This window comes from Prosopis cineraria, unplaced genomic scaffold, assembly GCF_029017545.1.
Source record: "Prosopis cineraria cultivar Desert tree isolate PC_DT_omini unplaced genomic scaffold, ASM2901754v1 PC2, whole genome shotgun sequence".
Taxonomy (NCBI): domain Eukaryota; kingdom Viridiplantae; phylum Streptophyta; class Magnoliopsida; order Fabales; family Fabaceae; genus Prosopis; species Prosopis cineraria.
In genome coordinates this window covers 6276598-6418341 of record NW_026555333.1, presented here as the reverse complement: position 1 = coordinate 6418341, position 141744 = coordinate 6276598, and the positions used below count along the sequence as shown (strand labels likewise).

Below are 141744 nucleotides of genomic sequence, written 5' to 3'. Positions count from 1 at the left end.
TTGAAATCAACGATATAAATATAGATTTACCCGGGGCAATGAGAACCCGAGGTTCCTCAACACCTTCCCACCAGCCCATTGAACTGCCGGGTTTAGCAAGCAATGGAGCAAGCAAGCTTCGCACAGCCCTAGCAGCTACCACAAATTGGTTATGATATAGTTTAGTACTCTGAAACTCCCCTTTCTTTCCTCTGTAACAGATAAATCCACACCGAATAGGCTCGTAAATATCTTTTCTGAACAAATGGTCCGCCATATTCAGCAGCAATTTGCTAACCAACGACACTACTCATGAGGCGAAATAGAAATAAAAAACTACTTCAACAAAGATAACTATTATAGGTGCTTGATATAAATACCAGGTTTTCGCGCTGAAGGGAACCGAAATAGTGTTGAAAGGCAACGAGAGATTGGTAAAGTAAAAACTACATAACTGGAATTTAAAATTCTTCCCAAGATGGTTCGGTTGCTCAAAAGCAACGAAGAGGAAAAAAGAAAATGAAACAGAAATCCATAAACGCAGAGGTAATTTTACATGGAAGCTGGAATACGATTGAAGTGGCAGCAGACAAGAAGCGGGCTGCAGCGATAATGAGCGAAACTGAGCGGCGGGCCTGGGCGCGATATGGCAGTAAACATCGGACCCGCCGTTTGATATTTCCGAAGGGGGACGACAATCAAAGAGTACATCGACTATCAAGTTATTTCTATTTACTATTAATTATTAATTTTATTAATATTAATATTAATACTACTTAATTTTAAAGCGAGCAGTTTTGTTTTGAAAACAATTGAATGCTCCCCTTTCTTCTCATTTTCGACGTCTTTTCTATTATATTATATTATATTATATATAAAAAAATTCAAAACCGATTTGTTGATTTGTTCACTCTTTAATTTTTATGTAAACATTACGAGTTGTTAAAGATTTTCTAACTGCTAATATATTATGGCATAAATAAGGTATACCCTACTAACAACATGGACAATTTTCTTTCCCTAGAAAATACAAGATTTGGCATTAATTAACAACTTCACTTATAAATAGTAAGGGGGAAAAAAGCTGTTCTAATCAGCCCAGCTCCCACTGAGCTACTACTAGTGGTATGCATGCAATTTATGATGATATACTGAGATTTGGAAATGAAGCTAGATTGGAAGAAGAACAAAAGATACAAGCACAACACGAGATATCAGATATTTACAAGCCAAGGCATTGAAAAGAAGAAGGAAGCAAATTATGATTTAGGCTTCTTGACTATGAGAACAGGGCACTTGGCTTTCTGAGCGCAATGGTTGCTGACACTCCCAAGGAAAGCCCTCTTTATGACGCCATAGCCATGGCTTCCCATCACCAGCACGTCCACACCCAACTTCTCCGCCGCCTCACAGATCACGTCCCTCGGGTCCCCATTCTCCACCTTCGTCTCCACCTTCACCTGCTTCATCCATTCTCCATTACTAATTGCCATTCCCACCTCAATCACAAGTCAATCAAGAAATTAAACCAGAGGAAAGAATAATGGCCGGAGCCTACCTGCTGCTGCAGACTTGCACACAATTTCTTGGCCTTCTCCATGACACTCTCCGCCACTTGGTCGCTGTACCTCTCAATGGCCGCAGATACATCGGCAGCAAACAGATATCCTGACAAAAATTATCAAAGGCTAAAGCTTAAAAGAAAGAAGAAGGAGAGGTATAATTGCGATGGGATTAGTACGAACCACCGGGGCCATCTAAGGCGGCGTAAACAGGACGAGGGGGCTTGGAGTAGAGGAGAATGAGGGTGTCGTCGGAGTTTGGGTGGACCAGATTGTTGAGGCACCATGAGAGAGCGTGCATGCTCTCCTCTCCTTCGTCCACCGCCACCAGAATTCGCCGTTCCTTTACCGACATTTCTTCGCTTCGATGGTTGAGTGATTGATGAATGGTGACGACGGACACGGCTGAGCTTTAAAAGGGTGGCGAGTGGTGATTCTTGTTAATCATGATTGTCTAAATCCTGTTGGCGTCCTGGTTTTTGTCAAGTTTCAACCCAGTGGGCCAAAACCAAACCAAATCTTGTGGATAAGCCTCCAACTCGGATTGTACGCAACCCTCTGAAGCCAAAAAATCTAGGATATTTTGTCAAGTTTCATGTTTCAGTCTTTCATCAACCCAACTCACACGTCACATGACATTTACTATTCCATTACAATGATCATAGAATATTCCTACGTTCCTGTTTATAATTTGGCCTGTTTGCAAATGATGTTATTAAATTTTATAGTAATTTTATTTATTCTGTTACATGTCAGTGAGTAAAAGAATATTGTTGTCATAAAAAATATGTTATTAAATATGTATATTAAATTGAAACAAAATTAACAACTTGTTAAATTTTCATATGAAATTAATAAATTTTAAAGTTTTTTTTTAAATTTCAGTAAAACATATAACAAGTGACCTGTAAATAAAATTAAAATAATTGTAATACAATAATATAATTTGTTATCACAGTAAAAATGTTGTGGGTTTGCATATCACCTAGAATGTGATTTAAAAAAAATATATAGGTACATATAATTTTTGATCCCTGTACCTTACTTATGTTTTGCTTTTGACCTCTATAATTTTTTTAAATATTTTAGGTCTCTATACTTTTATTTTCGATCCCTCTATGAATAAAGTATAAGGACTTTGGAAAGATTAAAAATAATAAAAAAAATAAAAATATAAAAACCTAAAACATCTGAAAAAAAGTATAGATATCAAAAGTAAAATGTGAGTAAAGTATAAGAATCAAAAGTTATGTTTAACTAACAAAATATTATGTTTACGCAATTGAATTCAAACTATAAAACACCTAGATAATCCATTAATTTCATTAGAAACAAATTGCATTTTCATTTTTAATTTATATAATAACTAGCCTTTATTACGCACGAGAGCATTATCTACACAGATATTAACACTCGGTGCACACACTTAATCTAAATTTGTATAATTAATTTCCTTACATTTCCATAAAATTTTGAAATATAATGGACTAATCATACTTATTATTTGTTAAAACTAATATACAAATTGTGGATGTAATTTCAGACCAAAAAAAAGTGGGACCAACATGTTTTAAAGCTTGTAATATGATTAATTGAGCATATTTTTTATAATATTTTTTTGATGCAATGGCACCTTTCTTTTCAAATAAAAAATATACTGGAGTGACTTTGTTTGGTAAAGACAGATTAGGTAATATATTTGCGTGAAAGGGATGTCATTATTATATTCTATATTTATTATCAAACTTTTCAATAAAAACTTGCTACCATTTTCTTAATATTTATTCCCCATGCCATGCCATGCCCTAGAAAGGTAGACTTAAATGATAGTTAAATATCTAATGTTGACAGCATCCTCTTCTCGGATGCGAACTTTGTTCCATAAAGTAAACAATGAAAAGTAATATTTGAACCGATACATTCTCTTACCCATCCAGATTATTCTTCATAGGAATAGTGTAACTGCCTCTTTCAATACATTGTAAATAAATTACTATCATATCATGCACCCTTTAAATAATCTAAATGATAAAAATGACATGCAGAGTTAAATAAAAAACGAAGAGCATAGTTACAATACATATAGTATAGTTCAAAGGTAAGAAGAGGGCCTTTCTTAAGAAAATAAGTGCCTCAAAATCGAAAGCTGTGATCTGATCTCTGATCTCTCATACTTAACAGAAATGCAACGACTTCGGTTCTAATAAAACCGGTCGTACAAGAATATGATGTATTTTTTATTATTATTACTTATACAAGAATCCATTATTGATGGTCCTTTCTTGCCCCTGGCCATTTGCCACACCAGGGATTCTAGACGAAGACCCACGTGAGTGTGAGTGTAAAGCCATTCTGACCAAGCCAAAGAGCACGTTTCATCAAATCATGATACCAAAACAGAAGATAAAGTAAATAACGAGGGAAGAATCAGAACATAACAACAGAAATGTACTGAAATCCAACTGAAAAGAGCTCCAACTTTGATTTCATTGCATTCCGATCCTCCGATGAACTAATTGGGTGCTGTGAACGACAAATCCTCGTCGGTCATAGGCCTGGAGGAGAAATCCGCTTCACTGTTATTAAACGAAGAGAAATCATCTTCACTATCCTTCTCTTTCAATTCCTCAATCTTGGCCACCGTCTCCTTCCAGTCCCACCGATTCTCCACGTCCCATTCGCAGCAATACATTCCTATCTTCAACAGCTTCAGCATCTCTCCCTCACCATTCCTCGTCCCCAGAATGTCCTTATCGAACACTTCCCCTGTCCACTCCTCTCTCACCACCGAGTTCACCCACGTGGCCAAGTCCGAGCTTCCTCCTTTCCCATGTCGCAGGTAATTTGCCGGGAATTTTCCTGTCAGGAGTTCCAGAATGAGAATTCCTAAACACCACACGTCGGTCTTCTGGTTGGGTCGGTCCAATTGATTTACCTCTGGGGCCTTGTATGCCGCCATGAACTGTTGAGCGTGGCTCTTGTTCATCACTGGGACGAGTCCGTACTCGGTCAAACGAGGCTCCATTGACTGGTCTAGCAGAACATTCGAGGATTTGAGATGTCCGTGAGACAGTTTTTGATCCGGGAATTCTCTGTAGAGGTAAGCTAATCCTCTCGCCACTCCTTTTGTGATTTTCAATCGGGTCGGCCAGTCTAGTCCAGAACCATGCCTACCTGTAAATTAAAGTGTAAATAGCATTTCAAAATTATAACTATATATGCATGCATGTGTAAGTATTTATTTTGAGTTTATCTGCCAGCTTTTGGTTTGTGGCTGAAATTTTGTGTGGGATTATGTAAGCATGTGCAGATGAGGGATCACATATATACCATGGAGATGACTGGCCAAGCTGCCATTTTCAACGAACTCATAAACCAGAAGCTTCTCTTCTTTTCTGAAGTGGAATGCAACAAGAGGAAGAAGATTAGGGTGGCTCAAACTTCCGAGCCTTCTCATATGCTCAGAGAACTCTTCTTTCCCAAGATTGTTCATGTGCTTGAATCTCTTCACGACGACGGCTGGTCCGTTCAAAACAATAGCCTTATACGTAGACCCAAAGCTACCACTACCCAGAACTTCAGCCGAGGCTCTAAGAAGGTCTTGCAGATCAAATCTCTCCGCGTCTCTCTTAACGAAGTTCAGATCTCCATTCTCACCCGTCTTGAATTCAGCTGTCAGATCAAGTGATGGAGCCTCCTCCTTCTTGATTACCAAGGGTGCACTGTTTTGATGTTGCACTTGCTGAACCGTAGTTTTCGTCATCTGAGAACGTCTTCGCCTCCGGCGATGAACAACAAATGTAGCTGCTAGAATTGAAGCCAAGAAAATCACGGCCACCACTACAATGGCAGTTATAAGAAGGTCTCGTTTCCTGGAAGACTTTTTGCAGGGGTTATTCAAAGGTTTTCCACATAGACCTTTGTTGCCTGTTGCACCAGAAATTAACAGACATGAACCGGGGGAGGTGTCTATTATATATAGTGTTTATATACGTGTGTATGTGTGTGTAAAACACAATTTTTAAGCTTGAACAATACTCCTTCTATTTAAAAATATAAAGTATTTTTTAAGAGGTTAGATATTTAAAAATGTAAGATATTTTTAATTTTTTAAAGTGCAATCATTGCTTTTAAAAAAAAGTATCTCTATTGATAATAACTTTATATTTATTATAGGGTGTTTAATAAGGATATATATAAAAAGATAGACTTAGTTTAAAAATAAATAATTACTTTATTGAAGCATGAGATTTGATTAAAAATATTTTATATTTTTTAACGGAGAGAGTATTGATTTGTATTATTGTTCATGATCATTTACTGTTAGCCTCATCTTCAGAGATGCTGGTGCGTGAGGCGTATAGACGTGCACGCAGCTTCAGCTTACTCTATATATATGACTGAATTAAGTCAATAGAGCCTTCGAGTCATTAAAGTTGATTATGTTAAACGATTCACGTATACAGAATAAAAAATCATTTGTTTTATATATCTCTATGTCCTACAAATACAGTAGTATCTTACAAAATCTTCCGACTAGCTGGAAAAAGTCAAATTCTTTCCTATATTTTGATCTACACGTTATAAAATATTGGTGCGCTGGGACATCAATACAATCAAGTTCAAGCGATTGACAGGAACAATATGATTGAAGAAGCAACAGAAAAATGACCATAAATGTTAAACTTATATATATATATATATATATATCAATAAACATAAAGATTTCCATATATGAAATTTTAAAACTAATTAACTTCACTCAGCAGTAAATAACATTGATTTTTTAGCTATATTTTTTGAAAAAATTATTTAATTCTCAAAGTTACCTTAAGTTTTAAGTTTAAATATTTCGTTAAAATAGAAAAAATATTGTGTAATTTGAACATCTCGACCTAAAAACTATCTTAGGCTAAAGATGTTATCATCTCCATTGGCAAAAACAAGAGAGGCAAAAAAGGTTGAATTTGTCAAAGCAGTGAGAATCAAAACAAAGTTAAACGTCAACTTGGACCCTAGCCTCTCTATAAACAACATTGGAGAAAAAAAGTTAATGAAATGTAAATAGCATAAAATATTTGAACATGCAGAGATGATTGTGAGCATATTACCCTCATATGCACTGGGATCGCCAACGTTTGCGCTTCCTGGTATTTCACCTTCTAGCAGGTTGTTCGATAAATTAAATAATCTGAGCTTATTTTTCGTTCGAAACTCTGGTATGTTGCCCTCGAAACGATTCGAATGTAAGTCCAGATCCAAAAGGTTGGGCAATTCAGCAAGAGAACTAGGAATGTGACCTGTAAACTCATTTTCGTCCAAGTATACCTTGCTCAGGTATTTCATACCCTCAAAAGCATTATCAGGTATGTCTCCAGAGAACTTGTTATGGGACAAATACAGCCCCTTCAACCTCCCAATCCTGTTAAAGCTAGGCATTTTACCTTCAAAATTGTTGTCCTTGACACTAACACTCTGCAAATTGGACAATTCCAACAAGGTATCAATATCTATAGTGCCACTCAGTCCCATCTTCTCCAGTTTCAAGTGAATCCCGCCTTTGCGACATCTCACACCGTTCCAGTCACAGATACTGATAGAGTCGTTCCAGTTGTTCAAGGCACCAGCATTGGACAAGAAGCTCTTGAACTTGATCAGAACCTGAGCGTCATCACCTAGAGATGGCTGCAGAAAGCCAACGGCTACGACGAAGGCCAAGAGCATGATGAGAAGCCCACGATAGGCTTTGTGGTAAGCCATACATGGAGGATAGAAAAGGGAGAGCACCGTGAAAGCTGATCGAGACAAGTTTTGGGTCACATGAAGGGAGGAGAATAAGCATGCCTGGGGATTCTTCACGAAATGATATCTAATAGTTTAAAGGGGTGACATTGAAAAGGTCGTTCCCGGAAAGAATTATATGAGCTGTTTTATGCCGGCCAAGTATGGAAGGCTTGGTCTAGTTTGCTAAGGAGAGTAATTAGTTTAATACATGTTTAGCGAGGTTGTGTGCTGGTTTGGGGTTGTTTTTCTTGTTTATGAAGAAGATTATACGTCTTCTTTTTGCATTGACGATTGGCCGTCTCTCTTCAAGGCTCCAATATGGACAATATATATTTATCATTTTCGTTTGTTTGGCATGCTTGTTAATATTCTGTTTGCTGAGCATGCGATGAACATTGGCTCTATTGTGCAAACTTTTATTATGCAAACTTATAATATTATATAAAATTATAAGTTTTGGCTGAGTAAATTATACAAACTTTTATTGAAATTATATATTATTATGTAATCTTACATTTTGTAAATTCTGTTGAATTTACGGTTCCACTTCTATGTACAGTAAAGCACTGTTATTTCTACAGTAGAAGGAATTATCTAATATTTGTTATATTTTTTATAACTATAACACATAAATCCTCATAATAATATAATTCTCCATGCAGATCATGAAATACTGACTCCAATCCCATTATATGAGACATCTTGGGGGAGATTTGTTATATTAAAATATAAGACATTTTAATAAAAATAAAGTTTTATTAATTATATTTTTTAAATATTACCTTTATTATCATATTTTCTCTTTAATTTTTTTTCAACTCATTGACTAACAAGCACCGGATGCAAATTCAATAATTTTTAGAGACAAAAAAAATAAAAAATAAAATTTTCTTTAATCTTGTGCATCGCAAGGGAATTTTTCTAGTTTTTAGAGTATATATATTTTATAAGAAAACTTCTTTATAATAAAGAATAACATTGAATGGAAGTTTTTTTAAAATAAATAAAGAAATCAAAAGTAGATTAAAGTTTCTTTTATATAATTTATTCCAACATTATTTTTTGTATGATTTATTTATATCCTTCAGTGACTAGTGTTGGGAAAGTCAACATGGAAAAGTCATCCGAACGGATTGTATCACAAATTCACAATCGACCGGGCTGGGCTAGTATATTAAGCCCGTTAAATTTGGGTATTGATTTGACTTGACAGGACATGAGTTGGAGGGCTTGGCAGGCTTGGCTTTTTTAAAGAGCATGTCATTGACTGGGTTAGGTGAACCGAACAGGATTGCGAATCAATCTCTCATGCACGAGAATACTCGTGGGGCCAAAAAATAATAATAATGATAATAATAATAATGCTTATTAATAAATAATATATAAAAAAAGTTGATCCAGTTGGCACTTGGGAGCGATGGATCCCGTAATTTGGTTGGTTACGTGGAAGAATGCAGCGGTCGTAACGGTAGATGGATCACCGCTCGTGACCCACTTGAGCTTTGTTTGGTTAAAGATTTTTAGAGGGGAAAGGAATATATTGTTTGGTTGAAAAAATTGGAGGGGAGAAGAGGCAAATTTTGCCTCCTCTCTCCCCTCCCCTTTTTTATTTAGCTCCCTTTTAAATTAAAATTTTTTGAAGGCTAGCTAAATTTTGTGATTAATATATCCTTATCGAATGTTGGATATTTCAAAGTTACCCTTGTTTTAATAAAATAAAAAGATTACGTATGTATACCTAATTTGCTGTAGTCAATTGAGTCGATCACCATCCCTGCGTAGTCTTAGTTCATCAGGTACGTACGATAATCAGCCCTTTGATCTTCTTTGATTTTTTAGGTTTGTGGCGTTTGGTGGCTGTTGTTGAACATACATATTGATGGAATAATTTGCTATGAAATCAATCAGTGACGCGTACTTTATTTTTCTTGCAAATTCTAATTGTTTGCTCGATAGGTTGTACGAGATTTATAAATAAAAGTTAGAAATCATGTACCCAATTCAATCCTTTTAATATTTGTTTTTAAACAATTGCCTGGAGTTATTAAATTCACTACACAGCATCATTGATTTTCGAATTGGCTAGAAAATTTTGTGGCCATAATCACATCTCTTCTTCCAATGCACAGCCCTTTCACATTCATCACAATTCTTGATTTTAATATTCTGGTGCAGCAAGAATTATCAACATTAATATATATATATATATATATATAAACATTAAGCAACAAACTTTTTGCTTCTTCCATTTTCTCTCTCTATCCTTCTCTCTCTGTTTTTTTTTTTTGGCCAACTTCTTTCTTCTATTCACGTGCATCTCAATTGTGTGTGTGTATATTTGTATGGAAAAGGTAAACTATTTGATACGACACCATACATGTCACACACTTGGACCTTTCCTCTGTCACACCTTGCAGGGTCCATGAATAAATTCAATTTTTAAATTACACTAAATAAATTTCTGTCTATTTTACTCTAATTAATATGTAGAGGGTAAAGCATGCTTTTAATTTTTTTATTTTATATAAAGTCTCATTTTAATCCCTTATTTTTATAAAATATTTTTTCAATTATTTAATTTTAATATCGTTAGTTTTGTTACAAAATTTTTTAAAATAAGCTTTTAAATATTAACAAAAATATTTTTTAATGTATACATATTAAGTTTAATTTTTAAAAAGTAATAATAATTAATATAAAAATAATCATTTAAAATAGGGTTAAAAGATTAAAAAAAACTTTATAAAGTTAAAAAATTAAGACGAAAGTTTATATAAAAATAAATGATAAAAAATATATTTTAACAGCAAAGGGAATAGTTATACTTCAAAGCACATACATATGGTCCAATAAGCAGCGGAGAAAAGAATATGAGAGGGACGTGCAAGTGAGAAAGGCAACGCCAAACACATAAGCAAATTTGACAACTCAGCTTTATTCTTGGCTTTCATGAAAACCTCCCCTTCGAGGCAAACACAACTCTCACGAGACAAAGCAAGGTTTCTACTTTTTTTTTTCTTTGGGTTTCACCTTCCTCACTCTTCTTTTATCCCCATTTTGCTCCACTCACATTTGTATAAATCAACAGAGAACTTCCAAATCCTCTGTCTCTCACTCTCTTTCCCTTCCATTGCCATAGACCACACTATATGGACTCCACCGTCAGCACCGCCACCGACGTGGATTGCTCCGGCAGGCGCGTGTCCTTTGCCGATCAATGCCAGCCGAATAATGTTCCTCTGCTTTTGCAGCCATCTTATGCGAGGTCCAAGTCTATCATCTTTGACGAACTCCGAAACTTTCGGATAAGCCTCAAATGGTGTGCTCTTGATCATTCTTCCAGCGTCGGCAAGATCATCTCCTACGTCCTGTTCGTGCTTCTCGCCATCGTCGTCCCTATCCTCACCTCCCTCTTCGTTCAAGTCCCTGCATCCGCCACCGAGGACGACCCACTCTCTTTCAACAAGCTTGTTCAGTTACCAGAATCCTGCCTCGCCATTATGTCCTTCTTCACTCTTTCCCGATTCTTCCACAGGTATGGGCTCAGGCAGCTTCTGTTCTTAGACATTTTGCAGGACGACTCTACGTACGTTCGACGAGGGTACACACGAGAGCTGGAGAAGGCCTTCAGATACTTGGCCGCCATAATCTTACCGTCCTTCTTCGTAGAGCTTGCCCACAAGATCATATTTTTCTCTACAGTGAAAGTGTCTGTCCCACATATAAGCCCTGGGTTTCCCCTGAATTCCATTGTGTTCTTGCTAGTGTTGGTTTCGTGGGTTTACAGAACAGGGGTGTTCTTGTTGGTGTGCGTGCTGTTTCGGCTAACCTGCGAGCTTCAGATACTAAGATTCGAAGGAGTTCATAAGTTATTCGAAGGTTGTGGGTCTGATGCAAATGTGATATTCTGTGAACATGTCAAGATCAGAAAACAGCTCTCTGTCACAAGCCATAGATACAGGTTCTTCATAATTGTGTGTTTGGTTACTATCACAGTTAGTCAGTTGGGATCTCTCTTTCTGATTTTAGCTTCCAAATCCGTCATGACCTTCTTCAATTCTGGTGACCTCGTGGTAAGTAACTATATAAGCAAGCACTCTCTGCCACAATGACTGGTCGATTATGTTGATAAGTAATCAAGAAATAATGAGAAAATGCAGATATGTTCGGGGGTGCAATTATGTGGGTGCTTCTTGTGTCTACTGGGTGCTGCGAGGATCACACACAGAGCTCAAGGGATAGTGGCGGTTGCGACCAGATGGCACATGCTAGTCACAAAGTCATGTGCAGAATCAGAAACTGATCATCAATGGAAATCTCAGACGCCAGAAGGATTGGGAATTGAGGGTGATTCTGATTCCTCTGACATATACATATCAGTAACCGCTCAACAACCCTCTTCCGCCTTTCAAACCAGACAAGCTTTAGGTGAGTGTTCTCCTCTGCTTGTTCATAAAGCTTGAGGATGTTGATGCTTCATGTCATGAGGACTTATATTACATGCATGTTGTGTTTGATGGATTGAATGCAGTGTCGTATTTGCAGCACAATAACGGCGGGATAACGCTGTTTGGGTTCGCACTGGATCGAGGATTGCTCCATACTCTGTTTGCCTTTGAGTTTTCTCTGGTGCTCTGGATTCTGAGTAAGGTGGTTGTTTTATGACTGAATGTGTAAGCCCAGAACGAAGCCTTACTTGTAAGCAGCAGCAGCAGAAAAGCTTCGTTTGAAATAGACCATCATAGCTTTGCTAGTTTGAAAGTTTTAACTTGAAACTTCGGCAGGTTGAGGGATGTCGTATAAATTCGGTGCTTTAATTTTTGCAGGAGTTGTAACATTCAACGTGTATTAAAATTGTCTGTTAAACTTGACCAGATATATATATATATATATATATTGTTAAGCCCATCTACAATAAAATTGAGAATTGAAAACTACAATAATAGTGAGTTCGTACTTGAAAAATAGCAGATGTACCTTGCGACTTCTCATTTCCCCAACGTATAATTTCATTCTCGCATATGTTATATGTATTTCCTTTGTCCCTTTTTTTTTTTGGAGAGCGCGTATTTCCCTTCTCATTTGCTTACTTATCAGCCATGCATATCCAAAATCCCTGTGATGCTTCTCTCCGTTTACCGGAAGAATCCATTGCGATTTACCCCTTTTCAGGTTCTCTCAGAAGAAAGGAAAGAAACCCTGCACTCTTGGATTCAATAATGATCACTTAACCATTAAAAATCTCCGTTCATAATATAAACTTGTAAATTGATACCATGAGGAATTCAATTGTCACCACCTACGCCCATGATGCAACCTTTTGCCTGTCTTTTGAGGCAAGAGTCTATGATGTTGTTAAAGAAGATATTAATTATTTAAATTGGCCTTTCTACCAATTGACTCCATGGCCCAATGGATAAGCCGCTGGTCTACGGAACCAGAGATTCTGGGTTCGATCCCCAGTGGAGTCGAACGGTTTTTTTTTTTTTTTCCAATTTACACTTCTGCCATGCAAGGCTGGGAAATCCGCCATTTGATGCAAGGCTTTCTGGGATGAGAAAGTAAACAGCATCTTGGTCTCGGATCCTCATTGATAGTTGGATTTTTTTCAAATTAATATATAATTTGGTCTCTGAATTATAAATCTAGAAATATTTTGAATCCTAAACTTATATTTATTATTTTTTAAATCTTGAATAATTAAAATTGTAGTAATTTGATCCCCACCGTTGATTTAGATTAAACTTCCATTTTTTTAAATCATGAGCCCCATATATTTATCACTTGTGGACACAACTTTTCATTCCTCCTCACACACACTCTTCCTCTCCTTCTCTCTCCTAAACTAGATCCTTAATCTTCTTTGTGCTCCTGTTCTGCGCTTTCTGCTCTCTCCTGTTCTCTCCCTCCTCCTCTCCCTACTAATATAACAACATTAACGTGGACTATGATTAGAGAAATATAATTGCTATAGATTGAGATTTAGGGGAGCTGGTTTTGAAGACATGCATGTACTTGAGAATAGCACACGAGACGTGTGCTGACAGCCTTTACATGTAACTCTTTGGAAAGAAAAGGGGGAGGGAGAAATATAACATCCTGAAAATCCAAGATCGAATTAAGCAAAGTGAATGTAGAGTAGTTGAGTTAATTAATAAGGTGTGTGACTTGAGAGGACTAACAGGCATATTTTGTTGTGTTTTCAGCCTTAAAATTAGGTTTGAAATGAAGTTAAGCCATCTGGGCATCAAAAAGTGAGAAAAGCTTGAGAGGAAGCCTCTATGCCACATGTGAACACCGTATTTTGTCCGAGCATTTTTTTAAATTTAATAAAATAATAATAAATAGTCAAAAAATATAAAAAATATAAAAATAAAATTTAATCCTTTTTTAGGATTATATTTTCAAAAATAAAAAAATCTTGTTTAAATCTTTTAAGATCTCTCTCTAAATTATCACAATCATTCAAAAATATTAGGAGTTAACTTTTGAGAGTTAAATTTCTCTCCTTAAATCTTATTTTTCATTTAAAAAAAAATACATACATGTGTGTGTGTGTGTGTTAATTTAATCTAAAAAAAATTATTAAAAGCAAAAAAAAGGCTGGATGAAACACAAGCCTTGTGCAGTTCACGTACACACACTTTCAGCACACACACAGGGATAGGAAATCACACACAAAAAGAAAACTAAAGGAACAGATACAGCCACAACCCAAAAGAGATGAAGAAGATGTGCACGAAAGAAGAAGAAAGCCAAAGACACACAGAAAGACATAGAAACGCAGAAGGAGAACCAAACTGCCACCAGCCGAAACATGCATGCATGCAATAGATAGAGAACAAACCTTTACCTCTGAAAAAGAGAGCAGAGAGCAGGTGAAAAACTGGACATGCACATAAAAGAATCATACACGAAACACAAAAGTAGAAATGCAGCACCCACACACTAGCTGAAAATGAGCACGAAAAAGCAGAAAAGTCGAGAAAGAGGGAAGAGAGACTGAGAGTATAAAACACAGATCATAGCTGGACAAAAAAAAGGCAAAAACAGAGACAGAGAGAGGGACCGAAAGAAGTAAAAACATGGTGAAAAGAGAATGGAGAAAAAACTGGAAGAAAGGAGAGAAGATAGACCGCATGCACGCAGAAAAAAAATAGATAGTAGGAATAGACGAGGGGACCGAGAGAAAAACTAGAACTGGAGAGAGAAAACCATACAGAAAAATAAAGGAAAAACAGAGCATGGAGAGAAGGAGAAACAGGAATGTTTCAGTGTGAGAGAAGAGGGAGGAGAGACGAAAAAGAGAGAGCCATAAATGTGAGAGAGAGGCGAGATCGAGGAAGAGTCTGAGAGAGGAGGAAAAACTGGAAGGAAAATAGAGTACAGAATGAGAGACCGAAAAAAAAACAAAGCAAAAATAGAGCGCAATAAGAGACACAAGAGAGAGAGACGGAGTAAGAGACAAGAAAGAGGACGAGAGAGAGAAGGAGACATAGAAAGCACCAGTGAAGGAGAAGCAGAACACACAGACAAAGCATGCACGAGGAAGCTTAAGAAAGAAGAAATGTCGAGTTCATCACCATCCTTCTCCTCCTCTACGTCACCATTGTTACTGTTATCAGTCACAAAAAAATAGCTCGACTTTTGTAATAGTGTGGGCTTCCTAAGCATCACTTGGGCCTTCGGTGGCATGATCTTTGTCCTCATTTACTGCACTGCCAATATCACTAGTGGCCACATCAATCCTGCAGTTATGTTCGGATTATTCTTGGCCAGGAAGGTGACGTTCATCTGAGCTTTAGTGTATATGGTGGCTTGGTACTTGGGAGCTATTTGTGGTATTGGAATGGTGAAGGCTCGGTGGTGGCCTAGTTGTGGACGTATTGCTTTGGAAGAATTAGTGCAGAGGGGTCATGGTTTTAATTTTGTCAACAGCAATATGGATGGAAAATTACCTACAAATAAGTTAAAGAAGATGGAATAGGGTGCAAGTGGATCCCTACATCTAGCTAGGGAGTATAGAAATGGGTGTTCAACATATCAACAAAGAGCATTGATTCTCATCTTGATCTCTGAAGTCTGAATTAATGGTAAGATTTCTATCTTATATCTCTCTAGTTACAAAACTTTCTAGTTCTTAATTTACTCCATAAACTCTTGAGTATATTTTGCTTCAAATATCATTAATCAATATGTTTATAAGTTAGTTCTTTTAAATACTAAAGCTACTGGTTGTTTTTATTATCTTCTTATTTATTTGCATGCTCATTATGTCACCATTAGAAAGGAGTTCCATTTTTCTTTTTGGATGAATTTTGAATTTTGTAATTGAGATCCAAAAAATAATAGAGTGTATACTTGTTTGTTACTTATTTGTCATGTAAAATTTTAAGAATTTCACAGACATTTAAAATGATCTTATACCGTATAAATTAATAAGATTTCATAAGTATGAAAATTCGATTTGTATCTATATGGGTTTCAAAGGCTCATTATTAAAATTAATTCTCTCTTTATAATAAATATTTAAGTCTCATGTGAGATTTCAAGAATCTTTATAGAGATTTAAATTAATCACATTATCACAATTTATATGGTAAATAAATAAACAATTTTTTTGAATAAATGAAACAAAACATTTTTATAATTTTTAATTAATTAAATTAATGAATTTAAATTATAATTATATTTTCTAATTAAATCTTTTGGTCATGTGAGATTTTTAAAACTCCGTAGACCTTTAAGATAATCATACTACCGTGAGTCAATAAGGCTTCACTGGTATAACGATTAAGATTTTTATATTAAAAAATATGCATTATATAATTACACATTAAAATATGTTTAAAGTGAATATTCTTTAATCCTTTTATCGTGTGAGACTTTGAATCTCTGCAGATATTCAGAATAATCTCGTGTCATATAAATCAATAAGATTTCATAGATATGAGAGCAAAACTTATATATTAAAATTAACTCTCTTTTTATAATCTAAATTAATAATTTATTTAAGTTTCATATGAGATTTCAAGAATCTTTGTAAGGACTTAAATTAATTATATTATCGTGTGGGATAATAAGTTCTCGCAGATATAGTAATTTTTAATTTTTATAATAAATAAATGATTTTTATAAATAATTATATAATATATAATTTAAGAAACTTAATTAACCAAATTAATATATTTAAATTGTAACCATATTTACCGATTATATCTTTTAGTCATGTGAGATTTCTGAATCTTCGTAGGCTTCTAAGATCATCGTATTATCGTATGAGTCAATAAGACTCTGCAGATATAACGATTTAGTTTTTAAAATATATATACATACATACATACATACATATTATATATTAATATAATCACATTAAAAATGTATTTAAATTTAATTCCTTTATCGTGTGAGATGTTAGAATCTCCGCAGATATTTAGGATAATCATATTACCGTATAAGCTAATAAGGCTATGTAGGTATGATAATTAAAATTCTTCAAAACATGTATGTACATGCTAAAAATTATTATCAACACTTAAAAATATACATAAGAATATAAATAAATAAATTAAATTGTCAATTTCTTCTATCGTGTGAGATTTTAGAATCTCCACAGATATTTAGAGCAATTGCATTACCGTATGAACCAATAAGGTTCTGCAGGTACTGTGATTAAAATTCTCAATCATAAAACATAAAGAAAAATAATTTTAAACCCTTTCCTTTCTTTATTCCAAAAATTCAAGAATGGAGAAACTAATTAAAATTAAATTACCTTTTACAATTTAAAACACACATATCAAAATTTTAAAAATTGTTTTATTTGCAAAATGATGAATTATTTCTAATTAATTTCTCTTCAAAAAATATATGTTCAGCAATAATTTTCAAGCCCGAACTATATGGACTTTAATCCCCATCACAGTGTACATAGGCTTCAGAGTCAGATTCTGAGTCAAGTCCGTCCATCCTCATAAATAAATAAACATTTCTTATTTAATTCTTATCATTTTTATCAAACACATGAATACAAAAGGGATAATTAAAATAATTATAAAATCATATTAAAAGAGCACAACAAACTTCAAGTAACCGTTCTGACGAACGGGTATTTGTGGGGTGCCTAACACCTTTCCTATACTCAACCGACTCCCGAACCTGTTCTCTAATTTTGCAGACCACCCTTATCCTCCATTAATCGGTTTCCTGAGATTTTTCTCAAAATCTTGGTGGCGACTCCTCGTTCATGCGATTCCCACCGCGAAGGCCGGGACCTCCGCTCCCGCGCCGTCCGCACCACATTTTTCTAGGTGCGACACCACATGTTGTGCCATGCAGCACATTTGTCATGGTGCACAGAAGGCAGATGATGTTAGGAGACCTTTTTGTGCCATGCGTCGTTACATGTGTTGCGTGCGCCACGACGCATGGCTAATTTTTTTAAAAAGAATATTTGTTCAAAAAATCAAAGAGGAAGAGGAATATGAAAGACCCAAGATTTCTTTGTTAAGGCTTATTTCCTTAAAGGTTTGGAAGCATTTTGAAGCTAGAAAATATCTAAGGTTTTTAAACCCCTTTCCTCTCCCTTTCTCTTCCATTTTCTCAAAGAGTTAAGTTAAGGTTTTAGTTGAAATGATGATTTTCAGTCCATGTGAGTTGTAGGTTCAAGCCCATTGGCTAAAATATAATTAATAGGAGTCATTAGGGTTATCTAAACATAGTATTAATGGCTTTAAGAGTTGTTAGTTGGTAAGGGTCATTGATGAAAAAAAATGGCATTTAATAGAGGAGGTTGGATTTGTTTTGAAGTCATTAATGGTGGTTTAATAGCTCATTAATGACAATGTAGACTCTTGAAATCTTGCAAACCTAATAAGTATGATGAAAAATAGAAGATTTTATTTTATGTGAGTTGAAAAAGTGGATAAGAATGTAAAAATTATTCGAATAAGGATATTGATGTTTATATTATAGACTAAACAACTTGGCACCATTCAAGCTATTTGGAAAGCTTTGAAAGTTTGTGTTTTGAGAAGTAAACTTTTGATATCTCAAAGGTTTGAGATAACCAGGAGAAATATAATTTACATAGTTGTTTGTTAATTAATTATTTGTTTAAATCATGTTTGAAAATCGATTGGATGTTGTGAAATTCATTTGATGTAAATTTTAACAAGCAGTGTTTTTGGATGAGTAATGTACTAGAATTAAGATAATGATATGAATTATTTACATGTTGTTAAAGCTAATGATTAAGAAATATCCATATATACATGTGTGTGTGTGTGCGTGATTGTGAGTATCACAAGATATGTGTTGTATGATGATATACGGAGTATGATTGGAGTGATTTGTGATATATATAATGTGATGTGGTAATTGTCAACACAAATGTATACTATATGTTGATGAATATGGCATGATTATTGACAGGAGTTTCATTTAGGGAGAGGAGTAGTATTAAATTCACGTGATAGTAGCAGCTTATAGTTGGAACTGAAAGCTTGCCTCAACACCAACCGTTGGAATCAGAAGGTAACTATTATCTCATGATTGATTAGAAATTATCCCACTTATTCTTCAAGGGATGTGAACCTAACTAGTCTCCACCGATTTATGAGGAGGCTAGGTTAAGGGTACAACATCCTATAATTATCAATATTAGGGGAAATTGCAGATCACAAGTAAGTGAGGTAGCCTTGGCCAAGCAGCTCCTCATGAGTGGAAAGACTGGTTAGTTCGAGTTATAGATGTAGCCACTTGATATCCACTAATTTCATATCAAAGGTAATTGAGGGTATAAGGTTGGCAATGATCATATATTTTTTTTCGATCACATGGTTGTTATTATTGTAGTCTCATGTATTTTGTTATAGGTACATGGTTGTTATTATCATAACTCTAATTATGCATTAGTAATTATATTTGATGATATGCATTTGTGCTTAGCCACATAGTTGGCCTTTTTATGGTTGATGTTACTTTTGAAATATACGCATATACCAGCTATAAAAAGGTTTATAATGTCATTTAAATCTAAAATTAATCGATATGTAATTATATAGATTAGATTGACTTTAGTTACTGAGTAATTATACTCACTCCTCATTCTTTAATATTATAAGGCTTAACTCATCGAATCAAGACTGAAAAAAATGTCTAAAGGCTTAAGATTTGAAAGATAATCCTACTTGTAGGCCTCAAACTTATATTATGTGTTTTGAATTGTTACTTGTCAACTAAGATATCATATAATCCATTGACTACTTGCATTATGGTTGAAAATGATTTGTATGTATTTTGTGCTCTAGGTTTATGATGAGGCAGTATGAGTAAATTGGGCTAAAATACTAATACAAGTAGAGAAAAGTGTAGATGAATGAGTATTATGACTCATGTGGATTCTTGCAAAATTATTCCCCTTATGTTCTTGTGAATCAAGGGGTTGAGCATGGAAATCATGGTTTATGTATAATTGTTTGGCTCGAGTGTATTGCATGAATCCTGTACGGTCCATTAAATGTAGTCTAAAGGTTGATGTAGGCTTTTGACACTTGTGTGATGGTTTAGGCATCCTAGTTATGTATTTATATGAAAAAGTAGTAACTTCTATTTAGAGCTGGTAATATGGGTTTAGCTTGTAGGCTCAGCCCGCTAAATAGTGGGGGGCCACGTTAGCAAAAGTAGTTTCATTTATATGCGAGTTTAATCTTGACCCACCCGCATAACTTGACCTCACAACTGGCTAACCCATGGGTTAGTAGATTAGCTCATTTAACTTTAAAAAAAAATGACTTTTCTTAAACCTTAGTAACATAAAACAAAATCCTTACCTCCTCATTTAGTTTCACTCTTCATCTTCAGAGTTGCCTCTATTCCTTCTCAGTCCTCACGAGTCATCAATATCGCCTCACCACCATCACAACCCACCTCATTCCAAACTCTAGCATCCTCACAAGTCCTTTTCTTTAGTCTTGGTAACCAGAACTTCAATCTTTCTCCTTCCGAAGTCATACAAGCTATTGCCTCCAATCTATATCATTTTGCCATACAAATCTATAAATTAATTTAAATAAAAAAGCTTCCATATTGTATCTTTTTTTCTTTAACTTTATTGTTTTTTCCTTCTTATTTGGCAAAGTTGCCTGATAGTCTAAAAGCACTAACAGGTTGGCATGCAAAGAGAAGCTCATATAAATGTGGGTGTGTGTGTGATTCTGCATTTTTAAATGGTTATTAGTTGTTATTCTCTCTGCAAGTTTTGTCTCACTCATGTCCAGAGAGTGAACGGATCAATACTTGGTAATAATTTTGGGACCCATACCAATTATGGGAAATAATTATAAATTAAAGCTTTAGAGAAATTAACTCAAATTAATATTATTGCAACTTTCGACAAAGTTTCTAACATTATTATTAATTAAGAAGAATCTTCAAGTTTGAGATTGTAATTTTAATTATTTAGAAGGAATTTTATAATTATTTTAATAATTAATTTTTAAAAAGAAAATATGATTTTTTTATTGCAAAACAAAATGAAAAGAGATGAATTTATAATTTTTAAGATTGGAAAAAATTGTAAAAAAATTATTTTATTGGCAGGTTAGCTCGCCAACCCACTAACCCACAATGAGTTGGCCAGTTAGGTAGAAACACAACTCGTCAATATGTAGGTTATGCCAATTCACACCACATAACCCAAACAGGCTAACCTGCGAGTTGTAGGTTGGTCTATATTACTAGCTCTAGCTTTGTAAAGGGTGTTTAGCTTTTAATGGGAAAATTATTTGATTATGAAACTTATGCCATTAGTTAGAATTAGAAAAAAGCTCTTTATAAATCCTTAGATCACCCCAATCAGATGTTAGATAGAGGAATGAGATGCATCAGAAGTACGTCCTAAAAGTTGTCACATGACAGCTCTATGCTGTCAAATATCATGCAATGTACCATGATGCATGGCACAAAAAATAACGTACTGCAGCGCATGTAACATAAGCCGCGACGCATCAGTCTCTGTTGCACTATTTTTGCTATTTTCCATTATTTTGCAAATACATTGACTTGTTTTAAATCTCATACTTTCGCATATACTTTAAACTCTAATTTGTGCACAATTAAGCATTTAGATTATGAAAAATTAGGATTCCTACATTTATCATTGTATAAAATTGGTAATCCTTTTGGAGTTATACCCCTCAACTATCTTGGTTTATGAAAATTAGTTGTGTTTAAGTAAGGATTTTTATAGGAGAAGGCATCCTCTGCTGAGCAGGATATCCTTTGCATGTAGCTTATCGCTCTTAACTCTTAACTTGTCCACCATTCTAACATTTCCAAATCACAAGTCCGTATCACAAATAAATGAGCAGGACAACATTTTGCTGCGTCTTCAACTTCCCCATCTTCATCCTTTCTAATAATCTTGCTTCTTCTCCTTCTTTTATCCTTATATTCATCCTTCCCAGTAACCTTGCTTCTTCTTCTTCTTCTATCTATGCAAGCTTGCTCCATTTTTGCAATCACTCACTCAAATATTACATTTCTTACTAAGATGTCCCCTTTATACCATGTCAGGCTAAGAGAGAGAGAGGAGGAGGTGGAGAATGGCACTATACATGAATTCATTATATAATTGAGGAGAGATGTGTGTGGAAATATTCCATCTAGAGAGGAGAGGCCAAAGAAGTAGGGAGAGAGGGAGAGAATTCCTAACCCAACATATAGACACTTATTTCAAATTGATGGCAGCAATTAGATTGTCCCAACTTTAATTATTCAATGTTTAAAATGTATCAAATACAACTCAGGATTTAAATTATCGTTAGGCCTATAAGTTCAACGTCTAAATTGCCACTTAACCCATTCTTTCCCCTCACTTGACATAGTAATATGTTTTATTTGAGAAAACAAACAATCTTACATATTATAAAGTCCATCAAGCTTTTACTGCTATATCATTCATCTACAGTGTTTTTCCCTTAATAGCCCTATCTTATGTGGGTCATCTACATTATTTTTCCCTAAATGCCCTTTCTGATGTGGGTCCTATTATTTAATCGTCAGTTATTATTTTCTCCTTAGAGTAAAAACTTCTGGAGCAAACTTCTCCTCTGTCATCACTGTCTCTCCCCCAGTGTCTTCACTCCCAGATATAAGTCAGGAATATGAAAGCGTGAGAGAGAGATTTGGTAACTAATGGTTCATTTAAAAAGGTATAATTAATGGATTATATAGACAATGAGAAAGAATTGCTAAAAAAGAAAATGCAAAAATACAGAGAGCAAAAATGAGTCAAACTAGTCTTATTCCAGTCTGACTTCTCAAGGTTTATATATCGGGATAAACATTTTGTGAAAATCCAAAAATCTTTCAATTCACCACTGGCATACGTGATAGAGGGTTGGCGAATCTTTTTCACGCGTAAAATCGATTCATCAGACTAAATCAAAGCATATGGCTATGCCATAGAAGAACGTCCACTCACAAACATAACAAGAAGATAGAACAATTAAAAGAGCAAACTGTGATATTTATTTACATTCTTGGATAAGATTGCATAGTTGCTCAAGGGTGTCTGCAAAATCTCCGAGGCTTGCTATGAGCTTGTCTCCCTTACGTCTTGAAAATTCAGTTCGATAGGCCTCAACATTCTGCGAGCAACCTGTCCGACAGTCTGCTGTTTCAGTACTAATGGCTTGTACTTGTTCTGCCAACTCTTGCAATTTCAGAGCCAACAACACTTCATTATTTTCTTCACTGCCAATTGTTTCGGATGTCATACAGGTCTTGCTTGGCCTTTCCTTAACTTGGGCTTCTTGAAGCTTTCCTTTGGCACGGCTCTTCACTGACATTTCCAAGCCAACCTTTGAAGGTTTTTCTTGTGTACATTTCAAATTAGCTTTCTCTCCTATCGAGTCTTTCAAATAATCTTCTTCTACATCATTTTTCTGGGGCTCCTGGCTTTTCTCAGGCCTTTCTTTAACACGGCCTCCTTGAGGCCTTCGGTTTGAGAGTTCTAAAGATTCCCCAGAAAGGCAATTCTTAAGCTTTTCTGCATGCCTCTTGGATTTAAACCATCGCCTTTTTCTTTTGGACCCTAATTATCAAATTCATAAAAGCTCATCAATGTTGACTTCTAACCATAATGAGACTACTACACGTAAGTGGTAAGAATCCAACTGGGTACAAGACGACTTACTAATACTTGGTTTCATTAATTTACTCAATTAAGACAAACTACCTCACCACGTATGTATCCATACTCTAATAGTAGGTTTTCATGACGCCTAAATTATCTTTTGCAACAGCTTATGTGCACAACCCAATCAACTGAGCTTTTAAATACGTATAAGGTAGCCTAGTGTAGCATATCCCAGGTTGATCAGATTCATATAACTAGGTTTAAGATGTTTTGGCACTAGTTACAAGCCGGATCTAAGCCCTCAACGCTTTGCCAGGCTCTACAGCTACAGAGGAAAAATTAAATAACTAAGGATCCTACCATGCCTTGCTGCACCAGCCAAAGTAGGAAACTACACATAAGGTTGGCAACAGATGTTCGTTATTTCAATGCTCGCTCTTCAAATAAAGAGTAAGATCAGTTCATCAGCCGGCATACATGATAATGAAGGTGTCCAACATACATATACCACTGTTTGTTAAAACAAGCACCACAAGACACAATTAATTACATCAATAACTCTTTCCACATTTGTCAAATAAAAACACGTTAGGAAAATCTTTACAAATGACAGAAGTGAAAACGATCAGTAATGACTACTGTGAAACAAGAATTAAACTTATCACATATCAGCTGCAGTTGTTTATCAAATGATCCTTTTTAACATGCAAATGTTGTTAGTTGGATGGACTATTAAGTTCCATACGCGCGCAATTCTTTCCTAACAAATTGAAGCACACCTATTAGATCTAGAAACCATATGAGAGAAGGAATGCCAGTTTTTCGACCTTTTTTTTCTGGCATTAAGGTCAATAAGATTTTACTGCAAAGAAAGAAATCTGTGCGCAAAATTTTTCCTGCAAATGACCTGAGGGAGCAAGACTAAATTTAGTCATTCAAAATATAATTAAAAATGGAATTTCGAGTTTGACCATTTACACCATGTAGTCATTCACATTCGAGAAATCAAGGTGTTCAAGTAAACCAGAATTTGAAAGCTCTCTTCATAGTTGTTATAGGGTTATAATGCAAAAGGATTACATCTTAGCAAGTATGCCGCATGAAAAGTTCTTTTTTATGACCATAATTGCTTCGTGGCTTAAGTAAAAGAGTGTTTTGACATGCAAGCTTTTGTGCACTGAATGAGCACGGGTCATTGATATTACAAGCCCATCTGATGCATGGTGATTTTACTTTTGATGAACATTACTAAAACAACATACAAAGACTGACAATTAAGCAATAAGAACTTGACTAAGAAACTCAGAAATTCAACAACAATGATCTTAGTCCAAGATGGATGAAGCGTACCAATTTCTTTGGTCACATCGTCATCAATCTCCTCGGACTCTGCTTCTGGATCACTTTCTGGGTCAGCCCCCGAACGTTCATCTCTTGCTTTGACAAGATCATCAATTGCCTTAAACAATTCACAGTCAAAATTCTCAGGCAACCCAAATTTCTTAGCCCTCTCGCCTTCTAAAGACAAGTACGACTTGCGAGGCGACTTTGACTCCCAGGCCTTGATCGTGTTATACTCAGAAAGCAAGGAATTCCACTTCGTCCGGCACTGATTCAAACCCCGCCCAACATCCAAAACGGCACAATTTTCAGCTATCATTTTCCATTGCTGATAAGAGGACAAGGCTCTCGAACAATCCGCTTCGACGGCAGCGATCTCGTTGACAAGTATGAGTGATTCCGTTAAGGTCCAATCTGGAGCTGCCCGAGATCGTGTGCATCGAGAACCAGAAAGGGATTCACATGCATTTTTCTCCTCATTCATCCTCACCGCAATTTGTTCCTATTTCTAGCTCAGACCGAATGATAAAATAGCTTCACATATTTCGATCGAATAAAAAATCCTCGTAACGATGGCGAAGTTGAATTAGCACGGAAAAGAGTAAAAAACAACAAGTTTTGCTCCCCTTTGCGCATACGAAGAACTGAAAAGGGCAAAAAGCAAAACCTTTCCCTCCCGCTTTTCTCCCTTTTACAGATCCGGGGAGGCCTTTCCCAAACGCGAAGCATACAACCAGCCCAACGACTATGGGGAAAACAGTAAAACGGCATAAGTTAGATTTTTCGCAACTGTAAAACGACGTATTTTGGTTTTTTAAATGATATAAATACATGATTTGGATATTTTATTTACTCATTGTATCCTTGTTTTAAACTTTATTAAGTTAATTGAAAAAGAGGAGTTTGACGCTGATAATGTACCAGGTGTTATGGGCGTTATGATACTTTCTTGGGTATTTTTATTTCTACATTTTCTTTAATAACCCACTCCTATGACCTATGTCTTGAAGCCTTAAAGTTCTTTAAGAAAGTTTTGACCACGGAACTGATTTTTTTTTTTTGTTTGTTTTGGTGTGACTAGTTGAAATCTTCCTGTAATAAGACCAATATAATGGGATTAATAGGTAAATTAATTTATAAAAAATAGTCATACGCTTGAAACCTCGAACAATGAATGAAATCTTAGGCAACTAAACAGTGTATTGATGGATTTAAATTTAAATTTTAAATTTATGTATTTAAATTTTGGGAGAATCACATGGACCTTCAAAAAAAAGTTATTCATGTACAAAAAATCAATATGAAATTGTTTGTTATTAAAATGATATTAAAGACTTGTTTTTTTTTAATAATGATTTGTTGTCAATTCTTATTTGTAATTAATTATTTTGAAAGGTATTTTGTTGCAATCCTCCCTTAAATTATTTTTGCTTGTGTATTGTGAAAAAATTAAAGGGAGAATAGAAACGAGCTAATGTTTGAAATGGGAACAAAAAATTAAGAATGACGAGTGCCTCTATTTTCCAATGAGAAGGAGACGAGGACGAACAAGAGACAAGATGAGAGGCAAGGGTGATGAAGGTATCAATAATAAAAATGTGAAGAAAATGAGACGCTTGTGCAATTAAAGTTTCAAATAATTATAGTTTTTAAAGAATTAAAAATTATAAAAAAAGTTATAATAAAACATTTTCCACATTCAATTTTTTTTATAAATCTAGATAAGAGATTTGGTTTAGATATAAATGAATTCATATGTGTGTGGATCCTTCCAATGAAAATGTAAGCATAATTAATCCTTTTTCGGTTAATGATAGTTTCATCCACTCTCTTGTTCTTCTTAGGATGTAGTTGTGCTGTGCCATCTCATTTGCTCAATTTTATCATGAACAAATTAAGATAATTTATGCTTACTGGGTTAATAAAATTTCATAATTAATGAAAAGTTCCCAAGATTTAAATTTTTGCTAAAAAAAAGTATTTGCGTTTAATGTGCACCATGCCTTAAACAATATTGGCTACAGTGCAAGAATACACATGCACAAAAAAAAAAAAAAAAACGCTAACTAAAACTAAAAGTTCCCAACGGACTAATAGATGGATAATGTACTCAAAGGCCAGTAGCACGACACGCACTCTTAATTGGTAGCGGTAAGTTATAGGTTTGGCTCCGCCCTTATCCCACGAGCACTTGCTTGCTTTATATAATCCCCAGGGGGGCGGGGGGCGGAAAACAACACATGTACCCAAATTGAGTTCTATATAAACGCGGCAAATGTGGCGATTATTATTATTTATTTTAATATAAAGTCATGGAAAATCATGTAAGAAAATACATCTATTCATATTAAAATTCAAAAGGATTTGCATGCAGGCCCTAGAACTTCTAAAGTTCTTGTGTCAAAGTTGATGCGAGTAATGTGGCGAGCAAGTGAATGAACATAATTAATTGTTTTTTTTAAATGTATAGTTAAATATAATTGTTCGGTCCTTTCATAACAAAATACTGTTAGTAATATCATGAAGAGAATGGTTATTAAAGAAGTTATGTTAAATGAGTGACATGGCTTTAGCCTTTAAGTGAATATAAGAAAATGTTAATTTTAGCAAACTTGTTATTCCATTAAAGTTTCAAGCCTTTAAGAATTCATAAAATTCAATAGCAATCATTTGAGAAACTTTTAACCTGGTTACCTTGATTATTGCAAATGACTCCATTATAAGTAGTACCATTTGTATTTACAAGTCCATCAATGTGATCAAGTCCAACCCAGCTCACTTCTTGATGAAACCACTTGGCTTGTGATCTATGGCTCTATTTGTTATGTAGGCTTCAATTTAAAGAAATTAGGATTGGTATTGGTGCTAGCATTGGTAGTGGGGGTGGGAGTGAGGACAAAATTTTATAATTATATTTGGTATAGAGTAATACTTTTAGTAAATACTTATTTCTATTTTATTTTACAATTAAACATAAATGAGACTATAATATCCCTTACACTTAAAAAAAATGTGACCTAGCTCAGGACGAATCACCATGGCAGCGCAACTTTAGTTTTAGTTTGAATGCTTGAAATGCAGAGAATGCAAAAGTGGGTTGGAATGTCGCAAATATAGAGAAGTCAAAGCAAAGCATCTTCAACAACCTGAACCCAATTCTAAAACTTTGTTTAGTTTCAAGTTTGAATGCAGTAGATCTAGAGAAGTCGACGACGTCTTTGACTCCGATCTTTCTTCTTCTTCTATCTCCTTCTTCGTTGATGCTCTGCGTCTCTCTTTGATTTTTGCTCCTTCACATTTGTTGAAACAATCTCAATGACCTCCTCCTCCTGTGTAAGTGTCGAAGTTACATGTAGGCAAACTTGTTGCAACATTTGCAAGGTTGAGGTTGACAAAGGAGGAGCACAAGCGATCTAGGTATTTTTTTTGAAGAGGGTATTTTAATCATTAAAATTTCAATCTTATGATTAATTTTGTAATACTAAGGAGATAGTGGGTTTGAGTATTTTTATATAAATGGATCTAAGTAATCCTAAGATTTAGTAAATGATTCATACTAAATATGTTAAAGATAGGACTACTCTATTTTAATTTCAATTCTTAACATCTAACGCCACGTATTAAATAGGGTATTTGACCTCAAGAGGACATGTGGTCAAATTTCTTTTAGAAGCGGTGGCTACAAATTATGTGTTGGATGCACATAAAGGTAATATCTCTAGCAGCAACATCTTCATTAGAGAAGATGATTTTACCTATTATTTTTGAGATGCTCAAACAAACATGTGCAAGGAATCACTGTCAGGGAAATCTTCTTGTGCTCTGGGCGCTGGCAACTGACCCCAACTTTCTTGCAACTCTCAGCTTCGACCGCTGTGAACAGCGATCAACTCCCATGAAGTTGGCCGAAGAGGCGATTCCCATCTCCTCCTATACTTGGTCTCGGACCTTCCTTATCTCAGCCCGTCACCTCAAAGTGTTCTCAACCAAGGAAGAAAGAATTCCAACTTATCTGGAACTTGATTCTCCTTGTCTGTTCCTTTTCTCCATTGCTGCAAAGCATATGTTCTCCACGTTTTCATACCTTGATTCGATTCCCTCCAAGAAACTTGACCATTGTTGCACTGTTCTAGTATTCCTGAACTCCAAGCTCCAATTCTCCTGGACAAGCGCGAGTGTAATATAACTCTTATGTCCAGGTTCAATGAATCAAAATCAATTTCTTCCTTCTTGTTTTTTTTTCCCGACTTTATGCACTCCCGGGCTGTGGCCACCACATTGAAGCGCACGCGACAAGTCCACATCACTTCTTTCTTTGTGTCCAGGCTCAATGATTCTCGATCCTATTCTCTCCGTCCATCCTTCTTCAATGCTAGCATTTCCACAATTATTCAATTTCCCCCGGGGGCCAAAAAAAAAAAAAAGGAATCATACAAAGCCAGCACCACTAGATCTGTCTATTTTCTAATAACGTGGAGGAATAGGAAATCATCAATGTAAGATAATTAGTATGCATTCTCCCTATCATGCATAGTATAATTAGTCTCGAATTCTCTCCAACATGCCACCCAGACACCCACCCAAAAAAAAAAAAAAAGAGAGTCTAATTGGCTATCAATTCTGAATTTGAATTAATTATCATTAATTATTAAGATGACACTCGGTTATATCTATCTGATCCTTTTTTTTAAGTTACTTTTGATTAACTTTCTAAAATTAAAATGAGTTAATTAGAATAGTAAAATTATTTTAAAAATAAGTTACTTCTTAATTTTGTCCCTACATTTTAAAAAGAGTGATTTATTATGTGGGAAAAGTTTTTTTTTAAATTAGAATATTATAATTTTTTTTTTAGAATTTGAGGGAGGGTAGTTTTACAATTGTAGACAAAGCTTACAGAAATTAAGAAAAAAATAACTTGTACAAAGCACCAAAAACTTGCCAAAGATTTATAAAAAGTGCCGAAGGAAGTAACTGTTGGATGATTACATCATTGATTAATTGATTATTAGATCTGATTTTTTTTTTGGGGGGCAAACATAGTATTAGATTTCATTAGATGTGACATGCAATATAGCAAGGCAAGGCATGCAGGTCGCATGAATCATGGCACGTTTGGCGCACTACTAAATCGAAAGCCCTCTCCCTCCAATGCCTCACCTCATCACCTGTCCGTGCAACAACCGATCCAAAGGGGGGAGAGAGAGGGGAAGAGGGAAACAATCACAACCCAATCTTGCAAGCTAAACCCTAATTGATTAGCATTCCGCTCATTGTTTCTCTCTTTTTCGCCATCACGACCTCTCGTCCAGTCTTTTAGATCCAACGGAGATTGTTCTAGCACTTTCTTTCTTCCGGTAAGAATCCGCTGTTTTTTTTTTTAATTTTATTTTAAAATGTTGCATCTTCGTTTTCCGTTTGTTTCTGCATCGCGTTATTCAGTATCTAAGGAGGCACGCAATGGTGGTTATTCATTCTATTTTTGTAACGCTTAACGGGCAGGAAGAAGACGGCAAAAATGTGGGGAATAATCCCCATTTTTATGCGTGAACATGTCAGGGAAAATAGCTAATACCTGATTGAGCAACTAGTTGAGTTTTCCCCTATAATGCTTATATAAAATTAATGCTTTACCTCAAGTCATTCCCTTCCCTTTTCGTGCGGTCAGCCTATTTGACTATGAATTTTTTAGCTTAGGCGCTATTGTGAACAGTACCAATTTGCTTTGCGTTTTGTTTTGTCGTATACATTACTGCTTCACATGCCTTTACTCTTGGTGGCCGAGGGAAGGAGTTCGATTGAAGTGCCGTGGAAATTGGAAGCTGAATTCGGGGTTGTAGAAAGTCTGTATTTTGCGTTTGAACGCTGCTTGAGTGGAGTCGGGACTTTTTATGCTGAAGTGCAAATTTTCTTTTTATTCAAATTACTTTTAAATTAAATCAGTTCCCGTGAAAGATCAAATGTACTTATCATCTGCATAAAATTTATCTTCATTCATGCTGGTGAGTTGTGTTTCTTTGACAGTGGATTCTTCCTCAGAAGTTTACAGCCATGGTGTTTTGGGTTTTTGGCTATGGTTCACTTGTGTGGAACCCAGGATTTGAATATGATGAGAAAATCATTGGCTTCATAAAGGGCTACAGACGTGTCTTTGATCTAGGTAAGGCTCTCAAGGTATTTATCATGTCATGATAATCTTATTCAGCTTTTACCATTGCTTAGACATGTCATTTACTTGCTGCAGCATGCATTGATCACCGAGGTACACCTAAAAACCCTGCAAGGATTTGCGCATTGGAAGAGAAAGAAGGGGCTCGTTGCGTAAGGATCTATTATATTACTCTACGGTTAAGAGTGGCTTTTGTCCCCCCCCCCACCCTTTTTATGAGCTCTTTGATCTCATTACAGTGGGGTGCTGCTTATTGTGTTCGCGGAGGCCCTGAAGGGGAAAAATTGGCAATGCAGGTATTTGTTTTCATTGATGCAATCTCCAGAATGAACTCTTGGTTGTTCATCTTCTCGCATGAAATAAATGTGGTTGTAGGCATTACGATAATGTCAGCATTTTTTAATGAATTGATTCAGTTATTTATTCTCATAACATCATCCCCCCTCTCTCACATTCTGCTGTTTGATGCAGTATTTGGAGCAAAGGGAATGCGAATATGATCAGAAGACTCTTGTAGATTTCTACAAGGTGAGGTTTTCAATAATTTAGCAATCATGAATTCTTAACTACATTATTATTATTATTATTATTTAGATTTAGAAATTAGAACTGGTACTAATTTGTGATCTTTTATAGGAAACTGATACACTGCACCCCGCTTTAACTGGAGCGATGGTGTAAGTTATTTAGCATTGCCTCTCAGTTTTATTTCTTTATCTTCAACTGGACCCAGTTAAAATCTCACGCCATTGGTCTGTTCCGAATGCGAATTTACTGACAGACTCATTTCTATAATCCAGATTCACATCCACACCAGACAAATCAAACCAATACTACCTGGGATCTGCCCCACTGGGTGACATGGCTAGGTATATTGCAGTAGTTTCCGCCGTTTATGTGCAAAGGGTATCCTTTTCTTTCTGGTTTATCTAATATCTGGAGATCATTCAGGCAAATAGCAACTGCTTGTGGCCCTTGCGGAAACAACAGGGACTATATTTTCCTTCTAGAAAAGGCCATGTATGATATTGGTGAGTTTTTCTCATCTCTGTTCTAGTGCTTGCAGTAATAACCCTCTGTCTGCATGCAAAAGGGGGAACATAATTTGCATATAAAATTATAAGCCTTTTGTTGGTCTATATGCCTATTTGATGAGTTTTGGGAATCTTGATATGCAGGTCATGAGGATGACATGGTCATAGAACTTGCAAATGAAGTGAGGAAGGTAATTGAAGATATGGACCATGTAGTAGCCAAGGACAAGTTGGGTGGGCCAGGACTACTCCCATACCCTCACGATCCTATACCTGCCCTTTGACTGCACGCACTTCCAGAACCCATTGCCCTCGACTCCTCGTGATTGCTGATTCATTTCCTAGTTTAACTCTTCACATCGCAGAGCCACTAACCACTCTATTTTCTTCTACCAAGCCTCTCTCTTTTACAATGTAGAGCAGTTCCAGTTCTACTCCATCCTCAACTAGCCGAAGTCTAACCAACTAACTCGAACTATTTAGCTATATTGAATAGCTCCAAGCATAATCACATACTAAACCCAACGTGGTATTGGAGCCTAAAGGCATATTAGATTCTAGAACCTTGCAAAAAAATTAAGAGGGGGGGGTTCTATTGGTTAAATAGCTTATACTATAGCACCGAATACAATCAAATACAAAACTTAACTGCTCCTTGTTTCCTTGATTAGGTTCGTTAGCTTATCCTACTTGCGGCCATTCCCTTGACATGTTGCTTAGGTCCGTTTAGTGGTTTAGGTCAGGCTAACCCACCTTCTGGTGGTGGGTGTAATTAGTCGAAGATGTTCTGTTTCTATCTATTTATAACTATGACGTCAAAACTGTGAGATTATGGTGGTATGTATCATTCTACAGCGATAGAAATACTAGATGGGGTTTCGCATAACGCTTGCTGCCACCCTGCTTATCTCATCACATCATTGTGTGATATGAAGTGACTTGAGACTCGCAATTCCTGCAAGACTAATTTTCAGTTGCCCCGCAAAGTTGACAGTTAGCACACCGAATATTGTATCAACAGTAATAAGACTAATGTGTCAATTCATGTTTTACAAATGGTTTTACGACTGATTTAACATCCAATAGATGATTTTTATTAATCTGTGTATAATTAATATATGCAATAAAATTTAAGGAAATTAATTTTTAATCCGTATAGTTTCATAAGGTTTTATTTTTAGTCTTATAGTTTTTTTAATATTTTTAATTTTTATAGTTTAAAAAAAATTGAGTGACTTTTATTTTATAGATTTTTATAGTTTTTATCTTTTCAATAGCTTTAGTCTCTCTAAAAATTAAAAATATTGAAAAAAATTATAAAAATTAAAAGTAAAACTCGATAAAATTATAGGAATTAAAGATTGTATTTTTTTTTAAATTTATATCAAACTATATCATTAGTACCTTTTTTCCTTGACACGCACAAGCAAAGCATGTATTGATTAAAAAAAAAAAAATGCTCTTGGGATTATGTTAAAATTACTTGTTTTAAACATGATCATTGAAATAAATATTAAAAATTGGTATTAAATAATGATAAAATTAGCTCAGCCAGTTAACTATTTTTTGTGGAGGTACGCGTGATAAAAATGCTTCAGTACGAAACGGGTGAAGCAACAACGAGTAAAGATTTTTGAGAATTTGTTATCATATTACTCCATCTAAGTTGATATTTTCAATTATTTTTTACCCAAAAGTAAAAGTAAATTTTTTTTTATGAAAAAATGTTTTTCCTTTTTTTTTATCTATAACCATTTTATTATGATGAGAGACAAATATTTAATTAGATCATATTTTTGATGCCCATATTAATTAATATAAGAGTAAATCTAGATAAAATAATTTTGTAAATGTCTCATATTTTAAACTAAGTTTGGCTTAAAAAAATGTCTTACCATTGAAACTGGACAGCACATCTCATTCAAGTAACCATCAGCTCTTGTTTTTAAGAAGATTAGAGAGTGTTATAGCAGTAGAGAGTGTTTAATAAAATTTATTTTTTTATAATTAAACTCACTAAAATCACCTCTCCATTTCCTTTTGTTAGTTATAAATTAAATTCTTAATAATCAGACCCATCAATTCCAGATTACTTCCAACTCAATGTTATTAAAAGTACAGAAAAACAGACAACGTGGTCAAAGTGAAGACATGTTTTGTTTCTATCTCTATTTTTTATTTTTAAAAAATGTCTTATAATATAATTTTTAAAATTATTTTTTAAAATAAAATAAAATGAAATCCATTTAGTTATGTTAATTTAAAAATAATTTTAAAATTAAAAAAATAGATTCATAATAATGGTTATAAGTAGTTGATGATAGTAAAAAAAAAATTAAATAATCAAATATAATATATTTTAAAAATTTTAAAAATAAAACAAAATAACTTAAAAATTAAATAAAAAATACTTATCTAAATAATTTTTTTATTTTTAAAAATTAAATAATCAAGCCCTCAATCTATCCATCTATTTAATTATTTAGAAGGAAAAGTCTTTTTCTTTTTCTTTTTGCCCTAAACTTGGACAGCAAGTTAAGGCCCTATGACAATGAATGGGGTTTTGTTTTGCTCCTTTTGCTGTTATCATCGTTTCTGGAGAGTGGCGTCTCGATCTCAGTCTTGGTGTTAGGGCTTCGCGCGGTTTAACCTCTTATTCTTCTTCTTCGTCTGTTGCTCTGGGGCTAAGCATGGATCACAGCCTAGATTTCAACGCCCCTCATTCCATGGGGACGACAATCGTCGGTGTCACTTACAATGGTGGCGTTGTTCTCGGCGCTGACTCCCGAACCAGCACCGGTACGCTCATGCACTGCATTTTTTTTTAAATCTTCATATTCTATTTTTTAGTTGCAGTAGCGGTAAGCAAATTAGTTGAGTTTGGGGTTGATATGATGGCTTGTCTGAGAATCTGGGGTTGCCCAGCTATAAATTCAAATTCATGTTCATAGTATCCTTAACTTGTCATGAATTTTGCGCTTTTTTCTGCCTGATGTTTGCAGCGATACGTTCTCCCTTTGCCCCTGTCGGGCCTTTTTCCATCGATTGCGATATAGAAGCTAATCAGGGGAATTTTTTTTCCCCATTTCTTTTTTAATAAACACTTGAAAATTTTGTTCTTAATATGAGTTTTCCTTCACTTGTCATTTTTGGGGCTGAGTGTTCCTTCCATTTCTTACCACCCCTTCTGCAGGAGTATACGTTGCTAATCGGGCTTCTGACAAAATCACACAACTGACAGATAATGTCTATGTTTGTCGCTCTGGATCGGTAGCATTCTTCCTATTTCACCTCTCTCACTATTTATTTTTGTTGGTTGATTTGTTATTTACGTTTTGCTTCATTTACTCCTTCTTCTTGGATTCTACTTGGTTTGCTGTGTTCAATCAAGACTGGACTGTATGCGGTTTCATATATTCTTACTATCAAATTCACTGAACAAGACGCAACAAGTGTATATTTTCTAACAATAAGGTGACAGGAATTATATGGTTGTTTACAAAAGCTATGCGCTCGTCATATTATTATTGAACAACCATATGATTCTTATCAAGCAGATGCGATTTAAACATTTTGAGGGTTTAGCACTATGATTAACCAGTTTTACCTAGGCAAGGCTTTGATAAAATTGATATGTTGGTGGATGACTGTGATTTTGGTAATTCAAGATTGTTAATAATGTCTTAGATCCTCATTATTCTATACAATCTGTTTCTACTTTTTATGCTTTGCCCCAGGACCTTAAGTTTATAGATGTTAACATCTGGGGGAAGATATGGAATTGAGTGATCCAGTGTTATCTTCTCTCATTCTTTTCGTTCTAATTTCTAATTATGATTCTGGTTCTTCATTCTTGAAGAATGATTTATATATTTATATATATATGTATATATATTTTTTCAGGCTGCAGATTCGCAGATAGTGTCTGATTATGTCCGCTACTTCCTTCACCAACACACGTCAGTGGCCCTAACTCCTATTATACTAATAGAATATTGTGAAATTTGAAATAAAGTCTTGGCTTCCTGGGTTATATGGATTAACAAACATTATTTAAGTTAGCTGCTTTGGAGGCTCCTTTCCTCTATGGCCTGTTTGAGTTTCTTGTTGCATGAAATGTTTCCTTTAAAGTTGGATAACGTTACTCTTGCACTCTTGGAGTCTCAGGCTGTTATTAGTGTTGTTATTTTTAACGTATGTTTTATGCATTGTTCCTCAAACTGATATACTCTTATGTTATTGTTTTTATTGATTGCCGAACCTTTGCTTATTTCAATTTTGTTCAAGTCTAGCCAAGGTTTTCTCATCACTAGTTTCCTTTCTGTACAGAATACAGCTTGGACAACCTGCTACTGTCAAAGTGGCAGCTAACCTTGTCCGCCTTCTATCTTATAACAACAAGGTTCAATTTTAAGTTTTTTATTATTATTATTTTTTGGAACTATATTGCTGAGTTTCTTGCAAGATTTGACTTGGCTGATTGCTGCCATTAGTGGATCAAAATTTTTCTTCCTTCATAAGAAATTTACAATACAATATTCATATTGCCAATGAATTATTTTGACTCTCTTGCATTCATTTTTGTTCAAAGATTTTATGTTTCTTACAAGAAGGCATCTGGCCTTCTGTTGTTGCTGCTGCTGTTGCATGCATGCGAGCGTGTTTTTCCTTGAGGTGTGTGGGATGCTGTTTTATGATTCAATGGGGAAAAACACGTGATCAAGTGCCTTTCCTGATATTTAGAATGATGTTTATTACAGTCATAAATGCTGCCTCATAATGTTATTGAGTATAATGAATAATCTGATTATTACATTTCTTGTGACATTGTGATAGAAATTGTGATGTCAGACAATGTGTTAAGTTTCGGATGAAGTAATAGAGAAATTCTTGAAAACAATGCACTTGACGATAGCTGTTATCTTTTTGCAGTATTTATCTGTAAGTGCCGATTAACTATAGCATAACTGCCTAAGCAATAAGGATTTGGGGCACCTAGATGAGTTGGAAACGTATTTATAGTATTGAAACAACTTTACGTTACATTGATGAAGTTCTTACCTTCATATAGCATCTTGAATCCATAAGCTGTTTTATCCATCAGGTTTTACTGAAAATCTATTTTCATTGACAGAACTTTTTAGAGACTGGCTTAATTGTTGGTGGATGGGACAAATATGAAGGGGGACAAATTTATGGAATTCCTTTGGGGGGAACGATAGTACAGCAACCTTTTGCTATTGGAGGTAGTTTAGCATTAGCATTGTGATTGAATGCAATTATCATCACTATCTGTGCATGCATGTGCTTATGCAGTTACACACATGGCACCTGTTATACCTTGATTCATTATCATCATTTGAAATGGTATAGTTACTTGTTTAGTTCATGATAGTTGAAGCTATTTCAATTGTAGTTCATAATATGAAAATTCTGATAGTATGATCCCTTACTGAAGTGTATTTTATGTATTGCTGATCACACTCGTGTGATGGACTTTTCTGGCAGAGATTGTTGGTTTTGAAATTCTTGCCTTTTGAATGTTTGAATCTATCGTTTTGCATGTCTTATATATATATATATATCAAGTTGAAACATCCTTGTTCACAATTGTGTATGATATTTTTGTGTGTGGCGTTTTTCATATTGTATACATCTTCCTTTAATTCCTTTTCCATGTCAAGTATTGATTTTTGGTTGGATGCTTAGAATATTTTTAATCCAGCTGTGGTTTATATGATGTGTTTGACAGGTTCTGGCTCAAGTTACTTGTATGGGTTTTTTGACCAAGCATGGAAAGAAGGGATGACCAGGGATGAAGCAGAGGTATGGGTGTTGGTTCTTGCCAGTGCCTGCCTAAAACTAAATTAATGAATAAGCTGAAATAATGTCTTGGTTCCTAAAGTTTGAGCCAATTATTGATTTTGCCCCAAAAGTTTTATTTGGTTCAATTATGACCCACCTTGGTTCAAACCTCCTCTCTTTTATTAATCTATTGGATCCATCAACCTAAATGATGGAAATTACATATCTGGCATTTCTTTGTGTCTGTGTAGGATCCTAATATTCGAATATTCTTCCTTGCTTTTGTCCTTTTATTTTCCTTCTCTCTCTTATTCCCTTCATCCTTGGAGTTTTAGAGAAGGGAACGACCATGGATTTAGGCCATGGATTGGAGATTAACTGGGACAATGAGACACTTGACCATCATTCCTTAGCCATGCTTTTTACCTTGTCATTCTTATTTATGGAGATTTATAAAGATTAAAGGGCCAATATCTTCATGCCTAGGAAGCAGACAAACAGATATTCATGCTCTTGTAGAGGTACAACCTATTTGAGGGTAGGAGAGCACAGGAGCTTAGGAAAATGTACATTCTTGTCTGGGGTTCTATTGTTGGTTCGACATCATGAGCGTGGTCTTCAATGTGGACTTTGCGATGTCACCAAATGGCAATATTAGTCCTTTAAGAACACATCGTAGCTGCAATGTACGAATGAAAATTAATGACCCAAACAGGGCAATATCTTGTTGCTTTCTTGCCCCAAATTGCTGCGTATTCATGAAAATGCTTGGCCAAAAGTCCATCAACGAGCACCAGATAGTTGACTGAGCGGTGTGTGGTCATTTATCTCCCCTGTAACTGCAAAGATGTAGGCAAGAAGAGAAGCGGAAAAGAAAGAATACTTTAGCATTAAGATGTCATGGATGCATGATGATATAGGGCAATTGCTGTCACTTACTAGGAAAACGCTAAACCTGTTTTAATAATGAAAATTGAAGTTGTGAAACTTTCTTCAATGAATTTATAACTCGACCCAGATCAGAGACCAAAACCACACTGTAAAGCTAAGAGCCAAATATGACAATTAGAAAGGATTTCGGAGTCATTATTAAGTTAGTCATCTTGTCATTTATGATTTGGGAACTCGCACAATTTAATTCTTTTGTTTTTGGTGATTATGTCTGTAGTTTTATTGCCAATGGCTATCTTTGTGTTCTAATGACAGGAATTAGTAAGAAAAGCAGTTTCACTGGCTATCGCACGTGATGGTGCAAGTGGTGGTGTTATACGCACTGTGATTGTTAGTATTTTCTTCCCTCTTCTTTTTTATTTGGTGATGAAAAATGCCACATGCAACTCTTAGCAGGTCCCTTTATCCGAATGATTATTATTTGATTTTCCGATAATAAATAACATAAACTGTTGTGAAGTTTTCATATATAAGTGATATTCACTTATTATTATTTTCCATCTCAGAAGTTATATGCTTATCAATATAAAACAAAGACTCTGATAAGACGTTGGGTGATTTATTTTTTTGATTTTCTGTGACTTGTATTACTCACATTTTGTTATATTTTAAGTGAACAATGCGATAGTAAAAATATAAAATAGTTATATCTAAGATCCTTTCGTTTTATGATTACTTTCAGCTTTGCTACACTCTGAAACCTCGGAATCGTTATCCATGTTTTTTTCTGTAGATAAATTCGGAAGGAGTGACTAGGAACTTTTACCCAGGGGACAAACTTCCTCTGTGGCATGAGGAGCTGGAGCCACAGAATTCTCTGTTGGACATTCTTAGCTCTCCTAGTCCTGAGCCCATGAACATGTAGGCCCTTTCTTACGCAACCTGCTATGCCGTGCTGAGTTTTTTTAGGCTCCTTGCAACCGCTTTACTGAGCCTGAATGTGTACTTTGCAATGTGCTTTTATATTATCGTGACGTAATTTTTTCTTTTCGGATGCACAATTTAGATAAAAGGATTATTAGTTCTTAAACAAATAATATTACTTGTGAAGAATTCTGTACATTCACATACTGAGTTTCTTTTTTTTCCCCCCATTTTAATCAGAGAGTAATGTGAGAGCAGTTATGTTTTTTTTTGGACTGAAAAATGCATTCATAACTCAGTTTACATGAGGGGTATTACCTAGTTAGTTTCTTTCATCATCCTCCGCCTCTTGCACCAGAGGTGGGGGTGATTAAAGGTTCAGGAATTAACATCTAAGCTATGTGACATTTTAGCTAAAAGATCAGCATAATTGTTGGAGAATAGTTGAACTCCAAATTCCTATGATACGAAAGATGAGTGTCATCAACAATATATTTAAATGGGCAGGGCTCCTCCCAACCTTTGATAACAGACAATGTATTCGATAGTGTCACAACAAATATCCACACTTGGCAAATCGCCCAACACAGATTCAGGCCATTAACAATTGCAAGGAGTTCCGGGATTACTGATGGGACATTAATAACTTTCTTGCTAAAGCCATTGATCCAATTACTATATGCATCCCAAGTAACCCCTCCACATTCACTGCTTCCATTAGATAAAATGGAATCATATACTTTTAGTTTAGCAAAAAAAAAAAAATCCACTTCAACTTTGAAAACATCACTTCTACTAGGGGTGTACATGGGACGGGATGGGACTAGGACACCTTCGTCCCGTGTTCCATCCCGAAATAAAGATCAAGATTGAATTTTGGTCCCGTGTCCTGTCCCGTTTCGAAAGTCGTCTCGTCTCGTTAAGAGTCGGGACGGGATTGGAATAAGATCGGGACGTCTCGTCGTTTCGATAAATAAAATAATATCAAAAAAAGATTTGGGTAATAATATTCATTAAAATTTTAAATTATATAATTTATTAAGTTTAAAATTAAAACAACACAAGCACATAAATAACAATAATTTAAAATTAGTTATTGAATTATATTAATCACAACTACATATTATAATAACAAATATAAGTGATCTTTATGCTATAAGATTAGCAACAACATGCAAGTCAAATACAACATCAAATCATTGTTCTTCTACTTTAATAAAGATGTACTAAGCTAATTACTCTTCTAAAAATAAGCAAGAAATATGTTATAAATAAAAGTTATTAAATAGATAAATATAAGAGTAAATTATATTAATATAATTAATATATTATAAAGAAAGATATCGTCATGTTTACTCCATACCATTAAAATTATCAATATAAAAAAACTTTAGTTTTAAATAAAAATTACAAGTATTAAAATTATAATTGATATAATTAATATAAGTATAAATTATATTAATATAATTAATATATTTAAAATAAAAAATAATATATATATATATATAATATTCAGGACGGGACGGGACGTCCCGATGGTAATCCTGTGTCTCGTCCCGATTATTTTCGGGTCGGGACAAGACTCATCCCGATATGATCAGGACGATACCGGGCCAGTCGGGATGGCTCCAAACTGAACACTCCTAACTTCTACTTGTAGAATTTGCCAAACGTTTGGTCTCGCGAGACAAGGATGGAGTAAGTAGAGCTGATAACTCAAGTGGGTCAGGTTTAGTCAGATTGGATTTAAAGTATCTTACTTTATTTAAAAAATTCATATAGCTAAACTTGATGTTAACAACTTCGAGCTTATTCATATTGGCTTGAATATTCAAAATTTTTTAAAAATATTTTTCCTTCATTTTTTGAATCAATTTTAATTCTTTAATAATTCTGTTGAGTATAAAATATTATTTTAACTTTAAAAGAATGAAAGAAAAAATGATAACTTATCAACTTTATACTTAAGTAACTCAATTACTTTTTTGTTGTATTACATGTAATTTATTCATGAATGTTTTGTTTACTTATAAATTAATGTCTTATTGTTTAAATACTGTTCTTATTATGGTAATATATATATATTTTATATATTTTAATTAAATTAAATTATTTTAATGATGATTAAGTTAATCTCAATTTAACCACGGTTATACCACTAATTTAAAATTATTTCCTCGATTAGTTTAAAGTTTTTAATAACTTTTGAATAAACTTTGCTTTTAGTTTTTAAAAATATAAGAAAAATAGTAATCATTGTATTATATAAAATAAAACTATTTAATTATGAGTAAAATATTATTTTTTAATTATTTTTCTTTAACTTTTTATATTTTTTAATTCTTGCATATGAGGGATATTTATTTTAATTTATTCTTAATTTTTAACCAAGTCTTGCGTGGACAATACCTAAATAATCATCCAAGAATATTACTATATTTATTATGTTTATCTAATAGTAGAGTCGAGAAATCATACGTGCACGAATTTTATTATTAAAATTATTTTTCATTTAATTTTTACTTTAAAATTAATTATCTTATTTTATAAAAATAAAAAAAAATATATTTTTTGTATACTCAAATGATGTATAGGACTCAAAATTTTTTTTTAAAAAAAATAATTGGGTCTTAAAAATTAAAATATAAAAATCAATATTAACATATATTTTAAATATTATTTTGAGATATTTTATTGATTATAACTAGTAAAAATATGAAAATATTTTTATTTTTATTTTTTAAGAAATAAATATAGTAATGCATTCAGATATATAGTATTTTAGTATAAAATAATATAAAAATTAAAGAACTAATTAATATTTATTATATTAGATAGATTTTAAAAATATATTATTTTTAATAAATAATCCAATTGGGCTCTGTCCAAATTTTTTCTAGGCTATCTAAGCCTGACTGAATAAGTTGAATGTTAAAAAATATAATTTTTTTGGTTTGATTTTAATTTTTTTTAGATGAGTTAAGGCTAACTCGTTGAATTTGATTCAAATTATGAGTTTTAAAAATAAGTCCTATGAGATTCATATCAAAGCAAGCTCTAAAAAGGCTAAAAATCATTGCGAGGGCAAATATGTAATAACCAAACTTTCTCACTGTTATAAAACTCCAGCCCATTTGTTTCTGTCACTTGTTAGTTTTTATTAAATATCACTTTTCTAAATTAAAATTTTAATAAATAATTATAATTATTACTTGGGTTGTTTATTATTAGGAAAAATTTCAGTAAGGGACCCTTAACTGAAGATAATAAAAAGAGAGAACTCTTAAATTTTTAAAATTTTACTAAAGGACTCGTACATAATTTTTGTTAAATTTGTGATGAAATAACAAAATTGTCCTAATTTAAATAAACAATATAAACGATTGTTTGTTTTCATTCTGTATATTGTTCATTTACTCATAAAACATTATTCGTTTTCTTATTTTACTTGTTCATAACCCTAGTTTTATTTAATTTTATTTCAAATGTTGGTTTTATGATAAGACAACTTGTTTGTTTTCATACTGTATATTATTCGTTTACTAATAAATGTTATAAGTAAATGAATAATATATAGTATGAGAATAAATAAGTCATTTATATTGTTCATTTAAATAAAGACAATTTTATTATTTCTGTTACCAATTTGACAAAATTTCTATATGAGTCCTTTAGTAAAATTTCAGAAATTCATATGTTTTCTTTTTTATTATCTCTGATCAAGAGTCGTTCACTAAAATTTTCTCTTATTATTATATTGAGGTGTCTAAAGTGGACTCCACTGTTAAGTTGCTTTTGGGTTATTCCAAAGGTTGTTTGATGATGCTTAAAAAAAGTGATATTTAATTGGTGAGAGATTTTATAGCAAGTTTTATTTTATAGAAAATTTGTAAAAATTAAAAATTATTTGTATTTGGTTATGTTAATAAAAAGATTATTATTTAGTCATTTTTTAATTTTAATAAAATTTTACTCCCTCCGTTAAAAAATATAAGATTTTTTTTTAAGAATTGAATGTTAAAAAATATAAGATATTTTTAATCTTTCAAGGTATAATCATTATCTTTTTTTTTCCAAAAGTCTTGATAATGATTTTATATTTATTGTAGGACGTTTAACATGGATAAATATAAAAAGATAAAATTAATTTTCAAGTAGATAACTACTTTATTGGGGATGTGATTTGGTTAAAAATGCCTTACATTTTTAAACAAAATGAGTTTAATTTTTATTTTAAAAATAATTTATTATTTAGTTATTTTACATATAATATCTACATGTATTTTCATATTTTTATAATATTTTCTCTTGTTAGCCAATTATAAAAATATTTTTTTAGATTTTAATTATCTTTAAAAACTTGAGTAAATATCTTAAACTTTTACAAGATTTTTTTTTAAGAACGCTGATTTTGTTTTTTTAAAAAAGAAAGAAATAAACTGGCCCTAAAAACCTTCAATGGACTGGATTCAAAGTTGAAATCTAAATTTTTAACTGGTTCAAACTAAGAAGCCGAACTTTCAACGAAATTGCTTAGACATGTAGTGGCAGAATTTATTGAAGTATTATTGTAGAAAAATCCAAATCGAAACAAGTAATTTTTTTAAACGAGTTTACAAGTTGATTATTGTAGAAATTTTGCGTATAATCAATACAAATCGAAACAAGTGAGTTACTGTAGCTTTCTCTTATGTCCTCAAAACTTTCTGTAGCTAAAGTTGGTGTTAGTATTCTTATAGATTTTTATATCTTACTTGTGTCTAAAAAGCGTTCTCTGTTAGTCAAGATCAGCATAGAGTGGATATATTTTAACTATCCATGTCCAACTTTATTTGTTGCAAATTTTAGGAGTCCTAAACCGAACAGCGATGAGATGAATCTCACCCTTTCACATAGCCTATGCTATTATAAAATAAATTATCTGCTAGAATAGTGTGATGTATAATTTTATTTTTATTATAGTGAAATAGAGTTAATTAAATAACTTCATTGGAATAAAAATACATAATGAATTAATTTCAGTCTAAATAATCATAAAGAGTCTTTACGTTTATTTGTATGATATATACTGTTATCAGTTGTTCAAATATTTGTGGCAGAGGAAATCGAGTTATATGTTAGCGTTAAATAATATGCTTCACTTCTCACTTATAAAAAATAGGAGATCTAATTTTAATAGTGTGTGTGCAAATTAGGAGATCTATTTCAACATATACTCTCTCCATTTAAAAATATAAGGCATTTTTAAACGAATCTTACATCTAATAAAGTAGTTATCTACTTTTTAACTAATCCTGTCTTTTTATATTTGTCCCTATTAAATACCCTACAATAAATGTAAAGTTATTATCAAAAGTAGCACTTTTGAAAAAAGGCAATGATTACTCTTTAAAAGATTAAAAATGTCTTATATTTTTGAATATTCAATTCCTCAAAAAATACTTTACATTTTTCAACGGAGGAAATATATATATATATATAAAAAATATAAGTCCACAAGAATATAATGAAATTTGGGGATCACTCTAATATTTGATCATTGTGTCTATATATTTGGGTTACATATTTTGGCCATCTATATTTTTAAATTACGCCTGTATGTATCTGTACAGTTGTAATGGATCTGCAAAAATGCACACATGGTTAATTACATTTATAAATATTCTCAATTATACATTCATGTACTTAAAACATGTTTACCATGCATTGAAAACTATTTGGCTTGTCATTACAAACATATAAGATTTTGAAACATCTAAGTTACAATATATCTAGATCAAGTAATTATATAATAAATATCAATTTCAAATTAATTTGAATCAATTTATGTAAACATCATTTGCAATGGCATACTTATTGCCAATTGTATGTTATTACGTTGTTTCTCGCGTTTGAAGCGGTGAAGGTTTAAAAATATTAATTCTTAATTATAATAGCCATTTTACTGACAAAACTTTAAATGTTATTTATAGAAAAGTTTTTAATAATTAATCCTAGCCTACTTCACGTTGTATCTATTTATAAAATATGTTTTTATCATTTGTTGTCTACCTGTGCATCGTTAATATTGTTGATGAAAGTCAAACGCTCCCATTATGTGTAGAATAATATTGAGAATGTATCTATTATAAGTTATTTTTTAAAAACAAAAATCTACAAAAACATAGATATAACCTATTTATAAAAACTGTTGTATAAAACATGTGCATTGCACGAGTAATTTATTGTTTAATATAAATAATTATGAATTCTTTTGCTCTGCTTTTCATTGTATCCATCACACCATGTGCGTTTTTTATATCATTTACTTTATTTTAATATACATATTTAATATTAATAATAATAATTATACTGCATATAAGATGATATAAAAAAGATGTTTGTTATAAGTTATTCTTTTAGAAAATATCTTTCTACAAGATTAACAATTTATTTATAAACTGTAGATGCATAGGGTTTAACTTTACTAGTTATTTTAAAAAAATACAAATCAAAACAAGTAATTTTTTCAAAACAAAAAACTGATATATACATCATCCCAAAATGACAAATGCTTGGAATAAATATGTTAAAACCACTAGGAAGAGTTTTACCCAAAAACATAATAAAATTGATTAATCACTAAACAAGAAGAGGAGATAGAAAATAGAAGACAAGCTCGGTCTCAATATCTTAAAATATTATTTTAATTAGAATTGTCAATTAGGATTAATCCTTGAAGGAGCAGGGCCTAAATGAGTTAGCTTTGTTAGGTCCGATTTCACTTTAAAGTTACACTTTAGTCAGCTTGACCTCACCTCTCAGGGTTGAAGGGCCTATATTTTTTATTTTTTAATTTAAAATTTTAAAAAATATATTTAAAATCATAAAAAATTATCACACATAACATTAAGTCTCGTATAATAAATTCAAGACAATGCATACAATAAAAAATTTAAGTCTAGTTAAAAATATCAACGTCACAAGATCAACATTAATAATAATTAAACTTTATTATCATCATCGGCTAAATCTTAATTATTTTATGATCATCAACATTAATATAATTTGATCATTCTCCTTGTGAAATCTCATCAATTATTACACATAACATTTAGTTTTATAGTATTTACTTTATATTAAAATTTAAAAAAATATAAGAGGGCTTACTTTTTTAAGCTCGATTTATCATTTTATACCTCAAAGAAGCAGCTTAGTCCTAAATTTATTTGAGTTTAAAAGGGCTGGCCTGATAGGCTTGACCCTAATTGACAGTTCTAATTTCAATCTAAGAGAATGTAGATAAATAATTAGAAGAATTTAAATTTGATAGTTGGCATAAACATATTTATTTAATACTTCAACTGATTTTTATTATAAAACACTTTTAATCTCACACATTATAAGAAAATTTTGTTTTTTTTCTTGATATTATAAAATATTGAGTGATGCTTTCATTTTTATCTTTAGCTTTAGATAATAATATGATTATATTAAATATCTTCACACTAATTAATAAGGGGTAAAATTAAAAAGAGTGATTTAATTATTACAATATTTTGGACTAAAAATTATCTCTAGAAGATGTTTTTTAAATAGGATCAGAAGGAGTATGTATTTTAATTTTATCAATACTTAAAAATTATTAAAATATATTTCATTTCAAAATTTTAAAATAAAATTGTTCTTTTAAAAATTTAAAATTTGATATTTCTTGAAAATGATATAATAAATTTTTGATTGCAAACCATTAAATCAAACCGATATATGAGACAACCATTGAACGTGGATTTAACTTTTAAGACACTGGCGGAATCATAATCAAAAGGGAGCCACTGATCCGTCCTCTGTCCTCACTTAAAATAAAATTAATTTAAATTTTTTATTTTATCCTATGAAACCTGCGATTGATTGAACTCAGAAGTAGACAGAAGCAGAGGGAGTGAAGTGAATTGGAGAAGATGAGTGTGGTTACTTCAGTGGGCATTCCGAATCAGTGCCTCCACAACGTCTTCGTCTATGGCAGTCTCCTAGCTGACGACGTCGTTCAAGTCCTTCTCAAGCGTGTCCCTCCTTCTGCCCCTGCCACCCTCCCCGCCCAGTTTGTCCATCTCTCCTTCTCTCTTCAACTTGTTTTGATTACTGATTTAAAACTGAAACGATTGCCACTTTGGTTTCCAATCTAAATCGATACCGTGGTAAATCTAATCAACGAATAGCGAAATGCTTGAAACACCGGTTTCCAATTCACAAGTTATCCACGATGGCGATGCTCCATCTTTGGAGCGCAATTCTCGAATTTTCCCCTCTTTACGTCTCCCTATAGGAAACACAATGTTTGATCTTAAGGGTTAGGGCATTTGATCATCTCTTATACCGTTTATCTTCTTATGACTCTTAACTTCGTTCTTGATTTGACTTGCAGTCATAGATTTAGCATCAAAGGTCGTGTTTATCCCGCTATTCTGCCCGTGGAGGATGAGAAAGTTACTGGAAGGGTCTGTAACGTCCTTGACATTATTGACGTCATTATATTGGTTGAGTCATAACTCATACAACCTGAAAATACTTACTTATGAATCTATGAGGCATCATTCAATACCTCAAGGCCTCAAGCTAGTAATATCTACTTCCTGTTAAGTAATTTTTCATTTTTTGGTTTTGAATGGAAGCCTACTTTATCATGACATAGTTGACCACATCTATAAAATTTAAGCTTATTTGTATAGAAGCGACATGGTAATCTGAGTTTGGTTGAATTCTGATCTTGCAAGAAATAAATACGTCCTAACTGATGTCTGGGTTTTATCTCTATAGCTTATGAGCAAGTCATTGTTATAGTTTTCTTTTGTCTTTTGTCTTGTAATGTATAGTATGGTTGTGAACTTATGTGATACATTCCAAGTGTCATTAGTTTCACTTTTCTCATAGACAATTTGTTCACACAAGATGCACAGACAAATTCTGTTCTTGAAGCTGGGAAATCAGTTCCCATTCCTTTTCCTTTCTTTCTGGTCAGGTCCTGCAGGGTATCTCAGATTTGGAGTTATATATTTTAGACGAGTTTGAGGATGTTGAATATGAAAGAAGTGATGTTGATGTTTATTTGAAGGTAAGTTTGACAGTCTATCTAAAATTTCTGTCTTTCTCAGCATCATCGCGTATTTGCACTACAAGTTGCATTAGCCAACCTAAGAACAAATGAAGAAAAAGACCGAAGGACAAAACTGAATGGGATATAGATCCACAAAGTGGCTAATTAAATTTGAGTCAGAATTTTAACTGACAAGTGAGGACGGTCTGGCTATTCATATCCTCCCAAGTCTAATATATGCTATATCTGTGCTTTTGGGAAAATACTAATGGAAAAGACGATAATTGCAGGATAATTCTGAAAAGCTACAAGCTCACACTTACATTTGGGGCAACAGATGTGACCCAAACTTGTATGGAGATTGGGATTTTGAGGTGAGCAACCAAGCTTTATTTTAGACATCCTTCAAAGTTACAAATTTGATCTAAGTCTCCGTATGTAAAGTTTTAGAACATGATTGAAGGGCTACAGTATCAGGAAAAAAAAAGAAGTTCTAGGTCAGTTGTGATTGCTTTCTTTCAAACCTTAAATAATACGCCAATTTGACTATCAAGATATGAAGTTTCAATACATTCATGAACTATTTCTCACTTCAATACGCATGTTGTTTTCTTGAACGTGAAAGTTTGGTGTTCCTTTTTAGTTTCCCCTCATCTTTACTCTAGTTTTAGACTGGAAAGATTTTTAAATCTGTTCAACATTGCCACAATTTATTATGTGCTCTATTCAGTGGCTTTTGGTATGTAATCACACTCAACAGTCTAATTTCTCAAGTATTTGAAAACTTATTTATAACAAAACTATAGCGCAAATTCTTTGAAAAGCAGAATTTATGATATTTAGGAAAAGTAAAACAGTGATAACTTTTACATTTTTCTTATGCGCATATATCTTATAAATAAGTATTGTCATGGTGAATTTTTTGGTACGGCTTAAAGAGATCCTGAAAAGAGGATGGTACCCTGTTCTTCTAGTCTCTAGGCTAATTTAGTAGCCTTGAAAAACATGAACTTGTGGTTCAGGAGGGAACTGACATTATTGATGTGATGTCATCATAATTTGACAATATAGCAAGTTGGTTAAATCTTGAAAACCGTTATTGCTACTATTACGATTTTCTTTAGATGCATATAGATTGAAATTGTACCTCGAGATTGTCAGATACCTGTGATTAATGTGCTTGGTCTTCAAATAATTTGTTCCTATATTATATTTAAAATCCCCTTTTTACTTCCTCACCTATTGTAAGAGGAGTTCTTATTCTTCCTCTCTGAATATGTGATTTTAAAGGAATGGAAACGAGTATACATGAATGACTTCATCAAGATGACTGAGGAATTTATAAAAGAACTGGAGTTGCCGGAATCAAAGAGAAGAATTCAGACATATGAATCTGTCTTTGAGCAAGACAATGACAAGTCACATGAGCCTTGAAGGCGACCATTTGTAAAGTTATGTGCTTTGAGATTTGTAATGGTCCGATCAATAATTTTACTGTTCCAATAATTATTGATTTTTCTGCGGCCTGGCTCATTGATAGTCTAATGAAATAAGCTAGTTGGCGCTAGTTCCCTTTTAGAAATCAGGTAGTTTCCCTTCCACTTTTATTTATATGTTTCACAAAAGGAGAGTTGATTTTTGTAACATATATCAGAAGAAAGATTCATAATAACCGTACAACATTGCAAGTTGACCCTGAAGGTCAAAATGGGACTCTAGTTGTAGAGTAAAATCTTTGGCACTCTAACTAGGACTCTTTAAGCCTTAAGGTATAAAGTCTTTGTTTTACCGTTTTTTTTTTTTCCCGGTTTTTTTTTTGGGGCGGGGGTTGGGGGCGGTTGGGGTTTGGGGGATTGGGGCAAAACAAACTTGGGCTTTGAAAGTTGGAACATCTCGAGAAATGTCAAGCTACCATGACTGCATTCCAGTTCCAAGAGGGCAAATGTGCAAGTGAATATAATATTATATCTCAACTCAAGATATTAAGATATAAGTTTATGGATTTTTTAAACTTGCATAAATATTCTCCAACTCAATTTTATTAAATGTGGGACTTTTTCCCATACTTCCTAGGCGCTCACTTTGAAGATGTCAATTTACTACAATAGGTAAGTCCAATTGGACTTGTGGGCTTCTAAGATATTTTTCAAAAGGACATATATAAAAATGTATTACTGTATCTTAATTTTAAAACATTAAATTTATAAGTTTTTTTTTACTTATGTACTTTTTTTTCAAGCTCTAACATTGTTCGACGTAAGACTTTTCCTATACCAGACCAAGCCAATCCACATATAATATCTCAACAAATAATTAATCACATACAAGTGGATGGTAGATAAATTTGAATTTAATGATTGAGGCCGCAGTGGCTCCAAATCTGGGGCGACATTAACTATGCGTCCCAAAAAAATGTGGGAATGCTAGTGAAGACCCAAGAATTGGAAGTCTAATGAAAACAAAATTATTTGATGGAATCGTTCATAATTATACTGAATCCTCCAAGTTCTAGTAAATGTGATTAAGACGAGCGTGAAAGATGGTTTTCATTATAAGGGGGAAACACGATCATCTGTTGTCCTAGGCCATTACTGCTCAGATGTTTTAGGCTGACCATTTTGTGTGGAAGCAGCATGACGCTTTATTTTCAGGTACCCAAACCTTCCAGCACCGGGTGATGAACCCTCAAACATAGAGGGCAAATACCCAGTGGCTTCTTTGTACCTCCGCTGAAGCTGAAATTGAAGAGTGCATTTGACAACTATAGAGTTCTACCACAAAAGTCATGCAAAAGGGGAAAAAAGGGGGGTGCGTGGGACACTTTGAAGACCATGAAAAGATTGGAAAGTTGAGATCTGTTAGACCTATGGACTGGAATATGAACATAAGAGGGCAGACTGAATAATAATCAAAAACAACTATGAGAAGAAAGTACTAATTATAATATCTTAAAATTTATGACATAATCATTGAATAAACTTACCTCGAGAATTTGTTCGCTGCTCTCTAGACAATTCTTACCGATCACACAAACGGTTCCACCTGAACCTCCACCAGTGATCTTGGCTCCGTATAATGTCCCACCTACAGCTTTGGATGCAGCACTATGCTGCAAGTCTTGTACCAATTGTACAATCCTATCTGTTCCGTCAGAGCCAAGTCCACACGCGCTGTAGCTGTAGTGGCACTGCAATGACAGTTAAATATCAAAACCTTTCTTATCCTTCTAATTTCCAGTTTTCTTCATTATTTTCTAGCAAGAGCAGCAGCGTGTGAGATATTAGGGCAGTAGATTGATAAGCAACTTCGCATTTTCATACCTGATACAGCAATTCCCCGAGTGCTGTAAGTTGATCGTTCAAAGATTTTGATGTTAACAGTGCTTTAAAGGTCTGCAAACCATAAGTCAGTGGGGATTTATTCAGAAGTGTATAAGAAGAAAAATCACCCATGATGTACATTGGCGAATAACAGTTAATGTAACTTGTAGAGGGAAGGAACACGCATTCGCACAAACATATTGAAAAGATTATATCCTCTGCTCTACAAGATTGGTGATGCTAAGCCTCAAATCCGGGTGTGTTAGATTGACATGTAAAAGCTCATACTGGTTTCACTAAATAAAATGAAATCTATTGTGAAGATTTACTTTCCTATGAAAAAGCTCAAAGGATTACAATTTTTACTGAAATCCCTTTCTAGATATTTGTATTGCCAGTGGGCAAAGGATCTGAGACAAGTAAACCCTTCTAAAATTTCAATGCATAATAATTGGGCCGAAAAGATGCATAGTGAAAAAGACATTCAGTATTGATAACCAATGAAATATTCCAACCCAGGGACTAACCTTGACTCGGAAATTTTCATATATCGGATGTGCTGTTGGAGCTCCTACTCCATAAGTACATTTCTCATCAATAAGAGTGAAAGGATCATCATGATCAGAGTATTGATCCAGAAATTTCTCACCAAAAATGGACTCAGGAATAGCCTTAGCATAAAGAGCCTCGTATCTGCAAATAAAAAACTTGTTGAGAGGCAATACCATATTTTCTTCACGTTTTGGTGAGTGTTACTAAAGCCCAATATAATAAAGTGATTGTCAGAGCAACTCAACTTCATACTCCTGCAAAAATATGCGTCACCATTACAAGTTACAACCCACTCTAGCAAGAAAGGGCTTTACCTGTGAGGTGGCAAATTGCATAGATAATCTAACGAGGCTTCTCGTTTTAGTAGTTCTATATCATCGTCCTCTTCATCATGGTTCAAGCTACCAGCAACTGTCTCATAAAATATGTCAGAAGCTCTGGACTTTATCATCTTCAAACCCATAAAGGTACCAATCCTTACAGATCCATAGTCCGCCCCTCCAACACTGAAACAGATTACCAATACGATAGGACAGGAGCAAGAGCGAACAAGGAAGAAATGAATCGGACGTGAAAGGGAAATAATTTGCAACGACTAAAGATATTTTCATGAAAGCTGCAAAGATTACCAAAAATAAGAACCTCATCATCATAGTTTAAGTAAGTAGATCACATAATTTCATTATAATCAATTGATACGTCAAAAGATCAATTTGAAAGGATAAAGGAAAGTGAATTTGGTGCATATTTCTGATAACAACCACGAAGATAAGAGTTCAAATCTGATAATTTTAATGATAAAATAAAAATATTTCAGTTAAAAACTATAATAATATGTTTAAATTCATTACTTACCACATCTCCCTTCGATTTAATTTTAAAAAAATCACCCTTCGATTTAGTTTAAAAAAAAAATCAACACTTTTCTTTGTGATCTCATCTCATATCTCGAGATTCCTACTTTCTTTACCCTAATAAGACCAAGACCCTAGCTTTAATGAAACAGAGCAATGATTCCAGGCAAGCACAAACTGATTCTCAGGTTCTAGGTAAAACACAAGGTCCCCGCGGTTGTAACACAACAATAGAACACCTACCTGTGTTTAATTCCAGAATCAATCCCCCAGAACCGGATGTGTTTAGGAATGTCTACAAGGCCAACAATCTCCGCTGGCTGCATGGATATCAAAAAGCACCATGATACTGTTTCTGAAGATAAGAAAACGTTGGTTTGTATAGCTTGTCGTGATGCAAACCTGGCAAATCATGGCAAGAAGTTTGTTGGCTTCACCACAAGCTGAAGCCATCTGGTCCATGACACCACATGGCGCTCCAACAATGTGATTCTCTACCTATTGTAAAGTTTGGAATGAGTCAATTTGCTATGTGGTCGGAGACAATTAGTAATGATTAGAAAGCTAGGCAAAAATCAGACCTTCTGGCAGAGTAATGCCAGATCCCTTGGGCTGATATTTAACCCTGCAGAAGGGAAATAAAATTTATGATGGTAAGTATTTTCTTAAAGAAAGATTGCAACCATATATTCCATGGAAAAAAATACTCCTGTAGTTTCATATGAAATTAATCCTTAGCAAATATCATACCAGAGACAGAACCATAGAGATAAAAGTAAAGAAAAATAAAACTTCTCAAAGAAATTTCTTTAATGGAAAATTTTTGTTCCGGTCCGCATCAATTTCACTCTGAAAAATAATATTTTAATAAAAGAAAGGAATTTGGTAAGGCAGCTGCAATGGCAGACATGCTAGCAACCTCAATAGATGCAGAAGACGATACACCTTTCCCTTCTGGAACTGCAGACGAAATCTAACATTTTTGTACAGAATATCATGATGTTAGCAAAAGAGATAAAAATAGATTAAGTAGCGAAACCATAAGCCACGGTAATTGTTTTCTAACGCGATAACCATGACATCTTTTAAAATTGACTTTTGCTCATCTATTTCAACATATTGTTTAAAGAGCCATATTCTGCGGAATTTTTTTCTGATTATTTAATAAATATAGAGATCAGTAAATTCAATAGAGAACCAAAGGTACCAGCATGCTGATACTGTCTTCAAAACGCAAACCCATTTCATTCATTAAGACCAGAAATGCTCCCGCAACATATGCTGCCCACCTGCAATGGTAATTATATTAAAATAACAGGATGCCATAAGCCATATGCATATAAAATACACATATAATTGCTCCTCACTTTCGGGTAGGATCTTCAGCAAAATATTCCTGTGCTCTTTCATAGGAAATTGGCTTCTCTCCATGCATAAAATCAGATAAATCCATATCAAACGTTGGACCCCGATTACTCAATTCCGAGCCATATGATACCTGGCATGATCCAATTTTTGTAAAAACATACATTAAGAGAGTCATTATCATCTACAAGATTGTAAAGGATTGATAAAATCATAAAAGATAATCCTGTCAATGGAAAGGCTTTCTCTCATAAGATTCTCCATTTGTTGCTTTTGTATTCTCATCAATAAGTCAGACTTGGACAAATTCCAACAAATGGTAAGTATCGTTTATTGTAACAAATAGTATTCATTGACTTTGAAAGTTCTCCACATACGATTTGCAAGACAGCCTTGGGATTTTGTTCTTTGTTATCTTGTCGAGCCTGAGCATGCTTCCACAGCCTATGCTTACTAGGATTAATTCGTTGTAAAGCAACATGGCAGGCTTCTTTTATTGGCATCTGCAAAAGATATAAGCGGCTAAGAGAGGCAAGAAGGGAGTGCGTAAATGTCTATAAATTCAAGAATAATTTTGCCAGCAGAATTGCATTTCAAAATCATAAGTACTTAACCAAAATTGAAACATAGAAAGAAATCTTATTTGTATAATTTACTAACTGGTATTGAATTTTATCCAAAAATGAAAAATAAAAACTATACTCCTTCCGGTACTTAATATAAAGCAAACTTTGAAAGTCTTTTTTAGGTCCTTAATATAAGGTGAAATTAGAGTAATTAATGTTTTTTTCAATCCTAACCCTTGTTTATTTATTATCATTTAAATTCCTAAACCACAATCATTATGGTGATTAATTGCAAAGAAGGGTAAAATTGAAAAGTTACATATTTTTTAACAATTTTAAGGGTATAACTACCATTTCTTAATAAGCTCAACTTAGTTAACTTTGCCTTATATTAAAGACTACAGGTAGCATTATTAAGGAATACTTGGCCATTATTGTAGCATCATGATTTTTTTATGTTATAAATTTAATTGTGAAAAATTGAGGTTTAATCAAGGTGATAAAATTAAGTTGATATGATTATGAGGTTGATTTAGGGAAATAAAATTGTAATGAAAGTTAATTGAGGGTAATTGTGTGTTTAGGCATTTAAGCATAGCTTAAATTGGGCCTAGGATGATATGTTGAGGTTAACAAGGTCCAAAATAGGTTTGGGGCTGAATTTGGGCCCAATTCCATAGGCTAAATGACGTGCAGCATTTCTACATTATGCACTACAACATATGTCATGCTTATCGCAACGCGTGGCATAGAATCTGCACTTATTAGTGAATAAAAAATCAGAAACAAAGGGAGGTAGAGAGTGAAAGGAGGCATGATTTTAATGCTCTTTGCTGGGACTTGGTATGAGCATTTATTTATCACATTTTTGGAGCCTCAAATAATATTTAATTTCTTCCTTACCTTTTACTTCTCTCTTTTAGCTCGTTTAAGTTATGGTTTACATTAGAGTTTTGTTTTTGAGGTTAATGGGTTCAAATTATTAGGTGATTTTGAGGATAAATAAGTATAGTTTGAGTTGATTTAATCGTGTGTATGGCTATGGGTAGCTAAAATTCGAAACCCTATGCTGATTGAGTGAATGTTGATGATGATGTTGGGATGTTGAGTTTAAATGAGTGATTAAAAAGGATAACAATAATGATTAAGAGTATGTATGCAGTTTAAATGGTTGTGACAACTTTTGGTTAATTAGATTAATTAATCTAACCCTAAGATTAGAGTGTAATTAGTATGTAAATGCTTTGATTATCTATGATTAGCATTATATTAACAATAATTAGTGTCACATTATTTATAGATCAAGATATTGACACTGTTGGAGATAAAAATCTACTTATTCTAAGAGCTCTATTGTCGAGGAGCAAAAGGTAACTACAATTAATGTGTAATTTTGTGTGTTTTGTGATTTGTTATGTGTGCATTTCATGTGTTTGAAAATTTAATTGTGTTAGGAAAGCATGTTTGGTATTTGAAAAATTAATTGCTAAGTGGGATGTTATATAAGTTCACATATTCTTCGATATAAAATCTTGTGTTCAAAAGCATGAAAAGTTTTTGAATACATTTTCTTGTTTAGATATATTTTAAATATGTATGACTTGTCGCGTTTGAAATATATGCGTTAGGGATTTTGTTTAGAGGTTATCTATCATGTGGTATGCCCTCATTGAACTCAATGAGTGGCACTTAGCTTATATTGATTTACTTTTGATTAGGTTTGTTAGTTTCGAGCACAGTGTATAGAAGGATAGAATGTGTAGTCATGCATTTTGTTCCAACTGTTTGGATATTATATGTTTGAAAACATGTTTTAATATACACACTTAGAAAAACATGGTTAGTTACATCTCATGCATTATTGCATATTAATTTTGGCTATTAGGACCTTTATATCTCACTCTCCTTGATTAATATTTTTACAAGAAAGAGTCCAATTAAAGAAGCACTGAGAGAGTAGTTGGTGTGTATAGACACTAATTGGCCTATTTGGCCTCTATTTTATTGAGTTGTATGCCATTGCCAGTCCTAAGGCAAAGGTCATTTAATTGAGCACATAACTCATATACTTTTGATTAAATTCTTATTTGATTGCCATGAAATGGGTTTTTGCGACATTTATGGCCTTATTTTGTCAGGATTAAATGAATTACAAAGTGGTTGAAGTAGAGAAGTTGTTGATGCTTATTTACAATGTTTTTTTTATATTAATTGTCTTGGGTGGTTGTAACCCAAGTATGGGAATCTTGAATATGTGCACCAATTAGGTGATGTAGAATTGTTGTTTGGAAAGTGTTCAGTTGGTCAAATGTCCTACACAATGGCTATGGCTTTGGCTTTTAGGGTTTAGGAAGTGTAAAAGTTTGTTTTGTCCCTAAATGAGATTTTATGGATAAAAACTTTATTTGAAGGAATGTGTACCAAACCAAAGCCATTAGTTAGATCTTTTAATAAGCTTCACATAGACACTAAATCACTTGAAAAGGATGTGTGTAGTAAAAGTTATGCTCGTTTAAAGTTTGACAATCCCATGTTGTTTGTCATTTGCTATGGGTGTTGTGCGTTGTGGCATATGTGTGTCAGTCACAATGCACAGCATAAAGAGGGGGCTTCCTTCACATGGCACATGATGCACACACCGCAACACATGGCAAGACCTAGATCAGATTGCCCCTCTCATCTTTTTAATTTTTATAATTATCCCTGTTGATTTGTTTTATCCCTTTTTAAATTGTTTTTGGACAAATAAGCCCCTTAGGAACCATGCTTCGCTTTTATTTAACCCTTTTCATCATTTTAAAGATTCTTAAACTATGAATTTTCAATGGAATTCCATTAAGTACTAAGTTATTAACTTAATGTTCGATTTATTACGACTTATTTATGTTACTTCCTAAATTACCATGGTAAGTTTATGTTATATGTTTAACATTTTTTTTCTACGGTGGTCCAATTTGAGAAATATTTATATATACGAAAAGCTCTTTCTAACATGTAAAATTTTATAAAAATGATTTTAATTTTTAATTATCATGGTAACATCCTTACTACCATGATGAAGTTTTAAAATGATAACCCGAGTCTTTTTTACATTGGTAAACTTTTAATTACCATGCTAATGTTTGTAAAATCTAGTTTTACTTTTTATTACCATAGTAGATACTTTTCTACCATGATATATATTTAATGGTTATTGATTATTGAAAAAATTATGTTGGGCACAAAAAATCAGATGTGAAAATTTAGAGTGTTACAATTATCACACTGGATTATGCCATAATTTTTTTCTTCTTTTTTTTTTGCCATGGACTTGTTTGCTTTCAAATTCTAAAATTATAGAAATGATTAAAATATACAAAAAATGTTATGTATTCATTTTGTTAACAAATAATAACTATATAAGATGCTCAATTTGGAGAACAAGTAAGATCTTTAAAGCTAGTATATGTGATGGAATATAGGATAATGATTAATTAGGATGATTAGGATTTATTTAAGATATTAGAATCATTCCTTAGAGATATCTAAATAAGGATATTTATCTATTAGAATTAAGATTTATTAGTTATTTTATTATTATCTTAGATATCAATATCTTTTAAATTAGATTTAGATTTATTATTTTATTATTATTTTATCATTTTAGAACTCTATAAATATAGTTTGGGTTTTCATTTATAAATCAACTTTGAGTATTATTAAATAGAGATTCCGAGAGTTTCGGCCTTCCCCCTTTTTCATTCTCTCTCTTCCCCTTTCTCTTCTCTCTCTCTCCTTTCACCCTTTCCCATTTTACATGAATTTGGTACCAGAGCCCGATTCCTACTTCCCTTCCTTGTGTTACTGTTCTCATTTAAAATCCATAAAATACCTAGACTTTCCCTTAATCCAACGCTGAATTGGAATGTCAAATTCAAGAAGGTGCATGTTTGACTAACAAAATAAAAAAGAGTTTCCAACAAATTATTGAATTTCTAAATCAGCAGAAACAAGCAATCAGGTAGGAAGGGATTGAAACTCCTATCTTAAATTTAGAAGAGTTTATAGTAACCCGTATGGAGCCTAATCATAAGAGTGGTTTGTCCATTCGAGCAACTTTACTACTACTAGCTCCATTAAAAACTCCAATAAAGGCTCCTCTACTTCCTATACAAGTATTGCCTTCTCAAGTTGTGATAAGCCAGAAACAACCTTGCCTTGTTATAGATTTACCTCATCGATGAGTTGTACCTACCAAGAATGTCCTAGCATTTAATGGAAAGCTTTAACAGTATCTTGTCTGTTGGAAAGGGTTCCCAAAATTTTCTTATAATCACATTCATCTTTCATATGACTCAATCCGTCGCTATCTCACCTATTGGAAAGGATTTCCAAATCAGCGCACCTAGCTAAGATTTTACCCACCCATCCCTTCCCAAATTTGCGTATCAAGTTTAACTCATTAGGAGACGAGTCTTTCAAGCAGGGAGAAATGACAGAATATAGGATAATGAATAATTAGGATGATTAGGATTTATCTAAGATATTAGAATCATCCCTTAGAGATATTTAAATAAGGATATTTATCCATTAGAATCAAGATTTATTATTTATTTTAATTTTATCTTAAATATCAGTATCTTTTTAAATTATACTTAGAATTTAGATTTATTACTTCATTATTATTTTATCATTTTAAAACTTTATAAATAGAGTCAGGGTTTTCATTTGTAAATCAGCTTTGAGTATTATTGAATAGAAATTTTGAGAGTTTCGGCCTTCCTCCTTCTTTCTCTCTCTTCACCTTCTCCTCTTCCCATTTTACATTAATATGCATATCAGTGTATGTATATTTTTAACAAACATATTTCTGTGACACTGCTGTTTACATGCATTCTATACTAATGAACTACCAATTTTAATCATTTCAGAAAGTGACAGCAATAGTTAGCTTATATTTGTAGAGCCGTATTTTCAACAAATTTAATGCATGTGATAAAAAATGAAGACTTGCTCTCCAAGAATCTGATAGCCATTCATTTAACTTGATAGGTATGCAAAAGAATAGTATAGGTCTACTAATGATATGCTGAGATTATAGAAAGTTGAATACTGAAATCATGGGAAGTTAGATGTAATTAGGTGTGTCTAATGAGTGCTAAATGTATATAACTGTATTATTCATGTTTTCTTAGCTTTAGGAATTTGTCCTTCATTGTAATAATCTTAGAAGTTAGAACATCCTTGTACTATATATATGCATTTAGTCAGAGGAATAAAAAAAAGATCGGAGTTTTGCCACATTTTCCTCAAAATGCAATAAGCAGGATTCACTTAAACTAACTTTTAGAGCCTGTGAAGATGACAGATGAAGATTAGTAGCTGTGCTATCAGATGCGATGGAAACTTAATATTTAAGCAAACAGAAAGATCCAACCTGCAGGACAAGACTTCCAGAATAGTCAGCAATTCCGCCCATTACGTCTAACCTTCCAGGAGCTCTTGACACAAAAATTTCTTCCTGTACACAACATTGAAAAAAGAGAACAAACAAGTCACCGATCTATAAAGGTATTTGAATTTATAATGTTATATCATGACTACACAGTGTTGAAGAGATTAGTCCAGAGCTAAAAAATTAGAAGTTCTATATTTTCATATTAATGAGCAAAGACCTCCCAGTTGAAGATATTAGCGGCAGCCTTACGCTCCCGCTCTGTTTGCTGCTCTTCCAATTCAGCTAAAGTCTTTAGGAAATCCTCAGTATCTGAAATACATTGAGCAACTCCATGAAGAATGTCAAAGTATTTACTATTCCTGAAGAAACAGAAAAAGGAAACCACCAAAAATGAGTTACTCGTCTATCACAAAATCATGATGACCAATACGATCACATTCAGTTAGTCAAAGGAAACTGACACTCACTTGCTTAATTCAGAGCTTCCGTAACCTACAGGAGAATTAGGCGAGAAGCGGCCTAGTTGGTGCTCAGCAATTGCATACCATTCTGGGATTGTAATATCTCGTCCAGGAGCCCTCTGTAGTTCATACCCAAGAACTATAGCATCTTGTAATCTTCTTGCCCCACTAAGCTACATGTTTTAAAATAAAAGAAAAGGGAGTATAACTGCGAGTTCCATCCCTCTTATCAAGATCATTGTGATAAAAACCAACACTGCAAGTAGCAGATATCAGAAGACCTCTACCTTATCAGGTGCATGCTTCTTTCCAGAAGCTGTCTCCTGCAGGATGTGTGCTGCCACCTAAACTTCGAAAAGGTTTATAAAGAAATCATCAACTCCTTTCGAGATATATAAAGGCTTCTAAAGGTAACATAAGACTAGTGGGATATATTCCAGCTGAAAACTCACTCAAATCGAGAGTACAGTTTCTATTAATCTTAATGCTGGAAACCTGTATCTTATTTTTAGTCTTGATAGTTATTCGGCAAGCAAAATTCAGAATACTCCTGGCTTTTAAGATTCCATTTTGAGACCTATTGTATTAAGGTACAAGAGCAAGGTACTTTGATTCACGTACTTATTCGCGATACAAATTAAAGTGGTGTTACCCGTGTTAAGATCCACGAAGTCATTGATAATTGATGTTGTTGTAACGTAGCTACTGTCGCAGCTAAGGCGTTGTTGAGTCTTTTTGATAAGATTTCAAATAATATTCCATGAAAGATTTTTTCAAGAAAGAAGCATCAGTAATAAATTAAGTTTGATTTTCTTATTATTATTATTTGATTGGAATTGGAAATATTTTAGGATAGATTTCAGGAAATTATATTTAGATATTTAGGTTTCATATTTTATTTAAATTTTATATATTTTATTTAAATTTTATTCATTATTTTATTCAGATATATATTTTAGGATATTTTATTCAATTTTATTTTATTATCTAGTTATTTAAATTTCATTTAATATTTTAAATTGTATTTGGCTTTATAAATATATGACTAGCAACTTAAAAACTAGCACATCATCAATAAAATACTCTTTAAACCTTTTGAAGATTTTCCTAAGTGTAGTTATTGAGAGAAATATAGAATAAAATTCTTGTTCTATATCATCTTAATAGATTTATTTACTTTTGTTATTTTGAGTATTTAGCACTTTTTGTTTTTTAACCATGGCATGAAGCTAATTTCTGGTTAACCAAGGGTCCCTGATATTCAGATGAACTTTTGGGTTCTTTAAGCAATATCAGCTTATGATTTTCTGTTTAACACCATACTTTTTTGTAAAATTGAAATTATAAAGCTATTCTTTTGATTTTAGGGGAGTAGCTAATCCTTTGACATTTGCCTGTTCAAGTTGCAATACTTTATCATGAAGGATATATGTCAAAAAGCAAAAGAAGAGCATTTTGCTGCCTCTCCTACTATATTTCTGTTACTTTTCCTTGTTCTTTCCTTCCTCTTCCAACATTCATATTAACTAATCTGAAAATAGGATCAAAAAGAATATGAAACATCTGCATCAACGATTAAAATTTCTATATTGTAATTGACCCACAAGCTTTAGAAGGTGAACAAAGAAGAAAGTGAAAGGAATTGGTGCTGACCTGTGCTGTGGCGCATGCTAGATTGATTTGCCTAATAATTTATCTCATGAGCCCAATTACGACTGGCTCCTTTAGGATGCAATTCACATGGTTTAGCTCATACTTTGGTCATGAATGAAATTACTAACAGCCCAAACTTACAAGGACTGTCACAACAAAATAGAAATAAAGCTGACGAAGGGGAAAAATTAAATTTAATAAGGATAAAAATGCTTAAAGATGTTATATTTGCTCTTGTACTCAATATTTATTAACATGAATGCCTGCCTACTTCCATCACTAACCAGAGAAGTATTTCTTCTTTTCACTCTATCATACTAAATGAAATTAACACGAGACAAAGAATAATCAACAACTAAAGCCCTGCAATTACATGAAATTATATGAGTAGAAAACCAGAGAGTGAATAAATTCAGGAAAAAGAGGATACCTCACCACCATTAACACCTCCTTCATAGCATGGTTTCAATCTCATTGCATGTTCTAAATAAGGTTTCCAGTGACCAGTGAGTAAATCTCTCCTAATCATTTCAACACCTCCTTGATAATACTGTCAAAAAGAAGAAAATAATTACCTAGTTGTAACAACTTTAACAAGGGACATGGAATAGAACAGAATATTAATACGGAGAAATTCATGAGAGAGTACCTCAAGCATGTGTCTCAGAAAAGGCTCTTCATTGAAATGATCCCGTCGTACAAAAATAAATGGACAGTTGTATGCTAGGGCTTCACTGACCGTTCCATATCCAATTTTTCCTGAAATGTCAAGAAACAGTCTGTGTAAGTGTGTTACCTTTCTGCTAACCCAGCTTCGCTACCGTGAAATTCTATACTAACCAATCATGCAGTCAGCGGCTGCAATAATGTCAGGAGTGTATGCATCTCTCTCAAGCTTTTTGAAGTTTTGTGGAAGGTCCTGGCTCTCAAAAGCACCACATAACTGGACCAAAGGAAATTATCATTGAATAATTCACAAGAGCACACCATCCAACCTTTTTAGATTAGATAAAGATATCAAAGCAATAGCCAAATAAGTTACCAGGCACAACCAACCAGAAGGTAGGAACTCCTTCTTTAATTTACATCCTGATGGCTGGAGACATTGTAGGAAACATAGAGGAAGAATAATTAAAGGTCAATGACATGTGCGCAAGAAAAATTACAATTAAAGGTTTATATGACAGTATATGACAAAGCACATTAACAGATCATTATGATTAAGAAATATCTATGAAACAAGTTTAATCCAGAGATTATTTTCTAAATGCAAGTAAATATCCAACCAAAGGCGTTGCCTCAGATAAATCAATTATAGTAAAAAATAGATGCGCTAGAGGGCTATTTTATTCAAGTGTAACGTAAAATAGTTCATGAAACATGGAAAATATCATGAACTGATACATAACTTCATTTGGTTAGCTGGCTATTTATCAAATGCATTTTGTGGAAAGGAAAAATTATTTATACTTTGAAATGAGAGCGGTAAATGTTGAAAAAGTACAACTTTTATATAATGGCTTTACATCTCACAAATCCCGATAATACAGACATATTTGAGAGGATTAAAACACCATTTTGATTTCAGTCATAGGGTTTTGGATTTCAATTCCAAATCCAGAATTACAATTGGAAGAAGTCCAAATGTACTTTTGGGTCCTTCAAAACCATGATATCAATCCCGATAATATACAATAACCATTAACCAGCACATCTATGCATAGTTGAAGTGGATGACTGTAACTATTATTGAGCGAGTCATGATATGTTAAATCTGAGTCCCAACAATTTCATGTTAACAATTGTTTCTTCTGTGTGTGGAGATGAGATTAATTGTGCATGAAGATTGCATGATATGCTCTGGTTCAAATGATGCTAAGAGAAAATGGAAGAAGCACACAACTGCTCGAATAGTCAAATAGGAAGTTCTACAAACTCATCTAACTTCAAAATTGTGGTGGGTTTGTCAACAAAGGATTTTAATAGGAACTCAGCGTGGCAAAAAGATGATAGTCAGTAAAGAAAATGATAATGAAAGTGGAATGAAAGAAAGATAAGTAGGAATCTGAACATCACTTGATTGAGTGCTTGACATTTGCAATGAGTTACATATGCTGATATACACTTCAAAGTTCAAGCCACAATGCATATAGATACTTGGAACGGCAGAAATTCAAGGGTCAACCATAGTCTTAGACATGAGTACAATGCAATAAAAGGAGAGCTTAGACTGAAGAGAAAAGGCATAAGTATAATCGAACAGCTAAAAAACTACTATTAAGTTCCCTCTCAAAAAAAGGGAGAAAATAATCACCTGACCACCAAAATTGAGAACAACTAGCTTCACATTGTCCTCTATTCCAAGCTCCTTCCTCCCCTTCGATAGGAGAATTGGAAGCCAGTAGGTAAAGAATTAAATAATCCTCTGGAAGAGATCCGCTAAGGTGTCTTAGGTAATTACCTCTTTGGGGGATTTGTGGAACCTCCTAACAACTAGAGGTACATCAATAACATCTCTAAAAGCGGGCGCTACAAATATTGGAGATGCCACAGATCTTGTTAATTATTTCCAAGAAGAATCCAAGTAGGTACATCGATAATTTTAGGCAATTAAAATGAAATGAAACAAACATACTTGGGCAATATCCTGGGAGGCGAATGAGGAACTCGCAGTGGGAATAATCCTCAGCTATCTGTATCAATACATAAACAAATTCACTTGTTTAGCATGTTCTAAGCTTGCAGCCACACCAAAAAGAAAAAAGAAAAAGAAACTAATTTTTCAATTCAAAAGTCTTGATTCCATTCATCTTATTGGTTTCTATGCTTTACAAAACAATATATTTTAAGACCAAGGGTACAGATCAAATCGACATGTTTTGATGCAGTTTTAGTTTTGTCCGAGACGTTTACTGTGCGGTAAATATAAATACTAATAGAAGGCAAGGAAGCATTGATTCATCTTAAATTGTGCCTCTCTCTTTGACAGTTTTCCAATAGTTGGCCAATCATATAAAAAGTAGAGCAGTAGTAAGGGGAAAAGGAAAATATATTTGGTGTCACAATGTCGAATTTTACACAAGTGACTAAATGCTGTGCAGCATCACTGTTCTCGAGGTCTGGAATGAGCCTCAAAAGATAGTATTGAAAACTCTTAAATCTTCATTTTTGGAGTTTAAAAAAACAAAGAAGGAAAGAAGTGAGACGCACTTAACGCATTATTGATGATATCTAAATCATATTTCAGTAGTTATCCCAAAAAGAAATATTGGCTGTAAAATGATGACATCAATATAAGGTTGGATTAAACAAGAACAAGGTTGTTGTCACCTGCCATATTATTGATCGATGTTTAAGTCCTGCAGCCATCACATATTCAGCATAGATGAAGTCCCAACTGATATTACAAGTATATGAAATGAAATTAGTTAATGCTTTGTTGACACACTTCAGAGAAAGAAATAAACGGCTTTGTCTCAGGTCTTGAATAAAAACAATGAATTTTAAACATCCATATCATTGAACTAGGAAGTTGATTCATATCCGCTGAAGAGCGGAAGGTAAAATGGACCAAGAAGAAAAGTTGTACATGAGCTTATTGGTATTGTTGTTTTGTTAATCTTTTCTGTTATGATGAGTAAGCAAGAGTATGAGCAAGCAGCATAAATTTATATGTTTCCTACCCTTCACGGTTCTGTTTCCCTAGGAAGTCCAGATTACATCAATAAGAGGGCAAAATCAATTTCTTAAGTCACCTGAAATTGGCTACGCAAACAGAGCGAATGCCAGCATCTGCTGCTGCTGGACATGCAACTGGGACAACATCAGAGACCTGCTTTTTGACATTAGATTGACAAAGACCCACCAAATACATTACATTCTATTGATAACATCTTTTTTACTTGCTTCTCGTTGTTGGCTCTTAGTTATCAGTAAGGTATTTTTCATCCAAATAGACTTCATATGGAGAGGGGTCCATATGAATCTCTCTTCTCAACTTCTATAATCCACTGGCTATCAATAAGGAAAGAATATCTTCAATTACCACTAAGTCGGCTTTAATGGATTTCAGCCACTCTGTTTCTTTCGGCAATATAGAATCACGGGGTTTCACAGCTGTCTCTGAATACTAGCATAGTTCACCAATAAAAATAAAATTAGCACAGGAATAAAGCATTTAGCAGGAAGTGTCAATTGTAACTAAACCAAAACAGAAATGATGTTACCTTCTCCAAAGAGGCCAGGCGATCAACCGCCAATGCATCAGCCTGGACGCAGCCACAATCTAAAAGCTCCTATTTTTTCACAAAATGACAAGCTGACAGGTGAATAACTTTATAATAAGACCCAAACCAATATCTCCACAGAAACAGCAACAAAGACAATAATAACAATAAATGAGGGGAAACTGCTGAGGTTTTGATATTAATAAATTGAGAGAAACTGAATCAGAGTTACAAGTCTTCCTCTGATTCTGGCCAAAGCCCTATCTCCCCTGAATGATCACAAAAGTAACAACATTACAAGCTCAAACCTCACAAGAGGGTTCACTCCTTCTGGCATTCGAGAGGCCAGTCTCTCCCCTCCATTCTCTTACAAAAGATACCCCCTCAATACAAGCAAAAAGATAAAATATACCCACAGCATGGACAGCATGGCTTCCCCCCTAGCTCATACCTCCCAAAAGATCTTAATTATGGCCAAAGATCACATGCTACTGTTCCTTACGGCTAGAGACTGAAGGATAAACCTCTGGACCAATCACCATTATTCTACTAGAGTCATTCTTCCCCTTTGACTTCCTTTGAGATGTCTTAGTAAAATAATGAGGGGCTCTATCATTATAATGGGGGGCTCTATCACTTTATAAGCAGTTTCTGCAATTTGTAAGCAATGTGCTTCAAAAACAGCACACAACTCCCTCCCCGGAAATGGTAAAGATTATAGAGTCTAAATAAAACTCACCTTACGAATCAAGAGGCGCGGCGATTGTATTTCCGAGTGGAAAACAAATTCAGGAGCACCGGTAACGACATGCACGTAATGCCCAGCCGAGATTAGATTCCTCACCACCTGCTCATTTCAACGTCGGAAATTGAAAATTACTTTGCATACAAGCCGTAGCAATATCCAAATCAAAGTGACATTTGTCCAAAATATATATATATATACCAAAGTGGCGTTGGTAAATCAAGCTCTTATTATTCGTTTCCGTTTCAATCAGTAACACCAAGATCATTAACAATTAAAGAACGAATTTATTGGTGGAGACAAATTGAATTGATCGGTGATGCATCACGTGAAGATGAAAATAGCAGAAAAGACAGAAAACAATTTGAATTGCGCAAAAGACCTCAACAACGCGAGTGGCATGGCCAAAACCATGACCAGTGACGCAGTAAGCGAAGACTAAGGGCTTTTTGGTCTCCGATCCAACGCCATTTTCCGGTTCGGTACTCATCGCGCAGGTTTCTTTCTCTTGCTTCTCAAGAGATCAAAGACAGTTACAGCGTTACTGTGGAACCAATGAGATTATTATTATTATTATTTTTTTATTGATATGAATATCGAATAAAGCAAATCGCCTTACAATCCTAAGGGGGTCGAGAATGATGGGCTTCCGCTTGGAGATGACGAGAAAGCTCCGCGACAGGCAAAATCGACTCTCTCTCTTCACACACACATTGCTTGCTTGGAGTTGTTCATTACGGAATATGTTTTATTTAAAAATTAATTCGCGCCAAATCATCAGTTTGTGCGTTCTCCGCAATATATGCTTGCATGGTTGTTTGCTTTCTTATATAGCTAGAAGAAACGAAAATAGCATACTAATAATTAAGAGCAAATAATAACAAGGTTACACAGATTTATTCACTCAATGACGCAACCTTGGTTCATAAATATTTAGTGATAATATATTTTTATAATAATATAATAGTATAAACATTAAATCATTTACATAATGACATAACGTAATTTTTAAAGGTAAAGCATAAATACGGCTACCTATAATTTTAATATGTTTTGATATGGATATTTATAATTTTTTTTTGCTATCCAAGTTCCTCTAGTTTATCTCATGTATAACATTAATTCTTCTATTTTTAAATATATCCAAGGCAAAGGTGTAAATTTATCTTGAAATTTTTCTTCCAAAGACGCCTGATATTTTAAACTTTTTTTAGGAGCAATATTGCCCTGAAACTCTTTGAAACGGTGCAATATTACCTTGTTGTCAAAGTTGACCATTTATTGATCATTTTGTTTAACCAGACTTGCCACGTGGCATTTTTAAAAAAATTAAAAAAATGATAAAAATGTAAATTTACCTTGAAACTTTATCTTCAAGGGCACTAGTATCTTCAACTTTTTTTTTTGGAACAATGTTCCCTAGGAACTAATGATTAATAAATCGGACCAAACCGGATGGTCAGACTGATCAAACCATTGATCGGTTAGGCTAAGGGCTCAATTGAACTGAAAAATTTTTTGGGAAGTTGAGCCAAATTAGATCGCTTTGAACAGACGATCAGACCGAAAACCAAGTCTGATTTTCAAAAATCAAATTGATCAAAAAAAGCCCTTCTTCTTCTTTTTAAAAAAAATTTATCAAATTTTTTTAAAATAATGACCAATTTTTTTAATCATTTGATATTATATTATATCATATAGCTTGTTAAGTCATAATAAATTTAAAATATTTGATTTTATTTTTAAGTTTAGTAGCAATTTTATATTTATTTTTTATATTTAGATTATTAAATACATATATAATTTTTGTAATTTAATTATTATGTCATTAGTTCAACATGGTTGGACCATGTGAATCATAAACCGCTAACCTTTATGATTTAATATCCGATCTGGTTTTAAAAACATCGCTTGAAATTCTCCAAAATGATGTAATGTTGCCCTGCTGTTAAAGTTGACCATTTTGTTTGATTTCATTTGCTACATGGCATTTTTAAAAATTAAAAAAATAAAAAGAGCTATGCTTCGTCCTCATTAACTTCTTCTTCTTTATCCATAATACTAAAAATGTTAAACAACCCAAAATGCGAAGATGACAAATCAAACTCAGATTTTCAATATAAAAAAATAATCAAGAAAAACAATCGAACCCAGATTTTTAACATAAAAAAATAAAGACAACGGGCAGAGAGAGAAAATAAAAAATACAACTCAAGAACCCAACAATTCAAGAACAACACAAAATATCAAAAAAAAAACAAAAGCAAAAAATTAACAACTCAAATTGACCAACACTAAGTAGGGGGAAGTAAACATGGTCAGATTGACAACAAGAATCTCTACAAAACTAGACACTTTCAGCAATAACTCAAAACTTTCAATTCCATTAGTAATAATTTTTAAACCCGTGAAGCAAAAACATTAGAAATCTCATGAAAGAAGCTTTAGCTCTTCACTAGCCTTGGGTTTCTCATGAGCATTATTGACTACTCACTTTATGTCTCCTCACGTGCATGACAGTTATAGGGCTTCTCATTTAGCTCTTGTCTTGCAAAACAAGGTAATATAAGGTCAAAACCAAGGTAATCAAAAGTGTCTAAACCCAATGAGGGTTACCAAGTTTTCACGATTGCACAAATGAGATAAACAAATTTAATAATTTATAAATGGGAACCCAAGAATTCAACATTTAAAACACTCCCATTCACTTTCATTATATTTAAATCAGAGTGAAAAGTACTTGTGAAAGCCTAAGAATTGAATAAAGAATCAAAACATTTGAATAAAATCTTAAAACTATAAACTGTGCAGAAAATGGCACATGCATCGCAGCTAACCACAGATGTGCCGTGACTCGTGAGCCTTTTTGCCATGCATCAAGATGCATTGCATGATTTTTTACAACAAACTTCTGCTGTCAAATATCAGCATAGGGATGAACTTTCTGTAACATCTCAATTTAAATTTTAATAGTTAATTTGGTTAATAAAAATTTTGAAAAATATTTAGAAGTAAGCAAATTAGTAGGAGATAATTATTAAATCTAACTTAGGATATAATTATAAATTAAAATTAAAAAATTTTAAAAAAATAATAAAAAATATTATTTAATTATTATTATTATTATAAAAAAAGAGAAAAGGTATGAAAAAACAAAACAAAACAAGAAGAACAAGAAAACTTTTGGCATTTCTGCATGCCATCATTACATATATATATATATATATATAATAATAAAAAAGAAAGAAAGAAAGAAGAGAGAGGAAAGAAGAAATAATTAAAAAAATGTGGGACCCACTGAATTTTTATAAAAACTCACCTGTTTCCTTCATTTCTTCATTCTTCCCTGTGCGCGAGCTGAGGCTGAAAGAGCGTCTAGTTTCGCCGGTGCGGGAGATCTGAATTTTTAAAGTAAGAGTTTTTAATAAGATATTTAGGGTGTGATTTTAAGCTTTTCAAGACTAAGTAAGTGTTCTGAAATTTTTTTTAGTCATCCTTTCTTTTTGATTTCTAATTTTGTGGCGGTAGAAAATTTAGGATCTGGAAGAGGGATGAATTTATGTTGAATAAATATAGTTTATGAGGTTGTTAGTAGTATAATAAATGTTCTAGAGTATAAATTTATTGATGATCTTTGAATTTGTGGCTTATGGATCAAATTCCAAACTAAATCTGAAAATATATGTTGATTTATTGAGGTTTAGATGATTATTTGGGATGATAAATGAATTATTATGGCTATAGGATTATGATTCTAAGCTAGAGACTCAATTTTTAATTTTTAAATATTTTAGGTGCGAATTTATAAAATAAAAAGAAAATTTTGATAATAGAAATTAGTTTAGAAGTTGATTTTTAGATTATTAATGTTTATTGATAATTAAAAGAGGAGTTAAAAATTTTACTTAATAGTATTAACTCTAAATTTGTATTAAGATTGAGAATAGGAATTATGTTACATTTTTAATTCTATTATTAGAATTATTTTATTAGTTTCAATAATTGAAACTAATATTTATAGATAATATCTTATTTGTAGATTGTGTTATTGGTGAAAATTGTGGTGGGAGAGAAATTGTAAGGAATAATTTATTGAAAAAGCCACAAGGTAACCATGCTTTTAATTTGTGATTAGTGTTACTTTATATTAATTAGGTGATTATTGAGAAAATTATAAATTTTGTAATATTATATAATTGTGCAATATTGTTATGAATTTTGTTTGATTATTGTGGGAGGTGTTGGGAGATTTGCTATTGTTATATTTATGTGCCACGTGGTACGCCCCTATTAGAGCTCAATAGGTGGCTTGTAAAGGCTCGGGCTAATCTACCTTCGGCCAGGTAATTTAGCACCGAGTTAGGGCTGCGGCTCGAGGTTAATGGAGGGATATAAGGATGATTGTTTGTGTGTATCGTAATATTTCTTATATTCGTTGGAATTATATTATTTTTAATTCTCACGTAATAAGCACACATTTAACTGTTTGTACACACTATCATAAATTGGTATTGGTTACTAGGACTTTTGAGTCTCATTATGTGGTTAACAATTTTTCGGAGAAGAGCCACGAGTGACACGTGGAGGAGTCCCAGAGGCTTAGTGGCATAGATTCACTGTCTCTTTTGAGTATTTGATTTATTATTTATAATGTGTTATATTGCCAATATTAGGGCTTTTTGTTTATTGTCAATTATATGAATATATAAATGTAATCATGCCTTTCAAACTATTTCTATTTTTGGTACAATTTGGATGACTGTAATTTTAATATTTGGTTCACTTTGGATTGGTTAAAATGGCATGATTATAAGGCCAAATAACTGGCTTGTGTTGAAAATTGACTAAATTGCTTATTTTACTTGTTGGGAGTATAAGAATGGATAAATGTGATTTAATTTACTTGATGGGAGTATAAGGATGGACAAATGTAATTTAGCCTAGTGGCATGTGAGAGGTAAAAATTTATCTGAAATGTTATATTGTGTGAGTTGAAGCTAATTATAAAATATTTTATATTGAAATTATTGATATAAAAATGTGTTGGGTGGCTGTAACCCAACTATGGTTGAGTTAAATTATTTTAAAAAAAAATTGGTGTTACACTTTCGATACATCCTAAATTTTCGTCCAACATCCAATTGAGACGATTTTAGTATTTATAAAGAGCTTTCTTCAAACTCTAGCCAATAACATAAGTTTCATAACCAAACTCATTTTCTATCAAAAGTTGGACATCCAATATCGATTTCACTCCTTTTTCACAAAAACTTACAACTAGGGTGTCCAATCTCTAACCAATGTGCCAAAAGCCTACACTAACCTTTAGACCACGCTCAATGGATCATTTTGGACTCACACCCATTCAAATACACACATATTATAATTTCAACCATTAACCCCTCAATTCAAAAATACAAAAGGGAGGAGAACTTTGCGTAAATCATCTATATTCATCCAAAAAACCATAATACACTTTATCTTACTCGCACTAGTATTTTGATCATAGACAAACTTTACAACTACAGCACACTCACTCAAGGCACAAAATACACATGGTTTTTTACAATGATAATGCAAGTAATCAAAAATAATAGAATGAATCCTAGTTAACAAATTAACAACATTTAATACACATATAACAAAAAATAAGGAGGCTTACAAGTAGGATTTACACCCAAAATCCTAAGTTTTAGAGTATCTTTCTCAATTTAGATCCAATGAGCTAGGTCTTAAAAATATTAAAAAATGAATGGTGGACACAACCACTCAGTAATCAAGGTTCACTTAGTGTATATAGTTGCATATCAATTAAAATGGATGCAAATAGCAATAAACTCACATATATCACACATATGACAAATATAGCCTTGACTACAATAATGATAGCTATGTGATTGGGCATAAAACACATATCATCGTGCATATTAGTTAGCAAAACCTTAGGTTGCAAAACTAACAATCATACGCCCCCACTACACACCAGACCACAATAATAACAACTATGTGATCAATACTAAATGCATGATCAATGCCAGCCTTATACCCTCCCGTTAACTCTGATATGAAACCAGTAGCTATCAAGTAACTACATCTATAACTTAAACTAACCCAACTTTCTATTTGTAAGGAACTAATAAGTCAGGGTTAACTCACTCATTTATATATCACGGTTTTCCCCTAAAACTAACAATCATAGGGTATCATACCTCTAATCTAGTATTCTCATAAATTGGTAGAGACTAGTTAAATTCGAGTCCCTCAAAGAATAAGTGAGATAGTCCTAAATTAACCATGGGATAATGGCTACCTCCCGATTTCAATGATCAGTGCCTAGGCAAGCTTTCGATTCCAATAATAAGCTGCTAGTACCACATAAATTTACTAATATACTCATCTCCTTATGAAAACTCTCACCAATAATCTGCTATGCATATCTTGATACTTAACACATCATTTTGACATAATTCATCACATATCCTTACTCACATATGCATCACACTCTATATGTCAAATATCACATTTTTCTCATTTTCACAATGACATGCTATCAATTAAAATCACTAATCACATGTAGGCAACATGCATAAGGTTCTCCATTTTTTAAAAACAATTTCACATAAATTTATCACATTGCCAATATTGCATTAATAGTTTTCACACATCAAATAAGTTTCAAATCATTAATTTCAACCAATAACTAATTAACATACAACTATATAAACTAGATTTTTCCTGATTACCTCAAATCTATGAGAAGTCAAAGGCTTACCCCTTAATATAACCACTTTCAAAGCTTTTTTTCAGGCTCAAATGGTGCCAATATTGATAGTTTACAATGAAATCATAAGGACATTCATCAATATCTCTCTTTGGGTAAATTTCTCAACATTTAACTCTACATTCTCACTCTATCAACATCATAATTTCACTACCCATCATACCTAATAGGTTTACTAGGTTCTATTGACCCATAATATCATTAATGAGTTATTAAACCATCATCAATGATCATTAAAACTCTCAACAACCTCATTTATTGCTAATTTTGAATATCAATACTCTCCAACCACTAACAACTTACAAAACCATAAATGTAGGGTTTAAATATTATAAGCAACTCCTGTTATATCTATTTTAGTTAATGGATTCGAACCCATAGCTCATATGAATCGAAAATCAATCTCTCAACTCAAATCCTAACTTCTCCACTAGAGAAAATGGAAGAGAAAGGGAAGAAATGAGTTTAATAACCTTACCTTAAATGTTATGTAACTCCAAAATACTCATGAACCTCTAATACCATAAGCCCTAGTAAAGAAATCACATTTGCTCTTCGTTTTCTCTATTCTCTTCTTTTGATTTTCTATCTGATGCATGAGCATTACATCAGGAATTTTGACCGTGCGTTGCAGTGTATGGCACAGAGAGGCTCAGTTCAAGTCAATTGCTTCTATGCGCTGCAATGGACGTTCCTTATGACACGGCATATGACACAAAGAGCCTTTCTTCACTTTTGATGCACAAATGACTTGATTTCACTTCGAACCCTCGTTTAGGGCTGAAATCACAATCAAATACACTTACTAAACCTCTTTGACCACGCATCACCTTAACTTACTAATTACCCATTAAGCTTAATTAACCAAGTTTGTATTTCTATGATGTAACAAATGCCGACGATGAAGGGGGAGGAATGAAGACAAGAAGAATGGCCGACTGTGAAGGAGGAAAAGCAATGTGCAACTGATACATAAGAGGGAGGGGACGACAAACCAGTTACCATGAACCAATGAGCGATGTGGACGATTGAAGAAGTCAAAGAGCTAGCGATGCTTTGATAGAGGCCACCTATATCTGCATTTTTTAAATTTTTTTAAAAATGCCACGTGGCTACTACGTGGCAAGTGAAGTCAAATAAAACAATCAACTTCGACAGCAGGGCAACATTACATCATTTTGGAGAGTTTCGAAGCAACATTGCTCCCAAAAAAGTTGAGAATACCAAGCGTCCCTGAACGAAAAGTTTTGGGATAAATTTGCACTTTCACTATTTTTCTAATTTTTGAAAAATGCCATGTGGCAAGTTTGGTCAGATAAGATGGTCAATTCTAATGACAAGGCAATATTGCACTGTTTTGAAAAGTTTTAGGATAATATTGCTCTCAAGAAAATTTCAAGATACTAAATGCCCCTGGATAAAAAGTTCCATAATAAATTTGCACATTTACCCTATATCCAAAAGGATAATGGATGGTACTAACAATGTTAAATATGTTAAATATGTTGATCTTTGATAATACTATTAATTTGTGTTGAGTGGAATTATGATTAACAGCATTGTCCAATTTATTATGTTGCATATTTTAGGCTTCAATTTGTTGAAGCGTAATTCCATCTTACTACAAAAATGGTAATTACATATCAGCATATTTCACCTCATCATTCTTTTAAATACATTGAAAAAGAGGCACAGATAAACTAGAGGAAGATGAAAGAACGAAAAAATCACAGCAACCCATACCAAAAACGTTATTTATTTGGAGAAACACAATAGCTTGAGGTTAGTCACGATTTCCCAAATTTTCATGCCGCAAGACTATTAAACGAAGTCCTTCGGCTTCTGACAGCGCTTCCACCGGGTGCCTTCGTCGGAGTTTTGCCGCGCGGAAGAGAAGGATTAACGTAGAAAAAGGACGCTTGCTTCTAATGGAATGATGAGCTCGGCAGTTATTGAAGTGCAATCGCCAACAGTAGTGGCAATCATGTTATTTCGTGGAAAACCGAGGGCTAGAGTTTTCGTTGCAGGATAATGAGATGAGAAACAAGAGGCATATATTGGTAATTCCTGTGTGTTGTTGGAGGAGAGGGGCTATGATGACGGCGATTTCCATTCCAGTTCCTGCGAAGTTTCATTCGCTGAGAAATTGGGGTTCCCTCCTCTCAAGTAAAAGACGTGTTTACTTGAAGCCTATGCATTGCGCGTCCGTTCAGCAAGTCCAACAACAGGTAAATCTTCTTCGTTCGTTGGAATTGACGATCTCATTACATCATAACATGATCATCGAGCATCCTTCCGAATTTTCCTGCATGTTCCAGTACTTCATATGGAGTATACTAGATTATTCATTTTTTCTTGTTTCCTCACTGTACATATAGACTAATGCAATTCGTCTATTTGTTCATTTCATTGTAAAATTAGAAAGAATGAGCCATTAGGCTTGTAGCATAAATTAGGACGAGGATAGCATGAAACTTCTTGGTTAAAGTGTGCTATTCACGGTTGTTTGCTAATAAGTTCTGATAAAATCTTAATGTAAGGAGAACATTTTTTAAAACTCAATTCATGTGGTGCCAAGATGCATATAATCATGTTTTGGATGGAAAACTTGGTGACAACACTTGATGTTGCGCCTAAATTTTCTTTTTGTAATAATGTCAATGTTATGAATACGTGAATTTGTAGATATGAGCTATAAACAATGTGATGTGCCTTCACAATTACATATAGCAGCCAGTTCTAAATAATGCTTGTAAATTAAGGGCACAAATTTGATCGTTGAGATGAAACAATGTCAAACTGAAGTCTCTCTTTCTTCCATCATAACTATTATATTTTGTTCCCGAGTTTACTCCGTTTCAGTTGTATATAGGTTGATGCACCAGGAATTATGTGTGAACCTTGCAATGGAAAAGGATGGTTAATATGTGACTTTTGTAAAGGACAGAAAACAAATGTTAAAGCTGAAAACAAGAGGATCTACCGTAGATGCCCATCCTGCAAAGCTGTAAGTACAATGATTACTTGACTCGAACGAAATTGATAATGCACTTGGTCAACAGTATACCTAGGTGTGTGTATTAAGAGGGGCGATCCTATGAATTTCTTTTCTTTTCTTTTTTGATGATTTTGGGACCTCTTTCTGTGTTGGCATTCTGCTGCAGATTGGATATATATTATGTTCAAAGTGTAAGGTCTTCAAATGTGTCACTTTTCCAAATTACAATGATGGTGGAGAACTAGCTTTTTGAACCCGAGTCCTACAATGTCAGAACAACCCCACAAATCAGCAAGATTCATAGACTTTTCTTTACAATTGCGTTTTGTATGCTAAAAAGTGGAAGCGATGGTTTGCTGTTTGATTTTATCCTCACCCTTCATTATTTTTGTCGGATGTAAATGATATGATTCTGTCAATATGGAGTTGAAAGCTGGTTATGCATTCCTGACACGGTTTCCAATGTATACTCCTAAGTAGAGAACTTCAGCGCCTATGCTTCCAAAGTTTATAAATTAGATCCTTGTATTCTTCAAAGTTTACAACTGGGATTGACAGATCCGTCGACATCATGTTGTTGTGTGATGATAGCTACAAGCAGTTGTTGACTAACCTAATTTTTCAATGGCAATTATCTAATCCAGTTATGGGATTGCAACATGTTAGAAAAGACTGCCATAAATCTTCAATATGTACATGTATGTTCTCTAAAATCTCTACTTGTGAGCCCGAGATGTCCCTTGACTTTGCTCTGATCTGGATCCTGATATGGCCCAAATTGTGGTTTTGGATTCAACAAGCGATTATTTTACCTTCAACCCTGCAAATTGCCACGGCTTGAATGAGTTTGTCTTTTTGTGAATTGCAAAGGAGGCAAAAGCCTACCGGTAGAAAAAAGGAAGAAGGAACTAACCTACATCTCTAGGAACGCATCTAAGGTCATAGCCCATGATAGTTAAACATTTAGGGGGTGGATAATAATGCATTGTTGGTGATCTAGGGGTAAAGCAATCCATGCTAACCAATCCGGACAGGTATTTATTTCCCTAAACATGTGCTCATAGGAAACCTCCAAATCATGCATAATTATTTTTCTAATATTGTCTGCAACTCTAAAGGTTAGGTGAAACCTTTTGTAAATTTTTTGAATGTTCTCTAAAACTTCCTGAGAATTGGAAAACAAATTAACTTTTTCAAAGTCAAGGGTCCAACAAGGATTTAAGCCTTCCCTTGTGCTCATCATTTATGTAGTAGTGCAATGAAAGTAACCCATCTTCGACATGAACCAGCTTTTCCAATTACCATCTTCATATCCAACAAGACTGCTGCACACAACTTCCCCTTCGTGATTGACTGTCCTATCAACATCAAATCTAACCCAACCTAGATTAGGCAATCTCCATTTCGTTTTGTTCATAGCTCTATCTAGCGGCAGTGTATCTTTAAAACTCTCAACTCTAACATCTTCGCTTTCAACCTGTGTTACCAAAAAAGTTATATCTCTTTCTTTATGTTGTGCTCCGTGTCAAAAGCTTTGCCGCATCTATTCTTCTACAACATCTAGCAAGTTTGTGCATAAATTCTCTATCAAGGAAGCCTTCTTTTTGCTCTACTGCTCGCTTTTGTTTTCTCGTTCCATAATATCCAATCCTGGAGAAAGGGAGAGAAAAATTAGGGACCATCGATGTTCTAATTAGTTTAAACCATGCCTTTTTTGCTTGCGGGCAATCTCTAATGATATGGAGCTTAGATTCTTGTTGCCCACAATTGAACAAGCAAAGGTTCTGGCAGCCACCAAGTCGGTAACAATATTATTGAACCCAAATCAATCTATCCCGGGCTATTTTCCACATAAATCCTTTAATCTTCCAAATAAGATTATCTGCACTACCCTTATTCTTATTGAGCCAATTGTAAGCAGCTTTGATGTTAAAACCATCATCAGTAGAGGGCCTCCAACAAAGAACATCCTCTCGATCCTCTTTACTTGATGGTTTTACAAGCAATATGCGTTTAACAATCTTATGCGAGAGGACCTTATTCAACTTGCTAATATTCCTATTCCCATGAGTCGTGACAAAATCTTCGACTCTTTCATGGTAAGAATAGTTAAAAACCAGATTATAAAAGATCAAAGGCCTAGGCATGGGTGACCATCTGTGCATCCAAAAAGGAGCTAAGAAGCTTTTTCTCCATTGCCAACCTTCCAGCCTACTCCTTCCATAAACTCATCCCAGACTCCTTCCCTAATAATGAGTCAGTCTTCATGAATATGATTAGTCTCTGCTTTGTCATCATCGGCCTACCCACAAAGTATTTACTAATACGTTGAAGGTGTTGATATTTAAAAGTAAAGCCCAATTTTCACTCTCCAAAGTTTCGGGTTTCCAGGAGACCCTCCACTTTTCGTGAGGTTGGGTTTCCAATGATTATGACTTATGACTGATCATAATTATTAAAATACAAGTGACAGTTTGACACATCCAAATGCCAAAGGGATTGCATCACATCATTATAACAAGTCGGGCAGCTAAAAGCGTTAATAAACCCAGGGACCACATATAAATATTACATTATTTTCTAAAAATAATAGTTAGTAGTAGTAGTTGTTGTTAGTAGTAGCAATGATGATGATGATGATGCGCTGCTCAAACTTAAATATTAAGGTAAAGCATTTCTATATTAATAAATTAGTTTGCTTTGACTGTCAATTACCTGGATGAAATCCAGCCAAATTTCGAAAGAGTCTGCCTAGTTAGTGTACAGGTCAACCCGGTATCTTTCATTAGTCATAACATCACAAGAATATGCTTTGCCAAAAAAAAAAAAAAATTGGGTATCCAATGCTTCTGATTAATAAAATTAATGTTGTTTTGGGCTTTGACTGTGATAGGGGGAAATCCAACCAAATTTCCCCCCTATGCAAGTTTTAATATTTTGAATAGTGAAAGTTGCATGAGGTGAATCGTCCGAATAGTTACATATGTAATATATTTAAAACTATAAATATAAATTTGTAAGCAACACGGATTTACCTTCACCATTAGCTCTAAATAATATTCACAGCTAATCGCATTGATTTTTTCCCCAATATTTTTTTTTTGGCTAAAATGTTTTCCCTACTTTAACTTCGCAGGAAGAAATGTGATGGAGTTCACTGGATATACTTTTTCAGGGTAAATTTTTTTTAGTATTTTTCTAAACATATGAGCGGGAATAGTTTATTTTTTAAGTAACATAAGGGTTCCGTCCTAAGCACAAGGCTTTATATGAGCATCTCATTGAAATTTTTTATCCAAATTAAATCATTAAAAAGTAAGCCAGTTAATGTAACGACGTAATTTTTTAAAAAAAGAAAAAAGAACAGACATAATTATCTAGATGTTGATTGCCGAAGGGTTAAACAACTTATTTATTTTCAAGTTGTTTCTAAAGAAACAAATGGTCAGATCAATATAATAAATATTTACATCTCATGCATATTTACCTCGATTTTTATTTTTGTCCTTTGGTTTCACATCTCATCCCTGTGATTTCACAGTCCAAGTTGCAATAAGCAACGCATATTCTAATGATTCAGAGCCTTAGAAACAGCGCAGCACGTGGCTTCCTTGAAAACCTGATTGGCTGATTGCTGCTTCCAAGAGGAACGGAATAGATGTCATGTGGGCGTCTGATTGGATCTGAATGGTACGCCATATGACCTCTATATTTTAACCTTAATTTCACTGAAATCTACAGGTGTTTTAATATCTTAACCATTTCAATATCATATTAGGATATCATTTTGCTGCTAAATTGATAAAAATACGGTATGCACATTAACGAAGCGCTATTAGGTGTCTGGGCTCGTGTTCCATTAGTTAACAATGTTTATGTCATGAGTCTTATATTAAAAAGCCACATTGATGGTGTGTGGTTTATAAGTCAGTTGGACACCCTCTTCTTATGAGGCATCTTTTAGGGGTGAGTTTTATTTAAAAAACTTATAGTCGTGATATTGGTGCTTTCATTGAGAGTCGTCGTTTGCGAAAAGGCCTATCTACGGAGAGGCTGACCAGCCAAAGGTCAAGTGAAGCATCGTGAAGTGTGAGCCATTACAGACATCGGCTCTTGAAAGATGGGCTATGTCATGAGTTCTACAGCGGGAGGCCACATTAGTGGTGTGTGATTTTTAAGTCAATTGGACATCCTCTTCCTGTGAGGCATTTTTTGGAGGTGAGTTCTACCAAAAGACTTGTAGTTGTGACATTGGTACTTTCATTAAGAGTCACCATTCGCGTGAAAGGGCTACTCACCAAAGGACTGACCGGCCGAAGGTCGAGTAAAGCATCATGGAGTGTGAGTTATCGTGAACGTCAGCCCTTGAGAGATGGGCTATGTCATGAGTTTCACATCGGGAGGCTACATTAGTGATGTGTGGTTTATAAGTTAGTTGGACACTCTCCTTCTATAAGGCATCTTTTGATGGTGAGTTTTATCTAGAGGACTTGTGATCGTGACAGTTTATTGTTGAAACTTTATGGGAGATTCCATATTTTTATAACGGCATTTTGTTCTGAGTTTTTATCACTTGTACATACACACACATGTATGTTCGTATGTATAATGGATACGAGGGCTGATTACCCAACTTGCACTATTGACATGTGTGTTTAGCTCTTGAAATGAATGCTTGCATGTGAGCTGCGTAATAGATGTTTAAATAGAAATTTTGGATCGACGTGAATTGAATGCAGTCTACAGTATAATATTGCTAGGCTTGGCGTTACTATTGAAACCATGTGTTTGCCCGGTGTAGAGGATACTGGCAATCTAAATTGCAGAATCTCAACAATTTATCTAGAGAATGCATGCCTCTTGATCAGAGGACATTGACTGGCTTCTAAGATAGGCAATTCCGTGGCTTGTCCGTATGGTACGATTTTGCTGTCACTTGTAAATCATATATGATGTCATTCTGAAAGTTTATACATATTAACTTGACCTATGAAGAAAGTTAGCCAGGTTCTTTTGAGAGGCTGTCAATTTTGCACCGTCCTAAGACTGATTAGGATCCACTTGCACATCAAGTAAGCATCTCCTACAGTGCCCCCGAGCCCCTGGGTGAGGCAGGGGGTACCGGCAATGCAGGCAGCTAGGCTCAACTACACCTCTGATTCATCTTGTCAAGGCTATATAATCTTCAATTACAAACATATTAAAATATGGCGCTAGTAGTTTCTAGATTAAAGTGGATGTGATATGTTCATGAACTCGGCAAAAGCAAACGGAGGCACTCCCTACCGTCTTGAATCTTGATACGTGCGCGTTCTTGGTGATTGACCACAAGCTATAGATTTTAGTTGATGCCAAGATCCAACAAGTTGCTTATACACACAAACACACGCATAATCACTCATTTTCTGATGGATGGAAGGTGAGAGTTGTACTAATGTCATGTGAGTTCGTGATAGTGAGATGTGATCTGAGCTGCATCGCCCAAAAATCTAGCTCTAGCATAAAGACTACGAGGCATTAGAAATTCTAATTATGCTTCATAAGTCTTAGATATATTTACAAAAAATTATGCTCTGGGAAAATATACACGGCAATAGAGCTCAATTCATTGCTTTATATAATTCCCAGGTGATTCTTACATTGAAGTCACTCTTCCTCATTCTCATTCACACTCTCATGCATTAACTGGCCTTTATAAGGAGCAAAACAAAAGGACCAAAAAAAAAGGTTGAAGGACAGAAACTTGAAAACTCCTGACTATCTGCACATTGGACTGTGAGCATGGTGGGAACAAGAAAGCTTGTCCTCAGAGCACCTGTCTGTTGAGTGGAAAACTTGAGTGAAAACCTTGTCCTTCTTTCCCTCAATCATCTTCAATATACTCTCGAAGGCAGATACTTCACAAGGGATCCTCAGAACACCGGTCTGTTGAAACCCAAATTCTTCTTCTGCTTCCCTCAGTAACATGTGGAAGGCCTGATGACCCAAATAATCAGTGGGTATGATGAACCTCTTGAGCTCTTCCCCGACACAAACAGCCAGATATCCCTTGGGAACAAAATTGCTTGACCCTCCTTCACGTTCGGATAGAGAAAGTGTCCTTTTCAGAAACTTGATGCTTTTACTGCTGCTGGTGGCGGCCGCGGCGGTGGCGGTTTTTGAAGAGCTGGCTACCCTTCTCCATTTCTTGAGGATCTGTCGAAGCCTAACAATTTCCGTGATCTTGTTAGACTTCTTTGGATCCATAGACATGGTTCTAGCCTTCAGGGGTTTTGGTAGTTTGCCAGTTGGTTCTCTTTTTAACCTAACCCTGCATATGTGGGGTTGGTGTATGCTGCTAATTTATAGAAGACTGGGTATGACCTTGGGAATCCTGAATGATAAGGTGTTGATTTTTATAATACAAGCAGACTGTATGCATTTGCGTTTTTTTCTGCCACATGAAAAAACCTACCCAAGAATTTTTTTGGCTATTGTTCAAGTTCAATTTGTTTATCCCTGGCTTCACATGTGACTGATCGCTGCAATACTGAGCTCTTTCTCTCTCTCATCAATCCTTGTTTTGAAGGTTAAATCCATGTGGGGTTGCTTTATTCAAATCTCAAATCAAGGAGGAGGAGTACTGAGATTCTGAGAATCAAATATTTTACATATTTTTGCTGCTTAAAGTTAGTAAATGGTTCTGGCTGGTTCGGTTTCCAACGCAAACCGCCCTAACAGTCAAGGTATCCAGTTAGTACAGCACAATTGTACCATTCAAACTTCCATTTGTTTGATTGCTCGACACCCCCACCCCATTTTTTCTTTTAGTTTTGGCCTGTGTTTTTCGTTTGAATGCCTTGATTTTCCAAAAGTCATTTGAGGACTTCCAAGAGATCCATGCGACGCGGCATTAAATTTAAAACACCCCCCAAGACGATGGCCTTTGGCCGAGTCAGTTTCACGAGCTTTGTGTTCCCAGTCCAACTTCTACCTTAAATTCTCGCGCACAAGTTAATGTTATAATAAGTTCATTAATGTACCGTACGACAACAGGGGAAAATGTAAGGAGAAAGAGAGATGCAAACCACTCGCTCCATCCACTTTATTGATTACCTTTTAAAGAAGTAAATTAACTTTATAATTCATTAAATTGATAATAATATTATATTTTATTTTAAATAAAATGTTTAAATTATTTTTAAAAAGTAAGGAGAGAGAAATAAAAAAAATAAGACTTCTTCTATTTAAAAATATAGAGCATTTTTAATTAAATTTCACTTCAATAAAATAATTACTTACTTTCAAACTAACTTATTTTTTATATTTATTCTTATTAAATATCTTATAATAAATATAAAGTTATTATTATTAGAGGTACTTTAAAAAAATGTAATAATTACATCTCAAAAAATTAAAAATGTTTTACATTTTTTAACATTCAACTTCTCAAAAAATATTTTATATTTTTTAACCGAGAGAGTATTATATTTTTTATTTACTTTTTAAGAGTTATATTTATAATTTTATTAAATCTTATTCTTTATATTTTTATTATATTAATATTAAAAAAATAATAAAAATAATTTATAAATAAAATTAAAAAAGTATTTCAGTTTTTTCAAAGAGAAGGTATTATAAAAGTTGGTTTGGTAAGATCTGGAAGGATTGAAAAAATAGTTTTATAAGTCGGTTGTGTTCTGATTGCTGTGGTTTCTGACCTCAGTAGTCAGAAGGATGTGACAGTGAAACTTGAAATTTTACGTGTACAACTAAAATAACCTTGAGCGTTCAAAGTCCGTTGAACGAGGGCTAATTTGGACCAAATCGAGTAGAATTACCAGAACAAATTCCCCAAGAAGTATTTGACCAGATATTCTCTTGATCCTAACTATTAAAAAGAAAGAAAGAAAAATTTGTTACATGATTAATTTTTAATATAATTTCTTCTTTTTTACTATTTATTAAATTTCAATGAAAAAAATATATTATTAAAATATATATATATTTAATAGAGATAAAGTTAAAAACTTATTAAATTTTAAAATAGGGCCAATGAATTTAAAAATAATAATTTTGATGAAATATGTTAAATTTAATTTATAAATAAAACTATAAAACTATTTTATATCCTTGACACTGTGGGAAGAAATGTGGTAGAATTCATTGGACGTGATTTTTTCTGAAAATTTTCTTTTGGTGCATTGGATATATGACTTAATCATTAATATCAAAGGAAGAAATTAGTAGTTAATTAGCTTAAGTTTCCGTTATTTATAGCAAAAGGAAAAGATATTTTCAATGCAATGTCAATCAATTTTAGGTGGAGACAATGAAATATTCCTGGGAGGTTTAGGAGAGGACCATAAATTTATATTAAAACGAACACCTAAAAATAGCACCATTGATTGGCCCTTGGAGTGATATATAACTATTAAATGTCATATATGATTGCAAGTTATTCTAGATGTATTATTCTCTTATCAAAAAAATAATTTAGTGAGATATATAGCACTTACTTTTTGATTAGGACTTTTCTCAATTTTTTTCAATATAGGACATAATAACTTTTGTGGCTAGTCCATGATGTTCCTATCACCAGTAATCTATCGAAAGGTTCTATTAATTGGATAAACTCAAGCCCAACTCTAATACTACTTTATCATGAAATCACTACTCTCTCTTCAAAAAATAAGCTTAATAAAACGTACAACATACTTATTTATATAGCTATGACTCTCCCAAATTCTTCCAATACAAGGCATAACAATGTGGACTACAATAATTATTTTAATATAACCAATAAATATTGGTCCAGTTGATGATGATTTTATTTATAATTTAAAAAGTCATGAGTTTAAATTTTGTTGCCCATATGACAATTTTGTTAGTAGGTAGTTTATAAGTACATTAAATGTTCATTGAATTTTGTTGCATGCCCTAATTTTGGTGAACTTTTAAGACCTAACTCACAAATGCTTTATTGGTAAAAAAAAAAAAAAACTATCTTAATATGCATATATTAAAAAATTCTCAATTCTTTGTTCTTCTTTTTTTCCTAAAATCTTGCTATGGGTCGAGAGAGTGATAAAATAAAGAAAACATGGAAGAGATATTTGACTTGACTTCTATAACTAGACAATGATTGGAAAATCATTAAGGGGCTTCTAACTCGATCCGCATTCGTTGCATCAATTGGAGAACTTTGAGGGTGAAATAAAGATAATCAAATGGTCACGGTGATGGGAGTTGGAAGACTATTTTATTACAAATTAAAAGGTTTGATGAAATGCTTCTAAATATCCAATCAAATAACAAACTTCTTTTAAATTTTCAATTGAATTGATCATAACTAAAAATGCTTTTATAGACGCTTTTTCTTTGATTTGTACTCCCAGCTGTTTATTTGAAATCGGCTATACAATTTAGTTGTTTCTTTAAAACCTTTTACATACATGATTCCTCTTCATCGCGTGCCATTTTTGGTATCCATAAATGTATCTATATGCAGTTTTTGTTTTGAATATCCCTTGTCAATAAATAAATAATTAATTTAAATTAGAGGAAATTGTCATAAAACCTCTCATTGAAAGGAAACTGTCTTGAATAACTAAAACTATTGTAAGGACCAAATGCACAACAGACTTATCATCTTACACCCCAAACCTATTTATTTGATACACCATAAAGATGCAAATTTCATGAAAAATACAACTTATTATCTTGAAAATGACGGTGTACAAAAATAAATAAGTAAATAACATTAACAGTGAATTGTTTAGACAGTAAGCAAATAAGTTACATAACATTTTTGAATATTAACACGAAACTTTATCATGCAAAGTCATAGATTTAATATGCAAGATGTTAGGCTCAAGGCAAAAAATGATAGGCTTAAGGTGCAAAGTGTTTGGTGTGTAAGGTACAAGGTGATAGAATTGAAGAGTAAGGTATAAGATGATAAGTTTAGGGTGCAAGGCACAGTATGATATGCTTTAGGTGTGTGGTGATTGACTCGGGGTGCAAGATGACTAGCTTGGAATGCAAGGTGATAAGTCTGATGTACATTTTATCCTTAAATTGATCTTGATCCCTTTGAACAATTTTTCTTTTAAAGAGGGATTTGATGACAATTTTCCCTTTAAGTTAAAAGTATGTTTTTTATGCCTCAAAACATTAAGAAAAATAAAATGTTTTTGTAGATGGAAGGTGTTGAATCCCACTCCCAAAACTTACAGAGGCAGTGGCATCAGATTACCGCAAATGGAGAGATTTCGGCAGCATCAAGCACGCATTTTCATAGAATTTATTAATTATATTTGAAATATTACATAACATCGTGATTTTTATCAATCAAAATTAAGCTTTTCAAGCATCTCACATAGATACACAGGAGGATACAGCTATTTTTTTTTTTAAGCATCATTTTAATGAATACTCCTCTATTAAAAAATATAAGATATTTTTAATCAAATATTATCTTTTAATAAAATAGTTACTTATCTTCAAACTGACATTATTTTTTAATATTTATTATTATTTATTATTTAATAAGGTGTTTAATACTAAAATAAATATAAAGTAATTTATTCATAGGATAATTTTTAAAAATTTCAATGATTACACCTTAAAATATTAAAAATATTTTACATTTTTAAACATTTAATTCTTTAAAAAATATCTTATATTTTTTTAACGAAAGGAGTAACAAATTTTTAACAAAGTGCCGGTAGACTTAGACAAATAATTTTCTTTTATTATAATATATTAAATATTTTTGCAAAAGAGGAATGAAGCTAAGTAAAAAAAAAATATTGTCAGCCAATTTTCATACTAATACGGATTTTAAAAGAGTCTAAAAATGAAGCAATGAAAAAACATGAAAGAGTTAGGAATAGATAAAATATTGAATTAAAAAGCCAAACAATTGAATCGGGGTACAAGTTCATCATAAAGAAATGGTAATTAGGTAGTTCCCACCTCCCACCGGCAGACTTTCCTAAACTACTAAATTAATTGTTTGAATTAAGAATGCCATCAACAATGCGTAATTGGGAATCTTTTCTCTGGCCTTGTCAACTCGTATCATTCTGCCAGCTAATTGGATTACACCAATTATCAATTTCGCTTACCATCGAATCAGCCCAGTGACATGTCCTTTTCCTACTTCGATAAAAAAAAAAAAAAAATTGTTAACCTCTTTCCACATTCTTATATTTTACTTTCTATTTATATTAATTGCATTTATTTTCTTTCATTTATAGCATGACCGCAAGGATTAGGCACTGTTTTAAGGGAGAATTTCAGTATAGGATTAAAAATGTGACGTAAAAATAAAGACGGGTTAATAAAATTTAAAATTTCAATTTAGCCCAAGAAGACTGAAATAAAATTAACATCAATTATTAATATTATAACTTTACTTGTTAATTTTTTAACATTATTTATAAATTATTTTACTTGACTTGTTAATTCTTGATAAAATGAGAAAATTTGTTTAATTAGTTTATCAAAGTTTATGAAGTAACTTGGTTGTTAATTCCCTAACTTTAATTATTAATTCTCTAATTTTATATGAAAATCTGACCATTATTTTTTCAATGTTTAAAATTGAGGCTATTTCAGTCATTTCATAATTTAAATTAATTTCATTTCAATCCTCTTAAACTGAAAAAAAAAATTAACAAGCATTCTTTATACTTATATCACATCCTTAATCCTTTGTTAAAATTCCCTCTTGTTTTATTGTATTCATTATTTTTAAAAAAGTACCCCTTCTTGTTTTTCTCTTCTAACCGTCCAAATAAAGGGTTAAGATTATACATCTATTGCCAAGCATGAAGAGATAGCTTGACCATTTAATTGATTTAATTTGGCACCTACCCCAATCAACAATGCAACTAAATCATTAAGTTAAAAAAATAGTACAATGTTAATAGAATAATACATGAATTATATACATTAATTAATAATTAATAATTAATATGTGATAATTGATATTCAAGGCGAGAAAGGGCCAACAACCCGAACAAAACACCCGAAGAAGCCCAACATGGGAAGAGACCCATTGGAAATTTGTAAAGCGTCCTCGAATAAAAAAACAAGAAGCCCACATGGCCAGAAATCAGAGGAACCCGACTAAAGTTTCCCAAAGCGTTAAAGCATTTTTAAAAATTAAGCACTCCCCTTTCATTCTTTTTTTCCCTCCAAACTTAATCATTAATTTATTTTAATTTAATATTAAGTCCCTCATTTTGCCATGTTTGCGCACGAAAACCCTTGTCACTCACTGGCGTTGGGTTGGATGTATTCGGAGTTCTACGACCATCGGAGTATGTCTTCGTGTTTCTCAATTTTTTGCCTTCCAAAGATCGAGTAGCCAGTTCATCTTTTTCTCTCTCTCTCTCCATTCTGATTTTTTACCTCGTTTTTCTTGAGCTCATTTTAAAAAACATAAATTCTAAAAAAAAATCAGTGAAAGCAATTTTCTAATTGAAGTGCTTTTTAAAAAAATGTTATTATTTAAGTTAACAAGTAATAATTGGTATTCCATTAATTGATATTTAAGTTAACAAGTAATAATTGGTATTCCATTCTTTTCTTTTATTTAAAAATTAAGCACTTCCCTTTCATTCTTTTTTTCCCTCCAAACTTAATCATTAATTTAATTTAATTTAATATTAAGTCCCTCATTTTGCCATGTTTGTGCATGAAAACCCTTGTCACTCACTGACGTTGGGTTGGATGTGTTCTGAGTTCTACGACCATTGAAGGATGTCTTCGTGTTTCTCAATTTTTTGCCTTCTAAAGATCGAGTAGCTAGTTCATCTCTCTCTCTCTCTCTCTCTCCATTCTGATTTGTTACCTCGTTTTTCTTGGAGCTCATTTTAAAAACATGAATTCTAAAAAAAAAATCAGTGAAAGCAATTTTCTTATTGAAGTGCTTTTTAAAAAATGTTATTATTTAAGTTAACAAGTAATGATTGGTATTCCATTCTCTTCTTTTTTTATCTATTTAAGTTAACATACATTTTAATTTAATATAATTTAATAAATATCAATGTAAAACATAAAATTTCTGTTATTTTTTTTATAATTATTATGTATGTATATTCATAAAAGCTGAAATATTTTTATTAAAATTTGTATTTTATTACTCAGAAATGTTTAATATATTTACACGTGATATAAAAATGGGGCTTTTGCAAATACATGCCATTTTATATAACAAAACCTAATAAACAGTTTAATATTTACTATATTTTATATTATGATCATTTTAATATTTAGCAGAGCTTTACATGACAAAACTATCCTATTTGCAAATAACATGGCCTTCTTTCAAATATTACTTTTTTTTATGAAAACCTTTTTTCATATACTTAAAGACGGAAAAGAGCTTTATTTGACCTTTTTTTAAAAAAAGAAATAATAAGATTAAGAGTCCCATATCTATAAGATTAAATAATGTTAATAAGTTTTTGCTAATATAATTTATCATTGATATACAATTATATATTATTGATATGTTATCGAATATCAGGAACATGAAAAAATATAATCACTTGCTTAAAACAAATCAAATACAGTTAGTAAAATTTTTTGAACATCTTAGCTTATCACAGAAAATCATTCACCTAAACTAATAAATATCATTTTTCATTATAAAAAATGATGAGATTAAGCATCCCCATATCTATAAGATTAAATAGTGTTAATAAATTTTCACTGATATGATTTATTAGTGACATATAATTGTATATCACTAATATACTGTTGTGGAATAGAAACATGAAAAAACATAATCATTTATCCAAAAATAGATCAAACACAATACATAAAAATTTTTGCACATATTAACTCATCACAGAAAATCAAATACCCTTTCTCAATGAAAGTTTTAGGTTTACATTCATCTTCGAGCAAGAAAGCCTAGCACTGAGACTCATTTACATGGGCACAAAATTGAATTACTCATGTTGGGACGTCTTTGGTAGAAAAGTGCACTTGTGAGAACAACAAGAAAGTAATTTGTGAATATTACCTTGATTTCTTTGCTCATCAAAAAAGGGAAGGAACGATTGTGAAAGGGGGAGAGATATGATGAACATGTGTGTAAGGATTTAAATCACTTAGTTAAATGTTAAAATTATTTAGTTAGTTATAGGAGTTATATTCGTGGATTAGTTTATACAAAGCGTTTTAATAATATATTTGTTCTGTGGATAAAAAAAAATCACCTCTAATTAATTTTGTGCATAGGTCATATTTTAAAATATTCAAAAACCTCAATCATGATTTATGAAAAATATATTTTTCACGACCATTAGGCCAATTTACCCTATAATTTGTAATAGTTATTTTAGGATTTCAAATTTATATATATTTTTGAATTATTATCTTAACTATTCATATATATTTTGTTTTAATACAAGACCATGGGTTAACATATGTTTTTATCTACTTTATTTTTTTCAAGTAAACTTCATTTCTTTCATTTAATTAAACATAGTAAAATATTAAGATTCTTTTTAATTATTTAAAAAATTTAAAAAATGAGTAAGAAAAAAATTTAAAAAATGAAAATAAGAAACTAAAAGTATATTTAGTATATCCAAGAGTTTCTTAAGAATGTTATCTGATACAAAAGGGTTTTTTAATACTATTTAATATAAAAAATCTAAGTATAAATTAATAAAATAAATTTTATTATTTAAAGTAATTAATTTGATTATTTGAATAATTAATTTTGGACCTATACCAAATTTTTTCTAAAATTAATTACAACTTCGATAAAACCCATCATTGGGAGAGGCATATTTAAGAATAGGAATAGGCGAGGGGTTTTGTAGCCAGCTTACAACCCGTTCTATTTAGGCTTGATCCTGGCCTATTTAACTAAAAAGCCAGGCCCAAGTTTATAATCAAATTTATTTAATTAAATAGGCCAATTAAGCAAGGCCTACAAGTTTATTAGTAGGATTGATGAACTTTTACTTTTTCTAATTAATAAATTAATAAATATATATACAATTTGGTTATATTAGTATATATGTAATACTCATTTCGTTAAAAAAAATATTTTTAATCAAATTTCACCCCCCAATAAAATAGTTATCTAGTTTCTAATTAATTATATTTTTTTATATTTACTCATATTAAATAATCTATAATAAATATAAAGTCATTATCAATAGAAGTATTTTTAAAAAAAGATAATAATTATATCTCAAAAGGTTAAAAATGTTTTATATTTTTAAACGGAGGGAATATAAATTAAGTTAATTAAGTTAATTTTATTATATCAATTAAATTCACAAAAAAATATTAAAACATAGCCTTACTCAAAATTCGAAATGCCTCACGAGTCACTCCCTCAAGCAAATCGGCGTCCCCACCTTGGCCTCACTTTAGTAGAGCCGGGCAAATGGGTTCACCTCGTTTGGATTGAGAAAATGAGTCTATTTTTTAAGATGGGTTGAGTAAGTTCAAGCCCTAAAAAAAGCGAGCTAAACAGGTTAGCCTGTTTAATTTTTTTTTTACTAAATCAAGTCCAGCTCATGAAAAGCCGTTAGCGCACTGCCACTCCACCATATCCAGTGACCCAGTCTCCCGCCTTGTCAATCTGTAGCCTATTGTTCAAAGTATCTCATCACGGCTTCCCCATTTCTAAATCCCTAAACCTAAAACGCCGAACAAGTTAACAACCTTGCTAAGCGTCGCCATAAACGCCAAAGAACTCTGCTGAGTCTGCTCCACGCCTTCGTCTTCTCTTTGGCGCCGCTGCTAATTGTCGAAGCTCGCGCTCTCGCCTGTGCTTCTCGAAGACTCGAAATCTTGCGCTCTGAGAAAATCTCGCTGCAAATTGTCCTCGTCTCGTCCTCTCCACGACGTCATCTCGTGGCTCACTCCTCTTCTACAACCACGTGAAGCTTGCAGATCATCTTTATATCGTCTGAGCCTCTCCCATTTCTGCATTGTCTTCATCTCTTCTTTGTTCTTGTTTATGTCGGAGTTGCTGCCATAGTCCAATATCTGACCCTGTCTCATTTCTGCTTCAATCAAAGTTCCAACAGGTAAGCTTGCAAACTCAATGTCTTCTTCTGAAAATTTAGCTTAATGGTGCTGTCATAATTGCCTACTGGAGAAAGAGAGTGGTGGTGTTGGTGGCCGGGAGTGGAAGAGAGCTTGGGGGATGAGCCAGAAGGAGAAATCAGAAGCCAAGTCGGCAGTGGAGGCTACGATAGCGGAAATGAAAGGTTGGTTGAGTATGGATTGGTGGTGGGTGCCTTGGGCTTGGCTGTCATAATTTGCTGTTGTTGATCGTCGTTTACGGGGTCAACTTGAAACTTGATTGCGAGCTTCATATTTGAAGCCACTTTTCTAAAAATTTTATCTTTTTTTTTTCCAAGTTGAAAGCGAGAACCAGCTTCTGCCGTCTTGGATGTGTTGATCACTTGATTGTAGTATGTTATAAAAAATTTAAATCATTTTACAAAATAAAATAAAAAAGAAAATCAGGTTGCATGATCAGCCTCAGCCTGCACGGGTTGAATTGGATTTTTTCAACCCACTTAACCTGCAGGCTAGCCCTAACCCAGCCAGCGCCAGGTAGCTTACAAGTTGGCCCACAGCCCGTTTGCCCGTTCTCAAGGTATTTGTGGTGTATGATCTTGTAAATGACTTGGCTGACTTGTGTCAAAGTATCTGGAACGAAAATTAAAAGGGTATTATGTCAACTATGCATATTTCAAAGATTTCAGTGTAGCATAGGTCCGCCTGCACTGCGTTTGATATTTTGGTTTTGGTTGCAACTTGCCAGATCATAATACAAAAATTTGGGATTATTGGAAAATGTATGTGAGCTAGCCCTGCCTAAACCCCATAAGCTTTGAGGGCCAGAATTGAGTTCTAGCCAAGCCACGGGTAACCTTGAATCTGCCGGCCCTTAAGACCACCTCGCCCATTTTGACGCCTCTACTAACATAGGAGTTTCTGAAATGCGTAAATTGAAAGACAATGGAGGCCTTTTGTTTTAAATTTGTTTATTTGAACTAAATTCTTGTATAATATTTTGCTTGATTTGTTTTTTTTTTCTTGGTATTAACCTTAATTTTCTTAGTATGTTTGATTAGTTGGTTTCATAAGTTTGTGAGTAAATATTCTTCTTCTGTTTTTTAAACAGAATATGTGAGTAAATATTCAAAACTGTCAAATATTTGTAAGTTCTGATAGGAAATTGACTCTGGGCTTTATCAGGCACCGCAAAGGGCTTTGGTCCTCTCGTCAACAAGTTCTTAAAACGAATCGTTCAACTTCTAGATTGAGCTTTAGTTAACCTTCCAGCGCTGAATTAACAGCATCGATTACTCACATTGCAAGGCAAAATGTCACCAAGATGGAAAGGGAAAGATGCAAAAGCTAAAAAAGATTCAGAAGCTGAAGCACACAAAGAGCCTATGTCAAAGATAATATCTCAGCTTCAGTGTTCTCTAGTTCAATCAGAGGCTACTGGATTTCTCTCTGGTAATAGTGTCCGTGTTGCAGTTGGAGCAGAACAAACTGATATGTTTGTTAAAGCATGCTTTGGTCAACCGGTGAGCACAGTTGAGAAGGACAAACAGTGGTTTCAGTTAGGCTTGGAGGAAGCCTTCTACCTTTGCTATTCATTGAAATGCCTTAAAATTAATGGCAGTGATAACATCCCCGAAGATGATCAAGAGCTATGGCATTGCATGAAATTCAAGAAAAAAACATTCCCCTGTTTCTACAAAGGTTATTCTCACCTTCGATTGAAAAATTGGGTAGTGAGGCCAGGAGGTCAGTATGGCGTTGACTTTGTTGTCTATCGCCACCATCCAGCTCTGGTTCATTCTGAGTATGGGGTACTTGTATTATCAGGTGGAGATGATGATAATTGTAATGGAAGATTGAGAGAGTGGTCTGATTTTCATTGCACAACCCGACTACTTGGAAGTGTTGCGAAATCTTTGTTGGTTCTGTACATCATTAAAAATGGTATTGGTGATGATTCACCTTCATGCTTGGCAAATTATACGGTAGAAGAGCGCACAGTCATTAGATGGAACCCTCAACAATGCCGTGAAGGATGAAAGTTATGTAAACATAGGTTACAGAAACAGATAAGATGTGTTGTATATCTACAATGCCATTAAAATTTGCTATCTACTTAGCCAATTTTACGAGAAGTTATTGGTGCCTAGTCTATGTCTGAGCGTGTATTTTTGGCACATTCAGCCTGAAGTTTATGTAGAGGCGGATAGCAAATGCTGATGATATGGAAATAACAAGCCATAACGGTATATATGTGAGTCGCGTGGACTCTTGTTGACGTTGAGCTTTGCTTAAGATGAAATAGAGGGACTCAGGTGTTGGATGAGGGTAGGGTGCTAGATGGACTCAATGCAATTAAAAGGAGAATTAAAAGGAGAATGATAGTTAAATTTTAAACTATTAAATTAATGATAGTTAAGTCTTAGCAATTTTTTTTAAAAGTTAGATAAGAGTATCAATTTTGATAATTACAAATTTAAGAGTTTTAATTATAGATAAGTATTTAAGTATCAAGGGTAATTCTTAAATTGTAACAAAAATTTCTACTTGTAGCTATTTAAATTTAAATTTACAATTTATTTTATAATTTTTTTGAGGATTTAATTGTCATTAACTTAGAGTTTTGAAACCTAACCAAGGTTATTAAATTCATGAGTTAAAGTAAACTCATGATAGGAATATAAACTCAAATTGTAAATTCATAAAAGTTTATTTTTACTAATAAATAACCATTTAAAATGTATGATTAAATAATTAAAATATAAAATATAATTATAATTTGATTTAAATATATTTTAAATATAAATTATTGAAATAAAATCTATCTATATTGGTAGATTATAATACTCAACATAAAAATTTTAAAATAGGACAACTTATTTTTGTTGCTTCCTTTTATATTAATATTAATTTTTGCTTTTTAATTTCTATTTTTCTTTGAATCATGTCCTACCACTTCTATAAAGTAAGTTCTATACAGTATATACTTAATTTACTTCACTCAATTAAAAATTAATTAAATGAATTTCATAGAAGAATTTGACAATGATACTCAAAAGGATGCTCCATACAATTTTGGGTAATGAAAGATACTATGTCGCTTCTGCCATAAAAAAGAATCTTATCATTTCAAATTGGAAAATGATACAAAAGTTCATTTAAATTATGTAAATGATAGATTGATCTCATAAAATGGCATAATTTTTCTAGAGTTTCAAAGGCTATTTCTGTTATTAGGAAATTATAGGAAATAATGCTTTTGCCCTTTATTCAAATTAAAAAAATTTGCAACTTCTTATTCACAACTTTATTTATATATTAACAATTTTTATTTCTAAATTCATAACAATTTAATATTTATTCACAAGTCCTGATTGCAGGTCCTCATATACATCAAGTGTTAAAAATTCATAACTTTTCATTCACAACTTTTATTCATATATTAACAACTTTTGTTTCTAAATTTGCAATAATATCTATTCGCAAGTCCTGATTTGTAGGTCTTGATATGCATCAGATGTAAAAAATTTGTAACTTTTCATTCATAACTTTTGTTTTTATATTAACAATTTTTGTTTCTAAATTCGTAATAATTTAATAGTTATTTGTAACTCCACATCTGCAGGTGTTGATATGCATTAAGTGTTGAAGATTCACAACTTTTCATTCACAACTTTTGTTCCTATATTAATAATTTTTATTTATAAATTTACAACAATTCAATAATCATTCGCAACTCTACATATACAAGTTTTGATATATATCAGGTGTTGAAAATTTGCACCTCTCTATGCAAAACTTTTGTTTATATATTAATAACTTTTGTCTTTAGATTCACAAAATGCAATAAAGAATTGTAATTTATCAGTATCCTCTGTAAATTAATTAAATCAGCAAAAATGAATTACCACCTTAATTCAAGAAATAACAACTTTCATTAATTTAAATAAAAAGAAAACTTTAAAAAGTGATAACTATCTAAGGTTTTGTTGTCAATTATATGATCTACAACTTGCATCAAAATACTCTATAACCCATTTGACAAAAATATATGAAGGGTTGACTTCTAGTGTCATCTCTTCTCTTATCATTTTTATCCTCATACCCTCCCATCATATTATATTTTACTTTCAATATTTTGTACAAAATGTCCTCCTATGTAGAAATAACAGAATAGTTCCTTTCTAAAACTAGAAGTAAAAGAAGTCATTTCTCATGCTAACATAAAACAATGAAATAGTCATTCATCAATATGTCTATTTTTCAAACATCATAATCACATGTCTGTTATGTATCATTCAACAACAACTATTCTTTTTATCTTTACAGCTTTATATTGGTCATTTACAACTTTGATTTATGCGTTTATAATACAACTAAAAATAATATATCATTTATCATTTATGCATGAGTAAGCATTTATATCCACGTATAGTATAATAGAGAAAATGAAGACCTCAATCATTTATGCACATTAACCTATATCAACTTTAACTATCACATATAGAAGGAGAAATTTTCAAGGAGGAGAGGAAATTAACTCATATACAACACAACTACTAGAGAAAGAATGATTACTTACATATATCCATGTTCAGTTGCTCAATAAAATAGATCACCCATGTATAGAAACTCAAAAAAAAAAAAAGATAGACGAGAAGAAAAAAGAGAAGAAGGAGAGTGATTAGAAGAAGAGCACAAAGAAAAAAAAAAGAGGAGCATAAGAAGACGAAGTAGAGGCAAAGGCAAAACACATAAGAATGAATCTACATTGAGGTTTGAGATTTTTATTTTATTTGAAGGCAATTTGATCATTTATTTTAATTCTCTAATGATAGAAATATTTTATGGAACTCTAGAAAAATTATATCATTTTGTGAGACCAATCTATAATTTACATAATTTAAATGAATTTTTTTATCATTTTTCCTTTGAAATTTGAGGCGAATCTCTAGGAAAATCAAAATATGAATGCACCTAGTTGTCTGATCAAAAACCCTCCACTGCCATCTTGAAATCTGCGTTGCTCCAAGCCTAGTGGACCACCTCGGTGGCACTAGGAGAAACAAATATCAAGTGTCTAAAAGGGATTAAAATTCCTAGTTGGGATAGTTTACAATTCTATAGACAATCTTTAAACGATTGTTACTAATGTGTCTGAGAGTCACCCTCCCAAGTGGTGTAAGAAATTATTACAGGCATGAAGAGCTTCGCCTGATCCATGCCATGCATGATCGAGACCATAATGGGGCGGTGGAATTTAGAGACATTTTTAGCATTTTGCTCTTAACCTGCTTAAATTAAAAAAGGGCTCAGCATTTGTATTTTTTTTGTTGGGAGAATTACAGATAAGTCTCACTTATTGATTAGTTACTCCCATATTCATTGACAACTGAGTTTAAGAGTGGACTTAGGAGTAATTAATTGTATTGAAAGGGACCTTAGAATAATTTTCTTTCTTTGTTTTTTTCCCCTTTTGGCTGCACACTGTAAGTGTAACATGGTAGATCCCCACCTGACTCAGATACGCCAAGAAAAGAAACACGGGAGATGTGCACGACAATGGAACTTAAGTGATAGTTAGTAAAACTACTTTGTGTGTGTGTTACATGACACAGACCATAAATTTGTAACAGTTGAGATGAGCAGTGGAATAAAAAGGAAATGGAGAAAATCCTAGTCTGTTTGATCAATGATTAGTATCATTCATATTGAATGCGCATAAAACACAAATCCATCCATATACTGCAATACTGACCTCAAATTTAATTTGGTAAGGCCAGTAATTTAATTAAGCAAAAACAAAGGGTAATGGTGGCGGAGAACATTAGGAGGTATATTCTAGTTAATGGTTTCCTTAATGTCTTCATTGGGTGCTCAAAATGTTAGGTATTTTGGGATAAATTAACAGAAGCAAGTGCCACATAAATGAAATAGAATAATGGGGGACGTCTCAATTCAAATGTAATAAAAGTAGAAGAAAGATGAGGATTTTGTGATGGCTTGGCTTTGTTTTGTTTTGTGGGTGTGGGAGCACTAGACTGGACAAACCGTGGATGGTGAAGGAAGGTGGATATCTTAATAATAGTCCACTTCTTCCATTGGCTTTGTTGGCCACCCACTTATTTATGGCCCCTCATTACACATATGATTGGACACTTCTTTTTTATTTTCATAATTTATTTTAGCCTGCGATAATATATAGATATATACACATATTATTTTAATTCCATGAATATTATAACTCGAAAGTTTAAAGAAGGGGAGAGAGAAGAAACCTTTGTTTTCTCTATTACATTTAGCCTTCACCTTCACATATTAAGAGAAAATAATAACTATACTAACAAGCTAGCTCACCATGCTAATCGTGAAATGTTTAACATAATAATTTTACATGATTCACTTTTTGAATACAAGAACTCTTCGAATTCTCATCTTTTTTTTTTTTTTCAACCACAACTTAAATCGTGTTCTTGTGCTGAGAAGAAACTTGGCTTAACAAGTGCGCTGAATAAGAGGAAATTTATATAAAGATATCTAGACATTTCCAACAATGATGTACATTGTCCACCATAAATCACATAGACCAAAAAAAAGCTCAATCATGGCTTCCTCTTTTGATCGAAACATGCTAAACTTGTTTTCTTTATTAATTTATATTAAATGATCCTCCAGAGTGCACATCACATCTAAGGAATGCTGATGAATGACGAGAATTGTGAACTCTCTTTATCGATCACTTGTTTTTATCTGCTCTTTATGTTCTTCGCTTTGACCCACTTTCCCAAAAGCAGTGACCCATTTAATTGAGCTTTGCATTTTTAGGCTAACAAGATTATTAAATGATTAAAATTGGTCTTGTACACCCCAAGCAGAAAATAGTATACAAACTACAGCATTACAATACTGAAACAGAAAACAGTCATCTAAACTTGGAAAATTTCCAATAAACTTGAAAAGCCAAGATGACATTATTATATAAATATAAGTAAATTGATTAATTTCTAAACCTATTTTCTTGTATTTTAAAGGGCTTGTCTTTAGTGTTCACCGGCTTATATATCAAAGCCTGGAACATGAACCATCCCTCCACAAGCAGAAGTAGATGGAGACTTTCTGCAATGTTGCACTGTAGATCTAATGATGAGTCACATGATTTATTTTTCCTTTATAATTTATAAATAATGGGCTTTTTCATAATTGTTTCTATTTTTATATTGCTATAAATTTATCAGAAAAATATAAAATATTTACATTAAAAATGAAAATGTAAAATGTAAAAATATGCAATAATAATAATTATATGTTTTTATTCCTCTATAAGTACACTCGAAAGAACATGTATTGAGTAGAAAATCATGCCCCATCCATTTAAAAATGTAAAATTTTTTTAATTAAATCTCACCTTTAATAAAATAGTTATTTATTTTCAAACCAATTTTACTTTTTATGTTTATCCTTATAAACATCCTAAAATAAATATAAAGTAATTTATTCAATAAATTTTTTTTTTAAAAAATAATGATTACACATAAAAAAATTAAAAATTTCTTATATTTTTAATATCCAACCCATCAAATTATATTTTTAAATGGAGGGAGTATAAATAATATGCTTTCCATTCTTTAATACAAAGAATAAATCAATACCTCGCCAATACATTAATTCACAAATATCCCCGATTTGATTTAATGCCTCAACTTCTACTTTAAAGTTAATGATTGTTAATTAATTAGTACTTTCAATTTAATGAAAGTTATAATTATAATAATGTGCCATCAGACGTTGAAAATGAAAGAAATCATGACTATTTAAACAAAAAAGTTATAGGTTCAATTCAATTTGTGTGAATGTAAAAAAAAAAAAAAACTAACTTCTGGACCATTCTTTTACAAATGTTTGGGTCAAGCAAGTTTAAAATTTTGGGTTTAAATCTACAAGACTTAAGCTAAAATAGTACATAATGAATTTTATAGCCCAATATTTAGTTTATGTTATTTAGAGGTGCAAAATTCCAACAGTGGGGCTAGGCCGCAGTTTTTTTATAATCCTCCCCGTCGACACAAGAGCCACCGTTCATACATGTTGGCTTTTAAAAATTTGATTGTTACGGCAAATGTTTTTCATTGTGTACCTTAATATTTTTGTTCCTGTTTTTCATTGTACACCTTAATATTTTTGTTTCTTTTTTTTTTAAAAAAGTAGGTACGGAGCACATTTTTATTGCATTAACCAGTCATGAGCGAGGCGTGGGGTGGCTACCCCAATTTCGGTTATCTTCTCTCATCCTCGGCCAACGTTTAATGCGCCTTGTCACTTCTCACTTTCTACCCCTTCTTCCCCATTTTACCCCTGTCTCTTTCGCCGACTAACCGTTTTGCCATTCCTCTTCATTTGCCCCTCTTATTTTATTTTTTTCTTATATTCAATTCAATGCATCATGAGTATATACGTATTTTTCAATTTTCTTCCGCATTAGTTTACAATACTTTTATTTCTTTTATGGAAATTGCATGTTACAAATATGTTCTATAAAAATATAAAACACAATATAAATCAAATATAAGAATTATATTTCTATTTTATCGGATTCTCCCCACTAAAAAGACAAGTTCTATTGGTCCAACTAAACGATTATCTCTGTTAATCATGACTTTCTTGGTATAATATTAAAGTCACTTGGAAAATTCTACATACAAATATTACAACGCTTTAAGATCCGCAATTTGAACGTCGATATGATGGGATCATAAATTATCGAAGCTAAAAAAACATGCTACACTATGTCTAAATACATTTACTTTAATTTGTATGACAATTAAAATTTAAAAGTGGTTACTGGTCACGTATATATATGGTTAAAAGTAAAGCGGGCAAGGATGATGTACTATCCAAGTTTGAGCGGCATGAGGACAATATAAAATGTTATCGTCTTCGACTTTTGGTTCTTTAATTTAACATTTAATATATATTAGAGTCAAAACAATACAATATATATAGACACACCATATATAGCAATATTCTTATATACTCAGGACAAATTGCACGCAATAATATGTGCGTGTGTGTTGGGGGGGGTGTTTTGATCTGGAATAGATTTTCCAAATTCGTGCAATTTTGAACTAGAAATTGAGTCAAAGAGAATGGTGAGTCCCATATGACAAGTGAGAGCACATCATATTTTTTCCCATTTCTGTCCCATAGTAACGATTATGTACCGAGAATTACGTTTCGTGTTATTGTTTGTGGGGGTTATTGAATTGAACTTGTAATATATACGCATCACACTATATGGGAACTTATAAATGTAAAGCACGCACGACAAACATCACAGTGAACTAAAAGTAGTTACAAGGGGTCGACAAAGGCACAAGATTCCACTTGCATTATAATAAAAAAAAAGCAAAATGCATATGGGATCAGATTTGTAAAATAGACAAAAAGAAAGGGTTTTTCTCTTGTTCACAATAACTTTCATTTGCACGCTGAACCACTCGTTCGAAAGGTGTCCACATGCATTCTTCTTATTACTCGACGTGTATAAATATATCGTAAGATGATGATCACACAGCTCGCAGGGAGAAGGGAGCCAGAACTAATCGTCTCAGCACTTCTTGTTTCGAGTTCTTAAAAGAGAAACAAAGGCACAAGAACGGGGCCGAGAGAGAAAGATGGAATGGAGGAAATGTTATATGGACGTGATTTTGGTGCCTCTGGCAATTCTACTGAACTTTGGTTACCATATGTGGCTCTGGCACAGAGTTAGGACTCAGCCTCACACTACCATCATCGGCATCAATGCCAGTGGCCGCCGAAACTGGGTTGCTCACATGATCAAGGTATATATATTCCTTCGTTCGTGCATGCCTACCACACACACACGGCCTGCTGATCTTTGATTGCACTTTCATTTTCTTCATCATGTTTGTGTGAAGTTCATGCATCCATTTGTTGTGTGTGTGTGTGTGTGTGTGTGCATATACTGACTGTATCCGGTTTTCTCTGTTATCCTTTTTATAACTAATCTGGGATTGAATTTCTTACAATATCATATTGCATCGCCCGAATGATCAATGACAAGGGAAGGAAGATCGAGAAAAGGGCTTTTGTTCCCAGAAAGATAATGGATCTTCTATAGTCTATCACGGAAAATTTTTCTGGCACAATTTGCAAAGAAATAATAAAGACAGGAATTTTATCTTTCTGATGTGTGGTATAATTTGTTGAATATTCCTCGATTCTTAATTTAATGCGTTAATTCTAGTTTGTCCTAGAAAATGTGCGTGCAAATCCTAAACAAAATGTCACCTGAGCTGTATATGCTGACATATGTGCCTATAAACAGTATCTGTCCATATCATATCGAATGAATTCCATGTCAGTAGCAACTTCTTCCTCCATTATCATTATAGTGTTGTTGCGTGATGTCAAACTTTTGCCATGCCTCTTCTGCTAGATAATCAATAGTGTGGTGCCTGTGAAAATAATGGCTATATTCTGTGTCAATCTTGACTTTTAAACCATATCATGTGTGTGAGTTGCACCGGAACCTTCAAGAATTCTATATTCTTATATGTGAAGATATACTATAAGGCCCTTGCAGGCAACTAGGATATTACTGCTTTAACAAAGTGGCCAGCACATTTTCCATTATCTTGTACAGTTCTATCACTCCGTCTATTTTCCACGAACATATTCTGGGCACGTTAATTTGGATCCTGTGACTTGCGTATATGGGACTCTTGAAAGACAGAAAGAAAGTACAAAGCATTCCAAATTGTGAAACTGTAGACCATATTAATTATTAGCTTCATAAAAGAGAATGACTATTCATGTGATCAAGAATTGGCAGACACGGTTTTGTTCCAGCATTATCACAAACACATTCCGGGCATGTTTGGTTCCTTCAATTTAATTTCTTGGGTGACTTACGTGTGGATCATGACAGGACAACGAGAAGAAGAACATCCTAGCAGTTCAGTCATTGAGAAACACAATCATGGGTTCGACCCTAATGGCCACAACTTGCATCCTACTCTGTTCAGGCCTGGCAGCAGTTATAAGCAGTACTTACAGTGTGAAGAAGCCACTCAACGACACAGTGTACGGAGCTCATGGGGAGTTCATGGTGGTTCTTAAGTACGTCACCCTCCTCACCATCTTCATCTTCTCCTTCTTCTGCCACTCTCTGTCCATAAGGTTCATAAACCAAGTGAACATCCTCATCAACACGCCTCAAGATCCAATGTCCTTGGTCACACCAGAGTACCTCCACGAGCTCTTAGAGAAAGGCTTCATTCTGAACACTGTGGGAAACAGGCTCTTCTACGCAGCAATTCCTCTTCTGCTTTGGATCTTTGGGCCTGTCTTGGTCTTCTTGTGCTCTCTCACCTTGGTTCCTGTACTTTACAATCTCGACCTTACATTTTCATGTGGGAAGAAAGGGAATAAAGAAGTCGTTGAGAATCCTGATTATGTATGAAGTTTGGTCATAACTTTTTCATTGTTTACGATAATTAATTAACTAGAAAAATATATGCTTGGTCGTCTGTGTTAAGCTGTCGCCAGCGTTTTGAGCTTGGTTCTACAGTATCAATATCATTCAGATTGTCCATTTAAAGATCTACACCTGGTGTAAGATTTCTCCTTCCTTTGTGGGTTTTTTCTTTTTTAAATCTCTATCACTATATATTATATTCATACTCTTACGCAGAAAAAGGAGTAGCCAGAGCGCAAGCAGTTTTAAACTTTAATTTTTTTTTTCAATTGATAAAGTAATGGATATATTATTGGAGTGACCATGCAAAGCAATATAGCATGAGATTATAAGTGGAGCAGCGTTTCATGCGGAAGATTAATTAATTAAATCGTAGTGTGAGGAGGCAAGGATTGAAAGCGACGAAGCTGTGTGCCAAGTGACAAATTATTTTGGAGGGATTAGGTCAAAATTAAATTATTTATTTCAAGATGGGTATATTAATTGCTTGATAAATTTAAAAGATTAGAGGACTTCACGCGGCTAACAAAATTGTTGAGAGGATCTTATATTTTCCCCAACTATATCATAATATCCAAGTCTTAGCCTACTATGAAAATATATGCATATACTTTTTTTTTTTTTTTCGGGGGACAAAAGTAAATGCACGTAGTCGGGGAATATTATTGCAGTTCTGGAATTTATCAGCATAGCGGATGATATGGGAGTTGATCGCGTGCTGGTACATAGACCGTGGGAGACCATGAACAACCTCTAACTACATGCACATGATAGTGAGGATGAGAGAGCCCATATTCTTCAATCTCATAATTAATGTAAGTCTAATTGCACATATATTTAAGCAATCTATATTCTTCTCTACATATTTTTATTGGGGCTAACAACATTTAAATATGTTAAAGTCAGATAGTTAAATAAAAAAAAATTATTTATTACATCTTGTTTACGGCCAGTGACCGATTTAAGGCCGCACTCAATCACGAGCAATATTCTTGGAAAATTTGTTTCTCTTGCTTAAAAAACAGTAATATAGAAATCCATTACTATAAATCATATTCGATTCAATTATATTTATATTCGACGTATGTGACTTGTTTCTAAGTGGGTCCCGACCTTATTATTCAACCAAAGTTCACACAGAATCAGGATTCTCAACGAGGTCCTTATTACCATTCTTCCCAATATGAAAAAATAAGGTCGAGTCTGTAAAGCACAGAAAGCGTGGTGAGAGAGCAAGAGAAGACCAAGACAGGCCCAAATATCCAAAGCTGAAGAGGCAGGGATTGCTGCGTGGAAGACCCTGTTTCCAGCAGTGTTCATGACATGGATCTCGAGGGGTGTCGACGAGGATGTTCAATTGTTTCTTTCACTATTTTTTATATTGCATATTCTATAAAATAGTAGAGGTACACTACGAAATATATTACACAAGTATAAATATAATATTTCTTTTATTAAAAAATATTTTGATTTTGGGAATTTTAGACTTGTACGGGACCCACTTTATTGCAAAAGGATATTTTGATTTTGGGAAAATAACAACAAAATCTATTTAAATTATGTAAATGATAGATTGGTATCATAAAATGATATAATTCTCCTGAAGTCCTATGGGATGTTTCTATTATTAAGAAATTAAAAAAATGACTAAATTACTTTTAAATAAAACAAAAATCCCAAGCCTCAATGCAATTCATTCTTTGCACGTTCTTACCTTTGCTTTGACTTCTTGTTCTCCTCTTCTTCTTGTTTTTGTGCTCTTTTTTTGGTCCGTCTCCTTTTCTCCTTCTCGCCTATCTTATTTCTTTTTAAGTTTCTATACGTAGGTGATTTGTTTTGTTAAACTATTATACGTGGGTATATGTAAGCAATCATTCTTCATTTGTTAAATGTGTTGTACGTGGGTAAATTTCTTCTCCCATATATAATAATTGAAGTTAATGTAGGTTAATGTGTATAAATGATTGAGATCTTTATTTTTTTTTTTTTTTGCTATATATGGGTATAGACACTTACTCATGAATAAATAATAAATGATATATCATTTTCAGTTGTGTTGTAAATACACAAACCAAGGTTGTAAATGATCATTATAAAGTTGTGAATATAAGAAAAATAATTGTTATTGAATAAAACATAACATATATGTGATTATGACATTTGAAAAATAGACATGTTGATGAATGACTATTTCATTTTTTTTGGTTGGCATGAGAAATGATTTCTTTTGCTTCTAGTTTTAGAAGTTAACTATTTTGTTATTTTTACATAGGGGGACATTTTATATAAAATATTGAAGGTAAAATATAATATGATGGGGGACTGTGAGGATAAAAATGATAAGAGAAGGGATGACATTAGAAGATTTAGCCCTTTATATATTTTTGTCAAAATGGTTATAGAGTATTTTGATGCAAGTTATAGATCATGTAACTGATAAAACTTAGATAGTTGTCACTTTTTAAAGTTTTGTTGTCATTTAAATTAATAAAAGTTGTTATTTCTTAGATTAGAATAGTAATTCATTTTTTTTATTTAGTCAATTTACAGGGGTACTGATAAATTATAATTCTTTGTTACATTGTTGCGAATCTAGGGACAAAAATTGTGAATGAAAAGTTGTAAATTTTTAACACTTGATGTATATCAAGACCTGCGTATGCAAAGTTGTGAATGACTATTGAATTTTTGCGAATTTAAAAATAAAACTTGTTAATATAGAAACAAAAGTTGTGAATGAAAAGTTACAAATTTTCAACACCTAATGTATATTAGGACCTGCAGATACAAAGTTGTGAATGACTATTGAATTATTGTGAATTTGAAAACAAAACTTTTTAATATAGGAATAAAAGTTGTGAATTTTTAACATCTGATACATATCAGAACCTGCAGATGTAGAGTTGCGAATGACTATTAAATTATTAAGAATTTAAAAATAAAAGTTATTAATATAAGAATCAAAGTTGTGAATGAAAAGTTACAAATTTTTAACACTTGATGCACATCAAGACTTATGAATAGCTCTTAAATTATCGTAAATTTAGAAACAAAATTTATTGATATATGAATAAAAATTATGAATGGAAAGTTATGAATTTTCAACGGTTGATGCTTATTAGGACCTGTAGATTAGGACTTATAAATAACTATTAAATTATTGTGAATTTAAAATAAAAGTTATTAACATATGAACAAAAGTTATGAATAAAAAGTTGTGAATTTTTAATACTTGGTGCATATCAGGATCTATAGATTAGGACTTATAAATAACTATTAAATTATCGTGAATTTAAAAACAAAAGTTACTAATATATGAACAAAATTGTGAATAAAAATTATGAATTTTCAACATTTAATGTATATCAAGACCTGCAGATCAAGACTTGTGAAGAGTTATTAAATTATTACGAATTTAGAAATAAAAGTTGTAAATTTTTTTAATTTGAATAAAAGGCAAAAGTTTCATTTATTATCCTAATGACAGAAACATCTCTTGAGACTTCAGAAAAATTATACCATTTTTTGAAATCAATCTATCATTTATATAATTTAAATAAATTTTTCTATCATTTTCCTTTGATCTTTTCATCCACTTATTTTATTTCAATTCAATCCAAAAATCTTGCAACTAATTTTTAGATTTTTATGGGACCTACTGTTAAATATTTATTTTTCCTAATCCTTAATTGAAACTCTCTAAAATCATATATTTATATAAAAAGTCTAAAACTATTTAAAAGATTGTGTTTCCTTATTAAAAAGTATAAGACATTTTTTAAAATTAAATGTCTAAAAATACAAAGCATTTTAATTTTTTAATGTGTGTTTATTGAATTATTTTAAAAAATATCTTTAATGAATAATCACAGTAAGATACCCAGAACAAACATAAAAAGACAATATTATTGAGAATATAATTTTGATTACAAATTTTTGTGAGGAGTGATAGTGTGATAACTAAAAGCATAATGTAATAAATTAAATTTTATGAATTTCTTATATTTTTGCAAATGCTTTATAATCATCATTTCAAGAGAAAAAGACGTCAAACATTTTGAAAGATAAAAAAGAATTAATAAAAAAATATACTTTTGAGTTCCTGCATTTTACTTAAATTTACTATGGGTCTCTATATTTTTTCAGTATTTTAAGTTCATATATTTTTATTTTCTGATATTCTAGGTCTCTATAACTATCATTTATGGAAAGACTTAAAACAAAAAAAAAATACAAGAATCGATAACAAAATTCGAACAAAATGTAAGGATTAAAGTTATATTTTTTCTTATTAAAATCAGTAAAGGTGAATCAGTGGGATAATAATTTTCTGCTAAACAATAATTTTTACGCATGAGTTTTTATAGATCGTTGCTCTTGAGCTCGTCATTAGTAAAAATTGGTTTCTTGAAGGAGTTTGTCCAGGCAGCAGGCAGCAGCCATGTCTTATCGTATCTTCCCGCAACAACTGGGTCAATTGCTCAAGCATTGGAGGCCAAAGACCCATCTGATGCTGTCTTCATTCTTTATCGTATACTTGACAGTCTTCTTCTCCAGAGGCTCTGAGCATAAAAGAGCAGGCCATCACAAACCTCTCTGACCTTCTCAAGCAAGAGAATAGGGCAGAGGATTTACATAGCCTTCTCATTCAGTTGAGGCCCTTTTTTTCCTTGATTCCTAAGGCAAAAACTGCCAAGATTGCAAGGGGAATAATTGACTCTGATGCTAAAATACCAGGAACATCTTATTTACAAATTGCACTCTGCAAAGAAATGGTGCAATGGACTCGTGCTGAAAAGCGTACTTTTCTGAGGCAGCGAGTTGAGGCAAGCTGGCTTGCAGCACTTCTCATGGAAAATAAGTGAGTATGCTGAAGCTCTGACTCTCCTTACTGGTTTAGTCAAAGAGGTTAGAAGGTTAGATGACAAGCTTCTACTTGGAGACATTGACATGCTGGAAAGCAAGCTACACATCTCATTGCGAAATCTTCCTAAAGGTAAAAGATGCGGCTGCCCTCACGGCTGCAAGAACAGCTGCAAATGCCATTTACGTGCCCCCAGCTCAACAAGGTGCAGGAGATCTGTAGAGCGGGATTCTTCATGCAGAGGCGAAGGACAATAAAACTGCATCTAGTTATTTCTTCGAAGCTTTTGAACCTTTCAATGCTCTTGAAGACCCCAAGGCTACTTTTAGTCTAAAATACATGTTGTTGTGCAAGATCATGGTGAGCCAAGCAGATGATATTGCTGGGATTATTTCGTCCAAAGCGGGCCTTCAATATGTTGGGCCTGACCTGGATGCCATGAAAGCGGTTGCAGATGCTCAGTCCAAGCGATCCCTGAAGTTATTTGAGGTTGCTTTGAGGGGTTTCAAGGCACAATTGGAGGAAGATCCCATTGTTCACTGGCACCTCTCGTCCCTGTATGATACCCTTCTGGAGCAGAATCTTTGCAGGTTAAGCCATTCTCAAGGGTTGAGATTGCACATACAGCTGAACTTATCGAACTTCCTATTGATCGATCATGTGGAGCAAAAGTTGCCTCAGATGATTTGGGCAAGAAATTTGCTGGGACATTGGATCAAGGTGCTGGATGCCTTATCATGTTTGATGATCCTAAGACTGATGCAATCTATCCTACAACTTTAGAAACGATTTCTAAAATGGGGAAGGTCGCAGATAGTCTCTATGTTCGGTCTGCAAAAATTATGGCACGAGCCCTCACTTCGTTCCTCTAGTTGCCACGATATATATATATATATACATACATACATATTTTGAAGCAACATATATATTTACTTTGCATTGTTTCTTGATTCGGCCATGATCGGGTCCTGCATTATACTTATACCTGGGCCTGTTCAATCTGATCTCCTTTGAGTACCTTGAACTTACGCTCGCTGAGTGTTGCCTGCATTGCTTTTATATGATCCGCCTAAGGAGGGATTTGCCTGGATCGAGTGAAATAGCAACGGAGATTTGTGCATTCATTTTTAGTGTGTTGCATAACTTGCATTAAGACTTGTAGTCGCTTAGTCAATAAAATATCATCATCAATATATCAATACATACATACATACATATCTCAATATAAAAGTTGTAGGAAGTTACATTATTTACAAGCAATAAATGCATGGCTCATCTTAGGTTTGGTACAAGTGTATGGGGTTCACTTTAATTTTATTCAAAATTTTAAATTGGTGTGTGATATTTGTTAGACTGAAGTCCTTTTATTTATTTGTTTGTTTGTTTCTGAGATTGTAGTCATATATATGGTTTGAATGTTTGTTCATTAGTCAGTGGCTCCTTTGAATTTTTATTTCTCGAAATTATTACAAAATGTTGTTTGGAAGATATCCTATGAAGGCGGACATATAAACATTTCTTCCTGTTATTTATATTTTGGGGGGTGGGGGGGGGGGGTGGGGGATCTTGTGATTGTAGTGTATTTCTATCTTTCCTTTTCCGCGGTTGATGCACTTCTATCTTGTTTATCATAGGGAAAATCAATTACACAGCAACACCCTAAAAAAAAAAAAAGATTAACCATCTCAAATTCTCATTTGAAAGTTCCAACTTTCAACAGTAAAGTTTCAAGTTTTTTTTCAACATGAATGAAGAAATCTAGAGGGAGTCATCCACTTTCAATCTGCAACAGTAAAGTTTCAACTTTCAATAGAACTTAAGGCCAATAGAAAGCTCAACATTCTAGAGAAATCATGAGGGAGATATTGGAAACGAAATCTGAAAGACGGGACAAGAAAAGAGGGGCAAAAAAAAAAAAAAAACTAGAAAATGAAGGTCCGCTGGGTCTATTGTTGTTGAGGACGATGACGAAGATAAAAGGTCTCCCATGTTCTTTGGTGCAGTGATAGAAAGACAAGCATTGGATTGAAGAAATGAAGAGCAGGGCGCGGTTGGAGATGATGAGTGTGGGTGTCAAGGGTGGAGACTGAATGTGTATCGAAAGAGGATAGAGGAGCAGAGCTCGTTTTTATTTTATTTTAAACATCAGGGGAACATATGGATTTTCATCATTAAAATTAACTCCACTTACAACCTCAAGGACTGATGCAAAGCTAAATTAGAATTGATTGGTTGTTACATGTGAATAAGTTTGTCTAGAGGTCTTTGGTTGCGATTTTTCCTTTATTATATTGTTCTGTAGCCTTCGAGGGAAGTAGTTTATTTTTAAAGCTAAAATTATTTAAAAAATAAATTATCCAGAAATTTTTATTAAGAGTATAAATTGTTTCTGAGTGATACTGAAAACATTTTTATTGTGAAAAATAGGTAAAAGAAATTAAAATTTTTCTTTGAGAAAAGGGAGAAAGCACACTCACCGGATTTTTTTTTTAATCAATGATTTTTTTAACCATCGTTAAACAAAATTCTCGGATTAAGTATGTTTATCAATTTATTCCTCGCAATATTTTGCACAAGAGAGTTAGTTTTGAGAAAAATTAAAATAAACATAAATTTACATCCTTACTTATTTTCATTTTTTTTTTCAGGTTAGCATGTGCACTTGTGCAGAATATTCTCAACTTTCTGTGGGATCGCCCCATTTCCTTTAGCCAGAAGAACTTCACCCTTAAGAAACCCACTTTTAATAGTTCAACAGCCACTTGCCCATTTGCGCGCTTCCGTATGTTCAATCTTTCCACAAAAAGTTATATCATATCATTCAGTTCATTGGGTAATCTCTCTCTCTCTCTCTCTCTCTCTCTCTCTGTGCAAAAGTAGAATTCATCCTACCGTTATTCTTACATCCTTTATTTAGATATAGGCTGGGAAAAATCACACTTCTAATTTTCTTTAAATCTATCTGGTCTTGATTATTTTTTTCATATGCATTCTGTATTTGATGTAATTAAGTCAAGCTATTTGTTATATCCATGTGTAGTGTGAATTGTTGTAAATTTGGTATTTCAAATGTTGATGCTAGGAATTTGATTTCCTTTTTAACTGTATTTGTAGGCTTTTACACACACACACACACACACACACAAATATAGAAGAATTGAACAAAAAAAAAAAAAGACTTTGATGCCTTTTCCAATTTCAGACTCTCGTCTTATTAAAGATTAATGGGATCGGATACTTATGATATGAAACTATAGCCTTACAGGCAATGCTTGTTCACATGCCTCCTTTTCCTTTGCAGGACACTTCCTTTAAAGTGGAGAGATAATTGCGTGCAATTCTAAAGCTTTCTAAAATAATTAGTATCTTTACTCTTTGATAAAGTCATCGTAGCTTATTATTATTCGTGTCGTGAACAAGGGAAAAGGATGAGATGGTCATGGTTTGGTGAACTTCCTTTTGAGCCTCTTAATCTATGGTCTACCCAGTTTGACATCAAAGCAACAAGTTAAAAAGAAACCATAATATCTACACATTTACTTACCAGAATAGAATTATGAAATGACATGGATTAAAAAAATAAAAAAAAATAAATTAAATCACCTTTCTTCCCATGATAAGCATAATATAAAACTCCTTAATATATATTACACATGTAAAAATCATCACATGCTCTAAAAATTTTATGAATTATTATTCTCAATCACATGACCTAAATTATCCCTTCCTCTTGTGAACCTATTCACCTATCTCCTTTTATCATCTTCTTTTTATCTGTATTTTTTTAATTCATTTTATTTCATTTTATTTTAATAAGAAAACGTGACATAAATTAATTGGCTGAATACATAAGCAAATTACCCAAGGGGGCATATGAATATAAGGAAGTTCATGGCTGCAACTTAGCTGCTAAGCAATGCCGGTTTTAATTTCTTTTCATCTAATAACCATTTTTATCAGTTGAGTTGCTTTTCTCCCTCTCGCTTTCCCTTTTTTCTTTTTCCTTTGTCGGTGAGGAGTTTTTCTATCACTTGTTTCAAGCCCCTACTCTTTGGTTTACAATAACATTGGTAGTAACAATTAACAAATATTGATTCAGCTAATAAGAATTTAATTTGTAAGGTCGTGGAAATGTTATCTCCTAATCTTTTCTTTATCCAAAAAAAAATGGAAGTAATAACATATGCATCCATGAAAAAAGTTCTTACACGTCGAGCATTGCTATCTCCAATCTGGGTTCTGTGATTGTTATTGGTAACAATTAATTTAATTTAAATGATTAAGAGCTTTTACATACCCACCCTTCGCTTATTTTCTTTTTAATTTGAATAAAAATTTCATTTTTTAAAGTTAAGTTTATTAATTAATCTCCACTTATAAATAAACTGGCCAACATTAAGAAAATCTAAATCTTTAAACAAATGGTTAATGTCCGATTCTTAATCCCCCCCTCTCTTGCCAAGCCCCATTCTTTTAATCATACCCGTATCCTTCGTTCCTTTTATGTGCACATCTTCAATTCATGCATCTATTTGTATGTGTTTGTTGACACATCAAACACATCTTGTTACATCTCATACATTAATTAGTACATCTCCTTTTTTGGATAAATTTTATATTAAAAAAAAACAGAGAGAGAGAGCTACATGAAGATGCGCACCAGAAGCACGTCCATCTAACATGTCACCAACAAAAAACTTTGGGGGGGGGGGGGGGTGACATTATTAGACTCTCAAGAGATTAAAATACCAGTTAGGTCTCTTATAAGATTTTTTGAACAATTAGTTATGAATATCGATTTAGGCAACTGCAAACAAAAATTTCAATTAAAAATTAAAAATTTAAATATCTTCTTCGTAATTAAAATTCCTAAATACGCAAATATTTGAATTAAAATTTATAATTTAATTCTTAAAAAATTATCGAGGGCCTAATTATTGTTCATTTGATCCTATTTATATGATAAAGATAATATTTATTTTAGTCCTATTTATATAACTCCTCAATAATCATTGTTTTATTATTTTCATCCTTTTACCCCTATTAAATGTTAGGGAGCCTATTAAGTACTATAATATTTTATTTTCAAAATATGTATATTTGATAGTGGTAAAATTAAAAATTCGTTAAATTTCTAGACAAAGTTATGATATTTGAAGTTTTTCTTGGTTCCTATAAAAATAATGAAAATAATTTATAAATAACAATAAAGAGAGTATTAATATGCTATTTCTAACCTAATTACCATTATACGTGTATGTGTATATATATATGCATATATTTTCCTGATTCTATTTATAAATCACTTTTTACATGTTCCATCGAAATCAAGGAAAAACTTAAAACTCGTCAACTATATTTAAAAATTTAATAATTTTTTAATTTTATCTTATTAAATATATATACTTTAAAACATTTTTTTTTAACATTTAAGGAAAGGTAAATAAAAATTTATGATAAAAATTTAATAAGTTATTTATAAATAAGATAAAAAAAATCATTTTTTCTATTCTATAAATGAAACGAAAGAGAGGAATATGTAATGTCTAAGTGGCTGTCCCAATCAAATGGGAGTGAAGAATTGGAGTTGAATAGAACTTCCACCTTAAGAAACCCACTTGGGAATTGCATGCCTCCGCTGCAGTGCCAGTCCAAGAGGCTTTTCAAAAAGTTAAAAAGTACTGTTGCCTTGCACCACCCTCTACTTTGTCTGCTGGTCACTGCCAGTATATCTCTTTTTCTAATTCCATGATTGCCGTATTATACGAAAATTATATTCATCTTTAACCCATGCCTTTTTAAATTATTGACCTGCCATTACACGTGTTCACCATATGGTATTTATTGTTCTTTATTTCTCTTTATTTTCTCTCTTCAATGAAACACGATCACGTAATGAGTTCGGTCACTTTTCTTTTTCCTTAAACAGAGCATTGCTCTCGCCATTACGTGTTTGGATTGTGCTTAAATTTTACATCATATATAGTGGTCTTATTCAGTAAGTCAACTTTTCCTTTATTTATTTATCATTCATTTTATATAATATATAGAATATTTTAAGTGCAATGGATATACCCTTATCTTTTCCTCACCGGATTCACATTCCAACTATTTTAATTTTTTTTTAACTTACAATTAAGGCATTGTCTTTATCAGCCCTCAATTAGTGCATATATCTAGTCATCATCCGCTACATGTGTGTGTTTTTGTCATCAGCACCTTAAGTGGAAAAATCATGCGAAAATGTTTACAAGAACAATTTTATTATCATTGATTTTATATTTATTGCCTGTACGATTTTTGAACTCCAAAGTTGAATACACCATGTTCCAAATCCTGGTTATAGTAAACCAATGTATATGCGATCCGTTTAATTATTCTCATAATCAATGTACAATCTGAAATCTATAGCAAAAATGAGGTACGAACATTGTAACTTGTACCAAACTCTATGTGATATGTTATTAAAGATTGTAACCTAATTAATCGGTACTCTTTGATATAACACCCGCTTATTACTGATCTAAAAGTGCTTGTATGAAGTAATAAATAAAAATTACTTTTTATTTATTTATTGACATAACTTTTCATCTAAAAGCTTCAATTGAGATTGCGGCTTTATTCTTGTCCAATAAAAGGAAAAGAAATTGTGGCTTTATAAACCAATAGCAAAAGCAATACCTTGTTATTTTCTACTTAATTAAGACATGACAAATTAGACCATTTATATTCTTACATGAAGAAAATAATGATATTCTCTTTGAATCATGATAAAAGTCATTGTTAGTTAATTTATATTTAATTTTTAAAAAATTGGTTATAATCTTTATTTTTTTAGGAAAAATATCAATCAATGATCACTTATTATTTAAATGCAAATGAGTATTTGTTATTATGATTCATTCAGCAAGAATTTGTTTAGGTTTTGATAACAAATCATTCTAAATTAACAATAATTTATTCGGGCTTATTTTTCATCGGGTATTGACAATAATTCATCTTTGATGGATATAAATTTCCTTTAGCGATCATTGATTACTATTTTTCTATTTGTTTAAAAGATTTTACATCTTTCTGATTGAACTCTTGAGTGAAATAAATATAATATTTACTCTTTTCATTCAAAAATATAAGGCATTTTTAACTGAATCTCACCCTCAATAAAATAGTTACCTACTTTCAAACTAACCCTATCTTTTATATTTATCCCTATTAAATATCCTATAATAAATATAAAGTCATTATCAATAGGAGCACTTTTGAAAAAAAAAGATAATGATTACACTTCAAAATACTAAAAATGTCTTACATTTTTGAACATTAACTTCTCAAAAAATGTCTTATATTTTTAAATGGAGGGAGTAATTTATTAAAAATATTGTCATTAATTTCTTTAGTGGAATACAAATACATTTGGGTAGCTAACGCTTGGATTGAGATGTTTAAATTTAAATTTTACATTCAAAATCTCATATTTAATATTCAAATATTTAAAATCTTTTATAAAAAAATTTAAAGGTATGCAAGAGACAGGTCGAGATTCGAAGCAGGAATAAAAAATTAAAAGCAACAATTTCTCTCTACAATTCAATTGGTAAAAGATGAGAGTGATATATAACAATTAATAAGACTAGCAAGGGTATTGATAATAAAATTGCGAATAAAACAAAAGAGTTGAAATAAAGAAAAACTCAAATAACCAAGATCTAAAAAATCATTATTTTGTATATATTTAAATAAAAATTTGATTCAAATTTAAATTCTCACATTCAAAGAGTAACATTTCATTTTTGGTACACAATGGGGCAAAGCCCAAACAAAATTATACCGAAATCAACCATAGGTAAGTCAAGCTCAATTTATCCCTATACAGTAAACCAAGCGAACCTTCAAAAGGCTCAATCAAAATTTGTAATCCATATTTCTGTAATAAACTCCAATTAGTTAGTTAGTTAACACTAAAATTTCCTTCTCTATAAGTATATACCACTTATATATTCTAGCTATCATCAATCATATTTTGTATTTGATGAAGGACTATATTCTCTACACACAAGAACATGATAGCAACTGTTATGGCATATTCACAACTGCAATAAAGTCAAATTCAATTATAATTTCCTCACACCCAATTTTTGTCGCGTGAGAAAACCAGACCATACTTCTCATAACTTCACCTGCAAAGCTATACACCTATCCACTCTATTAATGAAACCTCTCCATTCACCATTGACTTCCCTTATTACTCCTCCACAACTAGCATCACCAGGGTAACCGTTAGCAGCACCATTAATATTTAGCTTCAACCATCCATCTTCGGGTGGCCACCACCTAATATCCTCCCATCTCTTTAGACATGCATTTTCATCCACATCATAAACCTTCATAATCCTATCCACATATTTCAAAATACTCAACAGAAATCTTGAAGGAATCAACGCTATTATCAAGCATCATTTTATTTCTTTAAGATTACATGAACCATACAACCACCCCAAATATCAAATTCAAATTACCCGCATCTCCCCTTAGACTACCTCCTAAATTCTTTTGAAACCAATCATGCAAATCTAAACAAAAAAAAATTAGTAAAATATATACCTCTTATCAGTTGCTTTCACACACTATGTGCATAAGAAAAATCCCTGAATACATGCAAATAGGACTCCTCCTCCAATGTACACCTACAACAAACAATAGACCCATCAACATCTTTAAATCTTTAAACATTAATTTTTTTAATACAATGAAGTTAGATTGAATGGACAAGTGATTAAAGGTGGAAGGAGAAAGTTGTCTTTTATAGAGAACTCACGGGGCCAATAGCCTAGCAATATTTGAATGGGCACAATGACTTTCTACAACTTAGGTCTCATTTGATTAATAGAATGAAATATAATGAAATAGATTAAAAAAATCAATATAAGAATAATTAAATCATCCTTCCACCCATGATAGTCGTGATAAGGGTTATTAATTTATATTAAAAATGTAAAAATTATCATACTCTTAAAAAACTTATAAATTATGATTTTAATTTTATGAACTAAATTATCATTTTTTTTATGAATGTGCTCACCTATCCTCTTTGAGCATCTTATTTTTATCTTTATTTTTTTAATCAATTTCATTTCATTCATTCAAAGTAAGCAAATAGGAGCTTAATGAGTTAATAAAGTTGAAACTTAGTTGGTGATACTTTATCCAATGTCATCATTTTTGGAACGCTAATCTTCCCGGATTTAAATCTTTTGGAGGTGGGGTTAGTGAATTTATGTAAAGTTTATAAAATATAAAATCTTCTATATTTTTCCTTAAAAGAAAAAACTTCATGAAAATCTATCAATGCTAGATAATTTAAATCCAATCTTTCATTAATGATTCCACTTTTGATGCATGGGTCCCGGTTCTTTTCTGGATTTGTTTTTCAAATTAAATGTGTTATTTCGTGGTTATGCAAATTTTGATAAGTAGATAGCATTATTCATGTCCATAAAGTTATATATATTTCATGTTACAGGTAAACATTGAGGATTTTGATTCAATACTTGTCTCTAATATAGGCATTGAGTGCCAATCCCATTTGAGCCATTGAAATCTATATTAATAATTTTAAATTTATACTCTATTAAAGATTATTAATGAATGAATAGTTTTATCAAAACCATTGGTCTATATTTCAATGGCTCAATGTGACAAGCATTCAGTACCTATATTAAAAACAGGTACCAAATCCAAATAATGTTGGGGGAAAACAAATAATACTCGTGGCATTATCTAAATAATGATAACTATACTATGCGTACAGTTAATGAGTTATATCTTATATTTTCAATTCAAGCATCGTCAGTGGACAAAATTATGCTGCCACGTTGATAATGCTGTTGGCTTAAATCATCGCTATTAGACTATTAGTTCTATTTATAGAAGTTTCGAACTTTTTTTGTTTGCCTAGTTTAATTATCATGAGGTTCAAAATTAATTCATGTCCTTATCAATTTAGTTTGAATAAACGAGCAAATTACTTTTTGAAGTTTAGGTCAAGTAGCATCACAAACTTTGAACTCATTTACATACAAATTGTTCTCTCCACTTTTGTAAATGATGTATTCCGACTCCTATTATTAATAAAAGTTAATTTTGTCTGTTAATTGATTACAAAATAACAGAAAAGAATAATAAATTATAATAAAAGACTCAAAAATTATAGACAATGATCCAAAAAAATATCTAATTTTTTTATCACTTCTTATAATTTTTGATGTCATTTTTTATTATTTTTTGATCAATTAATAGTCAAAGTTAACTTTTATTAATATTAAGGGTTTAAAAGTTGTGGGAAACAATTTTTATGATAAATGAGTTCAGGATTTATAGTGTTACTGAACTTAATTTAAAGTTCAAAAAATAATTTACTTATTTATCCATCCAATCTCAATGTTTCATTGCTTCATGGACATGTTGAGAAATGCAACAACTCCTGCTATTAGTTTTAATTTGATTCGATGTTGTTTCGTTATATATTGATTTTTTTCGTGAGAAAATACAAAAAGTTAACACAAGCATTTTTTTCTTTTCATTAGGGAAGCTCTTTAATTATGATTGTCACCTCCTAGAAACCATGAAGAAAGTTAAAGATTTTGTTATGAAAATTTAGACTATCACCTTCAATCACATATTCAAGAAAGGTAATTATGGATATACTAATATGCTTGTTCATCAGGCCGTTCAAGAAAATTTAAATCTTTTGATCGAAAAAAATTAAATCTTATTATTTTTAATTATTCCCTTTCAAAATGCATGCATATCCCTCATGCATGAAATCTAAATGATATGATTCACTACTACAAAAATCTAGATGTAAGATGCAAAAAAAAAATGATAGTTAAAAAAAAATATGTCATACAAAAGGTGAGGTGGGTGATAGTTAGAAAATAAATGCATGTGTTTAAAATACCCATCATTTATTATTTTAAAATAAATTATGAGAGTTTAAAAAACCTGTCATATATAGTTTTAAATCTTTTTTTTAAATCAAAATAATTAAACTTTAAATGATGGGTGTTTCAAAAAATCATCGTTTAAAGTCTTCACAATAAATGACAAGTGTTTGAAACACTCATCATATAAAGATTCAAATCTAATTTTTTTTAAAAATAAAAAAAGTAAATTTTAAATGACAAGTATTTCAAATAACTATCATTTAAAGTTTTCATAATAAATGACAGGTATTTGAAATGCCCGTCATTTAAAGTTTAATTTTTTTAAAAAAATTAAATTTTAAATGATAGGTGTTTAAAGTATAATAAATGATAAGTGTTTCAAATATCCGTCATTTATTTAAATAAATAATAGGCATTCAAATACCCATCATTTATTCCCTCATAACTATATATGACAGGGATTTTTAAAAGCCCATCATATATGCTTCTTTTTTAATGCTCTATTTTTTCTTTCATTTTTATTTTCAACTTGTGTTAATAGTTTTCTTTCTTTTTCTGCATTGTCTCACCCAATCTGTTCACCCATATTTCAACATGATTTTGTTGTTGTTCATCAAAATCTGCCGAGTCCATTTGAAATTCTAGCCAATTTAATGTTTTTCATTGTCTGTTCACTCAGATCTAGAACAAAGCATGTCATACATTCAAAAAGAGAAGGTATAAGGTTTGAATAATACTAATGACTATATAATTTTCATGATTTTTATGAGTAAAGGACTGTAAAAAAAAAAGCAACTTTAACTTGGCTGCCCGTTTTCTTCAAGATTTGTCCCATGTTCTCATCTCCTAAGCTACCAAACATAAACATGTGCTGTTTAGTTATTGCTTTCTTGGATGAAGATTTTGAATTGATGAATTTATTCATATTTAATAAGATATTTATTATTTAACTAAATTGTTTTTATTTGATCTTTTGCAAATAGAATGTGAACGAGAACTTTACAACTGAGCAAATGTTAATAAATTTAATTTTGAATTTATTTTTACATTTTGTGGAACTTCTTGGCAATTGTTAGAATCTTTTCCCTACTTTTAATGAATTCTATTTTTTATTTTATTTTAAGTTGATTTTAATCTAAGTTCAATTGGTATTGTTATTGTTTGAAAATGCTATTATTATTGTTTGGATATAAATTTTGCATAATTGAATTGCTATACAAACAACCCCCTACATACAAACCAAAAAAAAAAAATTAAAAAGTGACAGTTATTTAAATGATTATCATTTTTTATATATTATATGGTAGTTCTTTACAATAACCATCATATATTCTTTTATCCATTCAGAATGATTAAAATGAATGAAAGAATCCTTATATGACGGGAATATTTGATTGTCACATATAATTAAGTATATATATGATAGGGATATAACTATCGGGAGAAAACTTTAAATGATAGGCCAATTATTATTTATAAACAAAAATAATCATCATTTATATTTCTTTTTGTTGTGGTGATTTTCGCATCACTCGCACGGAACCTCCGTGGCATCGTATTGAGGAAAAAAGAAGAAAAAGAAAGCTTATTTTAGGATTTACATTATATTTTATTTTTCTAAAGATACCCTTTTTCAAGTAGAATTACGGGAATAAAAAGCCCAAAACACCTCAAGATCATGACGCTTTTATAAATTGAGCATTCGAGTAGCTTTTCGGAAAGCTCCTCATTTATTAACACGTCTCCCTGGTTCACTATCATCATTCGAGGTGATAAACAAGGATAATTTAGAGATTTCACGTCGTCAAAAACTTTTTGGTGCTTTTCACTTCATGTGCTGTCCAACTATAATATTTTTTTTTCTTAAAAAAAAAAAAGATTTTCCGCTCACGTGCTTACAGCAGCTCTTCGTTCCTATTTATGCCCCTTCAGTTCATTCTATCATTCCCCTTTCCCCCCACTCCCAATCTCCCTCTCTTGCTGTTCTGCGTTATTCCGGCCAGATGGAGCAAAAACCGGCCGTTGTCATGACTACGTGTCCTTCGATTCAATCTGTTACTGCGTCGTCCATGTACCCCGCTGGCGGCGGCCTCTGCGACTTTGACAGGATCTCGTCAGAGATGGATCTGGATGAGTTTATGGCGTTGGCGACATTATCAGGAATGACTAATGGATCCGTGAACGACGAGGACGTGAAACCGGGGGGATGACGCGGATGCATTCTTCGCACGGGAACCACGTTGGAGCCATTTTTGCCACGTCACCAAGCGGTTTCAATCGCTAGCTTGGGACGTGGCAGCCTCGCATCTAGCACACTTTCTTCGTGACCGTGCTTAAATTGGCAGCTTGTATAGTGCTAGTATATTGTCACTAAAATCATAATAATCATCATGATATATATGAAATTTGAATATGAATTACTGTGCAAATTTTGCTGGCCTTGCAAAACATAACCTCACGGACGCGGACACATGTATTGTCTGTCTTTACTTTTTTTCTCTACAGGAGAAATCTGAGTAAAAATCTATTCCGAATGCTCATTTTTACCCCAAAAAAAAAGTAATAATACTTTTATTCTAGACATTTTAAATGTTATGTGAAAAAAAATTCGTAAGTAGTTGTGCGATTGTAATTATTGTTGTCCCTGTAACAGCCTTCTTTAAAAGTGATCTGTGGGACCCCGATATATGATGTTAAAAAAGCAGTTATTTTTTCTTGAATGATTATTACTAAGTCGGGCATACTAAATTGCTAATACCCTTTTGGCAGTGGAAATTCGTTCACATTTTTCTAAAGGGGGTAAAAAAAAAAATGGCCCCATCAATAGGAGTTTTTGTAATTGGCTTGTTAACGAGGCCTGACCTGTTGTACGGCTTAGTGGAAGTTTTATTTTGCTATTTTCTTGCTTGCCCTGTTGCCGATAATTTAGATCACTGCAGAGGGTTAATTTTGTCATTGTGATCAAGTTTTATTTCTTCGCCCTCTTCTTTGGATTTATTCACACTTCGGCCTTTCCTGCTATCGTGATCTAAATTTTTTAGCCCAAAGTGACACTATAAGTTCCCTACTTCATTCTCAGATGCACTGAACAAATGCATCCAAACTTAAACCATTTTTTTTAAAAGGATAAGATTTAAATATTAAGTCTCATATACTTAATAAATTTTATCGAATCAACTAAAGACAGATAAATTTTAATATATTGATAATATTAGCAATAAAAATTTGTTAATCTATAGAAAATACACATGTTTCAATTTAATTGAAAATAAATATCTTAATATATAAATTTAATCATATAAATTTTTTCTTTTTTAAAATACATTCTATTCGGGCAAATTTATAAATAGCATGGCTTCTTAGAATTTTTACGTTATATATTAAAAAATGCATAAGAACCATGAAAAAAAAAAATAAAAATCCATTGATTATATTCCGCCTGATATATCATAGAAAAGGCAATTTTTCCAATATTTTTTCTATGAATAAGTGAGAGAATATTCTTTTGGCCAGTAATGACAAAAAAAATGTATGAAAATAATTGTCTTGATCACCTAGCTTTGATACAAATTAAAGGTATCCTCTTAACTAATCTGCAGCCAACCTCATCAATTATAAACCGAAACATGTTAAATCGGATCCCATGGCTTAAACAAACGAAGCGGAATCTCAATATAACAATAGCATCAAGTGATTATTAGTATTTGTATTTATATTTTTTTAGTAATTTTTTGGTCATCTGTCATGTAATTAGATTTTACTTGATGATTGAATTAAATATTGAATTTTAATTAAGAATTCCAGCTCAATTATCCAGACTTCCTGCAGGAAACCGCGAGTGAATTTTCTCACTGTGGTGGATTAGAAGATAGCATTCCCTGGGCCCAGAGCATCACACCCAGTCGTTCTCCCATTTCTACCATCACTGACGGTACGTTTGGCTTAAGGATTTGAAGGCAAGGGAGATGGAGAAAGTGTATAGTACTAATTCTATATATCATGTTTGGTTCACTTGAAATTAATTCCTTTTTCCATTAAAACCCCACCAGATCATTCCATTAAAAAGAGAAGAAATAATGTACTATAGCTCTAGGATACAATACGGTAAATTGTTATTGTACCTTTCCCATTCCTATCATATTTCTACTATATCAAACATAGTAACACATGATATTTTCATCTTAATTCAGATATGCTAAATAAGATCATATATAAGCCATGCGTGCATTCCAATTCTCATTTTCATTCCCATTCTTTTAATTTATTATTCATTCTATCATGACAAACATATATACCTGAGTGTTAGTCATCTATTTGTGATACCGGTAATGCTATCCACATACGTTGTGATTCCTTGAACGCTACTTGCCAGTTGGAAGCCCTATGTCAGCTAATAAACCAAACCCAAGAGATAATCAAGCGAAAGGAGCTTCAAGTGGTGAGCAGTCTGACGAGGATGACGAAACAGGTTTGAACAGATCATGGGTTACACTGATGATAAGCGGGACAGAAGGTATATTGAAACACTCCAAACAGGTCACAACTTCATCCTCCCCCTTTATTAACGTGTTATCATCGTCTCAGGAAGAAATCTAATCGAGACTCTGCAATGAGATCGAGAAAAAGAAAACAAGCGCATTTGGCTGGCCTTGAGTCACAGGTAACGAATTTTTGGGGAGTTCGAGGTATTTGATTGAATATTGGTCTTTATTTATATAACAAGAATTATTGCCCCCGGTAAGATATTCGAATGATCGGAAGTCATATTTTCTTTGCGTCTGCATTAATTTTACCTAGTATTCCAACTTCCTTTAAGAAATTTTGAACTTTTTTGCTTTTTCAGGTTGAGCAACTAAAGTGGAAAATGCAACTCTATCCAAGCAGCTTATAGATGCTGATCAACATTATCGTGAGGCTGATACTGATAACCGAGTGCTGAAATCAGGCGTGGAAGCCTTGAGAGCTAAGGTAATGTTAATGCACAGTATATCACGATCAATCATTGGGAGATAAACTAATTTTAATATATGATCATCTAAAGCCGAAAGTTACTGAATTACTGTTTGGGAGAAAAACAAAGAAAAATAACAATTAGGTTCCAAGAAAATAAAGTAGGAATCGGAAAATAGGCTCTAAGGTTAGACTTAAAGATAGCTATACGAGATATCTTTTCACCGACGAAATTCTGCTTGGTAATTAATATTGTTCTTCCTAACTAGGATAAGCCAAACAGTTAGAGTCAAGCTGATATATATTTAGGCTCTTGGCTACCTTGTCTTCCCTGTTTCAGAAGAATGAGAAAGGAGAAAGGGGAAGAAAGGATCCCAGTATGTTCAGCAAGCGAATATATATAAATCAACATTCATTAATTGTTGCTAAGGAAATATGTGTGTGGTGTATCTAATTTTAGGTGAAGTTGGCTGAAGATATCGTGGCTCGTGGTCGCGGTTCTTTAACCACTTTGAACAGCCAGCTTCTTCGGGCTCAGAGTCACCGCCTGAACCCACATAACCTGCCCCGAATGGCACACGTGTCTCCGACCATCACTTCCCATGGAAACGATGCCTCGTATTCTGCCGCCATGACGGTTGGTGCTCAGAACTCAGCCCTTGGACTTGAGGACCTTGATATATATCACCTGTAACAATTTCAAACCCTGGAGTCTTGAGTGATACTGCGAGCTGTGTGACTGATGGTGTTTGGGTCCAGTACTACACTTGTAGGTTGCAGCATCTGTGTCGTTATAGGATGTCTTGTCTAGTCAAGTAGACATGTAGATTGGAAAGTTGAATGGTAGATTTGGTCTACTGTAAAAATTAGTAGTAGATCGAGTTAATCTGTCTTGAATGGTAAAACTGGGGTTTAATTTGCTTTTTATTGAGAACGATCCGCTACTTACTTATGATTGACTTATTAATTTACTTATATCTGAGTAAACTCAATCGGTCTAAAAGTTGTATAATTTGATTGATATTGTTGCTCCCTACTCTTCATGCATGCCCGTCCATTCCATCAGCAAAAGCGTCTTTTCTTTTCCCTTGTATTTCGTTCTGTATTAAAAGAACCTCCTCTCTTTTCCGTGGCTAGGCTTGGCTCTAGTGTATGTGGGCAGCTATTATTTAGGCATCGTACAATAGATATTATATCTTTATGTTGTTTCGAGTTCGGCGTGTGCCTTAATGTGCTCACTGATAATGACAATGGAATGCACAATTTTACGAAATTAGTATTCCAGAATGATAGCCAGCAAAACCTCCTGACGAAGTCAAATTCTGTTGATGTAATAAAAAAATAAAAAAAAAACCAATGTAACGCATTGGTAAACTACGTTATGTGAAGGAGGAGAAACATGTTTTAGGAGGTGTACCAACTACCAGTTCATACTTGGCCTCCCTTTTTGTAAGAAAAAGAAAGATGATATAGATCGTTTTTCACTTGCATTGTTTGGCGACATTATACTATTCTTTAGGGAAGCGGCAAGAGAGGAAGCATAAATTATATCAAGGTATACAGAAGAACTCCGCAACATGGGGAAAGTTAAGAGAGAAAAATTAAAAGACGGTGAAATAGGGATGTCAGTACAAGAAGTTGGATGGTGATCGAGGTCAATCAAATATCTTCTTCTTCGATAAATACAATCAATCCAGACAATTTTTTTTTTAAAAAAAACAGATAGATATGGAGGATAGACTTACATATGCCTATATGGTATATTGTAAACAGGTAAAACATTCAAAAATAAATTAATTTTTTAATTCTTTAATTTTTAATTTATTTATAACTTAATTCTTTAATTATAATTTATTTTTGATTTAGTTTTTTAATTTTTAACTCACTTTTAATCTAATCTCTCAGCTTTTGTTAGCTTTATTTTTTATGTTAATTTAATTCTCACATCAAAAAGTAAAAAAAAGGTATTTTAGATAAAATATGAATGTTCTCTTTATTCCTTTTACTTGATAAAAAATTTAAAAAAATTAAAAAATAAGAATCGAATTATAAATGAGATAAAAATTAAAAAATTAAATTGTAACGACTCATAATTAAAAGATTAAATTACAATGAATTATAATTGAAGAATTAATTTAAATTAAAAATTAAAAAATTAAAAGACTAATTTTTTCAACATTCAAATAAAAACATATTGTTGTAATACACAATCGCCTGTCTTGAGAATCTTTCTTGGCAGCAGTGCTCGCCGCTGCGTTACTGAAACTATCTTTAATTAATACTATCATGAACTTATTTCATTTATCTGATCCATTGATACGAAGAAAAGATGAAAATCGCTTTAATTCCAGTCAGAAATGTGGAGCAAAAAAATGACATCAAATAACACCTATACGAAATTGGAGGAATATTTTCCTTTTCTTTTATCTTCTCCCCTGTCACATGGATGCACGTTTTCGTGGCTTAATGAATAAAGGGGAAATATAAAAAATATAAAACGTAGTCAAGTCTTTGAATATAAAGTCCGCTAGGCTACATTTTTGTCAGGATTATCTCGAACCCCAGCTTTGGAATTAGTCATAGTCAAAATTCATCTTATTAATCTGCTAAATAGTCAATCTCCATCATTTTCCTACTACACGAAGGTCAAAGGACCTGACAACCTAAGGTTAAAAAAAAAAAAAGATCTGACAACCTGTCATCAAGGACCGACTCGCAATAACGTTGATTTAAATTTAAATGTTCTGCATTTATTTCCCACAAAACTAAATTTAATTAACAAGAGTGTGAAGATGAGATAAAAGCTTAATAATCATGCGTTAATTACCTCCGCGAACCATTGAAAGTGAAAAATATAAAACAAGGAAACGAAATATATTGGTAAACATGTGGCGGTAGTAAGAAGGAATTATATTGATGCTTCGACTAAAAATTAGAAAACAAATAAGGACTAGAACCTAAATACACTGTTTTTCTTTGACGAATGAGAAGCCAAACGAAGAAGCATCCATGTCTCCTTAATTAGGTGGTGCTTTAACCTCAGCTTGGCATTTTAATATAATAGCTTAAAAAATGTTTGAATAATTTTAAGAAATTAATAAACCTATTGCAGGAAAATAAAATTAAAAGACTGAATAAAACATAAAATAAAAATTAAGGATGAGATTGAAATAAACTACAATTCAAAATGTAAAATAAAATAAATTAAGGATAAGATTGAAAAAATTACCGTCAAGAGTAAAAGATTAAAGTAAAAATAAATAACAAGGCGAATCCTTCCTGAGTTACACAATGTAATATTGATTTTATTTTATATTAGCTGTTGCTAATATATAAATTTAAAATTAAGTCATATTATTTATCATTTGAAAGTTATTGATATTCACGTGAATAAATAAAGGTATAAATATAAATGAAATAAGAGGACGTAGATGATTTATGATATATCTGTTGCTTTCTTCTCCTCGGGACCAAAAAATTATGCCTCCATTGCTTTGGTCACATCGCATGTTCTTTAGGATTTTGGACAATTAATTAAGCTCCCTTAATCTTAGATGAGGTTCAGTTGAAGGATACTAACCATTATATTATAATCTAATGGTGTTGAGGTAAATAACTTTATTTTTAAATATAATTTTGCAATTCTCTCTTTAACACTTCTAATTTAATTTTTTATATCGCTCCTAAATATCATAAAATCACAATTTTATAATCGATACATTTAATTAAGGCTAAATTAAAAGAGCGCCGGTGCTGACGGTTGAGGGTCCTAGTGATCGAGATGGGACCTTTTCTTTCTGGGCTAAGATACGACCTTTTAAAAAAAAAAACATTTTTTTTCCAGAGCCGAATCCGCGACTTTGATTAAACTATTAAAGGTTAGATGAGATCTACTCGCATCCGGGTAGATTCAAAGACCAACCACATTAAATTAAAAAATTAAAATGCATCTGAAACTTTATATAAATAAAGAAAAAAAACTAAATATATGTATCATAAAATAGACTTATTTATATATAAGCTTTGCAAAATTTTAAATTACAGCTAGGTCTTTTTAGGCTTACATGTAATTTAAAATTAAAATGTAGAGATAATAATGTCCAATATATTATATCAATTAAATAATTTATAATAATTTATAATTATTACTTTAATTTTTTACAATCATAATTTTAATTTTTTTACATCAAATATTCAAATCTTTTAACTATTGAATGTATAAAGTTATAATTATAAAAAATTAAAGTGATAATTGTAAATTACTGATAAAGCAGTTGTAAATAATTAATGTTAAATTTTATTAATAATGCATTATCAATTTAATTGTTAGATGTATAAAATTATAATTATAAAAAAGTTAAAGTGATGGTTATAAAATGTTGATAAAGTAATTTTAAATAATTGATTTTAAATTTTGTTAATAATACATGTTAAATTTAACTATTAGATATGTAAAATTATAATTGTAAATAATTAAATTATAAATTATTAATAAAGTAATTATAAATTTAATAAAAATATTATTATTTTTATATTTTAATTTTAAATTATATTCAAGATTTTAAGAGATTTAATTATAGTTTTAATTTTTTTTTATATTTATTTGTGAATGAATTTTCTTTACGGAATTCATACGTAATATTCCCATGAATAAATGACCACCAACACGAACCTACTCCTTTCGTGATGTTTGATGAATCTAAGCATACGTGGCACTACCTTTGAGCTGCAGCTTGGTCAATGCCTTGACTGTTTTAAGATCAACGGCTGCGAAAACCACCACGTCAGTGGAAGGAGCGGAATCGGTTCTGCAAGTGGTTGGAGAAGCATTGCTCTGCCGTCAAACACTACACGGACGATAAAACGTAAAAAAATAAAAATAAAAATAACAACAACAACAACAACAAAATGGCAGGTATTTATAATGTGTTTGATGCCGCACCGCGAAGAAATGAATATCATTCGGTGTCTGGTCCTCGTTTGTATTTAGAGTTGCCTGGCTTTGTTGGCGGCAATTTCATGGCGCCTCCGAAGCTCCTCGTTCTGCTCGCGCTTTTCCTTGCCCTAATTTACCCCCACATCAGGGCCGATGTTTCCGTCGACAGAGGCGGTGAACCGGATGGCTCCGTTGGAGTAAACGTAGTCGACGGCGGCTCTGATTTTTCGGCTCTTGAGATCGAATTGGATCAACTCAAGTCCAAGATCCTTACTCTTGGTCAGTTCTTACTAGAAATATTCAAATTAGTTTTTCCTGTCCTCCTTTATTTGCTTCGAACAATTTTAGTTTTAATATTTAGTTGATGATAAAATGGAAGACTAAAAGAAGAGAGTAAATCTGAGAATAGTTGTCGATGATTTTTCCCCCCTTGGGAAGGGGGGACAATATCATTGTCGTGTCCATTCGGATATTTTAGTGTCTATTAGGGCAACTATGAACACGATTTCTTCAAAAAAGAAGAAGAAGAAGAAGAAGAAGAAGAAGAATCCTGGAGTTTGACTCAACTTTTTAAGATATGAAATTCAGAGTGATTGATGGGTGGAGCTTTAGTTTTTGAGCAGTCCAAGGTTGTTTGTCGCGTATTAAACTGATGAGGTTGAATGAAATTATGGCGCGGCTGTTATTTAATCTTAAATCCAGGGTCGTCAAGTTCATAGTCTGATGAACAATACTCAATTACTAGAGAATTCAAAGCGTAAGTTTAAAATTGTTGTTAAATCACATCTTAAAAGGGGAGAGGGGGTGAAAATTGTTTGCCTTTGATAGCTTGAGATTTCTTGTGGAAGCAGGATTTGAGCGATTTTGTCTTCTGGGTGAGTAAAAATGGTTTGTGTCTTACGACATTGATGATATATCACCTTGTGTGTTTATACGTGTGTGATTTAGTGCTTGTAAAAATAGTTTTGCGATTATGCTTGACCTCCAACGAGGTGGGTTTTCATTCTTTTTTCTTATGGCTAATGGTTTCTAATTTTATTTGAAGATTCTCAAATCAGTGAAAGATCTCAAGAAGTGAAGAAGAAAGATGTAATAATAGCAGAAAAGGAAAAAATTATTCAAGACAGCTCAAATACTATTGAGTCCCTGCAGAAAGACATTGTTGCCCTCCAGGTAAAAGCTTGAGAAGCCAACTTTGCTCATCCTGTATTTTGTTTTCAACTTGCCATGGAAATGTTGGTTATCGTGTTACTTCAGTTCAAAGACATCAAATGGTGGAAGTATACTTGGCCCCCAAAAATGTTATTAATAATCCAGTTCTAACATTTTGAAACACGGTTAGAGATGGACTGCATATCCTAAACTGTGTCGTAATCTCTAACTGTCAATTTTTTTTTTTCCTTATAGAAAAAAGGGACATCGTATGCTGAGGAGCAGGTAGGAAAGGCTCATGCACGTGCTGACGAACTGGAAAAGAAGGTTAGATTTAGGATTGGTTGGATCATGAAATTTTCTTCGATTCATTTACCCATTCAAATACTTTTTTTATATAGGTTGGCAGGCTAAAAAGGGAACTAGAATTACAGAAGAAGGAAAAAGTGTCCTTGGAAGCCCGGGTAAATGAAGCTGAGAAGAAGATTCACGAATTGAACTCAAAACTAGCAGATGTAAGTTCAGCGTTTGTTTAGATTGTTTCTATTCTGCCTCAATCACATCCTATATTTGTAATGTTTTGGGAATCAATTTCTTATATTTACAATTGAAGTGGAAAGATATGTAGATTGTATCTGTGTATTTGTTTTTGTTGGAGTCATGTATCTAAATTTCTCTGTTGAAAATACTTATGCCAAATTTCCCTTCCCCCCTTTATTATGAGGTTCCTAGTTAATAGTTGATGATTTACAAGCATATCCAGTGTACCCTTTTATGTGCTGTGTCCATATGGGAGAGTTTTTAAGGTAATGAGGAAATTACTGGTTAGTTTGTTTCTGGTTAGACAAAGCGTGATGCCAAACTCTCTCTTCTACTTTTATTGTGTGTTGCTAGAACATAAGCTCGGCTATTATCATATTTCCACTGTTCTATTTATTGCTGTTGGCTAGTGGATGATTCTTCTATCATGCGAAAGCTAGTAAAGGACAAGATTGCTTGTTGTAAACCAATCATCTTAAATGGTGGTGACAACATATAGTTTATTGTTCACCAAACCAAGTTCATTATTTTAATAATAAAGAAAAAATTGTCTGAGGATGATATGCTGACTCGAGTAGTGACTCTTCACAGCTTCAAAAGGTTAATGAGGAACAAAAGAAGGTGATTCGTAAATCAGAGCGTGCTCTTAAAGTTGCTGAGGTATGTTATTGCTTTGGTTTTTTCCTCTTCATCGTTCAGGTGCTTGGTAACAATTTTGATGGCTGCTCTTTTTTTTTTTTGAATTAATTTTATTTAGGAAGAAATGTTTAAGGCAAAGCTTGAGGCAACATCCAGAAGGGAAGAGTTATCACGGGTAATAATTTATGTGCATACATCTAATTATCTTTCCCAGGTGTAGTGGTAGACAGTTACAAATCTTTGAATTAGTTCAGGCTAATTACCATTACTGCGCTTGGTGCTGAAATAGTTTTCCCCCAAGTTAAACAAAGTAAACCTTGTATGAGCGACAAGTTCACCTATGGCAGCTGGGATTCAAGGGAAGTTTTGCAAATGATAAGCGGCAACAGTATGGTGCTTGATTTTAAGCAAAATCATTTGTTACGTACTGATTGAAAACTCTTGTGGGAGTGGCAGATATGACTGCCTATTTTGTGAACCATTGTTGTCGGCTAGCTGATTTAAGTGAGCGACTTGCTGTTGTGATACAGTTGGCTTGCTTTTGCTAGCCATTCAAATATCTTGATGTGATTATCTGATGAAAACGAATCAATCTTAGGAGTAAAAGTGATTGAACATATAGATGGTATCATTCTCAAGAGAGCTTTAGATGATTTCATGTGGTTATTGAGGGAGATTAACTGGTTTTAATTTTGTTTCCCTCAAGCACCTGCTTCCTGCAGCTAGTTTTAGTGAGAGATTTGAAAATTTCTTTCAGTTCTCTGGTGAATAGTAATTGTAGGAACAATCTTTTTGTTATGTATTTGGCATCTACTGATGCATATTGGTCTTATTGGACCAGGTTCATGGCGCTTGGCTTCCACCTTGGCTTGCTGTGCACTTAGTCCACTGTAAGGTGAGTTGATGTCTTATCCATCATGATACTCTCTGAAAGTGGTCTTCTTAGTAAGTTCTGATTTATTTGTTTATTTATTGCTAGTCCTTGGTTGAGGTTCATTGGAACGAACATGTGAAACCTGCTTGGGAAGTGATTTCTCGGAAGGTAGTTAATTGGTTTCTATTGATACATGCGACACGTCTGATCAATAATAAATTGTTGGTTTAATTATTTTAAATTTTAATCTCTACAACAGGCACTAGAGAAAAAGGCACAAGCTGAAAAGTGGGCTCAACCTCATCTGGAAACCATAAAAACTGTGAGTCATTTATTCACCAGGAAAAAATGCAAATAATCTTCTATTTCTCATAGGTTTTTCATTTGTTATTTCTAGATATGTTTCTGTATATTCGTGTGGGTATAATGGAGCAATGGGCCATCTGATGGCATGTATTTTTAAGTTTTTCATTTTCTAGAAAATACCTTATAATGCAATGACCATGACCTGTGGGTAGAAGACGAGTTCCCTTGAGAGTTTTTTTGTTTATTTTACTTGTACTAGGCAATGTTATCATATGGAAGTTGCTTTGTTTTGTATCTGTGAAAATTAGTTGATTTGTTCAATACCCTGGTCCAGTTTAATTATTTTCCCTCTAATTCTTTCTTTCATCACTTCAAGAAATGGGTCCCTGCTGCAAAAGAGCAGTGGTCTGTGATGAGAACGAGTGCTGAACCTCATGTGCAATTACTAACTGCAAAAACAGTTGAAGTTTACAAGGTAACAAAAGATGCAGTTACTCCACACTTTAACAGGTTACAAGAATTTGTGAATCCTTATTATCAGGTACATGTTTCACCATTTTATCCTTAGGGTTTTCCCCTCGCTGATGTGCTACTTAGGGTATTTTCCAATGAGTGACAGGAAGCTAAAAGGTTCACAAAGCCATACATTGATCAGGCTGCTGTTGCTGCCAAACCTCATGTTGATAAAGTCCAAGTGGCTTTGAAGCCTTACACGAAGAAGGTTATTCATGCATATGGGAAATTCTTGGAATCAGCTACTGCATATCACAGTCAGGTATTATGTTCAAACTTTACTGGTGCCATCAAATATTTTGCAAAGCTTGTTGCGATTTCACTATGGGGGGAGTAGGTGTTGTTTCCTGGTGGAAGATCCATCCCCTTGAATGTAAACAAGAACTGACATGGTATCTTGTAATTCTACATTGAAGTGCCTTGTTATTGATTCATCGCCTGAAAGTGAACAAAATGCTCCCCATTCTCTTGGGGTTACTAGTGGGAAGACAATCCTTTTCTTCCTTTTGCATAATATTCCAGTACAGTATCATTTGTTGTTTTCTGCGTCTGTGTTGTATGCTTAAAATTTAAACTTAACAAGTATTAATCTCTGGATGGTTGAGCTCTTTATGCTTATGAACATTCTCCGGTTTTCTCTGCATGAAGTGGTTCATGATGGCTCTTGAAATTCTTCGCCTTTGTGTTTGTTTCTTGTCTGACCATGGCTAGTACATTAGTCAAAGGTATCATTGCACAATTCTTGACTTCTATGTAGCCCAAAGTTGAGGGGCCAAGCATGATTCTGTGGTGATGCTTGAGGGGACCGGTTTGCTTAAATATATTATAATTTTATACTCTCAGAGAGTCCAGTTGACTTTTCTGTGACTGTTCATCAAGGAAGTATTGACCATGTTATGGTATTTTGAGTGTTTATTTATTTACTTTTATTCAGGTCCAAGCTGCTGTTCAGGAGACGCTAAAAAAGCATGAAATTACAAGACCTCTGGCTACCAAGGAGTTGGAATGGTTTGCGGTTTGTATCATATGGTTTTTTGTGTCCTGTTACTGAATTGACAATCAATGATTAGATTGTGTGACAAATGCTCTATCAACTTGCAGGCCTCTGCTATCTTAGCCTTACCTGTTATTTTACTGGCTAGAGTTTTCTCTGCCATTTTTGGGTCAGTCTCTAAAATATACTTCTTCAAAATTCTTATGCTGAATCTGTTTTCTTTGTGTTATATAAGTCTATATTTGAAATTTGGGGCTGGTTCAAGTTCTTATCTGTCTGCTGCAGCAAAAAGGGAAATAAACGAGTTCGAAATGTAAATTCCCACCATGCACGCCGGAAAGCTAAAAGAGGGCATCCAGACAAGTAGATGCCACATCCTTGTTTCCTGCTTAATTTTTGAAAGGGCAGTTTAGGTATGCTTTACCATCATTGAGGTAGATAGCTCTCTATATGATGTGAAGACTCTAAAACCCTAGTTTTATAGTCTGTTGCCATACATAACTAGATTGTGAGTCCACGCTTTGCATGTTTGAAATAAGTCACACTGTTTATGATTCATGAATGGTCCGGTTTTACACGGATGTCATTGTGCTTATATGGGAATTCTGAGGAGAATACCTGTGTAAATTTTTAAAAGAACAATCCCTTGCTTATCCCAGACAGTATCCGTTTCTTTTAGCTTCCACTTTTCCACTAGTTCTTGGGACAATCCCCTGTTTAGCCATGCTTATGAAGGGAAAGAAACTACTTATTTCTTTGGTGAATTAATTATTTTTGGTTAAATGAGGTACTTGGCTGTGATTCTGTAAAAGGGGGGGGGGGGAGGCGGTTTGGGAGCAAAAACTTGAAGCTTCTCTTTAGGAGCATGTACGAAAAACAAAAACAGTTTCTTGAAGACAATTGCATCCATCTTCAAAATCATTAATCATTATAATTTCTTCTAACCTTCGTATACTGTTTTAAAAGTTCATGTCGTTTTATTATAATTTGACAGTAAAGATATATTCTATAGAAGATGAGCCAAACACTAACATTTGTCAAACTTTTTATTGAAAGATTCTGCCACAAGCAAATGGCTTCTCTCTTATAATGCTTCTTGTGAAACTCCATTTGTAAAAAATGTTTCTAAACAAGCAGAAAACTGCAGCAATCCCCAATTGGTCCATGATATATCTGATTTGCGTCACTTTACCCTCAGTAGAGTGAAAGAGTGACAGTGGGGAAGGTTTCTTGGGTGTGTCCCCAACTGGACATCCTCTTCGCTTTGTGATTCACATCATTTTACTCTGTCTCAGGTTCTTTTAATTGCAGTAAGACATGAGTGGTGAACCTATCTCTTGTAACTTTCATTTCCTTCAAAATCCCTCACCTTGCAGGGTAAGGAATAGGCATGTGAAAGGTGCCACTGTTGGTCATATGTATATATTCTGTCAAGTGTCATGAGTGGAACTATGGGGAGCATGATTTAACTCTTGCACACTAGCAGTTTCTTATTGACATTGCGTTAAGCAATTTACCATTTTATCAGGGTGGTTGAGCATTTTGGCCAATCTTTCGGCTTTACCATTATCCTGCTATGTCTCTGAAACTACAATGTTGTCATTTCTTGCAGATGGATTTTCCTGGTCTCGCGGGCATCTTAGGGGCTTGAGATTCCCTTCTCTTTGGATACTGAAGCTTCTGCATTTGGTCTTTGGGAGAGTTTGCTTTAGTGATGTCACACTGTGGAGCTGGACACATAAGATGCTTAGATGTTCTTGTAATACGGCTGTGCTATATTTTTTTATTTTACCTTCTTCTCTGTTGAAATTAAATTCTCAACATATTTAGATGTGTCCACGTCGATATTTGTTCATCATAATCAGAGTCAGATGTGGTTATTGAGGATATCTGATGGAATTTAAAATTTAAGAAAAGAAACTAATTTACGGCTTACTCTTCAGTTCAGCCACAACTGGACTGTTCGTACTATTTTCATGCGACTGCTGCCGACATAAATCAATTGCCGATGGGTGGACTATCCCTTGTTTAGATGGGAAGAAAAAAAAAATTGGAAAGAATGTTGGGAAGAAAAAAAAAATCTTAAAATAGAGATGTTTAATACAAGTGTGATATTTTTATTGTTTTAGAAAGAAAATCTAGTGATGAAAGGAGGTATGATATACAATAATTGTGTTTGAATTAATGAAGATTTAAATTTATATTTAAATTAAATTTTTTATTTGGATACATAGGTTTAGAAATCAAATTTATTTTAAATTATAATTTTTTTTGTAATTTTAAATTTTAGTCATTTCAAACTTTTTATTCTTTTAATATTTTTACTATTATTACTTTTATAATTTTTTTATCTTTTCTTATTTCTTGTGAAATGAAAAATAAAAATAAACTCATCATTTTTTATATTTCATTTTTATTTTCACAATTGATCAATCTTCTTTATTTAAAATTTAAAATAAAAAAAACTCATTTTAAATTATAATTTTTTCAGAATTTTAAATTTTTTTATGTTCTAATTGTTTGAAATTTTAATTATTTCAAACTTTTTCTTCAATTAGTACTTTTGTGATTTTTTTTATCTTTCCTTATTTCTCATTATTTTTTATATTTCATTTTTGTTTTCACAATTCATCAATTTTCCTTATTTATAGTTTTTTAAATTACTTAACTGAAGAATTTAAAGAGATCTGACATGCAAGATTTTACATTTAAAATTTAAATTTAAATTCATCTATCTAAACATTATCCAGATTAATTTGATAACAACCCAGAGTAGTGAGAGCTGTGGGAGTTTTTGTTTCTGATGTGGTTTGGAGAGAAATTAGTTTTTTACTATTAAGATGAATATTCTTCGTCTCAATGTGCGTGTGAACTGAATCGTACATCTGAATCAAGGGTTTATTTTTTCAGTCCTTTTTATAAATTATTTTTATCAATTTTATTAATATCAATATAAAAAAAAGTAAATAAAACAAAGGTGTATAAAATTTTAAATATGCTCTTATATAATAAATTTAAAAAATAATATTCTGTTACTTTCTTTTCTTTATTACTTTTTTATGAAGAGAATTTTAAAAAATACTTTTTAAATATTATTTAAAAAGTTATACATAATTTATAAATGAGATTAAATAGATTTTATAAAATATATTTTATAAATATGACCGGAGGGAGTGCATGTTAGCATAGGCATTATTCCACCTCCCCTAAACCAAAAACAAAATTTCCTTCTTGACGAAAGCTGTTCAGTAGAAAATAAAGTAGCAGCTAAATTTCAAGCTCGAAACTCATGCGTGACAATCTTATCCTAACAAAAAAGGTCAAAACGGGATCGAAGGAGGAAAAAAAAAAAAAAACGAAAAATTCCTCGTCTATTTATGATTTGAATGCTCGATTTCCTTTATTTTAAACCAAATCTCCCATCTCTATGGAATATCTCTATACCCAATGATGCAAGTGGCGGTGACTTTTTTAATTAATTCCTTTTCTTTTAGTTTTCATTTTGTTATTTTTTTTGGAACAGAACAACTAAGCTCTTGTATTTTTAATTTGTAATTAATATATTTAAATATTTTTAGCAAAAATAAATATGTATACCTCATTATGCTGTAAATAGTGGTCTAATTTATGAGAGTAAGTAGACCGGAAGATGTTTTTTCCGAACAAATGTAAATTTTATTCCAAATATATAAAGACGGGGTCTTGTGAGTCTTAACAAATTAATGGTGAGTAAAATTACGGAATATTTAGGAATTAGGAAAATGTAATACAATGAGTTCCTTCTGTGCATGCCATGCTTTCTTTGCATGTATTCTCATCATTAATCCTCAATATCAATACATACATACCACTACATATAAAATAAAAAAAATTATGACAAGTTGCACTATTTTCAAAATATTATGATATATTTGGATTAATGAGAATTTGAATTTGGATTAAATCTCTTATTTGGATGCACAAGACAAGAAGTTATGAATTTAAATTTGATTCAAATTCAAATTCAAAACTATTTTTTTATTATAATTATTTTATAATTTCAAAGTTATTTAAAATTTTAGTCACCTCATTTTCATTTCTCATTAATTGAAAAATATAGAGGCACCCATCATTTTTAGTTTTCAATTTTTGTTTCAATTCTTGACTCATCTCTTTTCTTTATTTAAAATTTTTTAAACTATCCAAACAAAAAAAAAATTTAAATGCATAAATTTTAAATGTGAAATTTGAAATACCAGATTTGAAATTTTAAATTTAAATACAAATCCACTTATCAAAATATTACCTTACAGAAGTTATAAGGAACCGAATTCCTAAACTGCTCCCTTCTGAATTGGAATTATTAATATCTGCGGATGTAAATACCACTCGTACATAAAAAAAAAAAAAGAAAAGAAAAGAAAAGAAAACGATGGATGAAATCAGGTAGCTTTGCAAGTGAATCATGGGAAATAAGGGAATAAGCATGCATGCATGGAGCAATATATATAGCCAGTGATGATACTCAAATGAGAACATAAAGAAAGTCCAAAAAGCTAATTAAAAGCTTGGTGAGGTACAATATTGCGATTGTGGGTGTTTACCCAGTTGATCATCAACTTATAATTAAGAACACTAGAAAAAGCACAGCCTTAAGGTAGACGATATCCAACTACACAGTTTCATAATTAAATTTTTCATATTGGAAAAAAAACAAAAGCTAATTGACGAACATCTCCCCATCAAGTTAGTAGGAAGCCCAGTAGTTATCTAAATCCACACATTGGTCCATCCCAATGAACCTGTTGCTTGGACCAATATTTAGGGTTGCTCATTTCTGCAGCACCATACCCTACATGATCTGCTCCATTAAGAGAACTGCCAGCTGTCATCATGTTGGATCCTACATCATGCGGGTTCATCGGCCGGAAAACGGGTTGTCCGGTGACTCCTCCACCTCCGGTGAGATTCAAGTTGAGGCCAGAGATCGTGAATCCTCCGGCTGCAGCTGCCGCAGGATAGTTGAGCTGATGAGCATGGGGTTGCATTGGGAGGTTGATACCAGTGGTTGAGGCCGACCCTCCTGCTGCTCTCAAAACCCTAGCAACCTCTGCCAGGTCAGAGGCACTGTTCACGTAGTTCCTTCCGTAGAGGAAGTGAGCAGAATTAGGATCACCGAGATGCATAATGGACGGTCCACAATGTTAGGAGCAATGTCAAGGCTATATGGATTCACCCCTCTCGTGTGGTTCGAAGGGTACTTCTTTGCTCCACCACTCTTCTGGAACACTCTGCAAACTACCCATTCATCCTGCTGATACAGTTACAGATATAACGCATATCAAAGTGAGCCTCTGCTATATATATTCATGTGTATATAATGTGTTAATACATACTTCTTCCGTTAAAATATAAGATATTTTGACTGAATCTTATCCCTCCATAAAGTAGTTACCTACTTTTAAAAGAACTCTATCTTTTTTATTCATCCCTATTAAACATCCTATAATAAATAGAAATCACTATCAATAGGAAAACTTTTGAAAAAAAGGTAATAATTATACATCAAAAAACTAAAAATGTCTTACATTTTTAAAAATCTAATCCTTACTAATTTAGTTCTAATTCTTTGTCAATAATTATATCTTTATTTATTTTTATTAAACATTTTTGATACATATCTTGTCATAATAAAACTTGTCTGCGTGTGTTAACCTTTTTGAGATCACTTGGATAACGTGCAATCCATATATAAGATTGTTATATGTTAACTAATGTTGACATGTTGATGCAATCCAAGAATACATAATTGATATGATGATATCATGTTGGACTGCTCT

General features: G+C 32.8%; 16 protein-coding genes, 1 long non-coding RNA gene, 1 other non-coding gene and 2 pseudogenes across 30 annotated transcripts in view; 13 read left to right on the top strand and 7 right to left on the bottom strand.

Annotated features, from left to right (window-relative positions):
* The window catches only part of LOC129300034 (uncharacterized), a 10911-nt gene extending 9921 nt beyond the window's left edge, over window positions 1–990 (bottom strand). For 6 of the 8 annotated variants that reach the window (XR_008590703.1, XR_008590693.1, XM_054938558.1 and 3 more), the window contains exons 1-2: window positions 536–990; window positions 31–191 (exon numbers count right to left, since the gene is read on the bottom strand). Coding sequence is in view for 6 of the 8 variants with exons in the window: in XM_054938558.1 (XP_054794533.1) it covers window positions 31–191; window positions 536–690 (316 nt within the window). In the remaining 2 variants the exon portion in view is untranslated. The other 2 variants (XM_054938584.1, XM_054938579.1) reach the window with 2 other exon arrangements.
* A 146-nt stretch (window positions 991–1136) lies between these two features.
* On the bottom strand, window positions 1137–1979 carry LOC129300076 (universal stress protein PHOS34-like). The gene is made up of 3 exons (XM_054938604.1): window positions 1725–1979; window positions 1538–1647; window positions 1137–1439 (listed from the first exon to the last, which is right to left on the bottom strand). The coding sequence occupies exons 1-3, from the start codon at window positions 1894–1896 to the stop codon at window positions 1239–1241; spliced, it is 483 nt and encodes a 160-aa protein (XP_054794579.1). The 5' UTR covers window positions 1897–1979; the 3' UTR covers window positions 1137–1238.
* Window positions 1980–4053: 2074 nt separating this feature from the next.
* LOC129302037 (pollen receptor-like kinase 4) lies at window positions 4054–7301 on the bottom strand. The gene is made up of 3 exons (XM_054940699.1): window positions 6653–7301; window positions 4872–5468; window positions 4054–4715 (listed from the first exon to the last, which is right to left on the bottom strand). The coding sequence occupies exons 1-3, from the start codon at window positions 7299–7301 to the stop codon at window positions 4054–4056; spliced, it is 1908 nt and encodes a 635-aa protein (XP_054796674.1).
* Window positions 7302–10425: 3124 nt separating this feature from the next.
* Window positions 10426–12225, top strand: LOC129304209 (uncharacterized). 2 transcript variants are annotated; one of them, XM_054943902.1, is made up of 3 exons: window positions 10426–11398; window positions 11486–11753; window positions 11871–12225. In XM_054943902.1, the coding sequence occupies exons 1-3, from the start codon at window positions 10475–10477 to the stop codon at window positions 11876–11878; spliced, it is 1200 nt and encodes a 399-aa protein (XP_054799877.1). In that variant the 5' UTR covers window positions 10426–10474; the 3' UTR covers window positions 11879–12225. The 2 variants fall into 2 exon arrangements, with proteins under 2 accessions (XP_054799877.1, XP_054799876.1); XM_054943901.1 differs by having other exon boundaries at window positions 11857–12225.
* A 498-nt stretch (window positions 12226–12723) lies between these two features.
* On the top strand, window positions 12724–12796 carry TRNAR-ACG (transfer RNA arginine (anticodon ACG)). Its single transcript has one exon. It is a non-coding gene; the product is annotated as a tRNA-Arg (tRNA).
* Window positions 12797–22604: 9808 nt separating this feature from the next.
* On the bottom strand, window positions 22605–25557 carry LOC129303374 (trihelix transcription factor ASR3-like). The gene is made up of 2 exons (XM_054942661.1): window positions 24820–25557; window positions 22605–23424 (listed from the first exon to the last, which is right to left on the bottom strand). The coding sequence occupies exons 1-2, from the start codon at window positions 25292–25294 to the stop codon at window positions 22859–22861; spliced, it is 1041 nt and encodes a 346-aa protein (XP_054798636.1). The 5' UTR covers window positions 25295–25557; the 3' UTR covers window positions 22605–22858.
* A 4298-nt stretch (window positions 25558–29855) lies between these two features.
* LOC129303074 (gamma-glutamylcyclotransferase 2-2-like) lies at window positions 29856–32980 on the top strand. The gene is made up of 9 exons (XM_054942088.1): window positions 29856–30167; window positions 30835–30970; window positions 31055–31131; window positions 31219–31275; window positions 31451–31507; window positions 31616–31656; window positions 31780–31848; window positions 31931–32010; window positions 32158–32980. The coding sequence occupies exons 2-9, from the start codon at window positions 30862–30864 to the stop codon at window positions 32295–32297; spliced, it is 630 nt and encodes a 209-aa protein (XP_054798063.1). The 5' UTR covers window positions 29856–30167; window positions 30835–30861; the 3' UTR covers window positions 32298–32980.
* Window positions 32981–34553: 1573 nt separating this feature from the next.
* Window positions 34554–39835, top strand: LOC129303073 (proteasome subunit beta type-6). Its single transcript, XM_054942086.1, has 8 exons — window positions 34554–34812; window positions 35207–35283; window positions 35917–35972; window positions 36343–36415; window positions 37148–37259; window positions 37766–37839; window positions 39025–39099; window positions 39503–39835. The coding sequence occupies exons 1-8, from the start codon at window positions 34569–34571 to the stop codon at window positions 39632–39634; spliced, it is 843 nt and encodes a 280-aa protein (XP_054798061.1). The 5' UTR covers window positions 34554–34568; the 3' UTR covers window positions 39635–39835.
* A 7611-nt stretch (window positions 39836–47446) lies between these two features.
* Window positions 47447–50288, top strand: LOC129303392 (AIG2-like protein D). Its single transcript, XM_054942681.1, has 5 exons — window positions 47447–47713; window positions 48038–48110; window positions 48632–48724; window positions 48997–49080; window positions 49997–50288. Exons 1-5 carry the CDS (start codon window positions 47574–47576, stop codon window positions 50138–50140), a joined length of 534 nt encoding a protein of 177 aa, XP_054798656.1. The 5' UTR covers window positions 47447–47573; the 3' UTR covers window positions 50141–50288.
* Window positions 50289–51147: 859 nt separating this feature from the next.
* Window positions 51148–68402, bottom strand: LOC129300935 (L-arabinokinase-like). The gene is made up of 29 exons (XM_054939540.1): window positions 68268–68402; window positions 67880–67987; window positions 67141–67209; window positions 66960–67043; window positions 66670–66746; window positions 66245–66311; window positions 65550–65607; window positions 65376–65443; window positions 65229–65291; window positions 63957–64010; window positions 63755–63857; window positions 63564–63673; window positions 63345–63464; window positions 61549–61605; window positions 61268–61434; window positions 61018–61159; window positions 60780–60863; window positions 55175–55300; window positions 54800–54930; window positions 54640–54721; window positions 54327–54405; window positions 54014–54066; window positions 53835–53930; window positions 53676–53752; window positions 52893–53084; window positions 52554–52719; window positions 52027–52098; window positions 51690–51893; window positions 51148–51441 (listed from the first exon to the last, which is right to left on the bottom strand). The coding sequence occupies exons 1-29, from the start codon at window positions 68373–68375 to the stop codon at window positions 51295–51297; spliced, it is 2964 nt and encodes a 987-aa protein (XP_054795515.1). The 5' UTR covers window positions 68376–68402; the 3' UTR covers window positions 51148–51294.
* An 8080-nt stretch (window positions 68403–76482) lies between these two features.
* LOC129303982 (uncharacterized) lies at window positions 76483–78236 on the top strand. Its single transcript, XM_054943589.1, has 3 exons — window positions 76483–76894; window positions 77539–77673; window positions 77831–78236. Exons 1-3 carry the CDS (start codon window positions 76703–76705, stop codon window positions 77915–77917), a joined length of 414 nt encoding a protein of 137 aa, XP_054799564.1. The 5' UTR covers window positions 76483–76702; the 3' UTR covers window positions 77918–78236.
* Window positions 78237–83248: 5012 nt separating this feature from the next.
* Window positions 83249–83986, bottom strand: LOC129299351 (indole-3-acetic acid-induced protein ARG7-like). The gene has a single exon (XM_054937813.1). The coding sequence runs from the start codon at window positions 83914–83916 to the stop codon at window positions 83422–83424; it is 495 nt and encodes a 164-aa protein (XP_054793788.1). The 5' UTR covers window positions 83917–83986; the 3' UTR covers window positions 83249–83421.
* A 9280-nt stretch (window positions 83987–93266) lies between these two features.
* On the top strand, window positions 93267–95852 carry LOC129301290 (tRNA-splicing endonuclease subunit Sen2-1-like). Of its 4 annotated transcripts, none has more exons than XM_054939877.1 (3): window positions 93267–93596; window positions 93720–93902; window positions 94903–95852. In XM_054939877.1, exon 3 carries the CDS (start codon window positions 95031–95033, stop codon window positions 95754–95756), a length of 726 nt encoding a protein of 241 aa, XP_054795852.1. In that variant the 5' UTR covers window positions 93267–93596; window positions 93720–93902; window positions 94903–95030; the 3' UTR covers window positions 95757–95852. The 4 variants fall into 4 exon arrangements, with proteins under 4 accessions (XP_054795852.1, XP_054795845.1, XP_054795858.1 ...); XM_054939870.1 differs by having other exon boundaries at window positions 93711–93902; XM_054939883.1 differs by lacking the exon at window positions 93720–93902 and having other exon boundaries at window positions 93267–93719.
* Window positions 95853–103232: 7380 nt separating this feature from the next.
* Window positions 103233–105368, top strand: LOC129303673 (uncharacterized). The gene is made up of 2 exons (XM_054943147.1): window positions 103233–103556; window positions 104666–105368. The coding sequence occupies exons 1-2, from the start codon at window positions 103389–103391 to the stop codon at window positions 105197–105199; spliced, it is 702 nt and encodes a 233-aa protein (XP_054799122.1). The 5' UTR covers window positions 103233–103388; the 3' UTR covers window positions 105200–105368.
* Window positions 105369–109567: 4199 nt separating this feature from the next.
* On the top strand, window positions 109568–110262 carry LOC129302036 (26S proteasome non-ATPase regulatory subunit 11 homolog; annotated as a pseudogene).
* LOC129302035 (26S proteasome non-ATPase regulatory subunit 11 homolog) lies at window positions 110218–110950 on the top strand. The gene is made up of 3 exons (XM_054940698.1): window positions 110218–110296; window positions 110389–110567; window positions 110669–110950. The coding sequence occupies exons 1-3, from the start codon at window positions 110218–110220 to the stop codon at window positions 110948–110950; spliced, it is 540 nt and encodes a 179-aa protein (XP_054796673.1).
* Window positions 110951–124847: 13897 nt separating this feature from the next.
* Window positions 124848–125535, top strand: LOC129303444 (uncharacterized). The gene is made up of 2 exons (XR_008591491.1): window positions 124848–124952; window positions 125394–125535. It is a non-coding gene; the product is annotated as an uncharacterized LOC129303444 (long non-coding RNA).
* Window positions 125536–125630: 95 nt separating this feature from the next.
* On the top strand, window positions 125631–126963 carry LOC129302033 (basic leucine zipper 9-like). Its single transcript, XM_054940695.1, has 3 exons — window positions 125631–125706; window positions 125871–125989; window positions 126432–126963. Exons 1-3 carry the CDS (start codon window positions 125631–125633, stop codon window positions 126663–126665), a joined length of 429 nt encoding a protein of 142 aa, XP_054796670.1. The 3' UTR covers window positions 126666–126963.
* A 3915-nt stretch (window positions 126964–130878) lies between these two features.
* LOC129303373 (uncharacterized) lies at window positions 130879–137860 on the top strand. Of its 2 annotated transcripts, none has more exons than XM_054942660.1 (15): window positions 130879–131186; window positions 131953–132080; window positions 132315–132386; window positions 132461–132574; window positions 133191–133259; window positions 133357–133413; window positions 134080–134133; window positions 134218–134280; window positions 134372–134434; window positions 134795–134893; window positions 135038–135193; window positions 135866–135946; window positions 136033–136094; window positions 136211–136338; window positions 137538–137860. In XM_054942660.1, the coding sequence occupies exons 1-14, from the start codon at window positions 130880–130882 to the stop codon at window positions 136290–136292; spliced, it is 1407 nt and encodes a 468-aa protein (XP_054798635.1). In that variant the 5' UTR covers window position 130879; the 3' UTR covers window positions 136293–136338; window positions 137538–137860. The 2 variants fall into 2 exon arrangements, with proteins under 2 accessions (XP_054798635.1, XP_054798634.1); XM_054942659.1 differs by having other exon boundaries at window positions 134795–134959.
* Window positions 137861–140395: 2535 nt separating this feature from the next.
* Window positions 140396–141744, bottom strand: part of LOC129303858 (NAC domain-containing protein 92-like) — a 2712-nt pseudogene continuing 1363 nt past the window's right edge.

Coding starts and splice junctions, on each gene's coding strand:
- LOC129303073 (XM_054942086.1), top strand. CDS start 34,569: ATGGGGTTTTGTTTTGCTCCTTTTGCTGTTATCATCGTTTCTGGAGAG. Junction 34,813..35,206: donor TGACTCCCGAACCAGCACCG/GTACGCTCATGC, acceptor CCCCTTCTGCAG/GAGTATACGTTGCTAATCGG. Junction 36,416..37,147: donor TTCTATCTTATAACAACAAG/GTTCAATTTTAA, acceptor TTTCATTGACAG/AACTTTTTAGAGACTGGCTT.
- LOC129303982 (XM_054943589.1), top strand. CDS start 76,703: ATGAGAAACAAGAGGCATATATTGGTAATTCCTGTGTGTTGTTGGAGG. Junction 76,895..77,538: donor TTCAGCAAGTCCAACAACAG/GTAAATCTTCTT, acceptor AGTTGTATATAG/GTTGATGCACCAGGAATTAT. Junction 77,674..77,830: donor GATGCCCATCCTGCAAAGCT/GTAAGTACAATG, acceptor ATTCTGCTGCAG/ATTGGATATATATTATGTTC.
- LOC129303074 (XM_054942088.1), top strand. CDS start 30,862: ATGGTGTTTTGGGTTTTTGGCTATGGTTCACTTGTGTGGAACCCAGGA. Junction 31,132..31,218: donor AGAAAGAAGGGGCTCGTTGC/GTAAGGATCTAT, acceptor ATCTCATTACAG/TGGGGTGCTGCTTATTGTGT. Junction 32,011..32,157: donor AAAGGCCATGTATGATATTG/GTGAGTTTTTCT, acceptor CTTGATATGCAG/GTCATGAGGATGACATGGTC.
- LOC129303673 (XM_054943147.1), top strand. CDS start 103,389: ATGGAATGGAGGAAATGTTATATGGACGTGATTTTGGTGCCTCTGGCA. Junction 103,557..104,665: donor GGGTTGCTCACATGATCAAG/GTATATATATTC, acceptor GGATCATGACAG/GACAACGAGAAGAAGAACAT.
- LOC129299351 (XM_054937813.1), bottom strand. CDS start 83,916: ATGTCTATGGATCCAAAGAAGTCTAACAAGATCACGGAAATTGTTAGG.
- LOC129300076 (XM_054938604.1), bottom strand. CDS start 1,896: ATGTCGGTAAAGGAACGGCGAATTCTGGTGGCGGTGGACGAAGGAGAG. Junction 1,648..1,724: donor CGCCTTAGATGGCCCCGGTG/GTTCGTACTAAT, acceptor AATTTTTGTCAG/GATATCTGTTTGCTGCCGAT. Junction 1,440..1,537: donor GTGCAAGTCTGCAGCAGCAG/GTAGGCTCCGGC, acceptor TGGATGAAGCAG/GTGAAGGTGGAGACGAAGGT.
- LOC129303373 (XM_054942659.1), top strand. CDS start 130,880: ATGGCAGGTATTTATAATGTGTTTGATGCCGCACCGCGAAGAAATGAA. Junction 134,134..134,217: donor TGCACTTAGTCCACTGTAAG/GTGAGTTGATGT, acceptor ATTTATTGCTAG/TCCTTGGTTGAGGTTCATTG. Junction 134,281..134,371: donor GGGAAGTGATTTCTCGGAAG/GTAGTTAATTGG, acceptor TCTCTACAACAG/GCACTAGAGAAAAAGGCACA.
- LOC129300935 (XM_054939540.1), bottom strand. CDS start 68,375: ATGAGTACCGAACCGGAAAATGGCGTTGGATCGGAGACCAAAAAGCCC. Junction 55,301..60,779: donor CTGGAAGTCTTGTCCTGCAG/GTTGGATCTTTC, acceptor TATCTTTTGCAG/ATGCCAATAAAAGAAGCCTG. Junction 54,722..54,799: donor GCTGAAGATCCTACCCGAAA/GTGAGGAGCAAT, acceptor TTACCATTGCAG/GTGGGCAGCATATGTTGCGG.
- LOC129301290 (XM_054939877.1), top strand. CDS start 95,031: ATGTCACCAAGATGGAAAGGGAAAGATGCAAAAGCTAAAAAAGATTCA.
- LOC129303392 (XM_054942681.1), top strand. CDS start 47,574: ATGAGTGTGGTTACTTCAGTGGGCATTCCGAATCAGTGCCTCCACAAC. Junction 47,714..48,037: donor CCTGCCACCCTCCCCGCCCA/GTTTGTCCATCT, acceptor TTTGACTTGCAG/TCATAGATTTAGCATCAAAG. Junction 48,111..48,631: donor ATGAGAAAGTTACTGGAAGG/GTCTGTAACGTC, acceptor CTTTCTGGTCAG/GTCCTGCAGGGTATCTCAGA.
- LOC129302037 (XM_054940699.1), bottom strand. CDS start 7,301: ATGGCTTACCACAAAGCCTATCGTGGGCTTCTCATCATGCTCTTGGCC. Junction 5,469..6,652: donor CGATCCCAGTGCATATGAGG/GTAATATGCTCA, acceptor CTGGTGCAACAG/GCAACAAAGGTCTATGTGGA. Junction 4,716..4,871: donor CTTGGCCAGTCATCTCCATG/GTATATATGTGA, acceptor TTTAATTTACAG/GTAGGCATGGTTCTGGACTA.
- LOC129302033 (XM_054940695.1), top strand. CDS start 125,631: ATGAGATCGAGAAAAAGAAAACAAGCGCATTTGGCTGGCCTTGAGTCA. Junction 125,707..125,870: donor GAATTTTTGGGGAGTTCGAG/GTATTTGATTGA, acceptor TTTCAGGTTGAG/CAACTAAAGTGGAAAATGCA. Junction 125,990..126,431: donor TGGAAGCCTTGAGAGCTAAG/GTAATGTTAATG, acceptor ATCTAATTTTAG/GTGAAGTTGGCTGAAGATAT.
- LOC129303374 (XM_054942661.1), bottom strand. CDS start 25,294: ATGAATGAGGAGAAAAATGCATGTGAATCCCTTTCTGGTTCTCGATGC. Junction 23,425..24,819: donor CGATGTGACCAAAGAAATTG/GTACGCTTCATC, acceptor TTTGATAATTAG/GGTCCAAAAGAAAAAGGCGA.
- LOC129304209 (XM_054943901.1), top strand. CDS start 10,475: ATGGACTCCACCGTCAGCACCGCCACCGACGTGGATTGCTCCGGCAGG. Junction 11,399..11,485: donor TCAATTCTGGTGACCTCGTG/GTAAGTAACTAT, acceptor GAGAAAATGCAG/ATATGTTCGGGGGTGCAATT. Junction 11,754..11,856: donor TCAAACCAGACAAGCTTTAG/GTGAGTGTTCTC, acceptor GATTGAATGCAG/TGTCGTATTTGCAGCACAAT.
- LOC129302035 (XM_054940698.1), top strand. CDS start 110,218: ATGCGGCTGCCCTCACGGCTGCAAGAACAGCTGCAAATGCCATTTACG. Junction 110,297..110,388: donor CAACAAGGTGCAGGAGATCT/GTAGAGCGGGAT, acceptor ATGCTCTTGAAG/ACCCCAAGGCTACTTTTAGT. Junction 110,568..110,668: donor GATCCCTGAAGTTATTTGAG/GTTGCTTTGAGG, acceptor GAATCTTTGCAG/GTTAAGCCATTCTCAAGGGT.